A 116,725-nucleotide genomic window follows, 5' to 3' on the forward strand; every position below is an offset into this window, starting at 1 on the left:
GTGGGAGTGGTAAAGAGTGCAATATGTCCCTCTGGGGTATAGTGGAGTACAGGCATAAAGTAGCACAAAATGGAAAAACTCAAGAGAAGTACACGTTGCAACTGTATGTGTTTAGTTTCTTTCTGCCACTGTACTTTGTAAAACCAACTTTTAACATTAACTTGTATCTCATCTTTGTCAAATGAAGCCTTTTAGTGTTTCAGAGCCAAGTCAATCTGTGACTACAGGAGTTATGTTTAAATGCAAATGATAATATCTACGCATTATGCCTTTTTCTTGTGGAGTAATCATTTGAACTTCATACATGGCTGGGGGATCCCAAGTGCCGTAGCAAGTATCACTGGCTTATATCTAATTTATTTCCTATTTCCTTTGAATTATAACAATGTTCATCTTCTGACTATTGATAATAAAATATAAAGGCTATATAATATTTTAAAAGGCAGTTCTGTACAGTAATTCAGTTCCCTCTCTCTTTTTAGATAAAAGGCCTCTTTTGAAGTGCATGGGTGGCACTGGTATCCACTTCTCACAACCAGACTCCAGCCAGACTGAGGCTCGCCTTGAAATGATGTTGGGCAGCGAGGCGACTCTCTGGGTGTAACCTGTCTAACAGGCTGCCTCTGTGTACAGTCGACACATAGGCTCTATGTGTGTGTGTGTGTGTCTGTGTGTGTCTGTGTGCATGTCTGTATCTGTGTGCTGTAGTCATATGTAGGTCTTATTTTAAATGAAATACAACACTAGCACTAGTAACTCTAGCAAACAAACAGTTGCTAATGCATGAATAAAAGATAGAGCTTCAGTGATGCTGTTGGTGCAGTGTTTTGTCACCACCCAGTGGACATTGTAGGACAAGGCAGACTCTAAGAAAACACTTGAAGATATGGGTTGGTGCAGTGTAGATTTAGCTGTATGATCACATTAGGGCATTTACCAGCAGAACATTATGAAAACATCTGTGCAAGAGTTCATCAGTCTTTGTAGGCATGCACATACTTCTTATAAAATTCAGTTATCATCAACATGCACACACTGGCATGCCTTTAGTGTTTTGTCTTTATATCTTTTCAGGCATAAAGTAGCTACTAATGAAGCCAGGATAGATATGAGGACTTTTGATTATACATTTACTAAACACTGAATCAAATTTGCCTGTATAGAGCAATACCAATGGGAAGCAAATGTTTTGGTTACAATATTTTCCTGTGTGTTGTAGATTCTCTAATGTGTTTTGAAAAGCTACTTTTAGGCAGAAATGCCAATGATAAATTATTTTGTTGTAAACGTAATATAATGTCTCTCTTGAGAAATATTTTTGACATATATGTTTGAGTCTTTTTAAATACATTTCAGATGAGGTTGACATGCATCAGCAATAGATTTGAATAATTTTGAATAATAATTTTTGAGGTTAATCTGTTGTCTCTGTGCAATACTAATCTTATATCCTTTCAGAACAGTCATTCCATTTCCCATCTGTCCACCAAGCACCCTCCTTCACCTGTCGCCTGCCCCTGCCTATGCACCTGTTCATAATTACCCCATCAAGCCCCGGTATAAATGCCACCCTCTTGCTCCTCTGCTGGCTCGTCTGTCTGCTCTCAGGTTGCTTATGGTTAGCCTGTCTTTAACCCTGTGTAAAGACTGTTTTACTCCTGACTGCTTTTGGCTCGACTTTCTAAGTGTGTTCCTTTACAGTGATGCTGAACACAATACAAAGAGGGAAATAATTTGCAGGACAGCTGGTACCTTAAACTCAGTTTCCTGTGGTATATGTAACCATGAAAGTAAGTTCGAGAATCAGTTACTCGTATAGGGACATCTTTATGAAAAAAGTTGTCTTACCATTTTGATCACTGGTGCATATGAGATGCATCATTGGATCCATTGATGATAAGTGAACTTATTTGAATTCTGTGTGAAAGTAATGAGAAAGTCATGAAGGTTTATGAGCAAATGAAATACTGGCGCTAATGACTATTTCGGTGTTTAAAGAATTATGTCATTCAAGGACTGTGCCAAAGTGATTACTCTGATAAAAACTTAAACAATTAAATTGGTTTCTCTTGGGACCCATGTTTTATGACTCAATGTGTTGAGAGTTGTGGTGTTTGAATTCCCAGAACAATACAGTTTTCCAGTAGCCTGTATGCCTAAATCTTATTCTGTATACAGCCCAAAAAATAATTAAAAAAAGCTCTAGTAATGAACCAATGGTGCCATCTAGTGCACAGAATTAACATACTTGTGATTCTGATTCTGCTGGAAATTCAGCCTCAAATACATTGTTTTCAAGATCGAGCTAATCTTTTTGGCCTATTGTACAAAAATCCTGTTTTTTTTTTGTTTGTTTGTTTTTTTTTGCTTGTATCAAAATTTGAGTCGGGTTGAGTTTACATTTGGGTTAGTGAAAAACAAATTTGACTTAATCTAAACAATAATCAGATGCTATTAGTCTTACAGAAAGAAATGTAGATGCATATACAAATTCTCTTTTTATTTGCTCTTAATTTGCTATCGCTCAGTTGGCCTATCTGTTGTATACCTGTGTCTCAGGGATGGATTTGAGGTTATCTCTTTGTGGTTATCTCTTTGTGGTTGTCTCCTTGTGGTTGTCTCCTTTGGTCGTCTCCTTGTGGCGGTATCTTATTGGTTGTTTTGCATGTCTCAGTGTGTCCGACTTTCCAACAAGATATGTTACAGTAATAGTCAAACAGAGTCTCTGGCCCCAGTGGCCCCTTAGACCTTTGGGCACCTGGCTTGTGCCCCATAGGCCTGGTCAAAAATCCATCCGTGCTGCACCTCTGTGTGCCCTCCTATATCTGACTCATGTCAAATTGTAGTTTTATCGAGAAAATGTGCCAAATATCAAATTATATACACAATGGTAGTGTTATGAATGCAAGTTTGTTGTTGTCACAAGAGTTTCTCTACCCTGAGGCAAAGGTAATGTAAAAAAAAAAAAAAAAAAAAAAAAAAAAAAAATGACGCATGACCGCAACCCTCTAGTCATGTCAAAGTCTCATGGGAGTTGTAGTCTATGGGTGGCGTACTTCACGGACACTAACAAAATAATCGTTATTTTATCTTTCAAACAACAAGGTTATTAATATTTACAACCACATACAGTAGTAGATGTCCATTTAGGTTACGACGTGGGCAGAGTTCCTGCGTGTCCTGTTCAGCTTTTCAGAAAGTTTGATGAAAGAAAGTCTCGGTACAAAATATAGCTCAGCAGCGGAGCCCGGAAGCAGGGCGGGACCTCGGCTCTTTATAAACATGGCCGTTAAGTCCTTTATAGCATCAGGTACTGCGTTTGGCTGAATTAGTTACACTTTGAGGAAGTCACTGAGGGTAACTAACACAGTAACAGGTGGAAAGAAAATGTAGTCACACAACGGGGGGCTCTAAATTATTTACATCGTTTTATCTCTGCGTTGGAACGGCATTTATAAACTTCATGTAGTACTTTAAGCTAGCAGGCTAACAAAGCTAACGCCGACGTCTCAACGTTAACTTCTGTCAACTTTTTCAGCCAGCGAGCCTAATCTGCCGCTTGACAGCTTATCGAAATGGAGGAGTGCCGTCGGTCGCCCAGCCTGTCTCGATGAATATTTTACACACGGATGTCTCGGATTTACTCAGCTAAAGGCTGACCTAAACTTTCTTGGAGGTTGCCTTTGGTTTGTGTCTTTTTTTTCCCCCAGCCGAGCGTTTGCCAGGCGCCCGTTTAGGACCATCAGCGACAGGGCGGACATAAACAATGTTCTCTGTCAAACCCCTGAAACCAACCTTCAGGTGTTATCTTCCGCCTGTACAGGTATGTATTTGCTTACAGGTTGTGTTAACTGTGCACGGGGGATGGTCATGATACAGTGTTAAGTCATTTCTTGAATTAATTTTAGGCTGAACTTGTGACTGGGGTGTTGCGGAAGGAAAGTTGATTTGACGTGTGGCCAAGATTATAAGAATAAATACTGACTTGCTGTAGTGTAATGGTCGGACAACACACTAAAAATAGTTTTAGTATTAAATGTTTGCAACAGTGCCCTGCTGCAAAAACAGCAGAAGCACGTAGGCTAACCAGAATTTGGTCTGCCTCTTCAAAGTTAATGTCAAATGAAATTTCACTGGGTGGCAAGAAGTAGCTACAGTTTTCTTCCTGCCCCTGTAAAACTAGGAATTGAAGCCTGCATGTTGAATCTGGCAGCGATTGGAGGAGAATAGTTCCTTAGCTATAATTTGGCGTCCTCTGTGGATTTGGCATGCTTTATTTGCCTACAGGTGTATGCATTTCTGCAGACAGCCAGTGAAAGGGTTTTCTTACAGACAATAGTTGAGCAACCCAATCAAAACCAGTGTTTGTATGGGCAAGGTCAACACTAGTGTTGGGAAGTGTTTTGTATTTAGGTAATATCATTCCACTGATATTCATGTACGCTATTTTAAAAGCCGCATCATATTGTTATGGGCATTCTTGGTAGTCAAGTCAGTTTTATTTTTGTCCTGGTATATGTTTCAAACTAGGATTAAATGTTCAACAGACATTTCACATTTAATCAATGATACACTTAACCCAGAACTGTACTGTGAACTGAAGACAGTGCTCAGTGGCATTCCTCGTTATTCTATGGACTTTACACTTTTTGAGGACATGGGTTGTTCCATCTTGAGAGGCTCTAGCACTTTGCTTACGCAAGCATGCTTTGAACATTTCATTTTCACTTGATCACATAGTGTGCGGTCCTAGTACTTGGTCAAGATTGTCTTTTTTTGAAGTGTACCCCAGCACATTACATATTAAATAAAACAATTACTGTGAGGTTAAAGTGCTAACCTTTAGGATAAATTTGAAGATATTTACATCTACATCTGATGTACCGTATAGAAACTGTAGTGCTTTTGGTATACAATCCCAAGTGAAAAAAAGTCTGTGATTCCTACACTTTCACCCTTCACACTCTTTAACCTGAAATTCATCACTTTTTTTAGTCATTCATTCACTTGAAATCAGTGTGCTGAAGTACGGATGAAAATGAGCAACACATGATTGCTCAAATACTTACATAATTTCACTGTATATGGAAGTGTGAGCAGTATATGAGGATGCTGTGTTAAAAGTAGTACTTGACAGCAGTGTATCTTTGGTTCCTTCCAGTATTGTAAACAGAGCCTTCAGCAGGCTTATTATCACTTTTTGCAGGCTGTAACTGTTTATGCAACATGAATTCACCAAAACAGATCATGACAGTTTCAACATGGTTTTATGACAGCCACAGCAGAATCTTATCTGTGTTGGGAATTTGCAAATCCTATTAAAAGTTTTCTCTTATTTTAGAAGCAATTTATATTTCATGCTTTTTCCAGCCCCTTGACCTTGTAATGACACCTTTTTTCCATAATTTCTTAACCATCTGTTGAGCTAGTGTTTAAATAACTCTGATGTGGCTTATTCTTTTCTGCAGACTAATGTGAAGGAAACTATTGAACCACCTATCAAAAAGTTGGAGCCTAATTTACTTCCAGGTAAGTTTATTTTATGCATTATCCTAAGAATAGAAGACAACAAAAAAGTTTTAAGTGTTTGATCAAAAATCAAATCTGACATTCTTCTTAACGATGTTAATAACCAGACAAAAGACTGTATTTGCCTTTACATGGTACATTTACATCAGATGGTACCATGTTATAAAACTTGTATGGCCTTTATTTTGTCATTTACTGCATAGCCTGTCTCGAGTCCTCTGAATTGATCCATTTTGTTTTCAGGGATTCAAATGAACAGAAGTCAAAATAAAAGTCACAGTTTGGCCTGATTATCAGACCAATGTGACTTGTTACTTATTTCTCCAGATAAGATTTTGTAATGAGTTCCATTTAAATTGGTCCAAGAAGAGAAAAAGAGAAAAAGGGGATGTGAGAGGAGGCTCCACAATGCTGCATAAATTTATGAGAAACAACCCTTTTTATAGAATTTTGCTCCAGGTCCTGAGTGTGTTTGTGCCCTCTTACTTTCTGTCTCTACCTGTACTTCCTTGAATATTTCCCTCCCAGAGTTCTGTCATAACTGTTGTCTTTGCATCAGTGGTTTTCAGTCTGTTTTTTTGAACTGTTGATTTATCAACTCAAAGTTCCAAAAAATGACACTGGTGGGAGCAGATTGTATTTTCTCTCACTGTTTGATTTTAACAGTTCAAAAAGTTAAACATGCAAAAGGGAATTCATTTGTGGAAATTACTTGTGGATACAAAATTTTAAATGATTCATTAAAAAGGCCTTTTCCTTTTTGAATTATCAGGAGCATTGGCAGTTGGTAATTGTGAAACATCAATCACCAATATGTTTGTTGGTCAGCACAACTCTGTCTGCTGTGTACAGTTACAGATTTTTGTCAGTTGTAGTCTTTGCAGTTTTCTCACGATGTGAGCGCATCCTCTCATGAGGATTTAGAAACCTCGCCTCGGCCAGTGATATTTGCAGAAGCAGCAGATTGGTGCAACGTGCTCTTTGCAGCAGAGTTCCTCTCCTCCATGCTGTTTCCACTTCTATCAGTAGGAGGAAGTTACCTTTTTTTCAGGAAACACTTGCTTTAAAGCTCTATTATAAAATATTGATTGAAGACATGGAATTGTTAATTCCATCAAGCTGTGTGACGTAATGCATATTTTATCATTGTGATGCCAAAGTCTTACAGTATATTCAACTATTTAATTGACTGGAGCAGCAGGAAAGTCTTCATTTAAATGATTTATTTTGGTTTAAGTTTAAGATGTTGACTTGGGAACCTCATGGGAGTGGCTTGACACGCCCTTTGCATAGTGTCATGTTGTGTGTTATTTGGAGTGACTAGGCAGAAATGTCCTCCTTTGAAAATAGAAACTGAGGCATAGGTTCATTTTTGTCTTTTGTTTTTGTTTTTTTTTTCCCCAAACATGCTTCACTCAAGTGACGTGTATTTTATCAGGGCCACAGTCAACATGTGAATTTGAACTGACTACCTGCTTAATGGCTGGTAAAACAAAACAAACCATCCACTCCCAGGCAGCATTTACTGCTGAAGGGTTGTCGCTCATCCTGCTTTTGGAGCTGGACGGATGAACAGGTTCCCTAAAAACATAATCGGCTTCCTGGTTGTTAACATACTGTACATTTTCTGCATGCTGCTCAGAGACAGAGCTTTGAAGTGACTGTCTGTAGGACTCCACCCTACTGCCCCAGTTCTCATCTTTTAAAAATGCCTGGGGCAACTTTTTATAGCCACATTTTCTCTATGCATTAATTGTGCTGTCATCTTAAGGGACAAGGGTCATGTTACTCATAAAAGGTAGTATATGAAAAGCTGCGTCCTTAGCCTAAAACTGAGGTAAAATCTATAACGTAACTTACATGTGGCACTGAAGGGAGTGACTGTCCCACTTCTAAGCACATAAATGATAGATGTTTGTGGGACCTATTGGCTTTTTCCTGCCCAACAGACACCTTTAGTGATGTAGCTTCAACTTTTTAAATCATTGGGCTTTTGGTATTGCAAGACAATCTTTCACAAATATGCCACACAAATATTACAAGATGCGGTTTGTGTAAACGACTTCAACTTCCTGCTAGCTTTCATATCTATTGATATATAAAGACAGTTATGTTATACTGTGTCTATTTGAAGAATCACAAAATGTGTATGACATGTTGTTTAATAGAGGGCAAATAGGTTCAAAAGTGATGCATTTGCATTGTGCATTTTTCTGTTAGCTTTAAGTATATTAAGCTTAACCAACATTACTCAGGAAGCTTGTGAAATGTTGCTGTCATTGCACATCCTGCCCGCTAAAACAAAAGGGAAATGTTAATAAAACAAACAACAGAGGTTCATACTCAACAGATCAAATCTCTGTCAGACTAGTTGAACTTGTTTTTTGATTGTAACAGGTTTTGATGTCAATTTAAAGCGTCTGAAGACGAGATTAAGTTTCATTTTGTGTGGTGTATAGTCTTTATTGTAATAAAAAGGCAATTGAAGGCAACTTTTTGTTGCCACCTTCTTGTCCACAAATAATTTCTATTGCTCATAAACAATCATGGGTCTGTGATTGGTTTTATTACACAAGAGGATGTAATTAAACCAGACACGTCTTTACTTTTGCAAGTGTTTTTTTTCTGGAAACTTATTGTTAAATGTATTAAAAAACAGTAATTATACATCAATATTTAAATAACAATCTTAAAAGTAAATTGCGTAAATAATCATACAAACATAATACATTTTGGTGCAGATATTTAACATAATTTGAGGAGCAGGAAAAAGGACTGCAAATATCACTTTTCATCACGATAACAGGATCTTCCTATATTCATTGCAGAAAATTAATTGCAATTACTGAAGCCGTTTACTTAGCTTTTCTAATTGTCAGTTTCTATGTGCTTTCGTGAACTGCAGTAGTTGACTGTAGGCTTTACATCTTTTTTCTCATTTGTTTGTCACCAGGGGAGATAGTCGTTAATGAGGTGAACTTTGTGAGGAAATGCATCAGCACTGAAGGCAGCCAGGATGACCTTTGGGGGAAGTTGATATGCACCAACTTTAAAGTCTCCTTCATCCCTCAGGATGCCCCACCTAAACAGGTATTTGTGTGGACTGTGGGTTTTAAAACGGTTAGACTGTGCTGTTGTCAATATTTAGCCATTCTTGGTCACAGTTCAAATCCATAGTGCTGATTTAATGCAGTGGGTTGGAGCTCTTGTCATTTTAGCACCATGAGTATGAAAACCAAATTTTATCACTTCCTCATTCAGCTGTTAACAGTGTTAAAGTTTTATCAGGCTTGAAAAGAAGAAGGTATAATTTTAGTTTTATCTTTGTGAAACCTGCTGGTGCCACCAGCACACTGCTGCATAGCTTCAATACTTGTACTTCCACAGCATGGTTATATGTGCAGTACATCTGGCAAGGAGGAAGGAAAACTTGTGTACTTTCCTGCACAACATTGTCAGTGGTATCGCACAAGAAGTGAGAGAACAGACGTCATTTCCAGCTATGCTGTAGATTGTTGTTGTGATAAGAAAATGGAACCTGATCATTGCTCGGCCTGAGGAAATTAACTTGATCTGCCAGCCAGTATTTTAGATGATATTTCAGTAAGTTATGGGTGTAATTTAACAGCATACAGATTGTCAGATATACATTTTTGTTGTTTGCCTTTACCACAGAAGTCCAAGTTGTCCCACCTGCTGCTTGGAGAGCACGACATCCCTCTGACCTGTCTGGAACAAGTAGTAACAGGTACATCTGGTACCAATGTTTGTAGTGGCAAACATGAAGAAAATGTTTTTCACATCTTGCTGCTTCCATCACAGAAATTTGTTCACTGACTTTCACACAGAAATCTTATCAGAGACCAAATATTTTGTCTTGTCTGATCAGTAACCACAATACCCCAGACTACTGATTTCCTGATCATATTAAATAATTAAAAGCAAACTAATATTACCATTTTTTAAAGTGTGTTTATCAGATGTTTATTCACACACAGTCAAATTTGTGTTGATTAAATCAAACAGTTCTCACAGCACTAACATCCAGCATCCTAACCCAGTCATTTTACAAGAATGATCTACAGTCAGAAAAGTTAGATGGGCCCAGTTTTCTCCTCATTAATCTTTGACAGCTCGGGTGACTGGTCTCGCTTGGTTTTCATTCCTGTTCAGCAATCTGATAACAAGTGATGTCACAGCTAAGTCAGTGTTTAGTTGCAGTGCAGCCTGGTTGGGATTAGCCTTGTTTAAATATCTCATTGCTGTCAGTTGCTGACAGTGCAAGGGCAACTGCCCAGAGCAAGGATTGTTGTTGTGTTACAGTGATGAAGAATGAGGCTTTGTTTTACTCGGCTTGTTTTTTGACCTGTTAGAACTGGGCTACAAAAGACAACATTTCCATTATGGGATTTGCACAAATATAGGAGAATCAAAAATAATATATAAGCTATGTTACAATATGGTCAGGTGGTATGGTCTTAAAGCCCCAGCAAAAGTGAAAATGCATTATGATAACTAGCTTCATTTTGAAACTCATAAATCATACTGATAAAAAATACTGAATCTCTGAACTTTTGCAAGGCTCCATTTACACTTGGAGTTAAAATGTGATCTGTAATGGTATATGTTCAGGTGAAAGTCATGGCATAAATGCAACACTCTCACAACCTCCACTCCTTCAAGTTTCATTTAGACATGATGTGTTGATGCACAAAGTTAACACATTAAATATTTTTGTTGAGCCTGGAAAAAATGTAGTCATTTGTTTAATGATGTGCCAGTTTTTCTTTAATAGGTTACCAAATTATTATTGCTGTCCTGTGGTTTATCTGATATAAACTGACACAACTCTCAAACACCTGCAACCAAGCCGTATGAGAGATAGATGTTGAATGTTTTGTAGGTGACATTAATACCTGTTGCCCAGAGGGGAAGCTTTAAAATTCAATGTTACATAACTAAGTACTCACCTGTGCATTAGTTGAAGTGTTCTAGTAATATTTTCTTTGTTACCGACAGTGAATGATACAAAGGGCAAGAAGAAAGTGCTGGGGTCAAATCAGAAGCTGAAGTTTAACCCCACTGAGCTCATCCTGTACTGCAAAGACTTGCGCATCATAAGGTTCTGCTTTGATGAGGCTGGGCCGGAGAGTGCCAAAAAGGTGAGTGATACAGAAACTTCTCACAGTTTATTTGAGATCTATTTCAGTAACTGGGTGGCTATTAAAGTAGCTTTTAAAGTACCCACTTAGTGTGTGTATATGGAGCTGAAGTTGGTGAGAGTCTACCACCAACTTTGAAAAAAGGGGAATTTGTGAATGAAATGATAAAAAATAAAGTAACAAAAATAACCAAACTGCAATTTAAGGACATTAAAGCCACTATGTGTAAAATTTCTAATCTCTGACTTTGGTATCCCCTGTGATAACATCAAAAACTGAATGCTGCTACCTCTTTATCCCATACAAACCCCTCTTGATACCACAGCTCCAAGCCCCAGTCACTACTACGTGGCCTCTCGCTCCAAATGACATTGCCAGCTCAAAATGGTAGTACCCGTATCTGAGATAGCTTTGCATGATTTTTGTACAGTGGAAGGAAGTGGAGACGCATCGTCCTTTTTTGTATGCGTCATTGGTTTTCACCGCAACTAGCTTATGCCATCACAACAATGATGCTTTAATCATATGAAATTCTACACACAGAGACATATAAATAATAACTTTGTGTTAATACCTTCTGCTCAGAATGAACTATTCCCTTTTTTCAGTTTTCTCTGCCCATTTCACTGTTGGTTGTTGCTGACCAAACTTTTCCTTTCCGGGCTATGTGAGCTCACTACATGCACATGCTGCACCCAGTGGTCATAGCACTTCCTCAGTGACAAAGATATTTATATCATACAAACTTTTATGTGCTACTCACTCACCCACCACCTGAATAGAAGTGACTAACTTTTTCTTTAACAACATTACAGTGTGGCCATTAGCCCGAACAATGAATAAGAGACATTGCGAGCAATGCCAAACAAAGCAAAGGAAACTGAGAATGATCCTGATTGTAGACACAACTGGCAGCGAGACTCTGACTCATCTCCTGCTCTGAGAGATTGGAGGGACAGATGTTTCTTCCTTCAAATTGGAGCTCAGTTCAGTAGTGTCCGGGGAGGCCAATGTGATGAGATGAATTTTATTGTAACCATACATTAAAATAATGCATTCTTAATTAAGGAGGATGGTGACAAATTAAATATCATAAATGCTTTAGACTGGATACCTCAATACCATTATACTGTCTGTTGATATAATGTTTTGATATTTAAAAGATATCTTAAGAGGACTTGTGGTACTTTCAGAAGACACTTTTCAAGGGAAATTATCAGTAATGTAGACTCAACCATATAGAGGCATTCAGGTTATAATCAGGTAAAAGCATCTTGCATGCATAGAAATTGGGGCCATCCACCTTATTAATGTAGCCAGGAAAACGCACATGTCCTTGTTTACATTAGTAATTTGTGTAGTGGGTTGAATTGTTATTACTGGTAAGTGACTATAGACTTAGACTTTACCAAGACCTTCAAGATGTTAAGATAATTTTGGAAAATATTGATGGAAAAGCCAAAAAAACCAACCAAACAAAAAAAAAACAGGAAGTTGTCACCTTGAACACAGCCTGCCAGGTGCATGTGAATGTGTGACCACGTGTGTACTTTTTCAACTCAAAGCACAGCTGATAGTAACAAAATAACCGTTTTTTTATAGTCTGTAAGCACTGTGTTTTAAATGTCGAATCTGGATTTGGGGAAAACATTGGAAATAAATTTGTACTTGTGACTCATGAGCACAAAGCTCTTGGCTTTCTGTAGCCTCACTGCAGAGTTGGAGAGCTGTATATCTCTTAACAGTATGCCAGTGAAAAGCACATGAATGTGAATGCACACAGTTGCATGTCTGATCTCTCATGTCATCTGGGAGCAATTTTTGTGTAGGTTTTGGTGGACTAGGAGCTCCACAGCACATACCTACAGCACATTTGTCTAACAGCAACATTAAAAGCATGGTGCTGCATTGACTAGGGTCTCAGTACTTTATGTCACACAAGTCTATATTTACAGATTAATTAATTTTGAATCAAAGGTGCAAAAATATTATTTTGTGTATCCTTTTGCATAAGAGAATATAGAACACTAAATAGAAATGGGTGAGCCCTCACTCCTGGTGAGTTTATTTATGGACACTATGTATGTAATTACAGTGTGAAACTAAAATGGGGCTCAGGTCTTTTTTTTCTTTGTGACATATGGAATTAAGCCAGCCTATAATAGCCTATTTTGCCATAGGAAATTACAGAGTTGGGAGCAGCCTTGACTGCACACACACATACACACACTTTTTTGTGTCCTCTTGTGTTATTCACAGCTTTACAACTGAATGGGCTGCTTTGTGTGACTCCAATGGGGCCACAGAGAGATTCAGTCCTATAAACCCAGAGCAGCAGGTCGTCAAACATTTACTTTCCCAGGTTTCACTTGTTCTTGTGTCTGTATGGTTAAAGAACATGCTTCAGAATTCATTTAGCACCCTGAGTGAATCAGAGTTGGGGAACTGATTGGTTGTGATGAAACCTAATCTGCCTTGATAATGTTTGACTCCACCATTCAAATTTTATTGCACTGTATAGCCTATAAAAGTGCCCGTCTTCTTTTTACTCTAGGTTTGCCTTGCGATCGCCCACTATTCCCATCCAGCTGATCTTCATCTGCTGTTTGGTTTTGAGTATCAAGGACGACGATACCATGAATCTAAAGGTACTCCTATAGCATGTCATATTTCTCTCACTGTGTCTCTCTGTAATTTTTAATCTTCTATAAATCCAAATTTAAGAACTGACTAGCAAATTTAACTGTCCACATATCTACATTATGCACAAGAAATAATCTCAAAGTGTATCTTTGTTTCCAGCAGAGCGAGTCAATGGCTCCACCCCTCGAGGAGGATTACAGACCCCCATTTTTGACCGTCCATCTGACTGGGATCGGGAGATCAAGAGAACGAGTGCCTCAGAGTGGAGGGTTTGCTCCATCAACGAGAATTATACCATCTCATCAAGGTTTTCAGCCCGTGTTTTTTTTTTTTTTTTTTTGTAGGCAATTTATTATGGGCGTAGTAGACATGAGCATGTCTGTAGCTCTTACAGTTGGCCTTAGTTGTTATGGACACTCTAAATTTCACCCGTTATTCATACTTGGTATTTTTTGGCAAGACACTATATTTACACTGTGCTCCTTTTTGCTTATTTCATGAGTGACTTGTCAAGAAAGAAATGTTGTGAATGTCTCAGTGTATCCTGCAAGTTTATTTTATACAATACATGCTATTCATCTGAGTTCAGTGGTGACATCATGGTGGGTTTCACAGTGAGGATTGAACAGTGTTTTGTGGAATTGGAGAAAAGACTTGCATAATAGTAGCTTGCACCAAACCGTTCACATCATTTGGGGCTGAAACAGTACTTATGTTAGACTTTGATTCTGTTTTCGCTCAATCAAAGAAAAACCCTGCTATAGACACACACCAACTTAGATATTTTGGACAGACACAGAAAAACAAATCTAATGCTAACAAGTTATTCACAAAACATTAATACAATATTATGGTATGTCAGCATCCACCAACATAGCTTAGCTTATTCATATGAAAAAGATGGGAAATGTAGTGTATGAGAAGTATAGCTAAGATGTTCATTTTCTAACTGTAAAGTTAGAAGTCATGGAAAACAAGAAAATAGATTTTCTTAGATGTGTTTTCCTCTTTTTATTTTATAATGGTGTCTTGTGTTTGATTTCTAACACCAGTCTCTCTGAATTTCCCTTCAGTCTTCCAGAGTATACTGTTGTCCCAGTTTCTCTGGCAGATCAAGATCTAAAGCGGCACTCATTATTCTTCACTGATAATCGCATCCCTGTGAGTATCTAAGCTCTCATATCTCTATTAAATGTGGGCCCTTTGTCAAACTCTGCTTCGGAATACTTATATCCCTTTCACTTATTTATTATAACTATACTCTATATACTGTATACCATGTTATTTTATTAGAAAATCTAAGGACCACCAATGCAGTCGTCAGTAATCATTATTTGCCAAGCCCAAGTAGTATCCAGTTTGATTGATCAGGGCATCTCATATTTTCAAAGTGCTTGATGTCTGATTTATTTGCCTTCTTTTTCTTAGCTCTGGTGCTGGAATCACCCCAATGGGAGCGCTCTTGTTCGCATGGCCAGCATATGTGATCCGGCACAGCAAAAGAAGATTGAGCAGAAGTAATGCAAACTTTCCTGCTTCACTCAGATTCAGAACATGAATTAAATGTGTTGTTATAACTCTCTTTTAATCTCTTACACTGGAATTCAGTATCTGCCAGCTGATAGTTAACTGTAGCAGTGGGATAAAAGTGTTATCCCAGTTATTTTTGATATAAATGTAATCATATATTTTTACCCCAGGTTTTTCATAAACTGTTTATGGTAATAACCTGAGTGAAGTTCACTTGCCGCAGCAGTTCAACACATCTCTAATCCAGTCATCAATATCTGTCTTGTGTTGTGATAGGGTGTTTACTGCCATCACAAAAAGCCACCCACAGCGCAGTGATGTCTTCAGGTATGATCTGGACAAGTGCCTGCCTAACATCCAAGAAATCCAGAGTGCATTTGTCAAAGTCAGGCAGATCTGTGTCATAGGTGAGCCCCACTGCAACTTGTAAAAACCTACTGCAGCTTCTGTGTTCTGTCAGATCAATACACATTTTTTGCTGTGGAAATGGAAGGGGTTTCTTTACATGGTTTGCCTGTTTTGATTATGTGCAGATCCTTTTGAGGAGTCTGAGGAGAGGTGGTTTTCATCCATTGAAAACTCACGATGGCTGGAGCATGTCAGGTATGTAAACAACCTGACACACAACCTTTGGCGTTTGTGTTCTCATAGGTCCATCTGGAATATAACATACCTGCATGAACATTTTATATTGTTTTGATTAGGTTGTATGGGACAAATAATTATTGAAGAAGCATTTACATATCCTATATAAGTTCTTGTTTTGTTTGTAGACTACATTTATTCACGTTTCTGTGAAACTGAATACTGACCATCTAATATTATGAGCTGAGTAGCAACTGGGTAGTGTCATTTTCGTCTGGCCAGAAATTAGTTAAAGTTTATTTCAGTGTAAAGTTATGGAGGCTAAGCTGGTTACTTAGAAGAGTACTCCATGTTTTTCAAAGTCAGTTAACATGTATGTTCTGCTTGTGACCTAAGGGCTGTTTTGAAACAGTCAGCTGAGATAGTGTACTGCCTGGATGGAAAGAATGCTTCAGTCATTCTCCAAGGTAAAACTTTCTCTTTTTAAGTTATTTTCACCAGTCATTAGTTCCCATTGTGTTTAAAGCCAGGCAGCCAACACCATTCTGTACTTTACATTCTTGCATGGTACTTACTGTGGTCAAGTTAAAATAATTATCTTTTTTTTTTAATCTCACTGACCTTGAAAATACTTTCCTTGCAAAAAGCCTGTTTTAAGCGTTTGGTATCTCTCATTCTACATTTGTACAGAGGAAGAAGACAGAGACCTGAACTGTGTAGTGTCCTCATTGGTGCAGCTCATGTTGGACCCTCACTATCGCAGCCTCATTGGCTTTCAGAGTTTGGTGCAGAAGGAGTGGGTGATGGCTGGCCATCGCTTCTTGGACAGATGCAACCACTTAAAGAAGAATGACAAAGAGGAGGTATATGACAAATTGAAATGAATCCAGTAATAGGAGAGCTGACCACGTGATTTCCTGAGATACTCATACCTCTAGTTGTTTGTTTCTGTTCTCTCCATCCAGTCGCCACTGTTCATGCTGTTCCTGGACTGTGTGTGGCAGATGATGAACCAGTATCCAGCAGCATTTGAGTTCACAGAGGCCTATCTGACAGTACTGAGTGATAGCATGTGGATCCCCCTCTTTAGTACTTTCCTCTTTAATTGTCCCAAACAGCGTGCTCAGCACTTAATGGTGAGTGACACATGCATATGATTGTATTCTTATTTATTTAGTTTAATTTCATGCATATATTTATACATGAAAAGTTTTTTTGTTCATGTGCACCACATGCAACAGATTTAATCATAATCTTAAATATGTTAATTCACATTCTTGAATTCTTTAATATGTTTAACTCAATTAAATGAGAGCAAAATTTTGCAAAGTACTGTAGTTGATGAAATAAATGCAAGCAAAGATTTGTACACAAAAAACATTATCTGATTGTATTTGTTTAAAAGTTGAACATTGGACGTATCAGAATGTGTTCATTTGTAAAAAATCCATGTGTCTGTGAGGAAATAATAAGAGTAAAAAACACATTATAATTCCAGGTGATAGGGTGTAACAAAGCAACATGTTTTTGTGGTATCGCTTCATGTTGGAGACTATAATTTCCTTCTGTGGGTGACAGATAATTGACAGGAAGGAGTGCAACAATATGCACACAGATAGACTAGCATTCAGCTTGTGGTCAGGAAAGTAACCGATAAATTTGACAAGCAAATTATGGCAGTTACGGTTTTTTGTTTACCTTCATGGATTCTCATCTCAAGTCTGGAAGTTCTTTCATAGTGTACACAAATGTTTTTTGTCTAAAACTACTTAAAGAGAAGGAATGATGTTGTCTTTTCTCTGCAGGACTTTGCCAAGAATAAAGCCATTCCTCATGGAGAAGATCAGGTTGTGTACTTCCCTCCGGTTTGGGACTGGTCACAGCAGTTCTCCTCCAAAAACCAAACCCTCTTTAACAATCCCATGTACATAGGCAAAGGAGCTGCCTGTGTTCAAAATGGGGAAGTTAAAACCTTCAGACGCACAAAGGTATATAACATGCTGAGCTTTACAAGTTTATAAGAGCAGTATCAGCATCTACATTATTAAATGTATATGCTCTTTACTTTTAACTACCATGGATATGTTACGAAGACTTAAATTTCACTTTAATCTGTCAACCTTAGTGTTATGGTTTTCAGCCATGTTTAATGAAGGCAGAAGGTCTTTACTAGTCATTCCTCTTTATGGTCACCCATCTCTTTGGTTTGTTGAACTTTTGGTATTCACTAGTCCATAGAATTCTCATTTTCAAGGTCAGAATAGGATGGGTAATGATGTGTAGATATTTTGGATATAAGTCACCTTAATCCTCTGCCCTCTTACCATTACCTCAGGCTGGTAGGTATTCTGCTGAAATTCACAGAATTTCTTATGGAGTAAATGTTTAACACGAGCAAGTCCATCGAGTCGGCAGTTTTGTTTATTGCTGCTGAGATTTTATGGGCAGCCTGTTGTTTTGGTGTCATCAGCAGTTTTAGAAAACATGCACAGAGAAGGAACTATTATGCAGAAAATAAATCATTCTTTTTGCTTAAGTTGACAATAAATAAATAAATAAATAACGCTGTGTCCATCCTCCAGCAGAAAACCTACAGTGCCACACTGCGAGGAACACCAGCCTCTCTGCGTAATGGACTGAAAGGTGGGGAGGATTCACTGCCACGACGGGGCTCTCTGGTGTCAGAGCTGAAGCCTGATTTCTCACCAGTGAAAGACGAGAGCCCATCAGAGCGCTTTTTTAGGGACTGGTTCTCTCAACCTGCTGACCAGCAGGGCCTCCTGATTCCCCTGCTCATGCCCTCACACGTGGCTCTTTGGAAGCTCTTCTTTCTTCGCTGGGTTCCTGAAGCCTGCATTCCCAAAGGAGGCTCCATCACCGCCTACCACAAGCTCTCCCAACTGGTCGATGAAATTGAGATACTGCAGAGCCAGCTCAGGCGGTATAAGGGACCTAGTCCGGGCACCACGCCACTCCCCAGCCCAAGTGGGCCCCCTTTAGACCAAAGGAGAATGTATTTTAAGGCCTCTTCTCCGAATGATCCCCCTACACCTCCAGACTTCCTGACCTCCTCCTTTCCTTTCACCCCAATGGGAAATCTGTGCCGCCGCACTATCCATGGGACGCCCATTAGCAAATTTCTGAATGGGGCGAGGATCTGGCTCTCTACAGAGACTCTTGCTAATGACACTGTCTGAGGATGTGGGGCTTTGGGCTCACTTTTCTGAGCCTAGTACAGGTCTGTTTAACAAGTCATCTTATTTTCTATTACCTCTTTCTTAAACACCAAGAAGGAAAATGAGAAATAGAAAAATGTAACTTCAGACTTCTGATTTTAAATTATTTATAAGCTACAATTTGCACCATTGATGCTGCATTGAAATCTGAGGTTATTTCTAAACTAAAGTGTTGTCTATAGGACTGAATCATTATTGTCCATTACAGCTGAGGAATTCAGATTCACTGAGCGCATCCTCCGAATTGGCCAGTGAATTGTTACTGTGAGCTGTCCTCTGACTGTGAAAGATCATCATCTTCATTATATATGCATTTGTCAACTTCTCATTTGCTCTTTTTTTTGCTGAGCTTACTTTATGACCCACACAAGGATAGCTTTTTGGTCTTAACATTGAGTTGAGACAAGGGTGAGAACTCCCTTTCTAAGGTTTACCTGTGATTCACTGCAATAATTGAAATTCAGCTATTTAAGTGTGTGTATAATAGCAATGCTATCAGTTGTTCTTTCTTTGAATTCTCATTGGACAGTGAGACTTCTTCACTGTAATGGAATAATGATACTTGAAATTAGAAAATGCTCTTTTTTATTGCAGCAGCAATGATGCATTTCACTGAACACTGATTTCCCAGTACTCCATTAGTTTGTGCCTTCCAGGAAATTTAATTGATGTAACTTTTTACCTGGTCTTTTTTTTTTTTTTTTTTTTTTTTTAGAAAGAGGAACAGAAAATAACACTGCTAACAAGTATTTTCTTTATGGTAAAAATGAAAAAGATCTGGCCTGGTTGAATGGAACAGGGCGTTTTTCTTCTTTTTTTTTTTTTTTTGCACAAACTTAACGCTATTTGCTCCAGGTGCCCATATTTTAATGGTTATGTTGGGGTCTCGCTGTAAGTAGCAAATAGTGTGATTTCAGGGTCTTACTTTGTAGATGTACTCTATTTTTCAAGCAGAGATAAAGGCCTATATTTTTAGTATCATAATGTAGGTGATACTGAGAGGAAAGTGGAGCTGTGAGGACTTCAATCTGTGGTAGATATTTCCTTTTTTTCTTTTGAAGGGGTTTTTAATTAACTTTACTAGAGGCCTTCTGGTAAGGCACTGAGGAGCAACTATTCAGATTAACAGTATCTGAATGGGTAAATATTTGAAAGCAAAGGGACAGATGAGGGCTGTGACTCAAACCAGTCCCTAGTGAAGTACATTTTGAATATTTTCAAAGCTGCACAAAAAACTTCAGCATTAAATCACCTTGATAGCAAGTGTCGTGTCATTTTGACATTTTCATATGAGATGACAGTAAGGGTCATTTATCTGCTCACTACAATCTGCAGTGTTAATAGAGAGTGAGAACCCTTGAAAGAATGACAGCATTAACTGTATACACTGTTCAACATACTGTATGTGGCTATAACAATACTGTTGTAATAATATTTCTTCTTGTTTTCTTTATTTTTCATGGTAATGTAACTCAGTGGGATGATATAATAGAAAACAAGCAGTGAAGTTACTGTACTTCAGTCAGGAGAGTGATAGTGAGGTTAGTCTGCAAACATGTTACACTTTTAGTGCACTGCAAATATGTTGCCATTTAGACCCTTTGAAAATGTCTTCCTGGGAAGTTCACTAGCAGCTGAACTAGGGACTGGTTTGAGCCACATCTGGTGAAATGGATCAGTCATCCAGAGCCCCCTTTTAAAATCTGGTAATACAAGCAGTTAGTAATACCTTAATGTTTTAAAATAACAACGCTGCACTTATTATCAAAGCTCTGTGTAATTCTAAATATAACACCACTGGACAGACTCAATATCTGCCCTACTGTCACACAGGAGTATTGATCCTTAGATACTTACCAGTTTCCAGTGATATCCAGATACACTCATGATTCTTTGGCAATAACTAGTTCAGGTGTTTTTTTAGTATCAATGTGTATAATGTGAGTGCAAACCTGTTCTCCTAAATGCTATTCATTGCACATTTTACTCAATATATAGGATAGTTTGTTTTAAGGTGTTTTTTGAATATAATTTTGGCAAATATTATAAATACTGTATATGCTTGAAATTTTCCAATTAATATTTTTGATTAATGGTACTAAATAACTTTTATCCTTAGTCTTTATATTTTATGGAGAGATATTTATATGCTGTTTTTCCACTAATTCACAATATTGCACTCTGCTGTAATTGTATGATGACTGTGCATCCACCAAGGCACAGTTTGATATTGATTAGCAGCAGATGTATTTATTCAGTTATGCAAATGTTCTCTAAGTGGGATGCAGTTGCTACTGTACATCCCCTGTGCCTTTTTTGGGAAGATTGACCATTCTTGTAACTATATTCTAAATCTGTTGACTCATTTCAGTTTTCTAAAATTGCTGATTTTTATCAATTCTGCAAATCAAGTTAAATTCACAGGTACTGCACTGAAGCTGTTTTTCCTAACAGAAAATAGGGCTCAAATGTGTACCCGTAACCAATCATTACATTATTTTTCAAATGAAATTGGCTTCTGGCTTTTATTTCACTGGGATCAGTTTCATGAAAATGACACATCCTATAACAAGAATTCAGTTTTTTCTTCTACTGCAGAGAGGATAATTCCACCTCCCATATGTAACAGAGGACATGAATAAAGGCTCTTGCGCACAGTTAGTACACGAGAAGGGATTGGTAATATTTCATTACTGCCAAGTGAAGAGAACACAGTTGCTTCAGAAATCATATTCATAATTGATCATTTATTGCATATAGAGCCCACAAGTCAAGCTTAGTAATATGATTCTTGATTTATTATTATTATTTTTTTTAAGTATTTCTTCTTAAAGAAAAGATTAAATCCCCAATAAAGCACATGCATGGCTATATTAGCCATTAGGATACATTCTGGTGTAAACAGCAAACAAAATTACTATAACTTTCATTAATGTCAGAGGAATAATGTAACAAATAGCACAACTGGAATACAAAATGACAAGCAATATATAATAAAAGGAAGTGTTTTGTCCAGTTACTGTTCTAAGACCGAAGACTGAGACTTTCGACTGATAAGAGTCATGAGCTCAAACCAAAAAATGTGTGTGTATATTGCAACTGTCACTCCACATGAGCCTCAACACTGCAACTTCTTTTCACAGACTCATGCTTAGACAGATCAAATCATTTCAGCTGAATGCCTGCACCTTCCACACCAACTAAACCTTTCTGAGTTTGAACTGAAAACCTTAAATTCTGGCTCAACAAGTCAATTTTTACTCTCTGAGATTAAGTGACATTAATGAGTATATTTGTACATCCAAGACAAGCAGGGTAGACAAATAGCACAAAATAAAATACCTAATAATAAAAAAACCTTTTAATATTTATGCTAATTTAATGTGTATATTCATATTTGGCATACACTAAATGAATCACATTAACTATCAATGTGTCTCATGGTGAGCCTAGGTGATGCAGATCAGTTTTTGTAAGATAGGGTTCATTACATACAGATGAAATCTTGACAGAATGGTAAAATGGAGGAAAAAAGGAGACCAACAAAGAAAAGTGTGTGAAATTTCTGCTAGTGCATGGTTAAGTTGTTCTTTTATACTTTGTGTTAACATAATAACATTTTTGTTGGTTTGTAAGTAATTTAAGTTTTAAAAATGGAAGATTTAGGATTTGCTCACTTAATATAATATTGCAACAGGTACAGTGCCCTTGACAGAGTGTAACACTGGTGCAGAGGGTAACTAAAATAGTTTGCAACTGGACTAATATAAACACTACGTGGACTGCAATGGCACTGAGAAGATACTGACCATCATGTCCTCTTTTTGGATTTCACATCACTCAAACCTTATGGATACAGCTCACTTGAGCCAGGCTTGCTAATAGGCCCTTTTCACAGCAGGCATTTTTGACAGGTCATGACAGTAAAAGCAGAAGTGTTACTAATAACATCTACAATTGTTTAGTTCCACTTTAGCACCCATTAAGCCATTCAGTCATGCATGATGCCAGGTCTCAGTAACTGGAACATCTAAATGAGATCAAACATCATGACACCTGTGCTTTTCCTGCTGTGACATGTAAGGATGTCTGCACCTAAGGCTCCAGGCCCTTATGGGCCCCAGAAACCCCACGTTTGCTGTCTGTTAACTGGTTTTGGCAATTTGATTATTTGCATCTTTGTTAATTATCAGCACCACTCGAGCAGAGGCAAAGCCTCGTTTTAAGACATTATCATTTCAGTTGTACTCACGGTGCATAGAGGTGTAGTACAATAGCATCGCTGTGCATTCAGCAATGAAACATCCCATGTACTGCACCAAATTAATAACAATGTCAGCAAGTCAGTCATCAGGGCGGAGACTACACACACACACACGCACACACACACACACACATATATAACATGCTGGGTTGCATCGTGGATTCGTTTCGATAACCCCATCCGCTTTTATTACACTTACTATAATAACTGGACTCATCGTGCCACAGAAGGCGTGGCGCAGCTAAATGAAACTACTGTCTTATAAAGAAACCCTTTGAGTGCACATGGCTGGAGCGCCCTCTACTGAATCAAACTTCACATTGATGCATTTAAACAAACTGCATTGAACCAGGAGTTGTTCATTGACTGAGTTATTGTCACCACATTTCTGCAAGACGACCAAATGAATTGTTAGTTTTTGTTAAAGGGACACACGGAGTGTCATGTTACTGTAGTTAGATGTAGCTCGGACAAACAGGACTGTTTTACTAAACGCTGACTGATCTCGTGTGGACGTGTTGGAGCTTTGTGCTTGAAAAAAAAAACCAAAAAAAAAAAAAAAAACAGGAAATTGAATAAACCCGATGACGTCATTGGTGAGCGCCTCTGCTGGCCTTCGAAATGGGCTCGACTGCTTAGCCCTGATTTCTTCAATTGTCCCTCCGCATATCAACTTTTTATAAAGAAAAGCCTGTTCGCGATGACATTTGGAGGTACGTCCACACAACGAGACAAAGCGTAGGCATTTGTGGCAAGCATCGTACACAGTGCCATGTTAGCTGTGAGCAGATGTGAATCGAGTTCTTGTAGCCAGTTGTAGCTGTGTTAGCCATGTAGCTAACCAGCCTGAGCCTGCCCAGTGAGAAATAATGGTGATAACTAAATGGGCTCAGATTACAACAGCTACCATTTGGACTCATCGTCTTCGTTTAGTGTTTGTGTACAAAGTGTCATGCTGTCACTTTTCTGTGTTCACGGGAAAATGATGACTCTAAGTAGCTAGCTAACTTTAGCCAAGTCAGCCACTAGCTAACGGTAAACACAGTTACTCTTAAGTGGAGTAAGGCGGCAACTGGGAGAAAACTCAGACTAATCTGTCACTAAATTCCTAAAGCACACGTTACCAATCAAGTGCTTCTCAGGGGTACGATTCAGGAAGCAGGTTTATTACACGGCTCTGTGGACAACTGTGCTGAGGGAAACCAGGAACCCACTCTAGTGTGGTTCTTAGGCTGATGTAAAGGACACGAAAGAGCTCCTCAAAGTTTAATTATATGACAAATGAGCAAATCTGCGTCGTTGAGCACGTCCAAGAACCTCACATGCTCCTGTTTATGTCTGCTGGTGCATCTTTACAGCTCAGCCGTACATCTCTGTATTAACCCAAGCCAACGGGGCTGTAGTGGATCAGCTGAGCTGGAACATGACAGTCACTATTTTGTTGGAGTGTAAGCAGTCCAGTAACCCAGTCATAATTTTGTTTGTGGCCAATTTGTGGATTTGTTTGTATGAACTGTTCTGCAGTTTCTGAAGTTTTCTGACTAAATCAATCGATGAAGTCATGTATTATGTAAACTGGTATGTTGAAACATTTTACTGAAACTCTATCCTGCGCAACTTTTGGTGTAGTTCATGGAATCATGTGATTTAATGTCAGCTACCATTTTGACAACTGATTTACTGTTCCAGCCCCTATTCAAACAAAAATGCCAAACATTTGCTGGTTTTAGCTTCCTAAATCTGGCAAGTTGCTGCTTGTTTTTGTCATCCATGACAGTTCATGAAATATTGGACAGCTGAACAAAAAAGCAATTTTAAGACGCCACCCTGGGATGTGAGAAGTTTGAATGAGCATTTTTCACAACTTAATGACATTTTATGAACTAAATGAATTATCAAATAGTTAAGAAAATAAACAGCAGATTAATCAACAAGGAAAAGAATCATTAGTTGCAGCCTGGCATTGTACATAACACAAGTGTAACAACTCAAAATACCTAAATATCTTTTTTGAAAAACCAGTAATAGATCACATTTTGTCATTCTTAACTGCTTTGTGGAGTGCTTTCAGTTTTACAGTTTTATAAACAGCTGTGATGAATGAATGTGTACTTAATTACGTGTAGTCTGACTTTTTAACACACTCAGCAACATAAGAATGTGGGCCGTCGTTTAAACATTCATAAAGTGGCAAAAGAACTGACCTGCCAGCATGCTGAAAAGTTCAGTATGTGCAAAAAGACACATGCACTAACTCAACAGAATGAGTATCCTTGGTTAGAAAACCACCCGTCGGACAAGTGAAGTTCTTGAAAGGCCAGTCTAATGGTTTATTTTTGCTGCTAAAGATGGTATGATTTTATTGTTTTCATCTAGTTTGACATGTATGTTAATTTTGTTTTGTTTTAGGTGAACTGGAAGACAAGGTCAGCCAGGTGATTTCAGAACTGGTTCCTCTGCAGGCTGACTGGCTTGCAAGTTTCAGTTCCTGTGCAGTGCAGTAAAGCTACTCGCTTGGTGAGAGGATTGCAATGAAACCAGCTCAGGAGCGCAACCAGGAGTGCCTGCCTCCTAAGAAGAGGGATCTCCCAATAAGTAACAGTGGTGGAGCTGGAGGGACTGGGGGAGGTGGGGTTGCAGGCGGAGGTGGTGGCAGCGGAGGTGGCAGTGCTGCTGCTGGTGGTATTGGAGAAGATGAAGTGGTTTCCATCCAGAGCTCTGCAGCCAACAGTGACACTCAGGGAGGGACCCCATCTGGAGAGTGGCTGCGAGCTCAGCCAGGACTCCATTATGGAGTGGATAATTCTGATGGCATACCAGCAGTGCCCATTGACCAGTACAGTATGCTCTACAAAGTGGCCCTTCCATCTGCTACTTACTCACCTACCAGTCTTCACCCAGTGTTAAGCCACATCTCTCCAGCCTACACTGTTCATTCTCCTCTCTTGCAGCATCCAGGCCTTCCATATCCTCCTCTTGGTTATGCTCAGATCCCTCATTCCTCTCTACAGTTTGTTAGTTCCCCCTATGCAGCGGTACCTTACGCTCTGACCCCTGGCTTTGTCCCAGGATCATTAATCTCTCCCTCAGGCACCATCCCTCAGCCCCACTCTGTGTCCCACCTCGTTCCCTATCCATCTGTCATCCAGGAAGGAGTTGTTTCCCCACCTCCCCAGGCCCAGGTAGCTGCTCATACCTTTGCCAAAGTTGCAGCATCAAGTGGTGTTCCACTGATGCTACCTTCAGAGCAAGCTGCCCAGCAGCACCTTGGTACTGTAGGAGTCCTGCCCGCAACAGAGCTTAGCTCTCGAGGGATGCCAGTCTTCTATCACCCTCAGGGCGCCAGGGCTGCCACTGCCACCAGAGACCCCCACGGTGCCCAACAGGAGAATGAACCAGAGATGAATGGAGGGGATAAAGAGCAGGGAGCCAGGGAGGTTGTACCAGACTCTGCCTTCACTGCCAGAAATGCATGTCTGCTGCAGATAGCACCCGGCTCTGCAGCACAGGAGCACAGCCAGGACAGAGGCTTGCAGAGCCGAAGGCTGGAGGAGAGAAGCTCACCTGGTCAGCGCAGCACTCCAGACAGTGACCTGGAGGTAAGACACTTTCATGGCCTTCTAATGTGACTATGTTTTTCTGTTATTCTGAGTATCCCTCATCCTGAAGCAGTGGTGATATAAACATCCATGCAGATGCAAAATCTGTGTTACATGATAAACATCAGGGGCTTCTCACTACTCCTTTTTGATCATGGAATGTGTAAGTAATCTTTACACATTGCAGATTATATTTAGCTGAAAATTCTATGTTGTAAGTGTACACTGAAGTGACTGAAAAAATAATGAATGGATAATTAATGACATATCAGATGGAGAATCCAGATTACCTGCTCATTTATATACTTTTCTTTTTCAAGTGTCCACAGACGCCTGATAGGGTAAGAAGTTTCACCTGATACAAAGAAAATCACATCATTCAAAAGGCAACATTTTGGGAGCGATCAAGAAACAATGCTCATAACATTGAAAAATAACTATTGTCAAATGCTCTTTCAAAGGTAGTAGTATGTTAGAATAATAATTCATATCTTGACCTTTGACCACTAAAATGATCGGATCATCCTTGAGTGTTTATGCCACATTTGAAGAAATTGAGGCATTACTTAGATAACGGGTTCACGAGAATGGGAGGGACGGATGTACATATGGGTGGTACTTCTAGTTTTAGACTACCTCCCCCCTCTATTTTGTGCTGTGGGTCTGTAGGTAATTGGGTAATCATTCAGAACCAGAAGAAAATTGCCACTTTGTGCCAAAGGTATTCTATTTGTGGTTGCATGGAAAGTGCTCAGAGCTCCTTTTATGATGGTGTGCAGGGGAAAGAAGTATGTCAATTCCTTAAAGAGTACAATTGTTTCTCCTGTATGTTTGTCCTGGCTGACATCATTGGTAGATAGCTCATCACTTACTTCAATCAACCAGAAATGCTAACAATACCAAGTAAAGGTCACTGCAAGTAGGTACATCTTATTATTTTAGGGAAATGTTTTAATATAAGGAAAAGATCAGGATTTTTTTTTTTTGACAACATGCTGTAAATGTTGCTGTGTATGATTTACATTTGGCTGCCTAATTGGTAAATCCCAAAAAGCATCCTTTGTAGAGTTAGATAAGTTGATCACAGCTTGGTTTGGTAACCTCTCAGTTCAGCTAAAGTCTGAACTGGTACAACTGATGCAGACAGCATGGAAGATTACTGGGATAAAACAGCATATCTCCCTGCACTCTGCTTAAGAACAGGCTACCCTGCTGGCTAAGGAAAGCCAATAGTAGCACCTGAGTACCACCTACTGCCCTTTGGTAGGAGCTTCAGAGTCTTAGACTAGATAGATTTAAAAATTAATTAATCCTGGTGTCAATAAAACTTTTAGATAGGGGCAGATAAGGCCAGGATGGGCACTTTACTTACTACCTTTGTGTAGGTATTTGTATTTGTATGTATGTATGGTCAAAAGTATTGGTACCTCTGAATTTCAAGTACATTCTTTTCCTTATGGGCCTCATTTCATCGCCTATAAACAAACTGACGCACTATATTCACAAAGAGCTCTACTTTGGTTTCATCTGTCCATAGAATATTAGAGAGACTGTGGCTTATCGATGGAAGTTTTTGCGAACATTAGTCTTGCCTTTTTGTGCCTTTCCTTCAATAGTAGGGTCCTCCTTTGCTTTCATCCATAGAGCTCTACTTGGTCTTAGTGTAGTGGCATATGGTTTGGGCTGACACTACCACTTCAAACTGCTCCAGGTCAGCCTGAAGCTCTTTAGATATCATGTGTGTTGTTTTCTTCACAATACACACCCTTTACCCAATACTCAGCCTTTACAGACTTTTTTCATTGAGTTTCTTCTTAGTGCCACATCCTGGAAACATCTTTACAGTTTTATGACTGTGAAACGTCTTGAGAACGTTACCAACGGTTGAAACAGGGATTTCAAGATCTTTGGTGATTGCTTTGCAGCCTTTGGACTTGTTGTGTTTTTTGATAAAAGTATTTCTGATCCTCTCAGACAGCTCTCTTGTCTTCACCATTGTGACAAAAAAGCTGGAAACAGTCAGCCCCTTTTTATGCAGTAACACAATCATTCATTAATTAATTCATTCATGTGAATGTGAAAATTAAGCACAGGTGAGTCTTATTTGTTTTTTATTTAGTTTGAGGAACTAATTTAAATTCACCAGAATGCTGCCAATAATTGTGTTCAGCATGTCTTTATTTTTTATTTCACTATATGAAAATATTTTGTTGTTCAATAACTTTAGACATTTAATGAAAATAATGTTTGTATAAAATTCACTTGCATTTATTACTGATGATAATCTGAATTATGTACTTCAAATTCAGGGGTGCCAATACTTTTGGATGTGAAATGGGGGTTATGTTTTTAAAGAACCTTGTTTGTTATTTTGAACCTTGTGTGTTATTTATGAACCCTGTTTGACCCTGTTTGGTATTTATTAACACATTTTATTAATACATTTTTTTTATATGAAATGTTGTCTTTACTTTTATGGCTGCAGCAGGAGTGAAGAGCTAAAGACAAATTCTCTACTCTGTGGGACAATAAAGTTAATCTTGATCTTGATGACAATAGCAAAGAGAGAAGATAATAAATTGTGTTTTGGAGTGAGTTTGAGGCTTGACTGCTGAGATGGCTAAGATGTAGTTATTTACTGAAACACACAGACATTTCATACTTAGACAGTGTAATTCAGGCTGCTGTGTGAAAACATTTGGAAGTCTTGTTGGAAATTGTGACTAACACTTAATTCCTTTAATCCACTTTCAGGTGCAGCAGGTGGTTGGGCGTTTGGTTTCTTCCAGCCAAGGAGGTAGTGGAGTGCGGAAAGAGGTCTCCTTTGCTCCCTTGAACCTCTCTCAGGGAGCCCAGAGAGCCAGAGATGTCCATGGAGAGAACACAGGCGTAATTTCCAACCGGACTGCGTTCGCGGTGCAACCTGCAAGTTACAGTGACCCCAGAGTGAGCGGTCTCCAGCAGCAAACAGGACAACCAGGCCATGCTGTTGTGCTAGCCAATGGACAACCAGTTCTTATTCCCCTGGAGTATCACCCGCAGCATCAGCCCCAGCCACCACAGCAACACTACCCAGGACAGGCTAATGATGTCTCAGCCAGCCATGCCTCTACCACCCCAAGCTTTAAAGCCTCTGATTCTTCAGCCAGAGTGTGCCTCCCTGAAAGAGTGGAGCTGACCACAGCTCAGCAGCAGCTTCCCCAGCATCCTCCTGTCCAGCCTACAGCAGATGTGACTCAGGCCTTAGCTTCAAGCCTCACTCCCGCCCCGACTCCCTGCAACCCGTCACACTTCATGAAGGGAGCCATTATCCAGCTGGCTACTGGGGAACTGAAGCGTGTGGAGGACCTGCAGACTCAGGACTTTGTACGGAGCGCCGAGGTGAGTGGGGGGCTTAAGATCGACTCCAGCATGGTGGTGGACATCCGTGCCAGTCAGCAGAGACCGGGTCTCGTGTCACTTCACTTTACTGTGGGCGAGCAGCAGAGCAAAGTGACCATCGATGTTCCCCCGGAGCACCCCTTTTTTGTGTTCGGACAGGGCTGGTCTTCCTGCAGCCCGGAGCGTACGGCCCAGCTTTACGGCTTGGCCTGCCACCATCTGCAAGTAGGAGATGTGTGTGTGTCCATCACCCTGCAGCAGCAGCTTCAGCCACAGCAGCAGAAACAACCGCAGCACCATCATTCGCAGCAGCAGCAGCAGCAGCAGCAACAGCAACAACAACAACAACAACAACAACAACAACAACAACAGCAGAACCTGTCCAGGACTATGAGCAAAACCAAAGCTACATCAGGACCTGGTCACCAGCTCATGGGGCCTCCTGCCCCTCAGCAGTCACGGTCTCAGTCTCATTTCAGGATAGATCGCATCCACAGAGAAAGACAGAGGGATGGGGAGAAAGATGTGGTTGATAAGGAGGAAGCCACACATTTTGGGGTTGTTGGGCACACTGAGTCACCCATCCGACCAAGTAGGACCTCAGCAGAGCATCCAAGGAGCCAGAGCAGTTACCACTTGCACACAGAGGGCTCTGCCTTTGCAGGGGCAGGGATGGGAGCAATGCATGCAGCGCTAGGTGCTTCTCAGAGGCGCTGGTCCTCACCTGGCCTCCAAAGATACAGTATGAAGGGAGACGAAGGGCCACGCCCTCAGATAAGCACCTCCAGCCACACAAGGCCCTCATTCATCCCCCAGGAGGTCAAACTGTCCATCGAGGGGCGCTCTAATGCAGGGAAGTAGCATCACATTTGGTAGCAACTTTAGAAGAGACTGCCATGAGTAAGAATGAGTCTGACAAGGAGAGAAAGAGGAATAAAAAGAGTGCGAATGTAGCCTCAGAATGTTTGAGATTTTGCACACCTAAAATATACAGATCTGGTTTGGTTCTGGTTCTGGTTTGGTTTGGGTGTCACTCAGCCAAAGGATTCGGGCCCGTGCTTCCCCAGCCAGCTGAGGTCCGACAGGGACATGAAAAGCTGAGTAGAAAGTATGTAGCTGATGAAATGCCTACCATAGTCATTACACACTGCATTTCTCTTCCTCCCTCCCTCCTTTGTTGCCACTTCCTCATACCCACGCTTGGAAGTTACCACCGCATTCAGAACACTCTTGCTTCCTTTTTGACCAAACTGTCTCTCTGGAAGACCACGGACTACGAAGAATGTGTTTGTAGCACAGTAAAGCTACCAACTCTGCAGGTCCGGATGTATTTGAAAGATCACAGCCAGTGAACTTTTTTATCTCTTCATTCCTAGCACCCTGTTTCCTTCAAAAGCATTTACCCCCCAAAAAACGAGTGGAGTTGCTGACATCAGCTGCTCCTGCCATGATGTTGGCACTGTTGATGCTAACTGTCAGTGTATGTTACATTATGCTTCTCCAGCAGGAGTCTAAAACCTCTCGCTGTCAGCAGAGATACCTTCTCCTCTCCTTCCTTTTCAGGAGGCTGGTCTGCAAGGAATGGGATCTCTCTCAGGCAGAGCGTGGCATTTCCTGCATGTCTTACAATCGAAATAGTGATAATAGTGATAAATCAATCAATCAGTCTGTCTGTTCAGCAATCAGTTTCCTCTCCAAAAAAACATTTGCTTTCATTACACACTGTAATGGCAACTGGTTTAGGATGAGAGCCTGTGTGTGTGTGTGTGTTTGCATTAATGCGGCAGATTGGAATTTGTTCTCTGTGATAACTAGAAATATCTTGCATTCCAGTATCATCAGTTTTTTCTCCTAGAGAATCATTTCTCTTCTTGAGCAACTCCCTCCCTCCTCTTCTCTATACCTCAAAGCTTTTCCCAACCAGACTGGTGACTTTTGATGCAATTTTAAACAGCGTAACTAACGGACGAGGCACTGGCTGGTCATCACCAAAGCCACCTGTTGGAATGCGCCAGAGAGACATTACCCTATCACATCACTGGCTGCAGGACACTTTAGCCTAAACCCCTGGAAGAGTGGAAGGGCCTGGTAGTTTGCCTTGGAGAGAAATCATGTGTGCAAGTGAGTCATCGACGAGGTGTTCTGTTTGTCCTTGAGTTACTCTTTGCTCAGTTACCAAATTGAAGCAATAGTTCTTTTTACGGCTCGCGGCTTTAACGCTCTCTAATCTCTAATCTTTCGCCGTGGGCTGTTTTTATCTCTGTACATCTGAGGTGTGAGATCTGACCCAGACTTTCAGAGGTGATGCACTATTCATTTTCATTGGTTCTCCAGTAGATCTGCAAAAGCAAAGCCTCTGGCAGATTTATCAAGAAATCTTTGTTGATAAAACTGCTCCTCTTTGATTCTCCATCTCACTGATGATCTTTTATTTTACATGGATTTACTCAAGTGCATCTCCAAGAGAGGCCTGACTGTAATTAAGTTGTGATCATTATCAATTTATCTTCTCTTCTGTCTTTTCTTTTAACATATACGGTCCTTCACTTTTGTACTAGGATATACTTTATCAAGTGGATCTGACGATTGTCTTGTGTTGCACATAGAAAATGTCACTCATTGATTTCACACTGACCTTGTTAATAAGAATCACAGTACAGTAGGTGTTTTTCTAATGAAGGGAATATGTTTGAAGTATTGTTCTTGGTGTTTTGTGGTGAGAGAGAGAGAGAAAAAAAAACTGACTTGCATTTTTGACTCTGTTTACAAATTAGCCAAGATGAATGCTGCAGTTTTCCTCCTCCTGACAGATTTTTATCCTTGTCACTTAAAGAATCCAAAAAGGTGAAACTGAAAATAAGTGCAATTAGACCACACATAAAATCATTCAGAGGTTTATAATTAGACGGCATTCCTCACACAGACATTCCCATCACAAAATGCAAATCACACAGTACCAGTTTTCTATTTTCTGTCATATACCTTTGGATAACCTCTGGCAAGACATTTGATCACATTTGAGTATTTGTTGCATTTTCTGGTTTTATTCTCTTTCCCAGTTAGTTACATGGCTGTCATTTTTGTATCCGACTTATTTGTTGGTGCTGTACTTGCAAACTTTTGAATTAGTTTGTCCGTCAGCCTCACACACTGTTGTGTTTTTGTCCGGTTCAACTCAAGGCCTGTAACCCCTCATGGTTCAGAGTATACGACTTGACCCTGTGTCACCAGGTACAGGGGCCATGAGAGAAGTTTCAGACCGAGTGACTTGAAATGAAACTTCTTTCCTCTGATGCTGTTATTATGAGCAGCTTTAGAAGATATGTCCACATTTTTTCATGTCTACCTTGAAATGTTGGCCCATTAAGACTGACTGGTCACTGTAATCATTCCTGCTGTCCATACTGGCCGAGTAAAGATTCCCGATGTTATTCCAGTGTAAGATATGGGACAAATGTGCTTTTTGTGCAGTAAAGCACTTCAAGTTAAGATGAGCATTCAGCAGTCATGCTTGGACAAATCAAGTGGGTATCATGCAAAGTTAGAGATGTTGGTCTACAAGTCACTGCTTATGCTACTGTTCCTCTGCTGCAACTCAGCAAGCAAACCCTGTCCTAGGAGACACAAAGAGGTAATTTCATACTAAAATAACTACTTTTAGAAGATCCACCCATGTGTTTTGTCTCAACCATGTGAGAACTGTGGATCTTGTCCATTATCCCATCACTTAAACCGGAATCATATTGGGAAGGGATCTTTGTATGGCCGGTATGAACAGGAGGAATGTTTATAATGAGAACTCAATGTATCTGTGGACAAGCTCGTATTCTGTTAAAATAGACTTGAAAAAATGTGAACCTGTTCTTTGAAATGCTGTGCAATAGGAGATTGTCATTCAGAAATGAAATTTTACCACAGCACAGACGCATCTTACCATCAGATGCTCACCCCATAGAGTTCTTTTTCCATGCTGTAAGCAATATACATAATACCTGAAAAACATTTCATGTAGTCTTGGCATTTTCTACGCAGTAAACTCAGTATTGTACCCTTCATTGTCTTAAGTACAGCTCTATGCAGCTGTAGGGCAGGTTGGCCGATGCAGTCATTTCACTTTAATGTCTGGTTTTAGGATTCTTGCTTTAAATGACCTTTTTATAGGAATATAAACCAATATTTTGCTTTGTTACTTTCTATTTTTTGCTCAGTGGCCCCCATCTTCCTGAGTATAACACACTGACAGATCAGTAAAGTTTTATTGTCTTCTTATGATGCCACACAGATGGAGCCAAATCATTTGAGACGGGTGTCATTCAGATTTTCATGTGTTTGTTCAGCATTATTTTGGCACGATTACCAAGCCACTTCAGCATTGTATTTTAGGTCAAGATGCATTTGATGGGATTTAAATGGTGCAAGCAGTGCCTCCTGTGACTTTACCTCCTGTTAATTCACACAGCAAGACCATTCTGTGCAGCCATGAGTCTTTTTTGCTTGTGCCCTCTGCTTTGAGCAGTGTGCACGGCGTTAAGCAGGAAAACTCGACTTCTAGCAAGATGTCCAGTGAAATTTATTCACATCTTTGATAGTCTGTTGCTGTAAGTAATTGCACTAAAAGCCCTCCTTTACAGTGTTTTGAAATGAAAACTGTTGGTAAATTGAAGAGTTTCAAAATGTAAAGCACACAAAATCATGGAGAAATCACAGGTTGTGTGTTTCTGTAGATAGATGTATTTCTTTTTTTTTTTTTGTATAGATAGTTTTGATGATGCTTGTTGATAATGCCTTAAATTCTGCTGTGTACAATGTGTGAAACTGAAATAATGGAATAATGCTTCTGGTAGACTTGGTGTTCCCTTTTCAGGCTGTACAAGAGCAAATAATCAGAAATATCAAACCTTGACACTCTTGCCATGCTTATGAGCAGAAATTCAAGTTTAGATGTCTCAAAGGGTGGCAGTGAATCCTCTTTGGGCCCCAGACGCTTCAATCATGAAATCTGCAACATTATGTTTGTTCTGTTTTCTGCTATATAATTTTTTTGATACATTCTGCATACTTTTTAACATTTAATTCCTGTTTAATTCCGAGTGTGTAGAAGTGAATTGTGGCTCTTCTTTGCATTTTTGCCAAGAGTGTGAGAAACATAGGAAAAGCCATTAATTCCACACACAGACAGACCACGCACACATCTGTTGTTTTTATTGTTGTTGCACAAACTCCGTAACTTTTTTTTTCCCCCTGGAATTAATGGATTGGTGTCTTGTGTGTCGTCGTACGGTCTCTGGACAACAGGAGGTGGGTTTTTAATAAAGACAGAGACAGACAAACTGCATAAATCAGATAGCTTTCAGTTGGTGGTAATGTAATGGTTTCTTCTGTTTAGTGACATTGGCAGTGGGGATTTTACCTCCCTGTGTGAGCTGCTTCTTGTTGTTTGGCTCAGTATTGAACTGCAAAGGTGAAGTTGGGATGGTTTTGGTATTGCTGATGTTGAATTAAATCAGGAAAATAAGAACGGTTAAAAGTTTTAAAGAAGTCTGTGTATTTTCAGATTTGACATTGTACTTTTTGGCACAAGGTGACACTGCTTTTTATGTGATGTGTAACTATCTAAAAACAAAACAAAAAACAGCATCTTTTTTTTTTTTTTTTTTTTTTTTTAATGCCTAAATCTGCAAAATATATGCAATGATGTAAATGTAACATTCAATCCTCAAGTATAATCCAGGTTGTATGAACTTTGTATAGTGAGTTTTAATATCGTATGGCCGTACCAATATGTATTGATCTTTATCAGAAGCCTTAGAGTTGTCAACCCAAAGTGCTCCCTTAGAATACCCTACACCTACCTGACTTTAACAAAGCATTAATATCTCTATTTTGTTGCATTTTTATTTGTACCCTTTTTGAATAAAATAGATTTGTACTGTATATTTGTACCTCTCTGTGAACTACTTAGGGCGGTTTTTGTTTTTTTGTTTTGCTGTTTTAATTCTATGTACTTTAAGGACACAAAGATATTGTATTTTTATTGTTACAGCTAACTTGGAGACATTGCATTTATCATGTTTGTTAAGTAAACACAATATAATATATATATATATATATAAATATATATACAAATATAAATATAAACTATTATTCAACTGGTGTGCTCTTTCTTTAGTCGCATTGATGTGCTTTTTTAACCAAGAACAAGTTCAAAAGCATTATTAGCAACGTGTATTTTAAGTATTCAGTAGTATCCATAAGGCAGCAGTATGGACCCCATCAGAGCATTGTATGATTGGTTTATCATCACTGACAAATAAACACAAACAAAATAACCATTTTAATGCCGTAGCTGATTAAAAGGGGAGCTAATTGAACAACTTCATATACTGTTTGGTACTTTAACCACTACTCATACATTAGAAGTTGGGCTGCACAATTAATCAAAATATTATCGAAATTGCAATATGGCCAAGTACAATATCCAAATTGCAGGAACTCCAAATTTTTGATAATAGTAAAAAGTGTCACAACATACCATAAATGAAGCATTGTGGTGCTACAGAGATGCCCCAGCCTAAAAATCATATTCTCCTGATGTAAGGGAACATGCTTACTTGGTACAGACCCCAGCAAAAATCACATCATCATTTTTATATTTTTTTCAGAGAAATTTCACAAAATTACCATTCCAACTATTGAAATTGAAGAAAAAAAAAACAAAAAGCTAAATATTTTTTTATGACTAATTGTGACATCACAATTGAAGACCCGTCAGTATTTGTGTGTGACAGTGAGTCCATTAAAATCAGTGTATACTCGTGTGTATAAAATAACAGAAGAGGAAACGACAGTAGACGCAAGTGTTATAGTAAAGTCGATGTTTATTTCCACATTCTTCACCAGGTTTCGTCATGGTCTGTACATCTGTTAATCCAGTAACAGAGGATGGCGTCCCCAAAGGGCCATCCAGTCAGAATGCATTGATATCACAGCTAGCATGAATGTTCCATTAGCAGTTTAGCTCATTCATTTGGCCTTGTTGAGAGAGATTTATTTTGTAAACATGGACATTGAGAGAAAATCCTGATAGAAGTAATATAGAAAGGCCAACGTTATTAACAACATTTTCTTTTGTTTAAACTGTATAAAACAGGCAGGCATAAACTAACAGTAGAACACAAGCTCATATTGAACCATTCTAGGACAAGTGCAGTTTCACGACATGCAGTGCTTACCTAATCCATACCGAAAGTACTGCTCGTAAAGACCAACATCACTTCAGAGTTCATAGTACTTCCTTTGCAATAGTATGTCAGACCACAGACACCGACGTTTTCTGTCTCATTATTCCACTGTAGGACAAAGGGGATTACAGCAATTTCAAAGAGCAACCTCTGAGAATACCCAGTATTCATAGTCTGAGAGAAGAGAGAAATGACACCTGAAACCTTTGTCGAGAGCACTGATCTGCCCTTGGTACAGTGTGTCATGAGTAGGATGGCAGTGAGACCCTGTTGTTTTCATGTGCTGGACTAGGAAGAGAAAACACATTTCAGAAGACAAATAGTCTCTGGTCACACAACTGCCTAAAACTGTCCCTATCACATCATATGATAAGCTCTATAAATGATTCTTATGGACCAGGGTGTTGTATCTTGGCTCTGAGCCCTCTCACTGAGTTAAATTGCCTGAGAAGCTAAACTCTTTACATTGAAGTCCGTTTAAATCTAAGTCGCATTCTGCATAGTTTCAGTGAAAAGTGAATTAATTTCCCTTGAAATAAATAATTCATCTGTTGCATAGAGGTTTGATACACTCCTAGAAAAGCCTCTGAGGATGAAACAAAAAAAAAAAAAACTTTTTTTTTTTCCTTTGTTACATTTGCTGTGACAAACAGCCAGGTAGATTAACTCTCATCTAGGAGTGACTCAAACAGAACCAGTACTTGTCCCTGTCTCTGATATTCTTTGAAGAGTATTTCAGAAACTTCTCATTTGACACTGTAAATGCTTGCATCTGGAGAAGTGAAGTCAAGAAAAACTGGAGGTAACCTTACAGGCAGGAAATTAAACAAGGGATATCCAAACATGGCCTCTAATTTAAACATTAAAACTATTTCATACTGCTGACGGAAACAAAGTAACCCAAACATTTTCACAATAAAAATATATTCACATCATATTGCATAAATATGTGCTGGAATGAGGTTAATGAATATAGATTAATAGAATCTCTCTCCCAGTATGGGCTGTATGTGTCATGCATTTAGCCCCAGTGCTCAGTAACGGATGAGGGAAACAAAAAAACAGGGACATGAATTAAAAATAATTTTCACCTGTCATAAGTCTATACATTTGTTTCTGCAAAAAAACAAATTTAAGTGGTACTGTTTACACATTTTGAAGGTACTGCAGCCTTACAAAGCATGTGAATGCTACACAACTTGCATGAAGCACAGGTTGCATTATCTATGTAAGATGCTCTATATAGTAATAACCCACTTTCATGTTGTAATTTACCCATAATCAGGACAACAAATACGTCTTTGCAGATATAATTCAAGTAATGTGACATGTGACTGTTTCATTCTAACCACTTCATTGAACATTGTAGCACAATATTCCTTATTGTGATAAGCCCAAAATATAGAAGAGGTATTGTCCAGTACAATAACAGCAGCACAGACTGAGTTACTATGAGCCAAAGAACTCTGTAACAGAAAGTAAAAAATAAATGACATTGGCAAAGTATTTGGAGTGTAACAGCGTCAAGAAAAGAAAATATTGGCAAAAAGAATGCATTAAGATGCACAACTCAGGAGATGAGGGGGAATGTTGCTCAACACTGGGCGTGTTCAATAGGACAAAACATTCAGAGTTTACCTGCTAACAAACATTAGAATTAAATGCAGGAAATACATGTGGTACTAGTGTGTTTGTCAATCAGTTGCTCATCCTGTGAATGTTTGTGTCCTATTAAAAAGCCTGAGTGATGAATGCAAACACAAATTGTGGAAAACAACCCGCATCCTCTGTAGTAGTGTACAGTACATATAGAGCTTTGGAAGCTTGGAGTTGGAGCGCAGTAAGCCACAGGACAGAGGGCGCGATCACAGCGCCGGCTGAGGTAGTAGTTTGACTGAATATGAATTTCCCAGGGACCTATGGTGGCAGCTTGAAGAGAGAGGTGTAGCTACCGGTAAACCCGAGTCACTGGGCTGGCGGAGTGGACCAGAGAGGAGGGGGCTGTGGCTACAGAGTCCCCACTCCCGACACTGAAGGTCCATGTGCAAAAGATCTTTTTTCCTCAAAGGAAGTATAACTGCTCCTACTAGAATGAACTGTGTTAAATCTCTTTACAACATGCTTTAATGTCATCATCCATACAATACGAAACATTCAAACCCTGTTTCCAAGGTTTTCTAGACTGTAATAAATTAGAAACTGATGTAGTTTTTGTTGTATTTAACAAAGCAGTTTGTGTGTGAAGCTGTTCCTCACAGATGCTGGGAGTAAACCAGCTCGGAATGGTTCACTGTGACCACAGCAGAGGTTAATGATGCTGCTTAGAAGCCAGTTTGTCGTCCCCCCTCCTTCAGTGGCCTGGTCCAATTAGGGCAGCTTCATGAACAGACCATTATCCATGGAAGGAACAGGCATAGGGCAGGGGAACTGAAAGAGACTCATGTCTGCTGTGAGGGCAGCCATTGCAGCAGGATCATGCTCTATCTGTGTCCTCAGAGCAGGGTCGATCTTCTCCAGCCTTCGCTTGATCCTCTTTGCCTCCCTCTCGCGGATCAGCCTTGCTTGCCTCTTCTCGGGCGTCTCGTTTGCCCTCTTTAAACGCATGGCCTCCCTGTCTCTCTGCAGCCTGCGTGCCCTCTGCTCCTCCGTTTCCTGCATCCTCTGCATGCGCTTGGCCTCACGGTCCCGCAGCCTCCTTAGTTCCTTCTCCTCTTCCGTCTCACACGCCCGCTTGTTCTTTTTTGCTGTGCGCTCACGCTCTAGACGCTGTAAGCGAGCTTCTAAGGGTTCATTCTTCCTACGCAGAGCCCATTTTCGCATTGGCGACTGGGCCTCCACCAACTGCTGATAGGCCACGCAGCTGTTGCACACCAGCAGCACCCCGGCAGGATACACCGGCATAGGGCTCATGATGTCAGGGATAGGAGGAAGGCCTGAGGAAGCGGAGTTGAGAGCATCAGGGATAGATGCAAGCGATGGCCCTTCAGAGAGGAGACTGTCGGGCAGTGAAGGAAAGGAGGGTCCTTGGTCAGAGCCTGTGCACGGTCCTGGGCCTGAGCACGGTGCAGATCCGGGGCCTGTGCCGTGACACGGCCTGGGGCCTTGACACTGGTTTGAGATGTGGCCAAGTCCTTGGCAGGTACGATGGCCTTGACATAAGTTGGGGCTGGGGTCAGGTGCTTGACATGGGCGTGGTCCCTGACATGAACTGGGGCTGGGGCCTGGTCCATGGCAGGAGCGAGTGCCGGGCCCCGGGCTGCCTATGGGACTGCTGGACAGGGACTGGGACATCGAACAGGGGTCCCTTTCACCGGTGACATCCATTCTGGTTGTGTCGAGAACATCTTTAAGCTTCTCCCTTTGATAGGATACAGCATTAATTGGCTTCGTTCAAGCAAAACATTCTGTCTTCGAACCATTAGATCTGCGACATGATGTTTGCCCCTTTCTGAATCTGACCTGATTGCCTCATCTCTTTGTGTCATTTCACTCTTGCACTGGTCGAACTGTGGCTGAGTGAGGTACAATTTAACAATTTTACCAGTTAAACATGAATGTAGAAACAATAATTTAATTGCACTTTTTCTATTTCAGATGTAGCTTCTTTGTTAAAGTCATATTTAACTCTCAAGACATGTATCTGGCATAAAGGGCCCCAAACAGTCACCTCCCACATTTTTTATTTTACATATAACCATGTTTTTATTTCTCTCCAACACTAATGATCAAATCATACTGCCCACACTTTGCACCTTGTATCCTAGCTACTGCCACCAGTCTGTAGCAAAGACTAAATACATACAAACACTGACACATACAAACAAGTATTGTTGGATATTAACAATTAATTCCCATGCATTCTTGTTAGCAACTGCCCAAAAGCATGTAACCACAACCTGGTTGGTACTGTCACATCTTTTTAGATAACTGACATGACTTCAAACCATTTTATCTAAAAAGGAAAAAATGACTCATTTCATCTTACTCAGTTCCTCAAGTGTTTGTTTCAGAGATGAGCAACACACTGTCACGAGACCTGTGGTTAACTAAGAGTGGGGGTTAGCACACTATTAACAGCCTTACAGGAGGTGATAGATAAGACTGTGTGAACCAACATGTACAACATCATGCTTTCAGAATTATGTTATTCACAGTAAACTATATCTGGCTATAACAACATCAAATGGCTGTTCACACAAATGTAACATGCAACTACTGCATATTTGTGCCCACCTACCTACGGTGTTATCTATCTTACCTGAAGCTGCTATTCGTGATAGCTCATGAATATTTTCTGTTCTCTGCTTTTCCTTTTCACTCCACTGAAAACCACATTTCTGCTTCTCACAATGTTTGTCCCTCTGCTGTTTGTTCTAACCTTGTCAGTGCTGTTTAAATTTGAGATGTAATGGTAGTTGCTAAGCAACATGCAAGTTTATTTCCATTAAATCTGTCATTCCAGTACTAATTTTATTCATCCCTCCTGTTCTACATCTGGCTAAATCTCACATTTGGAGAACCACTGCTCCATTGTGTCGAAGTGTCCTGCATTACAGACATATTTTCACCTTTATTTTCTGTCTTTATGTTGGACAGTGCACACCTTTCCGTAGCTTTCACTACAATGTTCGAGGCACAAAAAGAAAACCTCCGGTCAATCAAAATATTTGCCTAATTAAGAATTGTGACCATTTTCCAATTTATTTACTTCAAACTTGCCAAAATCATTTTAGATGTTTTATGAGAGGACGGCACTATTCTGCTGAATCCGTCATGTCTGCTGCCTTTGTCATATGCTGATAAAGAGATCTCTTTATTTTTAGGTTACTGAACCTAACTGAACCACCCAACCTTACTGAACAAACAGCAAGAACATGATTAGTAACAAAACACAAAAACACTATGAGATAAACACTGTATTGTATCTTATTCATTTTGAGTCATTGTTTATTTGTCTTATGTACCTGAAAACTGTGGAAGCAGCTGACTTAACAGTTTTAACTCAGGCAAGATGCTTAATTATTGATAATATCTTATTACTTTGAAGGAAAACATAAACTTTGGGGGCATATTAATGCATCTATATATACATAAATATACAGTATATATAATACTGCATCTAAAATATCTGTATACTTCTTCCTGTAAAAAATGATAGCAATGTGCATTAATGACCTGAGACAAGAGCTACTGAAGAGATGAGCCAAACCTGTTAAAGTTGTTGGTGTCTGTGAAGCGTGCACCACATACAGCGCAGTTGGAGAGGCGGTCCTCGGAGTGGATGAGAAGATGCCGTCCAAGTGAGCCAGGCGAACTCAGGGCTCGCCCACACACTGGGCACACATAGCTCTTGGTGTTGCTCATCATAGTCGTGTGCTGTTAAAGACAGCAAAACAAGATAAGAACAAGAAACTAGGGGGAAGAAAAAAAGACGTTAAAAGTAAACTACCAATATTAGGAGATGACAACCAACTGTCTACTTCTTCTTGTTGTTGGTTCTCAAAATTTAAATCAGGAACAAATTTGGTACAAAAATAAATTATGTTTGTATCAATAAAAGGAAAAGGAAACACTTTTCTGCTTGAACTAATACAAGTACTGTAGATGATCACACGTATTGTTAGTATCATTAGCATTATTAGTATCAAAAATGTATCAAATGTAACAACTAAAAAATAATTATCACAATTAATGGCAGGGCATAATGCACAAAACTGTACACGGCACACAAAACATTTTTTGCACTTGCTCCTTCAAATGGAATACTAATGCCATACAATAAAATGTGTGCATGAGAAATGTTGAACAACATCACTGAAATAACAAAATTAAGTTGAGTCAGTTTTGAAAATAAAGTCTTGAAGTAAAAACTAAATGACAGGACAATTCACATGTTAAAAATAATTTGAGCAGCATTCAAATGTGGTACTATGTGGACTACTCAGTGGCAAGAACTGGTCTTAAAAAAAGTTATTTTATCACTAATTAATTACCAGACACTGTAGTAATTGTTTGACATTATGGTGACAGCATGTACACTCATCTTTCAGGAACTTTAAGGACCACGAAGTGCATGACAATTGCAAAAAAAAAAAAGGTACATCGTTGCTGCTGTGAGTTCTGCAAATGCTGAAGTAAGGGATAAATCATCTACTGAATGTGAAGTGAGACATTCGCGAGGACACGTATGAGGAGAATGGAAGGTGTAGATTACTGAGAAATGAAAGATAAAGAGCCTGGAAGAAGAGATGAAGCTGAAACTGTTGCATTTGAAAGAGAATTAGTAATCATTTATTATCAGAAAATATTTTTTAAATTTTTGAGCTGTATCACTGGATCATACAAGTCAACACCTTCTCCCTGAATCTGCATCTCACTTCAGTACTGATGCTGAAAGCTACTTAGGGAGCTTTAAAGATGATGACCTACGGTGGTAAGTACCTGATTAGAAACAAACTGCAATAAAGGATCCAAGGCTGCTTTGTTTTCATGGTTCTGTAGTAGATTAGGACAGGCGAGACAATGCTGTTCTCACCTGGTAGACATGGGAGATGAGCTTCTCAGGGCTGCTGAAATCCAGCGTGCAGAGAGGACATACAAAGTTGTTGATGTGGTCAGCCCCTTCCTCGCTCTCCTGGGGAAAACAAGCACCATTAAAACACATTTCAGGAACAAAGGCAGTGCTATATGCAAGTGTAAGTATACCTACGTCACAATACTTCTGCAACATCATTTTCACTTCACAGCAGTGTGGCTTGTTTCCATTTTAACATTTTACAAATTTTGTTAAGTAGACTAAACCATTTTTGAGTTATTGTATACAATCAGTTGTACCCTTATTTGTATAAGATTCGCTATTTGTATCCTGACAGGTGTGATCCAAGTATCAACCTGTGAAGCGGGCCATCGTGGGGTTGCTACTCGCTTCACGTTTCCAGTTGAAGCATTTCTGCAAGTCGTGTGTGATGATGTGTTAAGTGTATGAATGAGCTAAATTCTCACAAGCCCCAGTGAGTCACCAAGAGTGACATGATGCTGTGTGCTGTCACAGATGTGACTCACACACAAGCTGGAATACCGAATATTTTCAAACAGAAGGTCTGAGCACAAAACATATTGGTCGCTACCAAGGGTGTTCTGTTCAAGTCTATTCCAAGTCCACTCAAGTGTCAATTTTTATTAATTGTTTTCATCTTGGGGGTCTGTGTGTGTGTGTCTGTGTGTGTGTGTGTGTGTGTGTGTGTGTGTGTGTGTGTGTGCGCTTCATCATGGCAACACCGAAAGGATGATGGTCCTGGAGACTACTGTTGCACGGTGTACCGATACTAGAAAGGTAACGTGATACCCTGACGCAAAAAATGGTACGATATCAACAACAACAACAACCATCATCATCATCATCATCCTGTCAACCCTCATCACCACAACATGGACGTGAAGGACCTGCCCATGCACTACGGACCCCCGCACCGCTACTACAGACGCTTCTAACACACACTTTGTGACAAGTGTGTGTTAATGCTGGTGCACTGAGTTCATCCTCGGACACACAGTTATACTTCCCATTTCTCATATCTCATAGATCTAATGTCACATTTTTTTAAAGTATCAGTACTTTATTAAAATAAGAGACACGCGTCCTGTATATGCATGCAGAGCACTGCTTCCACTCTCTGTCATGCTCCTTGCAAGTGTAGGCTACTGGGCGTGGCAACCATTCTTTCTGTCACGCAGCTGGCAGGCACCTCTCAACAGGCACCAGTAACTGAGGTCAAGTTATCTGTGATAAGTGAACTTTTTTTTAAATTAAAGAATTTTTACGAAGCATTAGCCTACGACGATAAATTAGTTTAGCCTAGGTGCTCCCAGTGTGGTTAACGCTCTGCCGTGATACAAACAATATTCTCGCTGATAACGTTAATTTTACCATAACTTGCAAATTATCTATTAAGTATTCAAACAGTACTGGTCATGTTTATAATGGCATATAGCCTTCAATTTGTCAATAATTACTTCTTAGACGTAGGATACCCGAAAAATGCGCCTAGTAGAGCCCAGAACGCAGAGGTTTAGCCTATTGAGTCATATTAAAAGCGGCAATAATTATGTGGTAGCGAACACAGGCTTAAGTTATCAAAGAAATCCCATAAACTCAGGTTTCTGCTCACACTCTCTGCTCAGTGCTCACAAAGCAGGACAGGAGCAAGCTAGTGACAGAGGTCACAATACCAAAATTATGACTTCGATACGATACCTGCCATAAATATCTTGATACCCGATACTGAAACGATACCATGACAAAATCCTAAAACATCTGGAAAAATAATGGAATAAGAAGTGCTAACAATACTGGAGACCCACTGTAATGGAAACTACCACAGAGGTGATTTTCAGTTCTTTGGCAGGTGTTTGTGTCTTTCTGCAAAGATTTCATTCAACATGATAACATCACAATTGTGCAAGATCTTCACGAAACTTGCAGGCGTGTAGCTGAGATCATGATGAAGAACAAAGATGGGTGTGGTTTGACCCATGAGTACTGGATAGTCACGTAATAATTGAGTAACGTGCACTGAGTACTCATGGATTGGAATGTCAACAGGTTGATGGCACCGTGGCTGCTGTGATCCCTTTGCAAGATGGTCTCTACCTTACACCAGTTTTTTGTTTTACAGTTTTAACAGATGATCTCATGAGAAAAGAAGCACTGTGAAAATGTCACATATGACAGATGTCAGTTCATATCATCTGCTATTTTTCTTACAACTTGGGCAACGGATTGGCTATGAAAACCATAATTAAATGGACCCGTGCAAAAACTTAAACTAAACCCATTAAAAATGCAGTGAATACTACAATACTACACTCTGATAATACACACAGAGAGAACATCTATACCCAAATTAACATTCACAGCAATTGCTGCCTCACGCACTGGTGGTGGATGACAGTTGGAAAAAACCTCTGGCTATTAAGCTAATCATTTCCACAGCCCACACAAGGCTTGTCACCACCACAATCACATCATTTCTAAAAATGCTAAAAAAAAAAAAATGCTATGCACCACATAACTCAAAATGAAACTGGGCCTGCGCAGAGATGCAAGGCAGATCCTTGTCAATAATTCATCTCTGTGGAGTTTTGTTTGTATGTTCATGCAACATCACTGCAGCACTCAAACTAATTCAAAACTGTTTTACTGGGGTTGCAGCCCACTCACCTCTTTAACTCCCGCTCCTTGTAGGCGGCACTGTGTTCTCTTGGTGGTCATGTGGTCGTCAGCTGAGGTGTTGGAGGACGAGTCTTCACCGTGGATGTCAGGATCACTATCGCTGTCTTCTATGGAGGCAAACACAGCCCTATCAATACAGACAACAAAACACAGAGCAGGGCTTACTCTCACTAACACCCCTCAGTCCGAGGATGTTCCTGCAGAGTCCATCCACTCCTTCCCTGTCCCGTCCCTCTATCCTGTACCTGAGATGCTATCCTGCCCGTGGACTTCCTGGGAGTTGTTGCTGCAGCATTCACTGTCTTCGGTGAATTCATCCCTGCCATCCATGTTAATAGTGTGCTGAAGTCCCGTGATGCCTGAAGTGTGGAACGGCCCTGGATATAGAGAGACAGTAGCAATCAGAGTGTCTGTAAAATGTTTCTAGTGGGCACGGTGGACTGTTTTGACTGGAGAGAAAAAGTGAGGAGTGCAGCTTATGTGCTATCAGGGGACTGTATACTACATGAAAATATATGATTAAAACATGAGGGATAAACGAGATACAATATTGAACATATATGATGATATAAATCTATCTGTGATTTTGCAATACCATTTATATAGTTTTTAATATGATCTTTGCATCAATTTCAATGTGATAGAGTGCTTTGATGCTTTTTATATTTAGTTTGCTCATTTGTCAAAAACAGTCAGTCCTATCTGGTTATGATAGATGATGATAGAAAACTGCATATATTGTCTACTATAAAGTAGGGTTTCTGGTGCAAAACCTTTGCATCATCGTTTATGAAAAACTCTAGTATTGATCATTGATATATAACAATGAATCAATAAAAAAAATTCCAAGCTCAGTGCTGAATGAAACTGGTATGATAAATAGCTTTTATGTCTGCAGTTGCATAAAAAGGTGTGGAGCGCATGTATGGAAGGCCGAGCCCATCTTCGAAGACTGTTTTTCTATGGCAATGTACTGCAGTTTCCTGCATACTATGAAGCATACAGCCAGCTTGTGTCTACAGACGGACAGACGCCAAAATGACTGTTCACCATTGTGGCATATCCTCTCGTTGAGGAAATAATTTCAACAAATAAATTGAATCATGATATTCAGTATGGACCTAATGGCAATAAACTATGTGAATTAAGTGAGAAGCCTTTTTACCCATACAGTGTATCCTGCATGAGTGCTTTATCTCCTTGGCCACATACAAACAGCATCTATAGTCAAAGAATACCACAAGAAGTTATGAATTTTTCAACACTGTTTAGCCCATGCTAAAATGCTAAGATTTTTGGCAGACATAAAATGTATCCCGGCCTCTCAGAACAATTTGCTATTTGGTTAATGATCCACGGTTAATGGAATGATCAAAATTATTACAGTAACACAAAATGGCAACAAAAGTGACACCTATAACCAGCACAGTCCACAAATAAAAAAGAAAAAAAAAAACTCAGTTATTTATACAATTCTACATTTTTCTCAAGACTTTTGGGATTCACTGAGGATGTGGACCGCAAGATGTTCTTCATCGATGAGGCTGCTTTCATGTGAACTATCCGACACTGGAACATAATGAATGCTAAGCCAGCCATGCAAGCCCACTGACATACGTGCACACACATTAACTTAATTTGCATCCCAACCCCCATTTTTTCACACACACACATACCCTCACAGATACATGCTAGCTCTGTTCAACAGCTATGCTGCAGTCCCACAGGGGAAGCAGCCTGCACTATTTTCCTCTATAGCTAACTGCCTTGCAACTCAGTCTCTCTCTCTCTCTCTCTCTCAGTACCACCCACACACTGAACAGCCTGGCTCGCCCTCTGTCCTCCCTGCTTGTATGTAGCTCTAGCTACCTCCATATCTATACCATCAGCTCTGAGGGGGAGGATAAAGCTTTATAGCATGACAGCCCATATGTGGCTCATTTAACTCCTTGTGATGCTACTCTTTGTTTTATAGCAGCCCTGCTGATCGCAGGATTCAATAAAATACCTTCACTTTTCTTATTAATACACTTGACCCTGCGAGCCGGTATTTAACTGCCAAACACTGCTTCATTGGAGACATTTTGGTTAAAAGCTCCTCTGGCATTCACACACAAGAACATCCCACTTCCACTTCAGATTGCTTAAATTAATGATAACTTAAAATCCAATTTTCTTCCCTTGTGTGCTCTCTCTCCATTTACACAGAGCAGAGATGGGAGAGAGATCCTGATTTCAGTTACCTGAATCTGACAGAAGTAATTACAACCCTTGTCACAATCCTGAGGCCTTGCACACGCGCACACTGTGAATCTGAGGAAAACAGAGGTATAATCTTGAGGAGGTTTGTCAATCTACTATTTTGTTACTGTTGGCAGCTGTTGGATACTATTGACAAGAAGTTGGTATGTGAACACAGTTTGGGCACTTTTCCCATAGAAATGCAAGCGTTCATTGCACTGGAGTGGGGTCTGAGTATTGAACTATGAACTACTACAACAAGCTGGTTTCACGGCACATAGCCAATGATTGATGTGTGAGAGATACCCATCCCCCCACTGCTAGGGCTCTGTCTGTACATCTGTCTCTCCTCGACCCCCCCCCCCCACCCCCCACCCCCTCAGTCTCTGCCACTGTGATGTTATCTCTGAGTCTGTGTGTCTGTAGGCAGGAGGTGACGCAGTGTCTGACTGAATCCAGACAAAGAGACAAACTCATCAGCCAACAGACACAGAAGAGGGAGAGAAGAGGAGGAGGAGGGGAGGGAGGGTATGGGGGGGTGAGCGCGCAAAACAAAACAGACAAAAGATAGAATGCCAAAACTCTACTCAAACACTAAGCAATGGGGGTCCTGTTGAATCCCCCCCCACCCCCCCCCCCTTCTTCTTTTCAGCCGCCATCCCCTCCAAAACACACACACACGCAGACACACAACACCGTCTGAATCTGCAGGAAGTGCTGGGGCCTCTGTCTTCCATCCCCATACACACACACACAGACACAGAGGAGAATGGGGATGGGGAGCCAGACATCTGATCAATTCTCACTCTGATTACCTGGTGACCCAATATTACAGAGAACAGGATGAAGTGATGAACCATTTTCATTGAAGAAGACTTTCTCTGGTTAGTTTGCCACCTGGTATTAACCTCAATTCTCCTTGGTGAATTCAACAAAAAAGTAATATTCACACACTTAGATTGGGCTTTTGATTTGGCTACAAGACTTGGCTACAAGATCCACCTATGCCGTTACACAAACTGATGCCTATTGGCTGTCAACCTGAAGGACTCATTCCACTTTTCTCCAGAAAGCACGCAGCAACTCCGATCCTAATTAACTCTTATATAAAGCTGCTTCTCCTGGTGTTGTTGTACATCAAACTCAAGGAGGAAAACAAATAACGAGACAGACAGCACTGTTGTATTATTGTCTGGAATTCCCTGTGTGTGTGCGTGTGTACGCGTGTGTCCCCGCCTGCCTGCCTGTCAGACCGTCTCCCTGCCTGTCTGGTCTGTCAGTCTGTCTGTCTGGTCTGACGCTCTCTGGGGGGGACAGCTCTGTGCATGCGATTCATACCTCACATGAAAAGACAGGTACAACAATCAAGGCAAAGCAGAGCGAAGTCAGTGCGCACAACACGGTGCCTGAACTCACACTCCAGTGATATGGCGGGAGGTATGACTTGTCAGTCTAAAAAATGTTGTGGCATTTGTCACAGCATGAAGCGCACCAACATATGCTAACACTACTTTGTATTAGGCCCTCTGGAGAGTTTTCAGCTCCCACTCTGGACTCCAGACGTGTTACTGAGCAGCAAATGAGCTAATTAGCTCACAGGGATTACTGCAGTCGCAAGTGCAAGATGTATTTCAACGTCAGTTTAAATAAACTATGTTTAGAAAGGAGGGCTGCAGCATACATAACTTCAGTAGATTACACTGGGAAATCCCCCACTGTGGATTGAGGAGTATTTAAGAGGTCAGCGTGCTGTCCACCAACAAGGGGATCTAGGGGGCAGAAGGCCAGAGGCAAAGCCACGAAGGCGGAACACCAACAATATATCTACATGATGGGACTCCTGCTCTCATTATTGATAAGTCTGCTGACTGTTTTCTCAATTGATCGATTAATCATAAGGCCCATGAATGTCAAGAAATAGTAAAAATGTATTTCCCAGAGCCCAAGGTTACATCTTCAAACACACTATTTTATCTGACCAACAGCCCAAGCCCCAGAAATATTTAGGTTTACGATGATATTTGAAAGAGACAAGCAGCAAACCTCACCTTCGAGAAGCTGAAACCAGATGATGTCTGGTGTTTTCGCTTGGAAAGCTTGATTATCACAATCAATTAATTTGCTTGAATAGACTAAGTGTAACAAGAAATACAGTCGACATTTCATACTTAAAAGGATGGAAGGGAGACACAGAGACACGAATTTCAGCAAAAGTTGTCATCTTAAATACAAACACATATTTTATGTAGCTGGTGTTTTAATCAGTTTTGCTAAATATATTGCTTTCCTGTAATCTTTCACTGAAACTGACATGTCAGAGAAAACTGAACTGACACCGAGCAGATCCTCAGAGTGTTAAAGTTAAAACGCTTGTCCCCTCTGATGATGGTTTAATCTCATGCTAGTCATGATGTGACTCTAAGCCCACTTCTTCTTAACACCTATGACATGTTCTTGCCAAATGAATTTACAGAAATGACATCTTGTAACAAAACCCTGCAAACAGAAACATGGTTAGCCACAAGGCCTGACACACTGACTAACAGGAGGAAGATGCTATCAAAAGGCTTCTTGCGAATCGCTTTACTTAGCAAACACACAAATGGCATGAATTACAAATCGCCCATCAAGGTTTGCAGGAATAATACATTTGAAAGGACTTTAAATGATTAGGTTCTACATCACCAGTATATGAATGAGTTTGTCAAAGTATTAACAGCTAGTATCGAATGTTTTCTAATGCTTATTTTCATGGGTTTTTTTTTTTTTTTTTTTACTCAGTTACTTATCGTTTTCTTTTTTATTGTGATGCATTTGCCCAGAATTTGAGTTCAATTACTGGGCCACTGAGTTTACTTCTACTATGTCCATTTAACTCCAGAACAAGGGGTGAAATATTGAAAAGAAAAAAATAAATAATCATAGATCAACCAATAAAGACTTGTGCTGTATTCTCACACTACAAACTAAAAGCCAAAATGAAAGTGAGATATCATCACCACTCTGACGAGGAAACGTTTTCATGCAAACCCAAACCTAAAAATATATCCACGGTATTTCTATATGATACGTCAGCTGCTAAAAGAACGAAAATAATTCAAATGTTCCTGTCCAACAACCAAAGAATAGAGGGATGATGGACGTGACATGGATTAAATAACTCGGGAAATGGTATTAGACGATACCTGGAATACCTACAGTCAACTTTGAAGGGGTTGGTCTGTTTTCGCCTGGACATATTATTGCCCACTCCCGGTAAGAAAAAGAAACTGGAATCTCCTCCTCACCCCGGACGGTTTCCAGTCCAGGTGTATTCCGCGCTGAGACGCCAGATGATGAACGTAATACTAATAAATGAAAAAGATCGTCTACTCGGTCATTTTATGGGGTTCAAAAAAATAATAATAAAAAAAAAAAAGACGGATTCATAAAAGCGTCACATTCTTGCAGCGGGTAAGAAAGCCCCGTCTCCGGTCGACCAGGGGAGGGAGGGAGGGGGGGGGGGGTTAAAATGATGTCCAGAGACCCACCGAGCAGCTCCGATCCCGAGCCGCTGGCACCCTGTACCCACTGCAGCTATGCACAGGCTCAGCTGATCTCTAACGTAAAAACGATGAAGCCACACCGAACAGGATTGTGGGATATGCAGGGGCGACGGGGAGTTCATGTTTAAGATACTCTGCTACGTTCAAGTCGTGTGGGAGAAAAGACGACGATCGATAAAAACTTCACTTTTTAGAGGCAAGCCATAAAACCTAGAATGGATCATAATACCACACAGACACACTTTAAGACATATATACATATATGTACATATATACATACTTAAAGATGTAAGATGTTCATGTGTGGATCATATATCTTAGTGTCTAAAATGACATGAATTAATGCAAATGAATTGTAATCTATATGAATATTTTTGGTGTAATTCAAACATATCAAATATTGCTGATAAAGACAGAGGTGAGCTTGAGTTGGGATAGTTTTTTCAAATTATAAAATATTTTTTTATTAAACGGATGTACTGCAGTATTATTCTATTAAAGCCTGTGATTCCTGTTTTCAAGGAAATGCTGTATCATAAATATGTTTTTCAAATATCTATAGAAAATTATTGAGTAACATTTGTTCCCACTATTTTATGCAATTAAACACTTGATTAGTACTGTTACCTTGATTTGGATTTGTACTGAGTAGAACATTTTTTTGTCATTTTACTCTCCGATGGACAAACCATGTAATGGTGACACTGTCTCCGAAAAACCACATACTGTTTCTGAATGACCACAAGCTATTTTTAAGCAGCTCCATACTGCAATTTTTGTTACTTACTGGCAAAAGCCATATACAAATATCAATGTACTGTATCTTTAATAAGCCTATTGGCTGATAGTGATAATAAGCAGTGGAGCCTGATTCTTCTGTGTCTCACTAAGGAGGACTGTGTCTGTAGATCCAGTGAAAACATAGCATAGATTACACAGTAACCAGAAAATTGTTTTGGGGAAGCCGTGTTGCAGTTGAAAATTTTTTAATAATTTTTTAAAATGAAAACATGAACATTTTTTATTTATTTATTTTTGATTAAATATGTTTTTTAATTTGGATGAACAGACCCTTTAAACTTAAGCCACTGTTTAAAGGTTTTGAATTTTACAATGGCAAAGTTATGAGGGTAACTGTGTATTCTTGCTGTGTGAGACAGCCCTTTGAGTAAGTGAGTGTTGATAGGAGTGCTGTTTATTCATGCAGATGATAAGCCTTGGGGCAAGCAGGTGAAAAATATGAAAAAGTGACTTAATGGGTGTAGGCTTGTATAAACAAAGGGGCAAAGTGTTGATTCATACACTCCAAGGTTTAAATTAAGACTGATAACAGAGCTGCATCCAATTCAGAAAAAGTCTTGAGGCTACACAAAATATTTTATAGCCCCATTAACTAATAGCATTGTACACAACAATTAGCGTCATAGTATTTCCAAACACCATTATGTTATATGTTTTGCTGTGGAATTTTAAAACAACCTTGTTCATTTTCTGCCATGGTCTGATCAAGTGTCAGTTCATGGATACTTGTTTCTGAAGAATCTGATAGCTAAAGTCGATAATATCTAACATTTTACACTGCAAACCATATGTCTTAACATGTCCTTTAGTCCTTAATTCATAGCAATACTTCAGGTTGTAATTCTGTCAACGGGCTAAGAAAATTTCATTTGTTACTTGTCACTGTTCGTTTCAAGAATTTTCAAGAAATAAAAGTCTGTGTCTTGAAACAGGATGAAAAAAGGTAGATCACAGAACTAGATATGTCACTTGGCGGTCACATTTGTCAAGATAAGTCACTGGTTTTTTCAGTGTTTCCATATGAAAGGAAAACAACTAGAAGAATGTAAGATGGCAATTTCCACTTCTGACTCCCTATCCAGATTTCCTGTTTTGCTCCAACAGTTTTATGATCATTTCTAACACAGTCCGGCTCCAACCATATGAACAACAGGTTCAAGTCCCCACATCACATAACAATCACTACTTTTAATCCTAGGATTGTAAAATGGACTCCATTTTAAAAGTTTAGGACCCTTTACGTATATGACACCAACATTGCTTTTTATTACACCACTTTGATTCTTCCTGTTGTGACTTCATAATTCATTGCAGCTAACTGTACTGGGATGTCATTTCCATTTAACTTTACATTTGATCATAATGACTTTGAATACCACCTTAATTTAAATGTTACCCTGTATCCATGAAAGCTTTTATAACATTACTTACTTAGACTTAAGACCAAACCTGATGCGGTTTAGTATGTATAGAGTTAGTAACGCATTAACCAAACCTAACCTACAGCAGCATTTGTTGGACAGCACAGTGTCAACACTAGAGGCCGCTCCTAACCACTGGACTGCTAATGTCATAACATTACATGTAGTCGTCATCACTGACTGCCACGAGTAAACGGACCGCAGCACGACACTGACCGGGTAAAAAAAAAATGTATTCCTCCGCAGGGTTAAGAGAAAATATGCCATCTCAACAAAACAACCTCGTCGTGTCATGGAATTCACGACATTTACATGACAAGCGACAGACGATATACATTAACGCAACAAACTGAAAGCCACGATACGCACATTTATTTAGAGTCAAACAGCCAATGAGATCAATGTGATAACGTTAACGTTAGCTAGCTGGCTAACGTTAACAAGCCCAACGTTAGCCCTTTATTGTCAATGCGAGAACGATGGAAGAGAAGAAGCTTACTAGCTAGACAGCAACTAGCGAGTGATCAGCAGGATTAAAAGTACAGTCGCCTAGCTATATTTCTCACGATCATGAACACACAATTCAGCTATTACCCATGGTGTCCAGTGAACACTGGCATATCAGATGGGAGTCCCGGGCAGAAGTCCTGTGGTACGAGCTAAGGTTAGTGTACGTTGGTGATGAGGTTGAGCTCGGTGCGACAGCCAGTCCGCGCTTCTTTCACAAACCTCTGGGATATGTCAGTGTAACCCTCCGCCTGCGGTAGATGTGCTGAGGCTGGAGTAGCCACCATTTTGCATGTCTAGTGTGTTCCTCCCTCCATTGCTAATAGAGACGATTCCAGTCATTTTCTGGCATCACTACGGCTAGTAAGTATCTTCTGAGAATAATATGTCGGCAGAAATGTATGGAAATTTCTTTACGTGTGAGTAATCGCCAGTGGTTTGATTGTATATACATTGACAACTCTCACTGTGGCGCTGCATAGGAAGTCGCAGCCTTCAGTACACCGGGGTTGTGCCTGTCAGCAGCTAAGTTAGCTAGCATGATTAGCATACCCTTTTAGCTGTAGCCTGGCTAACTACCTGCTGTGCTAGGGATGTGTAGCTCCATAGCCACTTATGTTGTGTGGTCGCCCACTAAGTCATAATCATCATGACAACGCATAATGCTGAATTTATGTTTAATGTCTCGCTAGTAAGGTAACACAAGTGCTACTTTCCTTTTTAGTTCCAATAGTATTGGGATTAAGTAATACAGAAACAAACGAGTTGTCAGGTAGCTAGCTAACGCCACAGAGGACTCGCTAGCTTGATAATCCAAATGCTTCAAGAAGGCCTGAACTGCATCATGTCCTGATCAATCGGCGATCAGATTCAGGTGTCATGCCCAGCCTATAATGGCCTCTGGTTTCAGTTCGACAATACTGTCCAATGCTGTTGATGTAAACTTTCATTTCACGAAATAATGTCATCCAAGGTGACGCTACTGCTGTAGTGTCATCCTAATAAGTTGCCCTTTCTCTGAAAATACGAGTGTGTACCAGTGTTAGCTCGTCGTTAGCTGCCTTTTGCTAGGTGTAATATGCGTTAGCTAAGTAACATTAGATGTTTGGCTCGAAGCCTTGGTATGATAGCAGGCTTTCCTAACATTAGAAAGACTGTAAACATTTCAGTCGTTTGTAACGTTGCATGTGGATCCAGGTAAAGCCAACGATAGGCAGCTTCATGTGTAAAGGACGTTAATTCATTTTTGCTTTAATTTCCTAAGTTATCTTAACATCTTAATCAAGAAGGGAGTGAACATACACGCATTTTAATAATGCACATAATCTCATTTGAGGAACACCCGTTTTCGTGGAGCATAGTAGTTTAACGTTAAGGAAGTCAGATGTAAGTAGGAAGTGAGCAAATGAGTGTGACGTGCAATACAGGTGACTCCTGCACATATTTGCCAGGTCCCTTTATGTGAAGGATTTATGAAGTGTCATTCCAAAATATCGACTACCTCACTACTATTCACAGTTTGAAACGTGACAGTTATCTAATATTTACCTATGTTGAAGAGAAATCTAAGATTCAGCTGACTCCAGAGTTGTCCCTCAGTGTTAAGTAAATAGGTATAATAGCATTATGACCTGTTAAGCTTGAAACTATACACCTATGGCCTTAATTAAAACCACTTCATCTTAATGCTGAGAGTGACATTGTGACTAACTTTGTGGCCCAATGGCAGGTGCATCAGGTAGAGCTTTATTTCCAGTGGGTGTTAGCATTTAGTGTATTATTTGATACTTTTGTGCTTCTTTTTGGCTTTGCATTCAAATAGCCCCATTTTGCCAGTGATCCAATCATAGTGTATAGTGAGCGCTGCCATTGTCTTGGTAGTACATTTGATATTTAACATACACCCTCACAGCAGCGGAAGCCACATGATTTCAGTGGTGGAGGAAGTACTATAGGAGTTAGCATTAGTAGCAGAGTTGGTTGTTTTTCAAGCTTTGCCTGCCGACTAGTTTGCAGCCCAACAAAGCCAAATAAATAACTATGTTTAGGTTAAAGTAGCCAGCATCTTGAAAGTAAAAATATGACATTGATGGCTAGCACTACAGACACAAACTGTTGTTTACACACATTGGACCTTCATGATTCTGCCATCGGTTGTTGATTGAAGACCTGTTGTGCAACAGGGGAGCCTCTACAGGTTCAGCTATTAATTCACACAAGAGCCAAATAGTTAGAAATTAGCTCAGTAATGGCTCTCTACTGTCTCTGGTGACCACCAGACATTGGTAGGAGGAGGAATGTGGGGTGACTGCAAACTGTTGTATTCATGAGCTAACTAGGTTTTGTTTTTTTCTGTCTGTACTCCGCCTAGATGATTGAAAAGAATGATGATTGAAAAGAATCTTAAACCTCCAAACTCTATTTGGGTGGGCCACCCAAAAAAATGTAATCTTGTGAAACACTTGTCATAATATTTTGACTATCAAATACATTTTATATTCTCTACTATGGTACAGGACTTAACATTTGAATGTGCATGAAGGAAGCAGAGGATAAATGTAAAACATAAAAGCTGACACATACCCATTTTACTCATGCAAGTTTGCTCTTTAGTGTTGTGTGTTAATGCAGTGTTTTCAATTATTTGTCATTGTGCAGAGCTGATCACTTAGAGTTGGTGAAACAAGAAGGAACAGAGTCGTCTGCTTTGATTGTCTTTCATTTATAACATCTGGGTACATAACTGAGCACATACAGAAAATGAAGAGACAAAGTGCAGGTTACAACAGCCTGTCAAATTGAGTTGGGAAAATGCTTCTCCCAGTGGTAGCTCTGTATATTTTTCATCCTTTAGCTATCTGATTCTCCTTTTTTATCTAGTTTAACTGTGCAATTTTTACCCAACAAAGATGGTAGTAGTGGATGTTACATCTGTGCTTTCAATTCCTCACTATACAGTTCTCATAGCATAGAGTAATCTAATGTAAAACCCTTTTTAACTGAGTTTCATCCCTTGATGTTTCTAGTATGTCGTCTCAGGCTCGACAGGTTGGCTGCTCCCTGTGGTAAAAGGGAGGTGTGGAATGCTTTTTGCTTGTTGCTGGTTGTCAGGCTCTGAAGGCTAATCTAGACTGAGTCTCCAAATCTCATGAGAGGAAAAGCTTGTTATCAACATTTCAGAATACATGAAAAGTACACCTATATACCAAAGATGTGTTGATTAGTGTTAGTCAAGTTGTTATATGGGCATTTCTGTCATGGTATGGTGCACCTTTGAGATCTGTGCTTTCCTTTTTTTAAATTAATTTATTTTTTGGTTCTTCAACTTTTTGGCAAAGGGTTTGGACCTGCACCTTTTGCCATTGTCACACTTGGGTCAGATATCCTCAGGTACACTTAATGGTTTTGTCTAACGCAGCTGTATGGGCTGTACAGACTTGTCTATGTGTAACTACCTTAACCTGTAATATGGTACATAGCAGAACAGTTGCCTTGTCGTCTTTGTAGTAAGGCTGATTTAAATTGACCTTGGTTTTTGAACTTGGCACTATTGCTGTCCAAGTATTGAATAAGCTCACACTTTGCCCATCCTATAGTCCTTCTAATCCAACTACCATGTATGCAGCCCCTCTTTATAAGTTTTTTTTTTTTTTGGTTTTGTTTTTTTTTAAGCCAACAAGACTTTCACTCCCCAGAAATAGTAATAAAAAGTAATGGCAATTATGGGTAATAAAAAAATATGTTGTATTTTAATGGTTGATGAATTTACCTTTATACTCCAACTGCATAATGAGGAACTGTAATTTAATCAGCTCTCAGCAGAGGCTGGATTTACTTGCTTTAATGTGTACACGTTTGATTAGAAGCACAGCAAGAGACAGGGAGCCATGATTCATGGAGCCCAACACTAGGCCCATTCAGCTCAAGTAATTTAAACGGTGTTAAGACAGACAGTAGATCTCTGGCTTTATTAAAGTGTGGCCTTGCCTGACCACCCTCCCCATTCCTCTTAGTTCAAGAGAATTCTTAGATTCTCTACAAACCAACACTTCATTCAACAAAGTATGTCTTCATTCTTTATATATCTGGATCCTTATTTTCCTTAGTAGACTGGCAGAGTTTCAAAGAATTTCATTTGATCCTGTCAGTAATAGTTCATGTTAAGAAAAAGAAGACAGTTTTTCCAATGGGTATTCAGGTGAAAGTACTGCAACCTCCATGGGTTTAAAAAGAGGAATATGTGTAACAGTTTTACAGAGCCACAAGACAAAGCTCTTTTTGGTGTTTCACTTCATATAGCATCATCTGTTAGTGCCATTGAAAGACATAGGGGGATAAAAATCAGCAGGCCAATGAAAAACATCCAATTTCCCCTTTGAAAGTTATTCTTCTCATGCTTTAGCATGAAAGCAATCCAGCTGGACAGATAAAAAATTAATTCAACCATAAAAAACGTAAACTACATTACATACATTATAAAGGCAGCCTGGGTAGTAGTTGTGTAGGGGAAAGGAAATTCTCTACTTTACTTGGATAATAAAACCACAGACAGACTGTGACTTCAGTTAAGGTTATAGACATGCTTTTATAAAGTACTTATTAGTGTAGGCTCACATTTACAAGAATTACATTATTCATGAGAAAAGTTGTATATGACCAATGCTATCCACTACTTTACACGTCGTGAGACTTCTTCAAGGTCTTTGCTCTGTCCAAATCCACTTCAGGACTGGGTATTTCCATGGAGAAAATGGATTTGCTCAACAAGTAATTACCATCATTTCTGTTGCTGAAGCAGCATAATTGTGAAGTGCATGTTACTCTATAAAGGGTCTCCATGACATGGGAGACAAAATGTACCCTTCTCTAAGTAGAGGGGCCAACATTCACTTAAAAAAAAAAATCATCATTATTATTATTATATTTTTATTTTTTCTTACAATTCAAAGGTAATATTCACAGCATTTTTGCTGAAAAAAAGTCTAACTTGGATTGTATTTTCTCAAATTGATTATTTTGTATCAACTTCCATTTATTTATTGAGAATACAACTTTTCTGATTGAATCTCCTCAAATTTGATCTAACAATCTGACTGATGCTGTCTTGCTTATTAAAATAAATTGAATTGGCTTGCTCTCATAGTTCTCTTGCAGTGTTTTGTATCACATCCTACTTCTTTCAAAATATTCATATTAGATATTTGTTTGTTCAAACTTGTTAGACTGCTCAACATAAACGTTTCATTTGACACAAATGAACACCTTGTCATGATCTGTTAAAGAGTTTGTTCCTCTTCAATGGAAATTAGTTTCCTATTTTGGAGAATTACAACAAGCAGATAGGACAGCTTTGACTCATGCCATTACTGTGTACATATCAATTTTATTCATTAAAAGTGTAGCTTTTCTGCTTTGGTGTGGTCTAGTCTCGTTCCAACCTGGTAACAATAGGTGCCAACCTGTTTCTTTTCTTCATCTTTTCCAGAGAATGCCAGCTCCGATCAGACTGCGGGAGCTGATCCGGACTATCCGGACAGCACGGACCCAGGCAGAGGAGCGTGAGATGATCCAGAAAGAGTGTGCTGCTATCCGCTCGTCCTTTAGAGAGGAAGATAATACATACCGTTGCAGAAATGTGGCAAAGCTACTTTATATGCACATGCTTGGCTACCCAGCACACTTTGGGCAGGTATGTTTGGTGATGGTGGGAGGATTACTTGGAGGGTAAAATCTTTAGCTTTTTAGATTTATTGTAACAACGCTCATGCTGTGAATGGTGTTGTGACATGATGACTTGTTTTCCAGCTGGAGTGCCTGAAGTTGATTGCCTCCCAGAAGTTCACTGACAAACGGATAGGTTATTTGGGAGCTATGCTGCTGTTGGATGAGAGGCAGGACGTCCACCTACTAATGACAAATTGCATTAAGAAGTAAGTGGGGGCAAGAACTGAGGTACTACAATAATATGTTGCTTGTTTGCAATTTACAGGCACAATGATTTGTTCTTGATGGCAATTTGGGTGCAACCCCAAAACCTACCATGCCTGCTGCTAAAATGTTATCATTACCATTTGGTCTTGTTTACAAAACCTTTTTTGCTTGCTTTCTACCAAATCCTTCCTCTTCATATGGTCCTTCATATCCCTGTGTATTTTATCCTTCAAAGTTGTTTCTTGTATATATTCTTGTCTGTGTCTTTGGCTTATTGAACTCTCTTCTCCCACACCAGTGACTTGAATCACAGCACACAATATGTTCAGGGTCTGGCCTTGTGCACTTTGGGCTGTATGGGTTCCTCAGAAATGTGTCGTGACCTTGCAGGGGAAGTAGAGAAACTGCTCAAAACATCTAACTCCTACTTGAGGAAAAAAGTAAGCCTCATTGTTGTCATGTTTCCATGAATACTTGAAGGATCTAAAATCTATGGTAGACTATTCATGAATGAAAATGTAGGCATGTATGCAGCTGAATTTAACTCTCTGAGGTGAAATATTGAGTTAAAAGGTTGGACCATATCTTCATTGATTGACTTACGTGTAAATATTTGTTGACAGGCGGCATTGTGTGCAGTTCATGTCATCAGGAAGGTTCCTGAACTCATGGAAATGTTCCTTCCAGCCACAAAAAACCTGCTGAGCGAGAAGAATCATGGTAAGTGTAAACAGTTTGTCAGGATGGAGGTGCTGGCTCCTGGGGATGTATGCTTGTCCTACACAAAAGCAGACTTTGTCCTATTTCCTGACACTCACAGTGCTTTGCTCAAAACAGCTGGACAGCTCATGTCCTTTGCAGAGGAGAGTGGAATTAATGAGTCTGTCATAAACCCCAGGGCTCATGTGTCCCCTCATAGGAGAGATACACTACAGGAAAGATGTTTTTTATAATAGTGCTGAAATAACTTGATCCTCTTTGACATTGTCTGGCAAGGCAGTAGTGATTGCTTCAGATACGACAACTTGAAAATAAATTGCTATTTTTATAGATCATGCATAAATGGAAGATGGTGTGACATGGCTATAAGATACACAAATATGCACTAAGCATTGTCAGGAATTGCTCAGAGAACTCCCAACCTGCTCAGCAATGTGAACAAGTTCTTTCACATGTAAAAACAAAACAAAACAAAACATTATGGAGTACTTAGAAAATGTCCAGTCAAAATGCCACTTTGTGAATTTTCAAATTTTATTTTAAACTTGACATATTTATGACTGCATTGTGTGGCTTCATAACTCACCCACCATTACTTTCCACTGCTGTCCTTCGGATAATGAGTTTTCAATCTTGTAACGTTCAGATCAGGACACTAGGAAATGATCAGCCTGTACAAATGTATGATGCTGTCACCTGATGTCCTTTATTGTTAATCATATGTATGCAAGTACAAAATATTTCGGACTTGGGCTTCTGTGTGGTTTGTCAGCTTGGACACTGGTACAAAGAACTACAAAAGCAAAGCCTGCACATTCGTAAATGTCTCGTAATGTACCTAAATGGTGTTTTAAAAACAGTATGACGGATATTTACCTCGTCGGCCCTTTGGCACATATAGTACGTAGATGTTATGAAAGCCCTCCCACAAAGATTAAATATTTTTGTGATCAAGTCTGTGCTCTAACCGACAATAGCGCTGCACGGCAAAAACACAGCATGTTCATTCAGTTCAATGAGACTGCTGCATTGGCACAGCAGAGTTGGTGAAGCAGAGGGCTCTGGCAAAAAAGTAGAATCTGGCTCAACTTCTGACGCAACGCAACACAACATCATCCCACAACCTACTGTGTTGACCAATCAAACGGGTACAAGTGCACATTCCTGCTAGATTACTTCACAATGTGAACAAGAATTTCTGCTGTTAAAATCAAAAACATTGATGCAGAGGATTCAGTAATTGTCACCATGATAACTTTTTAGAGTTGTAAAATCTCTGTGCAGTACTTTGATGGCTCATGGATCTGTTACTCAGACTGACACTCCTGATTAGCCCTAACATTGAGCTGGTATTGTTTTCCCCTTTTGGGTTTGTGTTTGTATGATCATGGCATAATGTGGCCCTATACGTGTCTTGTCTGCAGACAAGGTACCCACTAACACAATCCCTTGTGTTTTTTTTCTTTTTATTTCTTAAACACGGGTCTAAATTTCCTTGTAACAAATGAGTGATGTAAACAAACACAACATTTTCATTGAAAACAATAACCTTTACTTTGTATATTCCCCCAGGTGTTCTCCATACATCAGTTGTCCTCCTCACTGAAATGTGTGAAAGAAGTCCCGACATGCTGGCCCACTTCAGAAAGGTACAAACAGATATTCTTCTCCAACTGACCACAAAGGAATTACTTATGCATTTGTCTTAAGCTCATGTCACATTTCATTCTCCCTTTGCGCACACATTTCTTTTTGATATAGCTAAGTTAGTCAAACATGTTAAGCTTTTTGAGGTTTGGATTGCGCTACAGGTTTCCTCTACATTCAAAGTATGTCTCAATCTTTTATCTCCTACCACTGTCTTTTCCTCTTGTATTTCAACTGCTGCTCTACCTCTCCTTCTCTAGGTGTAACAAAACTGTGCCAGAAGCACCACTCCTCATGCTCATGATCTAAACATTATTTTGAGCTCTCTGAAAGTGAATGATTTCCAGTTTCCCCTCCCTAACATCTACCTCATATTTTTTCTGTCATTTGTCTTTGTTACAATTCCTGCATTGTGTTAGAATGAGAAGGTAAGAGTGCATTCTGATCTCATAGCTGGTGCATGCTGTAAATAGTAATCACTCCTCACAGTCACCCCAGACGTAACCAAATTTGTGTTGAGTAATGTCATGTTGTGTTTAATTTATAATTTTGATTTTCTTTAACTTGCACAGTGATCATTACTATGTCAGTGTTTTGAATATTATTAATGCGTTTTTGGTCCATTTGTCATATACATTTTTCACTATTATTTTGAGTGTCATTTTTAGCCTAATATGCAACTCATTTGATCACTGTCTTTTTACAAGCAGTTGGGTGGGTGTGTTTTCACATGATTGCCACAGGCGTTGTCACCAAGAACAGATGATTTTCACTGTCTCTGTCTCACTGTGAGAGGTTAGCTTATGTTTTATGGTGTGTATAATTGTGGAGAGGTATTTTTCTGTCTTGAGTAAGAGTTAAAGGTTTGGCAAATGTAGTACTAGGATGTCATGTTAAGACACAAAAGTTCAAAGGTAAATCTCTGGCATTTTGGGTTGCTTATTTGTCCTTATACCCACAGCAGAGTAGAAGATCTATATCAATTTCATCTCTGCACATTCTGTATAGTGATCTCGCCTGGAAGGTGTCCAGTCGGGTGTTACCAAGAGACTAAAAGCTGGCCAACACAAAACTTCAAGTGAAAAAATAGGCCTTCTGACAACTTCAAACCTGTTAAATTTACATGCAAGCTGTTTCCCTGCTGCCAGTCTTTCTGTTATTTAGGCTAAACACATCCTAGACCTATTTATCTCTATACTCTGTGCAAAGCAACGATAACAATGCCCAGTCTTCTAATTTAATGCTGGACAAGACAGCAGCTGTTCACCAAAATATTGAAGTATTTTGGAGTTTAATGGTGCAGATTAGAAAATTGTTGTGATGAGAAGTTTCCTATCTTAATATAATAAATTTTTAAATCTTAAAAACACATTTTTAAATCTTAAATATACTTCCTTTCAAAACCAAATGTTCAAGAGGTACATATGATCAAGAGTTTGATTTTACAACCTCAAAAATTTGAATATTAAATCACCTTCAGTTGAACTATATAACTCTACTGCAATAAAAAAAAATCCCAACCCCTTTGCTCTTAATATGAGTCTGGCTGGCTGCCACTGTTAATGAGAAATTACTAGCTTTGAAAGTTAATGAAGATGTTATTGATGTTATACAAATGTTGATGAGGAAAAGTAGAAAATTTGTGGGATCCACACAAATATTGTGACAACTCTTCTTTTGTCCTCTGTTGTTGATCTTTTTGTAGCTGGTTCCACAGTTGGTGAGAATCCTGAAGAACCTAATCATGTCTGGATACTCTCCTGAGCATGATGTGTCAGGCATAAGCGACCCTTTCCTGCAGGTAAATCTCCCTCTTTTGTGATGCAGGCATTGTGTGCTTGATTTAGCCCAATGCTTTTGCCGTACCATAGCATAAGCAATCAAAACTCCTGATGATCAAATGAACGTATTAACTATGTTGCATTAGGAGATAAATATTAAAAGTTGTGTCATTTAAAAAGCTATAGATAACCTTTTCTTGATGTTAATTAATTCTTAACAAGAGTTAGATAACAGTCAGATTCAAAAACAATTGAAACATGAGTTGGCACAACTACAGCTAAAGCAGGATACAGTATGTTGTCCCAGTGGGGAAAAAATGCATATAACAGCAGACCAGCAGCAAACAAGGACTGGGGCAAGAGAAACCAGAATTTACCTGTGCAGATCGATAAAATGCATCTGGTTTGTCAAATAAGCTGACAGGACTCGGATTTTTCTCTTTCCTTAGGTGCGGATATTGAGACTACTGCGAATTTTAGGCAAGAGTGATGATGACTCCAGTGAAGCCATGAATGACATTCTTGCACAGGTCAGAATTATACTTAGTCACTGCTTTCACTTAAAAGCTCATGGACTATTGTTCTGACAAATGAATTGTGTATATACTTGTAGGTTGCAACAAACACAGAGACAAGTAAAAATGTAGGCAATGCAATCCTGTATGAGACTGTACTGACAATAATGGACATCAAGTCTGAAAGTGGACTGAGGGTGAGTTCATTCATTTTAAAGGAGAACTTGTTGAGACCATTTAAAAAAAAAAAAAAAAAAAAAATCTACCTAAATGACTTTTCTTTCTCCTCTCAGGTCTTGGCCATCAACATACTAGGTCGCTTCCTTCTTAACAATGACAAAAATATAAGGTAATAAATTCACCTACAGTACTTGACCTTGCAACAATTGGGTCATCCAAAATGTTGTTATGAATTCCTGTTGATGTTTCTAATTAAACTCACTATTCCAGATACGTGGCATTGACATCCCTACTAAAGACGGTACAGACAGACCACAATGCAGTGCAGAGGCATCGGAGCACCATTGTGGATTGTTTAAAAGACCTGGACGTGTCCATCAAGAGGTGATTCAGTGTTTACAGCACACACATTCCTTTCCACATTTGAATTTTACATTTCTTATTATTCAGCCATGCCATGTCTGACCTTGGTCTATTTTTTCATTGCTGTCTAGACGTGCAATGGAACTGAGCTTCGCCCTGGTGAACGGCAACAACATTCGAGGCATGATGAAAGAGCTGCTCTACTTCCTGGACTCCTGTGACCCAGAATTCAAAGCAGACTGTGCATCGGGAGTCTTTCTAGCTGCAGAGAAGTATGGCACTGGCACACAGACATCACTACACATTTTAACTGCACTCAGCTGCTTTGTAGTAATTTGATAACGCATCCTGTGTGACCTTGACATGTGCAAGGTAGTAAAAGAGATTTTCAGCCTTTTATTTTCCCTCTTAGTACTTATAGCAAAGAGGTCTAGGTTGATAGAACATGTTGGAAGGAACCGTATCTGCATGAATTAGATACATTTTATGCATTTATTAGATACAGAATAATTGTCAGTTACGTCTGTGAAGAGGGAATAAAATCCACCTGTTGCTTTACAGAATACAGTATAAAACGTAGCCTGACATGCATCAAGCTAAAAGCTAAAACGGGATAGCTTACACTGAAATGCTGTATGATGATAAAATGAGTGATCCATCGTCTGACAGACTATGTTGACACCATTTATTTTCTGACAGCGTTTGTCTCCTGGCTGTATAGAGTTTAGATAACTTAACATGTTGATGATTTCATCTTCAGTTATTTTCCTTGGACTAATCGTTGTATTCTTTGTGCTACAGGTATGCCCCTTCAAAAAGATGGCACATAGACACCATAATGAGAGTCCTGACAACAGTACGTACATTACAGAAACACTCCAGTGTCTCCAACACTGCTTTACTCTTACTGCAAATCTACAAATACATAAGATTAATTTCCTTGTCTCCTTGGCATCTCTGCTCATCCTCACAGGCAGGCAGCTATGTGCGAGACGATTCCGTTCCCAACCTCATCCAGCTCATCACCAACAGTGTGGAGATGCATGCCTACACAGTACAGAGACTCTACAAAGCACTGCTGGATGACATCTCACAGGTCAGAGCAGTTCTGGTTTGGCTCATGATTAGATTTGGGACATCTCCATCTTTGAGGTCTACAGTCATAGATTTGATTATGTAAGGCACTGAGTTTGACTTGTGTTTCCCCATGTTCTATAGCAACCTCTAGTTCAGGTGGCGTCCTGGTGCATAGGAGAGTACGGGGACCTGCTAGTATCTGGACAGTGTGAGGAAGAGGAGCCCATCCAGGTACACCTGGAAGAATCCTAGCCGCACACAACACACATAAACACCAACACACACTTATCATAATCATAAGATGTGTTTTTCTTCTCTTCCTTTTGAAATAAGGTGACTGAGGATGAAGTTCTGGATGTGCTGGAAGGCCTACTGGTGTCCAACCTATCCACACCTGTGACCCGGGGTTATGCACTTACTGCCATCATGAAGCTGTCAACTCGTTTTAGCAGTGTGAAGTGAGTTATGGCCTTTTACACCTAGTCTTTACTTTGAAGTGATGCACACCTTTAGGAGCCAAGGTGAAAAAGTTCATTGTCCATAATCAATGCTACTTTCCCCTCTTATTTTTATTTTCTTTAGCCGAATCAAGAAGGTGGTTTCAATATATGGCAGTAGCATTGATGTGGAGCTTCAGCAGAGAGCTGTGGAGTACAATGCGCTTTTCAAGAAATACGACCACATGAGGTAAAACTACGTTACTTTCCACCAGAAATTACTGTCAGAACCACATTATGCCAGTTAATCGATTTGGGAAAATCCTCAAATGGTTAAGTTTGGTCCAACTTTTGTCTCCCTCCTTATTCCTTGCTTGTTCCTTGACAATAGGCCAGCTCTCCTCGAGCGAATGCCCATTATGGAGAAAACCGCTACTAATGGCCCCACAGAGATTGTACAGACAAATGGGGAGACAGAGCCCTCTGTTGTGGAAGCAAAACATCCACCACCTGTCACCCAGCCAGCCAACCAGGTGAGGACAGTTTTAATTATTTTATTATGTTAATTAATTTATTATGAAGAAATTAGACATACAATCCTTGACTTGAGTAACTAGATAAGGAGTGAGCAGAATACTTTTTCACAACACAGGCTCTAAAATCCAAAAGTTGACCAGATTAAGTTGTCCGACTCTGGATAAGTGTCTGAGCTGAGTTTAAGTATACTGATAATAAATGTTTCTTATTTACGATTCTTATTTAGTATTTAAATTTTTTCTAGTATTATGATAAATTAATACAATGTACACATAAATATATGATGGGTATTTTATCATGTATCTGTGTCTTCCTTGTCCTCCAGGCTAATGATTTATTAGACTTGCTGGGTGGTAATGATGTGGTGCCAGTAATCCAGACCACAATGCCCACCAAGCCCGCCTCAGCTGGTGGAGAGCTACTTGATCTGTTGGGTGACCTCTCGCTAAGTGGTAGGATGCTCTTTTTAAAGCTCTCTAATACCCCAGTTAGCAAAACAAGGACCTGGTATAAACCTTTGTTTGGTGCTAGTGTAAATGTGATGTTCAACCTGTAACTGCTGGTTTTCGTCTGAAGAAGCGAACACACGTTACTATTGGATTACTTTAACTTCTTAATTGATATTGGTGGTGACTGCTTAGCCACTAGAAAGTGGACTGTTCTGCTAAACCCATAGCATTACACGATGTGTAGTACAAATGTTTGCTTGAATTTTGCCTGAATGCTGACTGCAACAACATAAGTTGATAGCAGTTTCTCAGGAATGCTGCAATGTCAGTTCAACTTCATTGTAAATAACAAATCAACATTTCTTTAAGAGGACTCACATGGAGATTGTATATTTTTTGATAGTGTATCCATATCCTCTGAAAGCCTGATGTGTTACTTTCCCCTTCCCAGGAGGTCCTGCCCCTGTTCCTGCTCCCTCTGTGCCCACTTCCCAACCTTCTTTCCTCTTGGATGGCCTCTCCTCACAGCCCCTGTTTAATGATATTGCAGCTGCAGGTGAGAGTCTGTTGCTCTCCTTGACGATCCGCTGCCAAATAAACCGTAGTTTGTGATAGTAGTCTTATGTATTAGAGCCCTCTGTCATTTTTTTGGGCTTTTCTTGAATTACCATGATAAATGGTAATTCAATAAAATGCGAGTAACCATATGTCTAAATCCGTTGATGATCTGCTCCTCTGAAATCTCTATTAAGGTATTCCTCCCATGACGGCATACAACAAGAATGGTCTGAAAATAGACTTCACATTTGAGAGAGCTAACCCCAATCCAAACGTTGCGGTCATCACCATCCATGCTTCCAACTCAACAGAGGCAGATATGACAGACTTTGTTTTTCAGGCTGCAGTACCAAAGGTAAGCAGGCATAGTCTGATACTGATTTTAAGTGGCTTAATTGCAACACATTGTATTGCACAATAGTGTTTGTTACTGATAGTTTTACAATGTGAATGGGCTACAGTTTTCCACTGGTTTCACTTAGCAGATTTAATAATGTACAATACCACTAATGTGTAGATAATGTATGCAGAACATACATGAATGTTGTAAACATTCACCTAACAACACTGCTCACTCAGCTACTCAGAAATAGTATTTCTCTGTCGCTACATATTTTAAAAGTAATAGATTATTTTATTGATCATTTTATTTGTTGTTGAGACTACTAAGTTTCCTTGGCCTTGCAAGAATAATATACGTTAGGTGTCCATATTCTAAAATGTATATTAAAAAAACAGGAAATTATGAAACATTAAACAACGCTTTCAACATGATTTTAAGAGACTGTCTTAGAATATCTCAGTTAAATTTCAGTAAGCTATTACAGACCTCAGCATTCATCAGGCAGCCCAAACATACATTTTACCTGACAGCATTAAAAGTCCCACCATTGCCAGTGGTGCCATTCTGAGTCTGTGTTTGGCTAGGCAGAAAGACGAGCCACAAACATGTCGTAAAGATCTGACTGCCATGATGCAACAAAATCATTGTTTGAGTGTTGTTTATTTGGCCGTATTGCATATCTGAAAATCACTTTATCTGATCAATAAACTTGAGAAGTGCAGCTGAGTAATTTGAACTGAACATCTGTGGTCAGTAACCAATCGATAAGAGCGTCTCTGTTTTATACTGCTCTAATGACCCCATTTCTCCCTTGGTATCATTCAATTTTCTTCTAACATACTGTCCACTATCTGTTTTTCAGACATTCCAGCTGCAGCTCCTCTCCCCTAGCAGTAACGTTGTCCCAGCACTCAACCAGGGAACTGTCACACAGGTCATCAGAGTCCTCAACCCACAAAAGGTGAGTCCTTCCTTCACAAATTGTCTTTGATCAGTTTTTTTTTTTTTGTCCTTTGAAACACAAGGACAAAAAGACCTATGCAACCTTTAATGATTTGCAAGATTTTTCTCTGCTTATAAACACAATCATCCTCACAAAATTTCAGCAACAGCTACGAATGAGGATCAAGCTGACGTACACCCACAAAGGTTCACCTGTGCAAGATCTGGCTGAGGTCAATAACTTCCCCCCTCAGTCCTGGCAGTGATGAGCTGCTTCTGTTGCTCTTAAAAGCCCCACCAAGGGAACTATGAAAACGATTTTCCTTTCACCTCCCTCCTTTCTTCCAACGGATCCCCCTGTGACGTCACTGCAGACCGCTGCCCTCGAGTTGCATGGGAAGCAGCAGAGCATCTAACACAGGAGAAAAATACAGATGTTATGAAGACCCTGTTGACTATTGACAACACCAGAATAATTGGGAAAACATATCAATCAATGAACTTTCTCTTTTCTTTCTTAATTGGTTTCCATGATCTCTTTGCTTAGTAGTACTGTTTTCCACATGCACCCTCCACCCAGCACCATTACCACCCACAAAAGCACATATGCACACCTTTTATTGTGGTACACTTTACCACTCAAGTCACTGTAGAGAAAAATTGTTGGCCACTATGAGCACTGCAGTAACCATAGATGAACTTTTAATTTATGATTCATTACAGTTGAAACATTTTGCTTCATTGATATTCATGATTGGCTTTGCATTCAGACTTTTTATATGAACCTTCAGTCCTATGATGGCAGCAGAAAAAGCTTTGAAAGGTCTATTTAGTGCAGTCTTAAGCATCTTGGATAACCCCTTTTTTGACCCTTCATATCTTGAGTGATATAACTTGTAAGAGAGTTGTATTCATTTTGAATTACATTAATTTGCTTAAAGCATGTTTGAGCATTGTTAGGATCACAATCACACCTTAACTCAAGCTCGGAGGGGATTTTCTGGTTCTGGAAGTAGATTTCTTTATCCTATGTTTCTATAGGAAGTAGTCTACATTTGTTTTGTCACAGTGATAAGAGCATGAACAGATCCAAGATGTGCAGTTTGATCACCTGTGGATAGTTTCAGAGAACATGCTCAGACTTTCCCACACAGCTATCCTAAAATCATCTCATCTGTAGCTTTAGTTTTAGATGTGTATATTAAATTCAACGGTTAATTGCTTTGCATAGCTTGAGGATTTTCATTCATTAGGATGGATATAATCCAAGCCTGAAATTTATCTGAACACAAGTTAATTGCATTTGTGTTGGGGATCTATGTTTAAACTTTTCCTGCATTTGTGTCCTCACAGTCTAGCTTGCAATTTAGATACATTTCAGATTTGTTTAACCTGGTTGAACTTAGTCACCATGCACATACATGTAAATGAAGCTTGTTATGAATGTAGTTACATGCACTGAATGCTTTTTTTTCCCTCAAGTCTTCTTTTTCATGGCTGTCTTCTTTGATGGGGACACTCATCTTATTGGCACTATTTTTGTGAAACTGTTTTATTTCTGCAGTAATTTGACTTAATTATTTATGCCTGATATCAAAGTGATGTGCCTTTCTGACTTAGCTAGATAAAAGCCCCTGAACTATTGAGTTCTGTATGAGCTTTGTTTGTAAGTCTGCTTGTGTGCTGATTGTGTTTTCAATCTGAGAGAAATGGTCCTGATGGATTTGAATTGGTATATCTCTTCATTGAAGTAAGTTTAACTTTTTCAATTCTATATCTCATATAGTCACCCACTAAAACTGAACTACCCGGATGTCTTTTTGTCCTCATTTTGACAAAAAGTTAAATTATAGCTACATGATCCTGGTTGTTGTTTTTTTTTTCCCTATGCTGTGTGGCAGACTGTCCATTAAAAATGCCTGTTGGATGTTATTAATGACACGTCCTGAAAACAAAGCAAATCTCAAAGAATATGGCAGCTAATAGATGTAAACTTTTCATAAGCTGGCATCAAGGTTTAAAGTGTTTTTAAAAAGTATAAATGTTCTACTCAAGTGAAATGTCATTAAGATTTCCCTCCCGTCAACAAACATTGAAGTGTGCGTTTGGATCACTTGGTGAGGTACTGGGACAGGTTGTTCTGTGGTGACTGTTAGTTTGATTTCTTGGCTTTCGTCTTCTCCAAATCAGAATTCTGACCATGCTGTTGGGGACAGTAACCTTAATACCTCACAATGTTCTCTCTTTCTGTTAACTCTCAGTGGCAGTAGATTGACGGCTTTGTTTAGTCATGAATTGCAATCAAGGGGAGCATCTGCATGAGAGAAACTAATGGTAGTTTGTACATCTCATTACTTAACAAGCTTAGCAGCCCTACTATGCTGTGTTGAGATCCTCAGATGTTCAATCAGGCTGTATACTTCTTTTCACTATGCTTCACTATCTTCTAACTTCTGTGACCAAATCAGAGAGACTATTAGCTTTGGAAATATTTTTGAGCTATGATATGTGTATATGGAGAAAATTATTTCAGTTTAACTTTTTTCTGTTGTTGACAAATGCTATATTGGCTTTTTTTTCTGTACATATTGAGGGCTTTTACAATTTTGTCTCTTGTACTATCTTTCATCCTTTTTTTAGATACCATTTTCTAAAAATTCCAATTATTCACAATGTATATTGTCTAAATAGATCTAGTCAACATCAGTCTATTAAGACCTCCCTGTATCATCACTCATTCATTGTAAAAGATATATGATCTGCTGCCTGTACATTGTATATAGTTGTAAAACAAACAAAAGCTGATCAGATTAAATAAAACCCACATGAAGACTTAAATGATTAGCTAGGAAGTATAATTGTATGCATATATGTACAAAACAGAATCTTAACAGGATGCAATTGAGCTGCATTTGATTTACTATTCTTCATACTTCATTCATGATCAGATGTGTCATCTTTACTTATTTTATGAAGATAGTTGGTGAGTCAGTAGGCTACTTGTTGGGGTTCCTTTGGATGTTGAGATAAGGGTTGAATCTGTCCTAACAGATGCTGTCTGAATAATGTACTGTACTACTGAGAAACCTGAGCACAGTGCTGCACAGCGCAGAAGTGGCACCTTACTTCATCTGCTTCCCTGGCCCTCAAACTCCTCATGCATAAATGCCCTCCCCCGAAGAGGAGCAGGTTCCTTGCCAAGATATAACTCTTCCCTCTGGCCTTTATGTTTGGTTTAGTGTTCTGCACTCGTGACCATTCACATCACCTAAATCTTGTACCTACAAAATGGATTTGTGAAATGCTGCCCCTTGGTCTTGGCGTGTTTTACTCTCATTGGTTGCGAGGTTACTTCTTTGTCTGCCATGTAGCACTTTCCTAAAAGCATCATGTCTCAACCAAGCAAGGCCACTACTAGTGCCACACAAGGTTTTTAACCTCACTGTGATTCATTTTTCCCCCTATGGCCAGTAGGTTTCAATTGGAAAACAGTTTTATCAGGACAAGAGCAGATACAAGTTTGTGTCCTAAGTGGTTCCAGATGTTTATGTTGGAGCAGCAGTGTCCTTCCCTGGGTCTGAACAGTACAGGGCTTTGTATTGGCTTCCTTTCTTTACCTTTATCCCTTATCACTGATGTTATTTGCCTCTGCATGGCACACCTTTCAGCCTCACTTTGTGTAGTCGCTGATATAAAAGGTGGGGCTGTAACACACCATGTAAGATTAATCTGAGCCCTTACTACTTTGGCAGGATGAGGGAGGAAGGCAATGGATAAATTCTTTCTCTGTTGGGGTCTTTTTGATTTTGTGTTTTATTGAGCCCTGCATCACCATCCCCAAAATAAACCTGGGACACGACTGTGCTACAAAATAATAACCACAAGGGGGAGCTGTGCAAAACGGAAGGCTGACGGGATGGGAAAGGAAGTTTCATACATCTATTCCTGAATGTTTTGTTGGTGTTGTTTGTATTGTCTTATTCAACCAGTGTGTACCCTTGTTAATCACATCTGATCAGTTCTTTCAATGATACCATAATTCATGCAGTTTTAAATGTACAAATGGAAATGAACCCAACGTAAGTGCTTTGGACAGTGTAACTTAAAAGGAAGAAAAGAAAATGGAAACAAGTACCCATCCGCGGTGTGATCAGCGTTTGAAGATATATTTGTGTGTGTGTGTGAGAGAGAGAGAGAGAAATAATCATGCTCGAGAGATGGTGTGTGACATGTCTTTTATCTAGATAGGACATGATTTTTTGGCTGCAATTTCAACTTTCAGCTTCTGAGCTGCATGTGAAAACCAGTGTAAATAATGTCATTTCTACTCTTGACCTGAGATTCTTTTTGAAATGCAAGAAAAGTTCAAATTATAAAATCTGTCACACCACCTTCATGGGTCAGGACTAACATGTACAATAGGACATTGTTCAGGTAGTGCTCACAATACTGTTAATGTTTTTAAGAGGGTGTTGAAAGTGCACATCCATCATTTGGGTTAATTGGATAATTGATTTTTCTTTCTTATTAGTTGGTGTGAATTCAGGCTTGGAAGAGTATCTGAATTACCATCATGTTCATTTTCCCTGTTGAGTCAAAAAATGCACCCATTGTATTTTGAAAACAAAATCTGTTTGTAACCCCCAGGCCTGTCCTGACTGTAAAAAAAAAAAAAAAAAAAAAAAAAAAAAAAAAGACAGAAAAAAAAGACATGGTATCTGATTTGTTGGGGGGAGGGTGGAGACATGAGGTTCACTTTTTCCAGTCACATTGTTGAACCCCAGTTCAGTGGCTTCAAGGTGAGTGTGAATGTCAGACTGAAAGTATGAAATGATGATTAAAGATGAGAAGTTGTAAACTATTAAATGGGATATTTTCAATTTATGCTGTGTATTCTTGTCTTTGGGTTGGAGAAAATGATCAAGCGAATAAAAAGTCAAATAAAAATCTAGTTGAACTATGGTAGTTTGTTTTTTTGGTTTGGGGGTGTGGTGTAATAATCTGATCTGTGGAGACTAATATGAGGCATATACCTTGAGACAATATTAATTTGCCAGCTGAGATTCTGGTATACCATTCATACCAAAGTGGCTAACCCCTGTACCATCTTTAGGTTTCACAGACCATTGTCAACAGTGTTTATTCACCAGGACTGCCCAGTGTTCACAATGGATTTTACCATGATTTTTGCATCAATCGGATGACGTTACCTTGATGTCTCAAGTATTAAAAATACTCTGCATTAGCCAGAAAGTTGCTGTTTTATTCATAAGTTTCTCAATTGATTTTTACAGAAATTGTACTACATTGAGATATATACAGATATTTCAATAAACTCATAACATGACATTGACATGACAACCCATGTTGCCCACCCCTAGTTCAACTGATTTTTTATTTCATGATAGACTCTACCCTATAAATTCTAATGAACAAATGTGTATACCACAATTATGAGTCATAATATTGATTTTTTTTTTCATTCATTCTTTAAGATTGCCAGTAATTGATCATAACATGTTAGTACATTAATTCAAAAATGTTAATTAAACATATAGCAGCCATGGTAGCTGCTTTCATTTAGCATCCAGTAATGACGCAAGTGTGTGGGAATAAAAACTTGAGCATGAAGGGCCCCTTTGGGAGTCAAACCGGTAACACTTTATGATGTGAAATACAAGGAGTGTCGGGGCCCTGTGAAGACCTGAGGGTAAAATAAAAAAGTTGGCTTTTTTCTCGGAAGACATTTTGACATATAGTACAAAAAGCACAGGTGCAAATAATAAAATGAATGATGAATGAATTCCTTTTAGCTGCTTCAGTTTCAGGGCCCTGACGTTCTGGCTCACTGTCAAGATTGAATACTTGAAGAGAACAAAGCCATCAGTAATGTGATTAATAACACCTGCACTTTTCCTACTGTGACAAGTTGGATGTCAGCAGTGAAAAAGGCCTATTCCTTATTGCGCCGGGACTTCAGAATTAAAGTTGAGTATGAGCAGGTGTGTAGCTTGGAGTTCCTGCCACTTTTTGTAGCCCTTGTCCTGTAAGGGGCCTTTGAGTGATCTAAACCACCATTCATCCACAAATGACACAGCTGATTCTGAGAATGAAGTTAAATTTGTCAATATTAAGTAGGGCTGCATTGTCATTATTGGTTTATCTGTCGGTTATTTTCTATCTTAATCCTTTAGTTTATAAAATATCAGAAAATTGTGACAAATATCCATCCCAGCTTTTCATAGTTCAAGATGACGTTTTCAGTTTTGTCTTACCAACATCGCAAACTGCAAAGATGTTCAGTTCAGTGTGATATACAACTGAGAAAAGATGGAAATCTTAGAATTTTGAGAGGCCATTTTTGCATATTTTTGCATAATAATTTGCAGTAAGTTCTCCCAAACCCTCTGTCCCCAAGGTTAGTGCTTGATAATCTATTTAGGAAATATACACAATCTTTTCATAATGTCATCTGAAATATCAAACTAGATTCTAACACAAGGCCTCTCTGAAGAACAGGGAAAATGCAAGAGCCCTATCATTTCCTTATCATTTCAGTTTATGTTGTTGGTTAGGTTTTTCCTGTCACTGAGCAGATGTGTAATTAACCAAATTTACCCAAACTACCTGCTGCACAGTGACAGTGTGGGGCCTCCTGGGAACTTGCCCACTTGTCTGTGTTGGTAATCCAGTTCTCTGATGTGCTTCCTGCAGATGTTCCACTGTTTCATCTGTTTGGATTTCTTCAATAGTTGTTTGTGTCTCCCAAATGATTTTCCCAACGCTGAGTGGCAGTCCTCCACTATCTTCCAACCTGGTAAAGGTAAACTCATAAGAGTGCGAGTTTATAAGTAAAATTAATAAGTAACAAGACTATAAATATGCCAGCTGTTTCAAGAAAAGGTTATAATAACCTTTCTCAGTTGTATAAATTGTACAGTGAAACGTGTGCGTGTAAAACAACGTAAAAATCAGGCTAACGTTAAGCTATTAAATTAGAAGTTAGCTAGTGTATGCTATTAGCAAAAACAACTTAATTTAATTACAAGAGTAGCAAACAGTTCAGTTTGAAAAAGCTCTTCTTTGTTCTAGTGACAGTGTAATTCTTATTAAGGATTTAATTAATGGCTTCATTCACGGTTAATAAACCACCTAACTAATGCTGTATAGTGCGGTTGAAATATATAAGAGCTAGCTAGCTCCTTTCAGGTCGTCGGTACATAAACCAAATGATCCTCTTGTTGTGTTCAAGTCATTAATGACGGGCCACAGGTTTCTGACTTCATGAGATGGCAACAAGTTGTCTGCAATTCCGATGCAGATGAGGTGGTGAAACAATGGGCAGGTTTGCGAGAGGCAAAGCATCGCACAGTATCCGACGTGCCCCGCATCAACTGGTCAAACACTTGTGAACAGTGTCCCTCAGAAAGGGGCAGTGGCTGTTGAATAATAATTACTCTGAACCCGCCCATTTAATGTTTATTGATCAGCTCCCCGGCAGGCCTATCTGACAGCGCTCAAATGCAGTCTGGGTATGGCGTCGCTGCACCGACACAGGATGCGTTTTCACCTCTCCGTGGGAATTTGCCAGTCACGCACCGGGACGGCACTTCTTTGCTTTTGTCGCTGCTAATAGGGATCATCCATGGCGATGGAGGACGAGGACAATAATACAGCGGTCGTTGCGACTAACACCCAAACGGGCATCAAGAAAGGAGGTGATGTCGGAGATAACGGGGCTTGCATAGACAGGCAGCCGGACACGGTGGTCCACCAAGCGGGGCTAAATCGGACTGCAGGTCGCGGCAGCCGCAGTGGTACGGGAGTTCATGCTGCAACGGGGATCCGAGTGCTAAAGGCAAGGGTTTGTTTTCATGTAATGCAGTAGGTGATTCCAACAGGACAAAGTGCCCGACAAATTTCTCTATATTGTTTTACATGTCAAGGGTTCTCTTACGTTGCAGTAGGTGATTCAAGCGGGGCATGAGAATTAAAACGCATCCTTATAATATTATGTAACGGCGGTAATGTCAGGTGATTGATATTGTCTGGTTGATGATTGATCTGTGGATGATTGCCATTCAGTGAGGAATGTACCAGAGCCAATTAACAGCCACAAGACACTAACACACACACACACACACACACACACACACACACACTGAGCTTAGGGCTTTTATAGAAAGGCCCAGCTCTGAGCATTTTTTTTTTTTTTTAATGATATTTTAGGGCAAGACACATATGTGTAATGACATTGAAGTACCTGTGGTAGCTGCTCACAAGGCAGCTATACTCACACACACAATCTCAGCTGTGCCATTCAGTGTGATGTGTATGCATTAACAGTTATTGTATTTGAAGGAAGTAAATCATTAGTAAATATAGTCATAAAGTAAAATAGGTCACCATGTTAACAGGTGTATAACAGCACAAGTGTTGATTTTTCTTCACATTTGATTACATTTCTGCTCATAGATAATTGCTGTGAAAGGGTTATATATTAGTTTTATATCATGCCTGTGAACATCTTCATAAAATAATCAAGTTGCGTTTTTGAGATTTAGTAAGGAAATACCATGACGTCTTTGCTAAAATATGTCCACATCTGTTGACTGGCTGAAGCACAATGAACATACCACATCATCATTAAGTCTAAAAGGGACCTTCATAGCCATTGACAAATATGTATTTTTATTTTATAAATATGTATTTTTCATCAGGGGGTAGGAAAATATACAGCATATATACAGTATTTACTCCTCTCTTGATTCAGGCTAGGTTGACTGAACATGCATGCTTTTATTCAGCATGGCCCTGCTACATATTCCCACTGGGACACAGCTGCCTTACATCTGAAGTCGACCACTACGCAAGCAGTGGCTCGGTGTTTCACTCAGACGCACCTTGACAGTAGCTGACAAGGAAAGGGTAGGCAGTATACTTTAACTGTGGCCACAGTTTTTTCAACAGGTGTGGGACTTAAACTAACCTCTGTTAGATCACATTCTTGCCTCTCTAACCTCTGGAATAATTCTAATCCAGTTTAGACTTATTTAAGTAGTGAAAGTGAAAGCTTATTCTTAAACTTGGGAGTAGAAATAGAGGAGTAGAAACAAAATAATTGCATGTATGTTTTATATAATGTATATCAAATGGTAAATATCCCAGTAACTTGAATGTACTTAAAATAATTAAAATGAAAAAAAAAAAACTTTTCTGGTACATAGGATTTGCCAGTTAATCAAAAGAAAAATAATGGCTAGTTATTCTGATAAGCAATTAATCATTAAATCTTTTATCAAGTAATAATACCAAAGATGTTGGTTAGAGCTAAGGGGTTTTGGCAGTTGGTCAAAACAAAATAATTATTTCATCATAATTCAAAGTGTCAGTTTGGGCTCTGGGGAGTTATAACTGGGATTTGTTATTGTTTTTGATATAAAACTGCTTAAGTGAAACAAAACTGATCATAATTATAACAAAAATTATCATTGGTTGCAACTCTGATTCTTTTACTAATACTAATATGTCACATTTAGCAGCAAACTGGTCATGGGCCAACAAATGCCTCTTGATGGCACCTTTAAGCCTGGATACTGTCCAGACTTGTGCTTTCATATCCTGTCTACGAATATTCTGAATAGATGTGGGGTTAGGATGCTTCCTTAACAAACTCCAACTGCAGTATAGGTTGTGTGTGTGTGTTCTGTGGAACCTACATGCAGAGTCAGAATGGTAGATAGATATAGTTACCTCTTGGACCAAGTTACATACGATAATGCCTTTGCTAGGCCTGTGAATGGTAGTCTTTCATGAGTGTTAATGATGTTATTGATATTTTATCATTTTAGAATGACATTTGTCTTTATTAATGTCAAATTTAGATAGCCTAGCATTGCATGATTTAAGGAAAACATTAGGCTACTACACATCCAGCTAACATCACCGCAAGTGATGAGAGCAAGAAAAAACAGCAACATGATATTTTGGTTCCTGTTGGTAAGTGAGAAAGGTAACAGAATGAAGAAAACGTCAAAGAGTATTCTTGACTTACATCTGTGTTGCTGCTATAGACAGAGTCTGCTCAGGAAATGTAGAGTTCACTAGGGTCAGTGTAATGACAGGAACATGGTAGCTAATAACTGAATATTGATTATAAAATATTAATGACTTGCATCCCTCTAGCCAAATGCAAAAACATGTGGGAAGGGGTGCTCCTTCACTACTCCAAATACCCCAGCATCAATTTCCAGCAGTGTCACCTTCACTTAATTCCACAGCATAGTTATTATTCCAGTTGTATACAGATGGAAAGGTGGGCAGCAACTACCAGCACAGAAGTAGTGTTGAGGTAAGCCTGCAGCACCTCTGGGAGGGTAAACAATATATTTTGAACCACCATCGAGCTCTTTAGGCAGCCCATGGCTGTGAGACATGCTGATATGTATGTGTCTGATGTTGATCTGTGTTAAAATGATTCTTTCTGTGTCAGCAGCGCAACATAAAGCGGAATGGAAGTCGTGGCTGTGTGACAAGAAAGACCAGATTTGGATCACGAGAGCGGGACTGGCTAAAAGGGGACACCCAGCGGGGCTGTGTGTGTCTGTATGGGGGGACAGTGGACCCTCAACCAGCTCCCTCTGGCCCACAGGCCTCTTCCACCCCTCAGACAGACCTGCAGTTGGTGCTCTGCTCCACCAGTACCACAGTGGAGGAGCTGTGTGCTCAGAGGGATGGACAGGGACTCTATGTCCAGCTGCATGGAGACTTAATCAGGTAATTACACACTAAGTTAAGTCAGTAAAGTAAAGTTATACTTTATTTCCTCTGCATTTGAGTCATGCTAACTATTTGGTATAAAACGTCCTCAAAAGTAAGGACGGCTGTCTGAAGACCAACTGTAGTTTAGAGACCAGTGCCTTCCATGGTGAAGAGCCATGACAGGAGTATTCCAAATACCCTGTGTCCTTTTCAGAGCAACACAATGATATGGGTCAAACCTGCATCAGTTACTCTTAATGTGCATGTATCCAAGATCCAATAGCAGCATCAGTGTCATCATTGTATCTAGTCAAAACAGTACTGATGTGCACTGCAAAGCATCTGACAGCTCACAGCTTAATGGATAATCATGTACGAACATGAAAATGGAAATAAGAAATAAAACATGACTTTAAGCATAAAAAGATGCTGTGGTTTGCGGTTATGCCAGTGTAGTGCAAGCGAACCATGAGATGTTACGCAGCAGGTTTAGATAGCTGCACAGGTTAAAATGGAAGCACATCTCTTCCATCAGACACACAAATAAACACAATTGAAATGGGAATAATAAACTACAGAAACATCTAACATAAGCAATTTAGAAGCATTATATTTCTAAATAAATGTCCGCTTCTCTCTCCCATTTATATAATATAAAGAACTATACCAGGCCATGGTATATTCTGCCCATGAAAATCACAAACTGAATGTAACCTTGAGCAGGCTTGGGTTAATGCACAGAGGGCAAACACAGGAATGAAGACCTGCTGCAGTTTTCTTAACATTCCATACTCCCTCTGTCTCAGCTCCAGAAGACATATGTAGACAGGAATAGCAAATGACCCCTTGATCATCTGTGAAAGGATAAAAAGCTGGTTCACTGATCTGTGACCAGGAAGGAGCCTGGGCTGTTCCTCCTTTGTGTTCATGGGAAAGCCTATGTAAAGATATTAGAAGAGAGAGTCTGAAATAAGAAATCATTTATATCTTAAATCACTGTGGCTTATAGAGTATTCCATGTTGATCTTACTGTCTGCTCAGTTTTTTTTAATGATGTGGGATATATATTAAAATCTTTAGATCTTCTAAGATGTGGGGTACCAGCAAAAATGCCAGTAGGTGCACTTATAGTGATGACTTGTATATTGATCTGTTAGTGTGCATTAATGGCTGGAAGATTGTGCCATGAATGTGCTGGATCATATTGTGCTGGAAACATGAATAGAATCAATTGTTAACCACTTTACAGGCTGGTCAACAATGGTATGATCAACCAACAGCATATAAACCATCATCATATCTTTGCTGATTAAAAGCCCTAGGCACAGCAGAGTAATGCAGAATGGAAATAAATGAAAGACTTTTGGTAAGACTGTGGATATGCTGTGTGGGTCCAGTTATATTCCAGCATTGCAGCTCTTAAATTGTCTGCCAGTGAGTATAACCAGGTGGATTTAAATCCAATATTAAAGTCTTCACCATCCAAAAACAGGGTATTGGAGACTTAAGAAAATGATGATTTCTGTTTATACAAGAGAAAACAAGGACTCCTACAGACAGGACATATAGTGAAAGATAAATCAAAGTTGCATTAAATGCATTAAGTTTCACATTCATCAAAAATACATGAGCTAGGACTTCATTTTAAGGGATGTATAGTTTTATATAAACTATTTTTAGGTAAATGTTCTATGGATGCTAGGTTTTATTTCTGTGATTGATAATAGATACATGTACTGTATAAATGAGGATCTGAAGCATACAAAGCTGTTGACAGCACTGAGACAAGCACTGAAGAAGGATTTGTAAGTAAGGACATGATGGAAGGGATGGAAGCTTTTTTTAGTGTTTTTCTTTTTATAGCTTGTAGTAATGTGCTGCTTGAAGGAAGACTTGGTCTGGGTTCTTTCCTGCTTCAGGAACATTGTATTTTCAGTAAGACAAACTCCCTTTTAAGATAAATTTACTGTGGCAATGGAGTTGATGGAGGACATTCATCCTTCCATTCATCCATTTTTGAGCTACTTACCCTGGTCCAGGTCACAGTGCCAACAGGGTGAGCAGAGTCCAGTGCACTTTTTCCCTTCAACATGCTCCTCCATTCCTCTTCCTAATTGCCCCCAAGATAGATGAAATGTGTAATCCCTCCGACATGTTCTGGATGTACCTAGGGTTTCCTCTCAGTTTGTCATGCCCAGAACACTTCCAAAGGCAGGTTCCCAGACATCACAGCTGGCTCCTCTCAGAGGAGTTAGCGGCTTGATACCATGGGCCTCCCAAATCACTGAGCACTTCACTCTGAAATGTATAGTGAGACCAGCCACCCTACAGAGAAACCTCATCTCCTTGTATCTACGGTAAATTCTGCATGGTGATGATCCAGACCAATTACTGTTCAAGATGACTGGATCTGAAAGATCAGACAGAACAGATCAGACACATTGCATTTACAGGTGATCGTTTGAAAGTCTGGTAACCCATGTAACCTGGTCAATTACAACTCAAATAAGTGATGCAGGGCCCATATCTTGAGTGCTCACCACTGACAAGGCGAAGGGGAGAGGCTGGGTGTTAGGCCTGGGGAATAATTAGAATGGACTAGGCATTGTGAATGTTTGCAGCAGAAAGCAACTGATAAAGGGTGTTTTTGATAACATTTCACTTGCTTTGAGTTCAAAACTTTGACCTACAAGAACTGCAAGGATTTGTATGAACATATTTTGAACTGCGATGTGACGAAGATTTGTCAAGTGCAGATTTGGCGATACTGTCTACCTACAAATAGCATGATTAAGATTGTATATTGTAAGATTTACCCTATTATGGCATGTTCGCAAGAGGTACCTGCCAGTGCTGTACAAGGATAGCAACCAATTACTAACAACAATTTCCTTTTCTCAGCATTTGGTCCCTATGGTAAGAAACTGAAACCTTGCTAAATGATGTATGATTACTGAGGTATTGCATCCTGCCAACTCATCAAATGTAAAATATACCCTGATGATACTGAAACACGCGTCTCCAGTCCTTATTGTGCTTGCAAACCAAGTTGGTTTTTGTCCACCCTGCACACCCACACCCATTCCAAATTGTTTTGGATGATTATATTTCTATTCAAATTGCACTTAAGTGAAACCATGCCCCAAGCCTTTGTTTCGACAGTCCCAGCTGATCACTTTAAAAGCAAAAGTGTGAATTGCATTTTCTGTCATGCTTGAAAGAATTCCTTCATTCAGCCAGACAGTAAGCATTTATGTGAAAGGCCAGCTGTATCAGGCTAGGGGTACTAGATTTCAGGTTTGACGTTCATCCTGTTTGGTATCAGCGGCATGGGTCCTTAAAGTGATTATTATTGGACCGAGATGATTTTCCTCAGATTAAGTCAAATCCAAAGTTAAAGAAAAACCATTGAACCCAGTACCAATAACATTTTTTGGATTTTGCACAACTACATTTTTTCCACATTTTGGTTTGGTCAGTTTGTGGCTCGGAATGACCATTCTGAGCTCTGGCAAACATCACACGACAGTTTTTTCTTTTAACACAACCCCAAACACAAAAAATAGCACTTAGTAACTCTGGTTCCGTCCTTGTTAGTGGTGCTTTGAGCTTGGCCAGGGGCTCCATTGAACTTAGTTGGTAGTGTTCAAGGGTGGGAAGCCTGTCAGGGATTTTTTGTTACTGTAGTAGACAGTCCGGTTGGTCAGATTTGCTTAGATTTGAATTTCACAGTTGAACATATATTACTGTTTTCTAACATAATTTACACATACACATATATCGAAATTTGTAGTGCTGTATATTCATATTTGATGTGTTGCATATTTATACCTTTTAACTTCACACCTCCTCGACAAGAACAGTTTTTCTCTTAGGAGTTGGCCTGGACTCTTCTGCTGTCTCATTCAAAAACTGTCTACTGATTTTAATGAAGAAAGAATGAAAATTGATGTTAATGTTAATTGTATGAATTCCATTTATAAGGAACTGGTGTTACTGTTTTGTGGCAGGCATTGTCACACCACCTGTCCTCGTCTTTTGTCCTTTAGGAGGCTGGACCCCTCTGAGCGTCCGCTCCAGATTCTGTATGACTACCTGGCAGTTATGGGCTATACAGACCCTGTACGAGTGCAGCAAGAAGCAGCCAACTCAGACCTCAGCTGCTTGATCCGTTTCTACAGTGGTGAGTACTCGCCCACAGGGGCCATATTCCCCAATCTGCTGCTGCTCAGTGGGAACTGGTAGGAGCACAGTGTCTTCCTTTAAAAACAGACCTGAAGGCCTAAAAACAGTGCAGCAGGTCAAATGTTCCAAAACAGTTTTATCACATCCTCTTTTGATCTTGAATATATGTGTGTGTGTGTGTGTGTGTGTGTGTGTGTGTGTGTGTGTGTGTGTTTGTTTGTGTGTGTTCAGTATAGCCTGAGGTACCACAAACACTCCCATCATGGCCTCATGATGAGTGACTTAACAATCCCTCATCCTGTGGTGTTTCTACATCCATGTGGGCTGCCTTTCACCTGCTGCTCTCAACATGTTCCCATGACCCCAGGACTGGAGTGATTAAAAGTCCCTGTGTCAGTGTGATATATTAATGCAGCAGCAGAATGGATGTGAGTCTTTGGAGAAACCAGTGACACATCCGTATGACACTGACAGTGGGCCTAACATGAACTGTGCACAAGATCTGCATGACTGTGCACCAAGATCATAAACCCACAGACATCTCTAGCTGTCCTTGTTTGAGTCTCTTCGTTGGCCTAATGATACTCTTACAATAGCAGCAATTAAGGGATTTGCCATTAAGGGTAAATGGTGAATGATGTTCTGTAATGCGTTTCCATTCAATTAACTGACTGATGTTCCTGCTGAGTCAGTGGAACTTTTTGTGTTTTGGGTTAGATCTGCTCACATGCTGCTGTGCCAGAGAAAGAGGAAGACTGAGCAAACCACAGCATCTAAAGGGCTCACATGTTATTCCTCCCACATAAAGTACACAACCCTCCCTACAATCAGATGCTGCCACACTGAATAGAAGTACATGCTCAACACAAATCTCAGCAGCTTTGTATTGAGATTCTGTAGTTGACTAGGCACACATGAGGAGATTTTTAAAACCCCGACTGTGAAAATAGATTTAATTACTTTTTTTTTTAAACCATGTGAAACAACAAGATCACACTCAGATTTTCCCAGCTGTAAAAATGTAACTTGACTAATATAATTGTGAGGGCTCTGACATTTTGATGCTTAGTTGGGAAACATACAATTTGAATCTTAGACTTCTGTGTGCTATAAGATACCATGGTGACCTGCTTTATCTTACAAGTGAACACTACACAGTCTTGATGATCATCGCTCATCAGAACAAAATCTGGGTTATATGTAGCTTTTATATTGTGTTTTGTTTTTTTCTGACTTTTGCTTGTCTCAGATAAATGAATTCATCTTTGTCTTTATATCTGTTTGGTAATACAACAGATGTTTATTTGTTTAGCTGTCAGATCTCAAGTTCGCTGCGGCGTCAGTCTTACTCCTAGTCTTTATGTGCCCATTGGAACTGTTGTTTGCCTGTTGCCAACATAAGAACTGATCGGATCTTGGCTACTATCAGTAGTCAGGCCACATTGGCCGGAGTCTAGCCAGGCCCCTTGGAGACTTCCTGCCTTCTTTTGTTAACTCATGGGAAAAGAGCACCAGGGACCAGGCATGACTGGTACTCAGGGACTCTTAATACCCATCTAAGGCCAAGAAGACAACTTGATTTGGCCAATGGATTCCCATAAAACTGTGAAAGAAGTACCTGGTAGTATAGCTCGCAGGTTGTTGTGGTTGTATTGAATTATCTCAGTATGTTCACCCACTTTCCCTCCAGTCATACAGCTTCAACCTCATGTTTTGGCTGGCGCAAGATAACCCTGCTTTTTCATTCCCACCCACAGTGGTGTTGTAGGTGGGCTGTTTTGTTGAGACACACAACAACAGACTTATTCTCAGATCCCTCTCCCAGGTGCTAGCTTGTTGAGCAGCTGTTGTAAGGGCTAATGATCTGACTAAGCAGACAAGGGAAACAGTGATCCACCAGTAAGGACTATAGTAGTAGTTGTTAGATAAACCTGTGGGATTGCAAGTTGATTATTAAAGGCATCTAATTGTGCAGATTTGGTTTTATGTGCAAGGTTGGGATATCTGTCTCTTATATTGCTGTCATCCCCACAATACAATGGAGGTGAATTGGTTTTTGTTTTTAGTCCTTAAAGCATTCAAGAATGGCGTTAAAGGGTCGGTGGTACCAGCATGTCTTTCCACAGAAACACCATTTTGGTTGTTATGAACTATTTTTTAGAATTTCCTTCTGCCAAGGAAATACTCCTGAAACAAACTGGGAAATATGTTCCTTTGCAAATTGTGTGAACTGAACCTATAACAGTATTACAAATAAGAAGAAAAAACATATTTGCTGTTAAGTTTTTTATTTTACAGTCTCTCTCTCATATTTTTTGTGTGAAATAATAGTTAGGTTTACCACTTAAGGCCTCAAAATATTCAAATGGATCAGTCTGAGGAGGAAATTGCTCTTTCATTAAACCTCTTGGCTCAAAGGCATACAATTGAAGTGGGTTATAACCAGACATTGGTTAGTTATAATAAGTCAGTGGTCTAGATGCAAATAGAAGGAATTTGATTTATATGTTGGTTTGCTTATTTGCACGTGTGTGCATTTGTCTGCATACCTATTTATTCCAATGTAAGTTTTTAATCATGTTTCTTTGGCCTTAGTTTCTCTCTCAAGCCATTTAAGTGTCCAAGTGCAGTGCAGGAGGTAATTTATTAAACTTTCCCATCCCCTTATTTGTTCAGGAAACTCATCTTGAACCTTCTCCACCCTTCAACCTGCTTCCCACACACACACACTCCTGCTGTGGTGCACAGACGAGATGAAAACAAACATGGACAAGGGAGTAAACATTTCTAAATGCTGACTTAATAGAAAATGCTCGTAGTGAAAACAACTGCACAGACCTGATGGCCATTGGTTCCCTGTGTCGGCCCATTCAGCTGCAGCACAGACAACGCCTGCCGTAAGCCCTGGCACATGTCCACTGGGCCCTGTTCCATCTCTGCCTGTGTGATCTCTGTCTCACATCTCTGTCTCTGAGCTTAGAGACCTGAAGCCGCTGTGCATAGTTCATGTCAGGCCCTCTGTCAGAGCAGACGGAAATAAGTCATCTACGAGCAGTTTGAACTCATCTAATAAGTTATTGATTTGGCTGATGCTGATTTGCCAGTGAAATTAAATCTAAATGAAGGAGGTTTGGATGTCCTAAGCTGTTGTGACATAGACGGTGAACTAATGTCTGAAACTCTGAGGCCCAGTGGTTTATCATAATAATCATGTCCCGGAGGAACAGAAAGACTAACATCCTAGTGAATAACCTAGGAAAAATTTGCATCTTCATTTTATGGTTGAAAAGGAGAAAAATGTAATTCTGTTCAGATCTGGATTCCCACAGAATTGCCCCGAGCAGGAGAGCTCTGCAGAGAGTGGGCTCTCCCTGGTTTCCTGCCAGTTCCTTATAAAATGCTGTTTCTGTGATGGAGTTCTGTTTTTCCTGAGGATTTCCTCTTTGTCATTTAAAACCTGCAGACTCTCTTTCTAGACTCATGGTCAGTTTTCAAGTCAGATGGCTTACTGCTGCTGAAAAATATCCACCATTTTAATGGTCTGTTTTAATGTCATCTGTATTAAAAAGCGGTATTCAGCTGTGTGTTTTCCATTTGTGTTCTGCACTGTGCGGGCTCACTGTATATTGGTATCAGATTTGATTTCTTGCACAAAGCTTAAAGTTTAAATAGAGGTAAACACATACCACCAAGAGGAGGCATCTGGGTGGTGGGTTGAATTTGAATTTGTTGCCAAAAAGAGCTTGATGCTGAGTCAAATCAGACTGTGTTTTCGCCTCCACTGACCCCCTACTGCATGCTAACGCAATCTATGCAATCTTGAGTATGACAAAAAAGCTCTGGGATACAGGGGGTAGTGTTCAACAGTTGCCTTGTCCTACAGTCTTTTGACCATAATTTACAAAGAATGGCCATTATATTTGTTTTGGGGTAAATGTAATTTTCCTTATCCCTCCCACGTTGATGAATAATTTTAAATGAAGCATTTTGCATTGTTTGTTTATTCTTAAGATGTTTTCAGGAGAGCAGATACTTTGTTTGTGGTCAGAGTGGTGCTAAGTTTTTCTTGATACTGGCTGAGTGCACAGACACTCTTTGAAAAGTGATGGTGAATTTGCTGACAAACATTATGTGTGCTGTCATGCAGTTAATCAACAGCTGCTCTGAATTATACATTCCTACTCTTGTTTCAATTCTCAAATTAGGACTGCAACTAACAATAACTTTATCTCATCATCATCATTATATCATTATCATAATTGATTAATGTGCACATTATTTGTTTAGGTCAATAAAACATCAGAAATCATTACTATTTCCTAAAGCTCAAGGTAATGATGTCAGATGTCTTGTTTTTTCTGGCAAAATAGTTATTGATTAATTTTCTTTCAGTTGACATTGAATAATTGACTCATTTTAGTTGCTCTATTTCTAATATTCAATAATACACATAATACTATTAACATATCAGTTCATGGTTATAAAAATATACATACATAAAGACAAGCAGTTACCACAGTTTCATTCTACTGTTAGGATAGATTTTCTTTTAGTTTTACTAATTCCTTTCTAGCCCTCTACCCTCTTCAAGTTCCTGACTTCACTAACTCTTATTTTCCATCATCTTCCATCACCCAATCACATCATGTCTTATTAGCATCTTTCAAATCCCTTTAGGTTCATTTATTCCTTCTCTCTGTCACCTCTCTCCCCTCCTATCTATCTTTTCATCTGTGTCTTTGTCCATTTTTATTCTTCAGTGATAATGGAACAGAATTTGACCTGTTTCAGCCTTGTTGTTTAATTGGCATGCCATGTGAAGTGAGACGTCACTGAGTTTGCAGGTTGGTGAAAGCTGCAGTCACATTTGAGATAAACAGAGAAGAGACAAGAAGACTCTCTGATCTGTCACTTGTCACACTGTCCCAGTGGTTTGGCAGCTTCTCCAAGGAGGATGTTCGACTCAGGTTGATGATTAGTTCATTAGAGGCTACACAGCCTCTCTGTGGCCCTGCTCCTTGGGCCTCCCATTGCTTGAACAGAAACATCAACAGAAAACAGTGTTACACAACATTTATGGCCATGTTACTAAACCCCTCTGGAGACATAGGGAATGGTCAACATTATTCGTCATCATGTGGGATGGGACTGATTTGGCTGGTTTGCCACTGAGCAGCCAGAGGTTGTTGGAGACAGTATGGAGGTTTACCAACTCACATTGGACTTTGATTTTGTGAGCAACCTGTTTCCCTAGCAACTAACAGCCCCGCAGACCTTGAGGGATAGCATGCATGTTTGTTTTAGAAGCTCTCTCTTTATGGCTTGGCTTTTGCATAAACAGGCCAATGATTTTCAGATGGTTGTATTGATATAGGAGTGCAAAAAGTAATATGTTGTGCAGTGGTGTTTTTAGTTTAGAAAGATCTACTTTGGATGAGTTGCAGAAAATTAGACAATCTTACGATTTGACATAATGTGCTATTTCACGTTTTCCCTGTTTGTTTGCACTGTCCATTGCTCTGTTAAGCCAGCCCAGTTTTCTAGATGACAGCTCTTGACCAGGTTCTATCTACTCTGTATCACATACACAGCAAACAAAAAACACCTTATTTGAAAAGCTAGAATTTTTTTTCACTCAGATCCCCTACCTTAAATATGCCTTCTAACCAGCAGTTTGCCTTAAAACAATGTCGCACAGCAGGTAGGCATCAAGATGTGTTTTCATCAAAAGGCAGGCTTTAAATTTTGTGCTGTATAAGATACTGCACTTTATTCATGGTGACTGCAGTGGCTTTCTTATTTGAAAGAAATACTAACTTCTGCCAACTAACAATAAACAAATTAGCAAATAGGCTGTCAAATAGCAGTGGGACAACAGGCTGTCAGCCCCATTGGCATCAAATTTTTGCCATCTGCTTTCATTGCCGAAGTCTTCGGGCATGCATACTGTTGTTTTCCCACACTCTGAGCACTCTACATTGCGATATTAATTTCGAAATTACTCAGCACCACTAAATACACTATTTTTTTCTGCTGCCAGCAGGCGTGGCTTTGCATGTGTTGATGCCTGTACACTCATATCATGAATTTGCACTTTTTCCATGCATATTATGTGCATATTTCTCATCTATAGTTCCAGGAGATAAGTGATTCAATGAAAGTATGGAGTTTAAATTACATGTGTACACTACCACTGCTTTAAAAAAATACTAGAAACCAGTCAAACCAGTGCCAGATCACTTGAACTTGTGCCTGCCTTTATGCCAATGCTTCACTGCGTTGTGAAGTGCTTACTCTGCTAAGTTCCATAATGTCTGTTTACTACGACAGCTGTCCATCATCCTTCAGTCCTCAGATAGTCCTGTTGACAGGCTTGTTAATATTTAATGACCTCTTTATATTTGATTTGAGATATCATTTTACATTTGCTCTTTGGTAGGCCTTGTGGGTCTAGCTGAAGATTGTTTTGCCACTACCTTTTTAAAACTGGAAATGATTTAAGTATTCAGTTTCTATGATACCTGCTATTATTTAGTACTCCTTTGTGAGCCCAGTGTGCTTCAAGGGTGGTTGTGAGTCTGAAGTGTTGTAATTTCACAAATAATTGATCTTCATATCAGTCTTCAGTTAAATAACCAGCTTCATACAAATCTAGAAAACCTTTAGAAAAACAAATGTAGCTTGTAGAATGAGATATTACTTATGACAAAATGGAAGGCTACTGAATTCTTCAACCAAACCACTTCTCTCTGGTTTTAGGGTTGTTTAGGCATTCTTGCTTGTGGTGTAGATGTTGAGAACATTGATAAAGTAGACCAGATCAGACTGTGCGTTAGCATCCTGCAGGTAGTACTCTTAAGAATGTAGCCCCCTGACAGAATAACAAAGCTATGTGTGGAGTGCGCTTGTTCTTTCTGGTACTGTGAAGCCAGTGAGAGCATCCTGACAAGCTGTGTCAGTTTGTAGCGAGTGGGTGCACGATGATGAGTTTATTGATGTGTGCACAGCAGTGGGCGAATGTTTTGCTTAATTACTTGTTTTAATGAATAAATTATATTTGATATATTCTAACTTACTCTTTCAGCTATCAGCTGTATTCTGGAGAAGAAACTTGTGTGTGAATTCCTTGAATGGATTTAAAAGTAGTAGTAACTATCATAAGGGTCATAATAATGATAGTAGTCCCTCATGTTCTCACAATGATACAGAGAAAAGAACAATGACACAGAAATATATATATATTTTTCATGGTGACTAGGGTATGGTATCGTTTAAAATTTATTTGAGTTTTAGTATCAATACCAAAATGAATTTCAAGAGCTTACTTGGAGGAATCTTAACAGTTTATTCTACAAAAGAAAAACTCTTCTTAAATGTTAAATAACAGGAGCAACCATACAAGAACGTGGCCCAGTATAGAATTGGTAATGTTATGATTTAAATATGAAGCTGTTTGATTAAAGAAGAGTATGAGCAAACATTCAATGCCAGCTGTTGGTACTTGACAATTTTCTGATATTTTGCTTGATAAAAAAAAGAGCACTGACCAACAATCCAGGTGTTTTCCCCTTTTTAGATAGCTCTACGCAACCCAGCGCTGATCCTGTGATGGTTTGCGTGCCTAGTTTTCTCTCAGAGTGAGGGGATACACAAGGATCAGCCACTGCTATTGATCTGCCAGCCAGCCAGCCAGTTTGTTGTCGGAAGCACTTGGCTTGTTCATTATCAGTTTCCCTGGCGAAGAAAAACATGAGGAGGCTTTCATTTCATTTGGATGCCCTTGTGAAGTGAAAGGGAAGGTGGAGAGAAAGAGCGAGTCAAACAGAAAGAGAAAGAGAGAGAGAGAGAGAGAGAGAGAGAGAGAGAGAGAGAGAGACCGAGACCAGATTGCCAGTGAGTGGGAGGCAGCATAAGTTGGTTTGAGGAAAATTTAACAACAGAGGACAAGAGGCTGAGGCAGTGTCTCCTCTGTGCTTATTTGACCTGCCATTAACCTGAGTGTACTTGAAGTCTGGCAGAGACAGCAGCACTGCTGTCTGGTACTGTATGTTCTTCAGCAGGGGTCAGCTGAGGCTCCCTGCTGTGCAAGTTGGCATAATTTAATTGAAAAGAGTGAAATTTAATGTGACAAAACCCTTACCCATTCACCCATTCATTAATATGGCAGATATTTCTTGTTGGTTCGGACAGCAGTAGGATAGACACAGAGAAAGCAGGGTGTGTATTCACCTTAGCTTTGATGTATTGACTGGCATGTTGATTTCCCAAATCCAAGTCTAATTTGTTAAGACCTATGAAGTAGGGGGAATTTTTTGTGTTAAGAAGAAAAAGAGCTTGGATCCTTAATTGCAATAATCCTTTGAGACGTTCCAGCTCAGACAACTGACACCTAAACGTGGCCCGTAGCCATGTCTTAAAGACTCAACCTGACTGGTACTGCCTAATAAGACCTTAACCCAACTGAAAACACTAAGCTATACTTTGCTTTATATCATTTGTAACTGACCATTAGCTCCCCAGACTAAAACAACAGATTGATGACACTATTTCTCTCTTTGTGTACTTCTTGCAATGTATGACATGGGTTGGATACAGTCAGTTTGAACAGTAATACAGAGACAGAGAAAAAAATCTCAGTAAATTAAATTTAAAACAATCAAATCTGACTCCAACCTGAGCCTGAAGTTTTTTTCTACAAAATGACCCAAATGTGCACTTTATAGCTTTAATTTAATAGATTTTTAATAATGGAGTTTAATGGAAATACCTTCTTTCCTTTCTCTTACTGTAAGGTCAAACTTATTATTGTGCAGTGAGATCTATCCAGATCTACAGTATATGCGATAATAGGGCAGTGTCCATCCTAAGGGCTGATGTAAGACCACTTCCTGGAATTACAATGCTGAGGAGTCAACTACTCTAAGGGTGATATCATAGGGAACTGTGAGAATCTATATGACTTCATTTTCTAGAAATCTACATCTTGTGTTTAAGCGCAGAACATTTGCTATTCATTAGCTGAATTTGTTTATCACAGGAGGGGTGGGGGGTTTTGTGTATTAAATTGATGTCTGTAGATCTACACTAACCTCTGTATGTGGGTTTTTCTTCCAGAGCATCCAGTGAATGCAGACCAGCAAGAGCGTACTTTGCTGAAAGGTGTATTCAGTGTCAGGAAGGGAAAGACACAGCTGCATAAGTGGGCAGAGCGGCAGGTCATTCTCTGTGGCACCTGTCTAATCGTGGCCTCTGTGAAAGACAGCCTGACTGGGAAGATGCACATCTTACCCCTGGTGGGGGGAAAGGTGAGAGTTCAGTGTTTGGTGGTTAGACAAACTCAAACAGAGTTACCCTTTCACTTTCCCCTGGACAGGGCCTATGCTCCAGGCTGACTATAGATACTCTACAACAACACAGCTGTGTTGAACAGCTGGATAGAGTTAATAAGATGATGCACAACTGCATATGCAGAACTGAGTCATCTTAAGTAAAGCATCTCAATCTTTTAAGATGTTAGGCAACAGTATATATACAGGTTCTCTTTCCAACTTGGGAAATATAGCAGCTGATGTTTTTTGTTCTAAACCTGTAATCTCTGGTGTTTGACAGAATATGATTTAAAACCTTGGACCTCAAAACTTAGCAAAGCTGTACTCTGAAGTAAAAAAGTCCACCCTAAAGAATTTAAAGTATATCTCTAAAAGCCCAAACAATAGGGAACTTAATAGTATAACTTCAGTCAATGTTGGTTGGAAGTTTCCTCACCTCTGAACCTTACTCCTAATGTCTGGCTGCCACTAGCAGCTCAAGCCTATAGGCATAACATATAAGAATATCCGACGGAACTGTCAGCAGTCGGGTTGCATTGCGGTCAATGTAATGGAATAAAAAAGACGATATCGCAGGCTCTGTTGTTTGAGGACCCCTGAGCAGATTCAGACAACACAAACACTGGAGTTAAAAGGGATTTTATTGTCACAGAAGGAAAGGTTACTGTGTTCTGTGAGAGTCCTTTGTGGGGAAGACGGTGAAGGGGATCACAGGTGAGTGGCATGGCTTGTAATAGAGGAGCGAAGTGGTGGAGACAGGTAATGGTGACAGTCACCCAACAGGAGCAGGCTGCAGCACTGGCACAGGAGTCTCACATGGAGAGTGGGGAAAAACAATCTGGCAAAGAGTAGAAGGGAGGCTGGGGTTTTTATGCTGGTCCTGATTGCAGGATGAGATGCAGGTGTGTCAGTGAAACCAGTGCTACGCCACGCCTCTGAAGGAGAGAACACACACACACATGCAGAGGGAAGGGAGGAGACACAGGGGAGACAAACACAGGACAACACTGGGAACAAGGTGATTCACAGCAGGGCTGTGACAGGTTCTGCTGCATTATTTTTTATCAACTATCCATCATGAGTTGGACAAATTTATAATAATGAAATAATTTAGCAAAAAAGATGTGGCTTACACTGCTGATATGATTTTTCAGTGATACATTTTACTTAAACACTCAGTTCATGATCACCTCAGTCACAAGAGACATTGTGCTTGATTAAGTGGGAACAACTTTTTTCCTGGAAATTACCAAAAAACTGGAAAGAATTTGCTGTTATTTCACTTGACCTCATGCTCTCCACCTACTATTTTATCACACAGCTGAAGTGCACAGTTGTAAATATTTTCTTTGAGGGTACCTATCTCATCCAAGAGAAAATGGGTATACTAAAGGTTGGTTTTACAAAAATGTAAATTCCAACACGTCATCATAAAATGAACACTGAAACAACATAGACGGATGTATATCTGTGGTAAAACACCTGAAAATGTACCTATTTTTTTTTACCATCACTGTTATAATGATTTATGATAACCTTTATTTTCCATTTATATTGTCTTTCCCAGTGTTCCTCATTATTATATCTGTGTATTGTTTTTGTATTGAGGTGGAGGAGGTGAAGCGGAGGCAACATTGTCTGATGTTCAGCTCAGCCGGATCACAAGCCCAGACATACTTTGTCAACTTTGACACACTTGCAGACTACCAGCGATGGCATCGACAGGCATCAAAAGTAAGCAAGAGACAAAGAGTGTGTGTTATTGTGTGTGTAGTACACAATATGTGTCTCCTACTTTCTCTCTCAGCAACCTTTTGTTTGTTTCCAGTTAGTCCCTCTGGCCTTGTACTTAAATCAGAGATTAGATGTTGGGACTACAGTTGCTTTTGCCTTTTTGTCATCCAGAGGCACACTCTTAGCAGTGTCTGCTATTGATTGAACAGCATACCTCTATTCATATAGTTTAACTTTTTTACTTGTCTTAGAGTACACTCCTACAGAATACTTTACAAAGGCCCTCAGCAGTAGAGCTTTTGTTATATAAATCACTGTAGATTAGAGGATGCTAAATTACCCAAACACATTTTTGTATTTGTGTTATATACTATGTGTGTATATCAGAGAATCTTGCCAGGTTTTCACAGCTGCTCTTCAAAAAGTTCATTGTTTCTGTTCTGCTCAGCTTCCTTTGTCTCTAATATCCTAATTAATGGCTATTGTGCTGCAGCTCCTTCCTGGAGCTGAGCAGCCTCTATGAGAGCCTCCACTGAGGCGGAGCCAGCATACAATTAGCCATGGAAGAAGAAAGCCAACAGAAAAAAAGAAAATCCAATTAGTTGCAGATTCATGCTAAGTCCAGGATCTCTCTCTACCGTGGTGGTATGGTTAGAGTTGCCTGTTAGCGCACTGTGTTTAGATTGAGACTTAGATGAGAGGTTTCTATGGAGACTGGGGATGATGACTGATGAAGGTTTTTGGTGGATTTTGGGCCAGTGTTTATGCTAGATTGCATAAATTGTAAGCGAGAGAGAGAGAGAGAGAGTGTGTGTGTGTGTGTGTGTGTGTGTGTGTGTGTGTGTGCGTGTGAGAGAGAGAGCGAGCGAATCAGCAAGTGCAATGGTGCTTGCAAAATGAGCATGCAGGAGGAGACTGAATACTGGAGTGTATAGATACATTATAGAGCAGAATATCACAATTTGTATTTATAGGTAGTCAGAATGTGTGAAATATATTCCTGTAGATTAGTTGCATGTTTAAACTAATTATGTTACATTAATTTTGTGGCAAATTAGCGATTGGTACAGTTTCTTACAAATGAGAGGAAGAGGAAATAAATATTTTAATATATTACCAAAAAAAAAAAAGTTTGTTGTTGGCCCTGCACAAGAAAGGTGCCTCTCAAAAACTAGGGGGAAATGACACATGACAGCTCTGTAAACTTGTCATTTATGGTGTAATGTAATTATACAAACAGCCATTATGGGAAATTAGTTACATTCTAATTTAGCAATATCTTTCCTCTTTTTTGACACTGGCTATACATTTGATGGAGATACATTATACAAGAACATAGAGGACAACAAGAATCTCCTTTATTAGTTGTTTATGTACAAGTGTGACCCCACCTATAAGTCAGCTAAAGTTGTGTGTGTAGTTAATTAATTCATTGTAACTAATTATCCAGTTACCATCACAAACACAGGACACTCCTTAGTATTTAAAAAGTCAAACTGCACAGAGAAAGATTAACTACTGCAGCCACTGTCAATGGCATCATACAGTTTTAAGTGTGACAGTGAATAGGACTGGAAATGTTGAATGACTGGACTAGATACTCTTTAGGAAATGGCATAAGCAGTCAGTTGACCAGAATTTCAGCTGTGCTGTTAACATATTTTCAAGGATTGTCATTGAAATGTGAAACTGTGACAGCATATATGCCCAAACACACATCAGTAGGCAAACAAGAAGGCTCAGAAATGTGTTAAGTTTAGCTGTGGTCAGAAGTGCTAGTTGTGCAGGTTTGTTAACCACACAAAAGGAGACTGACCTGGATTCTCAGCTCTACAGGAAATGATCCAGTTCTATGTATGAATCACTGAATCGTTGTGCAGTGTATCTGTTAACCACAGTAACTGGTAAAAATGACTGAACCTCCATTCATGCTTTGAGGTTTTATTCCTTTTCCAACACAGCTGCTATTTTCGATGAACCTTCCCTCCTTTCAGTGTCTTCTCTCTCCTTGTCCTCTTCCTCTATCACATTGCTTTAAAAGTTTCACATTCACAAGGTTTAATTACTATGCAAATCATCTAAAACAGCAAATCTGTCCTATTTTCTGTCTGCCCCTTTTTAATTCTTCTATGTCAATCTGTGTCCAGCACTCACTCTCATATCACTTAATTAGTCTTTTTAAAAAAGGGTTGCTTTTTAAAGTAGCTGGCAGATGAGTTGTTTTGTGGGAAATGAGCTGTTTTTGTCTTTGACATCTCCAAAAGCAGTGACATGATGTTATGCTCTGTTGAGCAGCCGTCCCATTTTCTGGGTTGCTGCACAGTGTGCAGCCCTGTAGTTAGTGGAGGAGACTGTCCTCAGACAGAGAGAGAGCAGACTGAGATTTGAACTATGCTAAAACAAGCACAAAATCACACATGTAGATGCAATCACACACTTCTCGACACACGCAGGTTAGTTCTGCTTCTTGTGAGAACATTGTACATCCAGCATTCATTCCTTGGGAGCTTACCACTATATCTTAACCTAACACAATGCAATTCAACAGCACAACAGACACAGCCTTCAAAATGAGCATAACCATGTAGCAACAGTTTCTAGAAACATGAACATTATAATCTTCATTATGTGAGGATGTATTGCAGTTCTGTTGTATTAGACTGCATTAGTTTTAGATAGGTGTACCTGATAAACTGGCTTCTCAGTGTACATATGACTGTAACTGGCCCATATTGGAGTTTGTCTGTTACCAATTTAATTCACAACCAGTGTCTTTCCCCTGGAAGATAAACTTTATTGAGTTGGAAACTGGGGCATTAGCTGTCTGAAGAAATTTCTTGGCAAGGCATTTGGATGCTTGCGTAATCTGAGGCCAATATAGTTGCTTTCACTGTCCATTGTCGCAACTTGCATAAGGTAAAGACTCTCTAGAAAGTGGAGCCTACTGGTGTATTTATGGCTGGAGATCACCACAAGGCAGGTAGTATGGTATGGTGGTAGTATTTCTCCCTGTGTTGATCAAAGGCTTTAAGTGTTCTTGTGCAAGAAAGAAAGGAGTTTTATTGGCTTAATGTAATGGCTCAAGGGAGAATGCTGGCTTTTTTGAGAATTGGATTTGATTTAGCCTGATAGGGAAGTCAATAAAATTAAATTTTAGTCCTATATTATAAAGCTATCGATGCAATATGAGGATAAATTATAAGTCAGACCCATTTTCTTTGAGGAGAAAGACAGACGTTTATATTGATAACATAGCTAATGGTTAGTTGTTGAGTAAATCAGCAGCTGGTAGCTAAAGCTAGCTGAGTGGCGTAGCTCTTGATTTTAGAAACTGTGTAGTTGTGCCACTTCTGAAAATAGTGTTATTTCAAAAACTTGAGAAAAAATTTAATGTCTTCTCTCATTTTGCTCTTATTGTTTTTTGGCTGTTAATTTCTGTGTCTGTATGTGTGTATAGGTGGTGTCTCAGACAGTCAGCATGGTGGATTTGTCTTGCTACAGTCTGGAAGCAGTGCCTGAATATCTGTTCTATAGTCAGGACATAACCCACCTCAACCTGCGGCACAACTTCATGAGCCAGCAGGGCCCTGGAGGTCTGCTCAACCTCCCCAGGTAATCACACATCCTTAACCAGCAGAATTTTACACTTGTTGATAAAAAAATAGAACAAAGGAGATTGTCCTTTAGTCACAGGATTGTGTCCTTACGGTGGAAAATGTCTGTCTTGTTGAAATATATTTCAGCACAAGAGAGAATCCTTATTGAAGTTTCAGTAAGGTGCTGTTTTGTAGCTAACTCTATGCTGTCATCAATCAAACCAACTAAACTTTGCCTGAGGAAAGCTCAACAGTGGTCTTAACTTAGTTACTATTGTAGGAACAAAAAAGTAGCTTGAGTTAGCATATACAGACATGACCTAAAACTTTTGGTTATTATTGGATTTGTTCATTAAGACAGTGCTGTATTATCCAATGATTTTAAAAGGCAAACAATAATTTCTTCAGACTTTACTGTTGCACTTCCTGCAATAATAAAAGATAATAAAACATATGTTCCCACATCGCTCTCAAAGAGTGCTACAGTAAAATTGCAGTATGTTGCTCACCACAAGTCTTCAGTTATAACTGCCAACTTTCCTGCTACTCAGCTGTTTCAGTGTTATACTGTGATATGATTTTTGTGATGCCTTTATGTAACCATCACATCTCTTGCTCATCACACAGCTCACGATCCACTCTCATTTATGCGAGATGCATGGAAACAGAGTTGGTTCCACACAAGAATTTAGCTTCATGTCCGGTTCTGCATTGGAAACTGAGCTTATTTAAACAAGATGGATTTATCAGTAGATGCAGTGCTATTGAGTGTTAATCATCTCCAAGCCCTCAAGTTCCTGTTGTATGTTTTCAACATTAATCGTTGGCTGGGTGTGCTGGACTATGGTATTACTGAATATATTACATTATGTAAGGGCCTATTCTGCTGCTTGCTAAGAAGAAGATTTACACCCCTCCTTGCACCCCTCTGTTTTTAGTGCTCACTCCTTTTTGTCTGTACATTTCATAAGAGGAAGCATGGATTAAAGCATGGTCTGTACTCTGACCAAGTGGCAACCCACCATGACGACACCCATTGGTTTGTGAACTGCCGTTTTGAAGCCTCATGTTTGTAATTTGGCCATTGCCGTCTTGTTTTTTTGAAACCACAACAAACCATATTTGGACAAGAAGGTGGGGCTTAGGAGGAGTGAGGGGGGGATCTGACCTTCTCATCATTTATTTTCCTCTAAATGGAACCATAATTTAAAAAATGAACATCATGTTGTATTTAAGAAGACTTGAAACTAATGATTGAGACCATAAACTCATTAGGAAATGTTTACTGAAGTAATAAATTAAGAGAGAAGTAGGGCCATTTTCCCATAGACCTCAATACAATCTGACTTCTTTTTACAACCAGGGGAGTCGCCCCCTGATGGTCATTGATAGAATGCAGAATTAAGGTATTTCCGCATTGGCTCCATTTTTCAGACCTGAAGTCTACGTCCATTTTTATATTCAGTCAATGTTGTGATTCATGGAAGCCACTTCCACCACTCACAGCACCTGGGGGAACAAGAGGAACGTAGAGTTAATATGGAAGATCTAACTGTGCAGCCACACAGCACCACCTCAATCATCACAGTCCAGTCCCTTGGATACGTGTGACAAATGTGTACACACACATATCAGGACTGATGCTTGGGAAATATTTTTATTTGAAACAACCAGCTAAGGTCACAACACATTTTATGAACATACAAGTGCACATCAGTAGATTACTACAGATCATCTTCATCAAATGTAGTGAAAAAGTGTATCACTGGCTGATTTAAACCTAGTTACATCAGTTACATCAGCTAGTAATACTAAAGCACCAATGGGGGTGATTTGAATAGTTTTTCAATGTGAACACTGTCCTTTCTTGCCTGCTGCTGGCTGTTTTTTTCAGCTGCTTTTAAAACTGTCTTAATAACATGGTACAAGCCTGAAGCACAAATAACAGAACAAAACTCCCACAGTGGACCTGTGGGGAATGAATCTACAGTATCTAATTTCCACAGTGTTCACCTTGGATTTCAGTAACTGCTGTTCAGCCTCAGCTGTTAGTTTACCATATGCCTTTTCTATACACATCCCTCGTCCACTGCATTCTCCTGAGGCTCAGCAAATGGCTCTGCAGATGAGACAAGCTAATAGCTGGTGCTTGTCTGTCTCATTGAATATTCCACAGAGAAATTTGAAGAAATACACCTTTTCTTTGGCACAGGGACAGTGCTACATCATAACCAAGTGTTGTCAGATATTAAAAGACCAATCCAGGAACATCAGACTGTTATAACACAGATATTATCATCTTTGTTTTCATAAATGAGATGGGCAGAAATCAGAAAACTCATAATAAACAATACAAGAAAAGTTGAGATGTTTGTTTTTGCCGACTTTTTTGCTGTCACCCTATAAGTGCTGAAGGCCCATCAAGCTGTTCTCTCTTTGTTTAGGTTTTCCCAGTTGAAGAGCCTGAACTTGTCTCACAACCGTCTGGGAGTATTCCCTGAATGTGTGTGTGAGATCCTCACCCTGACTGAGCTCAACCTCTCCTGTAATAATCTCCACACTGTTCCTGTGCAGATAGGCAACCTTCAAAGGTGTGACATAGTGACACACATGAATATAGTATACATTCACTACATACATATATTACACACAAGACATTAATATGTAAGTTATGTAAATTAGATTTCTTTTGATATTTGAACTGCACAATGAAAATGATTCTAGCAGCATGTGAAAAAGTGCATAACTCCTAAAAACAACCACACTGTGAAACCCTGTAGAAAACAAACAAACAAACAAAAAAACCTATTTTGAACTTTTCTCCAGCCAAGAGTGATATTACTGGTGTTCAATCAGAAATAAGAAAGATAATGATTTATTTACTGTAATGTAATTTCAAAATATAATGTTTTCTATTTGTGTCATGCTATTTTCATTTGCTTTGGTTAATTTGTTGTCTCAAAATTATTTTAGTATACCTAATGCATATCCTCATAAAATCTGGACTGAGGGAGTTTTAGGGAGTCAATGGAATGCATAAAATTTAAATATTTTGTTATGCAATCAGATTAAGTCAGGAAGCTAAATCACTTTAGTTTTTATCCTGCGTTTCAACTCAATGTAGGATGTTTCTCAGCAGACAATGACTATAACTACAAATGGACACAATCAGATTTTTGGCCACTCTTCAAGGTAAAAGAAAGCAAAACATGACTGTTTTGACCTTTCATCTTGTAGCCTGCAGACGCTGTCTTTGGATGGAAACCATCTCAGCTCCCTGCCTGAAGAGCTGGGTAGCTTGTCCCAGCTCAACAGCTTGGGGTTCTCCTTCAACAACTTTACTCACATCCCTGCTGTGCTGGAGAGATTGAGTGCAGTGGACAAGCTGGCCATGGCTGGGAACAGAGTGGAGAGTCTGGAGTTGTGTACTCTGGCCAGAATGAGCCACCTGAAAAACATCGACCTCCGGTAAGAGGCCTGCCAGGGAACAAACAGCTCTCAGCCTCTGCATAGTGTGTTGTCTCTACATAGTCTCTTTCTTGTCTATTCTTCTCATCTTTCTCTACCTCGTCTCTCAGTACACCTGTCATTATGTGGATAATGTTGGGTCAGTATGTGGTCTGGAAGGGAGCCCCTATCACTGTCTGTCATTTGGTAAATAAAAGTATAGGTGAAGAATACTCCTACACTGCCATCTATCTATCAAGCTCCACTTTTTAACTTCTTTTTACAGCATTGACAGAAAGATAAATGTCCTGACACAATGACTAGTGTGAACCTCAGCCATTCCACTATTTCCTACCACTCCTCTAAGCCTCAAATTTTTATTAAACATTTATTTATAGATGCCAGGTTTGCTGAGCACAAATGTTTTTTTCTTCACACCTACACTCACACCTGGGAGCTGCCCAGAAATACAGTCATACATAGTTGTTAGCTTCTTAGTAGTTTCACAGGAACACCTGGGGGCTAAGTGTCTTGCTCATGGGAACCTCTTTGGCAGGTAATGGGAGAGGGGAAAGGTCTTCTCATTGATTTTCCTACCAGTCTGAAGATCAAACCGACAACTGTTGTTCCACCCACAGCCAACTAATAATTCAACCTTGGGAGTAAAGTTGTGGTTTGGCAGTGGCAAACTATATTTATGAGGGCAAGGTGCATCTGTGGTGGATTAGTGGGCTTGTAGCTCTCATAAAAGAGAGGTTGTTGTTTATTAACAGGATAGATGAGATCAGGGAGAGCCTGGACCTCAGAACAGTGTCTGTCCTGACAGTCGTGAACTCAGAATTTCTCTACTCTTTGTGTACTATACAAGAACTGTTTTAAAATGTAGATCACCAAATATGAAAGAGCAGATCTGACAAAAAAAAGTGAACAGAAGCTGCCCCCAGTGATATAGAGTGAGAGTCAATGAAGTTACCCCCATCTGTCATCCAACAAATACAATATCTTGGATGCTAGTGATAGATTTTCAAGTCTTAGGGACTGATGTGTGTAACCTGTGTTGAATGCGTAATTGTTTAATTTTAGCATTTTTTCAAATTCACACTAATTGGTCCGAAGAAGAGTGTGCCATATGGAGATAAAAATTAGCTTTAAGGTAACTCTGGTACAATACATCACATTTTTTATATTGTACATGGTGCATTGCCACTAAAATAGAAGTACTTCCTGTAGTACTAATTGGTTCACAGTAGGTGTTTTAGCAATATTTAGCCATCGTAACTGCAATACCATACTACTGTTTTATTTTGTCTCATTTTAGCAAATTTGACATACATTCACACATTGTACTTCATGCACTGAACATTTTGTTAGATATGTCTGTAATTTTCCATCCAAAGGCTTGTGCCTCTTCTCCAGTGGTAATAACCAGTAAAGTGCAATCCCTTGTACTCTCTGATAAATGTAGGCTGAATGGGCTGCGCTGGGTGAAAAGTGAGAGTCTAGAGGCAGTGAGCCAAGTGACCCAGCTGGACTTACGGGACAACTGCTTGGACTCACTAGACCTGAGCTGCATCTGCAACCTGGAGACTCTGCACTGCCAGCGCAACCAGCTGGGGACACTCACTCTTAGCGGTTTCACTCTGCGCATGCTTCATGCCAGCAGCAACTGTGAGTCAAACAAGAGTGTCAACTAGCTGCTATTGTTGCCCGACTGTTTGTCTGTGTGTTCAGGCCCTTCTCCCTAGTGATACATTCATCTTATAAACACACATATGAATGGTCCAGATGTTTAACTGCTAATTGCTGCTTTTATCTGCCCACAGGCCTTACAACAGTCAACATCTACCCAGTCCCTAACCAGCTGACACACATGGAACTATCACAGTGAGTTCTGGCTGGGACTAAGAAGCAGCCATAGTTTCTCATTTTTGAACAGAGGTTCTGAGGTCTAATAAAAGTAGTTTCATCATATTGCACTATATGATAATAATAATAATATAATAATAATATATGCTATGTTATTATGCTTAAGGCAATACATGATGAAATCCTCTGTCCTTGTCTCTAATCAAGACTGGATTGACATGGTGTAGACCTTTGACCCATACATAGCATTGAAGGCGAATTCATTTTTGTGTTCATAACTGGATGGCTGTAGGCCTACTCTATAATTAGGCAGAAAATGCTACAGTATGTCAGGATTATGTATATATTTGCCTTAAGCCGTTTTTCTTTTTCTGAGCCAAATACCAGATGTAAGAAACAACTGTAAATTTTTCCTTTTCTAGTCAAACTCCATTGTAAACTCATTATTTTTGTTAAAATCCAGATAGACATCATTTGCACACTTAAGTAACCCTGAAGGATATTAGTTTGACTTCCAATCTACCATGATTTCAAAACGATTAACTCATCTGTACAATTAAAAGCAATTTTGAGTGTTTGTGTGTGTCTCTCTATGTGTGTGACTGTGTGTGTGTGTTGAGACAGGAACCTTTTGGAGTACCTTCCGGACTGGGTGTGTGACTGCAGAAAAATTGAGATGCTGGATGTCACACATAACCTCCTGTCTGAGATTCCTTCCAGGTTATTGGCCTTTTCTGTCACTAATCCTGAACCTTCTTTGCTGAGACTTTATTTTTTTAATGTTGCATAATATGAATAAATTCAGCCTTGTGTAATAAACAACTGGCTGTCCTATGCAGAGTTAGAAGATCAGGTGTCTCATTACACATGGTTGTGCTTTTTAGCAGCTTAGTCTAATGTCAAACTGCTTTTCATAATGCCCATCAAAAGATTTTGTTATGGTAGTGGAACCATGGAAAGCTGGTATCAGGCTCGTTGTGGAAGCAAAATTTGTGTCTTTTTGGTTGCCACAGTAAAACATGGTCATCCTGTAGTGCTTGGCTCATAGTTACCATTATTCACTGTCAGCCGTCAACACTGGCATTTGCATTTCAATGAGAAATCAGAAAAGCTTTTGTAAATTGAGATAATATTCCTCTATCCACTGTACCCACTCATGACTTCTGTGACGGTTTCAGGAGAGAATAAAAAGCTGCTCTGCTGATCTGTTTGGGCAGCCAAGCTGTAAATGTCCTTGATGGATTAGTTAGCATGGGTTGCCATGTCTGACAACTCTCCCCACAGCTCCATAATAGTCAAATCTGCACAGGGAGAAAATGTTCTTTGGTTCCTTGGCTTTTTGTTCATCTGTTCTTTTTTTTCTTGTCCTAATCTTGTTCTGTAATGTCTCTTCTGGCCTCTGACAGACTGCTCAACAGCTTGAGTTTGAGAAAGCTGCTGGCGGGGAACAATCGTTTGCAGAGAGTGCCTGACCTACTTGACCATGTCCCTCTGGAAGCCCTAGACCTCCAGCACAACAAGCTAGCTGAGCTCCCTGAGAGTCTATTTTACAAAGCCTTAAAGTGAGTCTTTCAACCGTTTTTCTCTTCTCTGTGTTTCCTTTGCCATTTTGTCCTCAAGCCTATTTATACTCTTAACTGAGTCTTTTATCAGGTTCCTCTGCTTTATAACTTTTACTTGTAGTGTGTTCACTGTTATGTTGCAGTTTACAGTTATCATATTGCAGCTGATGGTTTTGGGGATAAAGTAAAGATTGTATGCAGGGACTGTGGTCAAGATTGGAGCATTCTAAAGTGTAACTGGAGCTTCATTTGCCCTCCCATTTCCTGTGTGGTAAATCACTTAACACCCATTAGCAGTTCAAATGCTCTAATGTGCTTTACTGTCTCTGATGCTAAGGCATAATGGCAGTAACTGCTTTGTGGATGATGGTTTTCCTGGTCTGCTTTCTAAGAGCTGTACAGCTTCTGAGGGAAAGCAGTGCCACTCAAGACTGAAGAAAACAATATAAGCCTGACTATAGGATCTAGGTCGATAACTGACACTTTTCATATATTCACCTGGACACAGTGAGATGTCAACAGTCTTTTAATGTTTATGGCCTGCAGAGATATCATTGGACTGACAGTGCAATGCCTGACTCTGTTTAAAAAAACAGCACGACATGTTTCACTCCCTTGTGGGTCAGAGGGACAGGTTTAATTACTGTTCAGTATGTGACATGCACAGACAGTAACTTAACAACACCAATTACATAAGAACTACTGGAGCTAAAATGACTGTCCCTCCTCTATATGCAGGTTCAACAATATGTAAATTAATTCTCCACTTGCAAGGATAAATTAACTGTCTCTTTTAAGAGTATCCTCTTAAGTGCAATGAGAATTAGAGTGGAAATTATAAAATTGGGAAGCCTGTAACACCTCTATGACCCTAAAAAATGCAGAACTGTGATCCGACACATACAGTATCCATCTACATTTATTTGCATTTATTGTTGCACTGACATTATGTATTTCCTCTATCCTATTTACTGGAGGAGCTGAGGCCAAGTTCACTGACATTAAATGTCTAATCAAGCACATTTGCTGTTTGTACCCACTCTGTCTGGGTGGATAAAATCACGGAGAATGGACACATGATAATGTATATTGGTACAGCTCTGCATCATATGAATAACAGTTTACTCTGGTCCAGTAGTCTGAGCTCTCTTCACTTTTACATTGTGGAACCTAGAATGTGTTTAATATACTTTGTGAAGATGTGAAGATCATTCAGTACAACGATGCCTCATGCCTCTGTTCATCCGCCATATGGATGAAAATGGGGACCTCAGATTTTTAGATTTATTTCCTCCAAGTAAATGAGAAGGGGATGGGTGGATACACTCTTTGGATGCAATCCAGACTGTTTATAATTTTTAAAATGTATCTCTTGTTATTATTTTTTCTTCTTCTACAGCCTAAAATACTTAAATGTGTCAGCCAATGCCCTGGAAACTATTCCTCCCAGCAGCCAATCAGAGGAGAGCCTCAGCACACTCCAGGAGCTCTACCTGACGGGGAACAACTTGAATGAGAACTGTGGTGCTCTGCTGGTTGGACACCAGAACCTGCGGATCCTTCACATTGCCTACAACCAATTACTCTCCTTCCCTGCCAGGTGTGTTACATTGGCTTTCTTTTTTTATTAAAACTTAAGTTTTATTTATTTATTTATTCATTTATTAGGACGAGAGAAAAAAAAACAAAAAAAAAAGTATAGTCCAACAACATTGTTCCCAGGCACCATGACACCCACAACATCCAACTCTCAAACATGATATATTATGGATTATGGATAATATTAATATTAGTAATGTAAATGTTCTACTTCTTCTGCTCACTGAGTTTTTCACTGACATTTTTGTATATCTTTAGTAAGCTGAGTAAGCTGGAGCTGCTGGAGGAGCTAAATCTAAGTGGCAACAAGTTAAAGACTATCCCCTCCACTGTGTCCAGCTGTAAGAGACTGCACACTCTCATAGCACACTCCAACCACATTACTGTCTTCCCAGAGATCCTCAACCTGCCTGAGATCAAGGTCAGACTTGTTCTGAGTTTGTTTGCCCAACTGTTTTATGTATGATTATATTATAACTGCTTCAGCTCATGTGTGTTTTGTACGTTTGCAGCTTGTAGATCTAAGCTGTAATGAGTTGACTGAGATCCAGCTGCCTGACTCGCTGCCTGCTACTCTGCAAGAGCTGGACCTGACAGGCAACAGCAGCCTGATGTTGGAACATAAAACCCTCAACCTCTTCAGGTGAGTCATAAAACCAAGACCCATTTGAAAAGGTTGGAAGTAACTCACTGAAATTTGTCAAGTATCAAACATAAGCAACAACACCTTGGCTTTAGATTCTATAGTTGTCTCGACATGACATCATTATTATATGTGAAACATATTTTGTGCATTGTGCTTGTATCTTGTCCATGCCCCTATATCTGCTTCTACAATGTCCTCTACCATATTTCTTCTTCTTTTCAGTCACATCACCACCCTGAAATTAGACCAGAAATCCACTACGATAGCAGGGGACTCACTGAGTGCCTCCACTCCATGGAACCATGGTTACTCTGAAATGAGCGGCCAAAGGAACAAGTGAGCACTGCTTTGGGTTCCTGTGTGTTTTCCATGTTTGTTTCTGAACATCTTAGTAGCCATCCAAACTGCCATAAAGTAAATTAAATGACTACACAAATGCTTTCTGTTTCACCAAAGTAAGACACTTGAGTATTTATTCAGTGTCTTTCCTCAGCCCTGGCCTTTTTGGTCTATATGCCATGTGTAGGTTTACCATGTTTCTCTTCTGTTATTGTTGCTTGGTGCATTGGATATACTGTCTCCAATGCAGTAAATTCAATGCACATGCTGTGCTCTGCACAAAACATGTGTCTACCACTGAGTCAATATCTAAATCACTGGCAGGTGCCTAGTACTGACATCAGGGGAGTCAGTCAATCTTTTTCAAGAGTAGCTGGGTCAGTGGAGCCTAATAATTCTATCGGATTTATTGCTTGTAACAATATTACGTGCATCACTGTTGAGAGCCTGGTAAGCCTAGCTGCTCCTCCAACACCATTGTCACTCCCTGACCTGGGGCTGCAGTGTTGCATGTTGAAGTATGTATGAGGTTTACCTCTGTATGTGTGTCACAGAGTCATCATTTTATTGATGTGGATCTGTTGTTGTGGACAGGTTGTGTGTATCTGTGCTGACTGTAGACCAGTTTGGAGACAATGTAGAAGCTTGTTATGGTATCTTTGATGGAGACCGCAACGAAGAAGTGCCTCGTCTGCTGCAGTGCACCATGGGAGATGTGCTGTGCGAGGAACTGCAGCACTCCAATGTCGACAATGTCTATATGTGCAACACTTTCCTCACCTCACACAGGTAAGGCATCTGTAAAGTTAGTCTTTACTAAAAATCTCTTTTTGTACTTGCAAAAAAACTGCAGTTACTGAAGTGTTTAGGCTGCAACCAGTGTCTTCAAGAGTTTGTCAGCAGCTTTGTTTGTTTTTGAATGGTACAGGAAACTAGGTATGGCTGGCCAGAAACTGGGTGCTTCTGCTTTGCTGTGTTATATCCACCATGAGCCTTCAGATCCAGGAGGTTACCTCAGCCTTACTGTGGCCAACGTGGGCACCTGCCAGGCAGTGCTGTGCAGGAATGGCCGACCTGTACCTCTCTCTAAGGTTTACAGCTTGGAGAACTGCACTGAGGAGATGGAGAGAGTTAAACTCAGTAAAGCCATTATTACTGAGGTAATGCACAGCTTGCATGTATGTTGGGTTCCTTTTTTTTACATTAGAGCCATTATGTAGAACTTTTGATTTAGTGTGAATGTGTGCAGTTTCATACTCAGAGGTGGATATATTATAAAGCTATACACGCATCTGCAAGTCTGATGGCACTTTTGTTTTATAGGATAACAAAGTGAGTGGAGTGACATGCTGCTCTCGCCTGCTGGGCTGCTCTTACCTGTCTCCCTGGGTGCTTCCAAAGCCCTGGGTGCACACTGAGCCTCTCTGTTCCCAGGATGAGTTCTTGATCCTGGGGAATCGAGCGCTGTTTGAACGGGTCTCCTACCAGGAGGCTGTGTTCACCGTGCAGGCTGTGCAAGATCCACGTGCTGCTGCCAAGAAGCTGTGTACGCTTGCCCAGAGTTATGGTTGCAAGGACAACATTGGGGCTGTGGTGGTGTCACTGCATATTGCTGAGGACAGCTGTACCTGTGAGCCGCCAGTCTCTACCAGTGAACCCCGAGGTCCTCCTCCTGCCCCTGTGCCAGTGTCTGTGACCCCAGGTCCCAGTGACCCAGCCACCCTTTCATCTAGCAGTGGTATTGTCTCTGAGTTCAACAGTGAGACATCAGCCTCAGAGGTGGGCAGTGAGGCGGGGTCCACCGCTTCAGATGAGCACCAATCCTCTGGCCTTGCATCCCGCCCAGAGAGACGCTGTAGCCTACACCCTGCTACTACACTGTGTGGGATCATGGTGCCTGGCTCAGCTAGTGTAGGAGCGCACCCTGGCCTATTCCAGCGTCAACCCTCCTGTGCTACGTTCTCAAGTAACCAGTCGGACAACGGCTTGGACAGTGATGATGAAGCTCCACTTGAGGGTGTTATCTCCAATGGCAGCAAGTTAGAAGTGGAGGTGGACATTCACTGCTGTGCTTTCCAACTACGGTCAGGAGGCCCTGAGAGCCCCAAAGACTTAGACCTTGAAAAGCGAGGCTCTGACTATCCAAATGGCAAATTGCGCAGACAGAACAGTGTGGTGGTTTCTGCTACAAATGGCTGCCTGCTGGCTGTATGTGGGAGAGAGATTGCTGACCTTAAGAAGTCTCCCTCCACATCCAGTCTGTTTGGGAAAAAGCTGTGCAATGGCTCTGTGGTAGCCCCTGAGGACAGTCATAATCTTATCGAGGTGGCCCTGGAGGCTCCTAAGAAGAAGTCTGGTTACTTCACTGCCCCAGCACAGCCAGACCCTGAGGATCAGCTGATTGTGCCTCCAAGTCTGGAGCAGGAAGTCAGGGAGCAGCTAAGAGGCCAGAGCCCTCTGATCTCAGGCTCCTCTGCACCATCCACAACCCCATCCTTAAAAGACCCTGTGTGGGATCATCCACACCCTCCTGCATTTGCCTCCAGCCTGGTTCCAGGTCCAGGCCCAGTTCCTATCCTACAGCAGGAAGTCTATGATACTGCCCTCTAGAGGGGGGACACAGCAGAGCGGCATGTGGCTGCAATTCTGTGATTGTGCCAGTCCAGAGAAGAAGAGATTTTTCTCATACATGTGGGATTTTCCAATTCAAGTTGCCATTGAGATCTTTTGTGAGGACAAGACAATCCTGTGTGACCCTGATAGTCATCATCAGTGATGCTGCACCATTAATTCAAGGTAAAAAGGGTTTCTGTGCATGGTCTGAGCATCCAAGAAAATAGGGGTGACCAAGGACCCCGTTCATAACACAATGTTGTGAAAAGGATGGCTGGCTTTCATAGAGCAAAACAAACCTGACCTGAAATGGGTTACCTCATGTCTTTAAACATGTCAGCAACTTTTCCCTTTACTTGGAAAGTCAAGCAGTCTGGAGGGTGTATATGGAATGATGTTCAGTGAGGTCAAATCTCCTCTCTAGGGGCTTTGTAGTCTCTCAGGTCCTGGAGAGAAGCCCTCTAACTGCAACTTGAAAAAGTGCCTACAGTGGACGATTCAGCATAGAGTTCCCCCACATCCAGGCTGTGTTTGAGGATGTGAGCTTGTTAATTAAATTTGGAGGAGGGACAGTGTATCCACGAGACCAGCACTGACACAGCTTTTGCTCTCATCCTCCTCCTGTGGCTTATAAAGGAAATCAGACAGAATAAAGGATTGTAAGGCCCGTTGGACTAGAAGATATTAAGACAAAATAACTGCATTTACATGGCCAGAAACATTATGGTTATGTTTTATTTTAACATTCCCACGCAATATGTATAGACTCTTCCGTATAGGGTAAATTAATTCTATACAATACAGTGCACACTCACAACTAGCAGCCAAGTGGTGTGGTGTGTTTGAGCTGGTGCCATCAAGATTGAAAAGTATTGCTGTTTAGAGCAATGTATTTTGAACAGCTGACAAAATTATAATATCGAAGTCATTCAACTGTAAAGAGCTGATGTGATTCAGATAAAATTCACAAATCCTTATAACAGTATAATCTGTGACAGTGCATGATCAAATGATCGCCTTTAAAACTACATATGAGAAACATATGTATATTTCTACTACTACATTAAACTAAATTTAATTTAAATTTAGCCACTTTTATTGTCACTGGATAGTGAACTAGAGACCACAGGATGTTTGGATATTATTTAATTTCAGTCATTTGAACAAACCAGTCAAGGCACAAAAGTGAATTATTACACTGTATACTGTCAAGAGATGAAGGGTATGTACATGTATGTACTGCAGGTTATTGACATTTTCATTTTTCATTTCAAATCTTTTTTTCAGCGTAGATCTCTAATGCACTACCCACACACAGCAGATGATTTTCAGGGTGTTATTTTGGCCCATTACACACAGAACTGAAGCCCTTTTGTCTTGTAGATCTGGTCTGTGTGCATAAGGTGTCACAAAGTTTGGGGCTGAACCCACAGTTCTAGCAGTAAGCGCACAAAGTTGTGACATAGCAACAAATTATGCCTTGCTATAATTTTATATAGCTCTCCTTTTCACTCGCACATATTGCATTTATTCTTATTCCAGATCGGGGGCAATGGTTCTGTAGGATGCAACACAGGTTTAATATAAAAATTATTACCAGTGCAGCAGCACTATAAGGTGGTGTAATAATGTACTGATTCAGAGGATGTAATCTTTTTTCGCAATTTAGTTTAGTTGTGTTCCCAAGTGGTTTTTTTTTAATGGTCAGTCACATTTATCTCAGCTGAATGTTGCCTTTCAAAAACTACATTCATATTTAAATTATCAGTTACATATCATGCAGCCCTAGAACACCTCAGTTTGCCCGTTCCTGAACCTCCCCACCTTGTGCCAAAAGAGCAGGCAGCTCTGCTGGGGCTGCTGTGGTTATAAGAAGGCCAAAGTTGGGTAATTGCTCATGTCAGTGATTACTACATTAGATGTATATTTAGTTCAACTCCAAGTTGGTAGTGGTGCAGTTTTGGCATTCCATATCATTTTCATAGCTGGACCTTTCAGTGTTCCCTTTTAGCCTTAAAGTAACACCACTGACTATTTTTGAAAGGCAGAGCCCTTTCTTTCATCCCACTCATGTTCTGTTTGTGACTGAGGTCTTCAGTTCGTGGGTTGTTGTTTATTAAAGCAACCCCTCTATCCTTACTTTGCTTCATGGGGATGAGTGATAAGTCACTGATCAAGCCTTAATTGATGTGTGAGTCTGAATCTTTTTGTTGTTGTTTGCAAGTTTTGTCTCTTGAAAATGAATAAACACTGAATGAACAGTGAATAAACACTGTTAAAAGCACTTTGTACATAGAAAATAGTAATTTCAGAGTTATGTGTATTTGAGTTTAATACATGAGATATTGATCAACACAGTGTGCTGGGATTATTGAGGCTTCCCTCAGCCCAACATATCACCTCTTGTCTAAGAATACATAGCCAGTGGAAATGATGATGATGTAAAGTGACATAACAATTAATTTACAACATTCACTTTTAAATATGTCTTTAATATTAAATATCTTTTTGTTGGCTCTCAGCTACATCTGAATTTTTCAGAATTTGTTTACCTATGTCAGCACCACAAACAGCATAATATTCATTTTTAACACTATCTGCCAACATTGCTGTTACTCTATAATAATGTAAATTATTACAACCACCCCCCTCCCCAGCTGACTGTGAGGACATACAGTTATGTTTTTCCATTATTTATATCTAGTATTGGTATTTAGAAAACATTGTGCTAATTGAAACCTAACCATCTGGAATACCTGAAAATGTTTTTTGAAAGTCCTCCATTATAATGACATGTCATGAAAACAGTAGTATAAGATAATACGTTTATAATAAGTTTACTCTGTTTTTGCCCTTATTATACTTATCCAAAGTTTGGGATTTTTAACTTTCTAAAATTACCATCAACTATATTTTATTATAAGGCTAATAATTTATTTCTAGTTACTTTATTAATCAGACAGTGCAGGGTCTGAGATGCCAAACACCAGAGACTAGTGTGGTTCTGACTGTAGCCTGTAACGCACACGTGGTGTCCTGCATCTGGATTGTTGGCAGTGAAGCACTGATGGCCACTGCAGGCGTACCTGCCACAGGAGGAGCTAGACAAGCTACAAGACAAATGATTGTGAATGGTATTAGTGCACATCTGAAACAAGTTGGGAAACTGAGTTCTTTAGCACGAGAGGAGAAAAGGAACTTGTAGGAACACCTTGAGGTTTCCTACAAAATTGTGTTGTTTGAAACAGATGTTGGGAATTTCCTCATACAAATATGCAAAGTGTCATATATATACACTAGTATGTATATATGTATATGTACATATATATGTATATATGTATATATATGTGTGTGTGTATATATATATATATATATATATATATATATATATATATATATATATATATATATATATATATATATATATATATCTCAGAGCTTTTTTTTCTTTCTCTTCTTTTTCCATCACCTAAAACTACAAGAACCCTTTTTCTCAATGTCTACATGAATATTGACTGATATGTATGTGTGGTGTATGTGTGTCAGTTTTTTATACAGTTGTACACTCATTGTATATTTCTGTGTACATGTCTGTCTCCTGGTTGATGCCATATATTCATCTACTGCCCAGTCTTTCCAACATGAAACATATTTGAAAAATGATCCATTACTAGACTAATCAGTGTGCATGTACATAATGCCGACTGTGTGGGTAGAAGAGGGAGCACAGGGTACAGTGCATTGAATTAAAATATTCCCTTTAATTCTTTAGTGGAGGGGGTCCAGTAGTATAATGTTCATAACCCCCTTCCTGCACCAAAATAGAGGGTATGTGCATTTGAGTAGGCTACAGTGTCAGTGTTTTTTTAACTGCTGATCATTTATTAATTGTAAATGATTATTTCCTCTCTGCACAACTTAACAAGCTCCTTGTACAACTACAGTATGTTGCAAAATGTCTCTCCTTCTCTCTCTCTCTCTCTTTCTCTGTGTGTGTGTGTGTGTGTGTGTGTGTGTGTGTGTGTGTAAAATGAAGCTTAAGTGCACACGTACAGTAAGTGTATGCATGCTAGTGTGAATAATGGATTGACTGTAATTCTGTGTGAATATGGTGAATGAAACTGATTGAAGATGCTCCAGTTGTTTAACATGTGACCAAAGTAGCCATTGTTAAATCTCACAGTTCCTTTCTGTACATTATTTTCTAGAAATGCTTTGAATATTTTTTCTCAATGCCAAGAAGCTGATGTTTATTTTTGTACTTCATCGTTTCATGCAAATCTATATTTCCCTCTCCACTACAGAATTTAAAGTGACTGGGATTCTACAGAATACTGTCCCTCGTTATGGTACTTTATTTGAAGGTACTAATTATAACTGTATTTAATGTTGAAAGCATGCCCTAAATATAAGTCAACATAAAAACATAAGAGTACATACAAAATGTGATTTATTTGTACAAACTGGAGCATATCTGATTTTTTTTTGTTGTTTTGTTATTCTAGCACGCAGATTACTGCTCAAATTAAGTTTTATGTTTAACAATTACGAGAAGATTTATGATTTAGGAACAGGACTAACAATGAGCACTTTTGCTGTTTGTCAGACAGAACTATACTCCCCTGAACTTTGAGAGTGGAAGGTAGACATT

The 116,725-nt window shown here is 39.6% G+C and overlaps 5 protein-coding genes across 17 annotated transcripts; 4 read left to right on the forward strand and 1 right to left on the reverse strand.

Moving 5' to 3' along the window:
• The first annotated feature begins 3,102 nt into the window (after positions 1-3,102).
• Positions 3,103-21,196, forward strand: mtmr10 (myotubularin related protein 10). Of its 4 annotated transcripts, none has more exons than XM_071488395.1 (16): positions 3,103-3,823; positions 5,469-5,529; positions 8,483-8,619; positions 9,205-9,277; positions 10,549-10,691; positions 13,246-13,339; positions 13,497-13,641; positions 14,408-14,495; positions 14,763-14,851; positions 15,141-15,271; positions 15,398-15,467; positions 15,846-15,916; positions 16,140-16,312; positions 16,415-16,585; positions 17,255-17,437; positions 18,035-21,196. In XM_071488395.1, the coding sequence occupies exons 1-16, from the start codon at positions 3,767-3,769 to the stop codon at positions 18,644-18,646; spliced, it is 2,298 nt and encodes a 765-aa protein (XP_071344496.1). In that variant the 5' UTR covers positions 3,103-3,766; the 3' UTR covers positions 18,647-21,196. The 4 variants fall into 4 exon arrangements, with proteins under 4 accessions (XP_071344496.1, XP_071344495.1, XP_071344494.1 ...); XM_071488394.1 differs by having other exon boundaries at positions 3,105-3,823; positions 18,032-21,196; XM_071488393.1 differs by having other exon boundaries at positions 3,106-3,823; positions 13,494-13,641.
• Positions 21,197-22,496: 1,300 nt separating this feature from the next.
• On the forward strand, positions 22,497-36,073 carry atxn1l (ataxin 1-like). The gene is made up of 3 exons (XM_071488389.1): positions 22,497-23,662; positions 25,359-26,548; positions 29,303-36,073. The coding sequence occupies exons 2-3, from the start codon at positions 25,481-25,483 to the stop codon at positions 30,788-30,790; spliced, it is 2,556 nt and encodes an 851-aa protein (XP_071344490.1). The 5' UTR covers positions 22,497-23,662; positions 25,359-25,480; the 3' UTR covers positions 30,791-36,073.
• A 714-nt stretch (positions 36,074-36,787) lies between these two features.
• znf821 (zinc finger protein 821) lies at positions 36,788-55,154 on the reverse strand. Of its 7 annotated transcripts, none has more exons than XM_071488402.1 (6): positions 55,005-55,154; positions 46,648-46,779; positions 46,391-46,506; positions 43,706-43,804; positions 42,380-42,546; positions 36,788-40,528 (listed from the first exon to the last, which is right to left on the reverse strand). In XM_071488402.1, exons 1-6 carry the CDS (start codon positions 55,006-55,008, stop codon positions 39,538-39,540), a joined length of 1,509 nt encoding a protein of 502 aa, XP_071344503.1. In that variant the 5' UTR covers positions 55,009-55,154; the 3' UTR covers positions 36,788-39,537. The 7 variants fall into 7 exon arrangements, with proteins under 7 accessions (XP_071344503.1, XP_071344502.1, XP_071344500.1 ...); XM_071488401.1 differs by having other exon boundaries at positions 46,391-46,509; XM_071488399.1 differs by lacking the exon at positions 55,005-55,154 and adding an exon at positions 51,842-54,984 and having other exon boundaries at positions 43,706-43,801.
• ap1g1 (adaptor related protein complex 1 subunit gamma 1) lies at positions 55,057-75,354 on the forward strand. Of its 2 annotated transcripts, none has more exons than XM_071488390.1 (23): positions 55,057-55,074; positions 60,403-60,606; positions 60,723-60,847; positions 61,147-61,288; positions 61,472-61,568; positions 63,141-63,217; positions 64,921-65,016; positions 65,446-65,526; positions 65,610-65,708; positions 65,805-65,860; positions 65,962-66,075; positions 66,186-66,326; positions 66,856-66,910; positions 67,028-67,150; positions 67,273-67,362; positions 67,465-67,589; positions 67,714-67,818; positions 67,960-68,101; positions 68,431-68,557; positions 69,006-69,110; positions 69,307-69,467; positions 70,318-70,416; positions 70,562-75,354. In XM_071488390.1, the coding sequence occupies exons 2-23, from the start codon at positions 60,406-60,408 to the stop codon at positions 70,661-70,663; spliced, it is 2,463 nt and encodes an 820-aa protein (XP_071344491.1). In that variant the 5' UTR covers positions 55,057-55,074; positions 60,403-60,405; the 3' UTR covers positions 70,664-75,354. The 2 variants fall into 2 exon arrangements, with proteins under 2 accessions (XP_071344491.1, XP_071344492.1); XM_071488391.1 differs by lacking the exon at positions 55,057-55,074 and adding an exon at positions 55,142-55,280.
• Positions 75,355-76,178: 824 nt separating this feature from the next.
• Positions 76,179-113,099, forward strand: phlpp2 (PH domain and leucine rich repeat protein phosphatase 2). Of its 3 annotated transcripts, none has more exons than XM_071488388.1 (19): positions 76,179-77,220; positions 80,893-81,173; positions 85,208-85,341; positions 94,458-94,648; positions 96,281-96,406; positions 99,864-100,018; positions 102,447-102,593; positions 103,240-103,470; positions 104,915-105,117; positions 105,273-105,333; positions 105,940-106,035; positions 106,722-106,877; positions 108,277-108,477; positions 108,735-108,897; positions 108,989-109,119; positions 109,345-109,458; positions 110,056-110,250; positions 110,390-110,621; positions 110,785-113,099. In XM_071488388.1, exons 1-19 carry the CDS (start codon positions 77,167-77,169, stop codon positions 112,069-112,071), a joined length of 4,158 nt encoding a protein of 1,385 aa, XP_071344489.1. In that variant the 5' UTR covers positions 76,179-77,166; the 3' UTR covers positions 112,072-113,099. The 3 variants fall into 3 exon arrangements, with proteins under 3 accessions (XP_071344489.1, XP_071344486.1, XP_071344488.1); XM_071488385.1 differs by lacking the exon at positions 76,179-77,220 and adding an exon at positions 77,253-78,255 and having other exon boundaries at positions 80,890-81,173; XM_071488387.1 differs by lacking the exon at positions 76,179-77,220 and adding an exon at positions 77,254-78,255.
• The last annotated feature ends 3,626 nt before the right edge of the window (positions 113,100-116,725 follow it).

This window comes from Trachinotus anak, unplaced genomic scaffold, assembly GCF_046630095.1.
Source record: "Trachinotus anak isolate AG129_WGS33_773 ecotype Australia unplaced genomic scaffold, CSIRO_AGI_Tana_v1 ptg000011l, whole genome shotgun sequence".
Lineage (NCBI taxonomy): Eukaryota > Metazoa > Chordata > Actinopteri > Carangiformes > Carangidae > Trachinotus > Trachinotus anak.

Excerpts from the sequence above, each read along its gene's own strand:
- mtmr10 (XM_071488392.1), top strand. The coding sequence starts at position 3,767 with ATGTTCTCTGTCAAACCCCTGAAACCAACCTTCAGGTGTTATCTTCCG. Across the intron at positions 3,824-5,468 it reads GTTATCTTCCGCCTGTACAG|ACTAATGTGAAGGAAACTAT; the intron begins GTATGTATTTGC and ends TCTTTTCTGCAG. Across the intron at positions 13,340-13,493 it reads ACGATACCATGAATCTAAAG|CAGAGCGAGTCAATGGCTCC; the intron begins GTACTCCTATAG and ends CTTTGTTTCCAG.
- atxn1l (XM_071488389.1), top strand. The coding sequence starts at position 25,481 with ATGAAACCAGCTCAGGAGCGCAACCAGGAGTGCCTGCCTCCTAAGAAG. Across the intron at positions 26,549-29,302 it reads CTCCAGACAGTGACCTGGAG|GTGCAGCAGGTGGTTGGGCG; the intron begins GTAAGACACTTT and ends ATCCACTTTCAG.
- znf821 (XM_071488396.1), bottom strand. The coding sequence starts at position 51,881 with ATGTCCAGGCGAAAACAGACCAACCCCTTCAAAGTTGACT. Across the intron at positions 43,805-46,390 it reads AAGGAGCGGGAGTTAAAGAG|GAGAGCGAGGAAGGGGCTGA; the intron begins GTGAGTGGGCTG and ends TGTTTTCCCCAG. Across the intron at positions 40,529-42,379 it reads GACACCAACAACTTTAACAG|GGAGAAGCTTAAAGATGTTC; the intron begins GTTTGGCTCATC and ends ATCCTATCAAAG.
- ap1g1 (XM_071488390.1), top strand. The coding sequence starts at position 60,406 with ATGCCAGCTCCGATCAGACTGCGGGAGCTGATCCGGACTATCCGGACA. Across the intron at positions 61,289-61,471 it reads ACTCCTACTTGAGGAAAAAA|GCGGCATTGTGTGCAGTTCA; the intron begins GTAAGCCTCATT and ends ATTTGTTGACAG. Across the intron at positions 66,911-67,027 it reads TAATGAGAGTCCTGACAACA|GCAGGCAGCTATGTGCGAGA; the intron begins GTACGTACATTA and ends TCATCCTCACAG.
- phlpp2 (XM_071488385.1), top strand. The coding sequence starts at position 78,043 with ATGGCGATGGAGGACGAGGACAATAATACAGCGGTCGTTGCGACTAAC. Across the intron at positions 78,256-80,889 it reads CGGGGATCCGAGTGCTAAAG|CAGCGCAACATAAAGCGGAA; the intron begins GCAAGGGTTTGT and ends TTTCTGTGTCAG. Across the intron at positions 105,334-105,939 it reads ACACACATGGAACTATCACA|GAACCTTTTGGAGTACCTTC; the intron begins GTGAGTTCTGGC and ends GTGTTGAGACAG.